Source organism: Ranitomeya variabilis, chromosome 1 (assembly GCF_051348905.1).
Source record: "Ranitomeya variabilis isolate aRanVar5 chromosome 1, aRanVar5.hap1, whole genome shotgun sequence".
Taxonomy (NCBI): domain Eukaryota; kingdom Metazoa; phylum Chordata; class Amphibia; order Anura; family Dendrobatidae; genus Ranitomeya; species Ranitomeya variabilis.
Window position 1 is genome coordinate 223073622 of NC_135232.1, and position 121915 is coordinate 223195536.

At 44.6% G+C, this 121915-nt stretch overlaps 1 protein-coding gene across 1 annotated transcript; it reads left to right on the forward strand.

Moving 5' to 3' along the window:
• The first annotated feature begins 65119 nt into the window (after positions 1-65119).
• On the forward strand, positions 65120-121567 carry SETD1B (SET domain containing 1B, histone lysine methyltransferase). The gene is made up of 18 exons (XM_077293116.1): positions 65120-65390; positions 65489-65643; positions 65760-65858; positions 66677-66947; positions 75868-75980; positions 79669-80817; positions 86955-87701; positions 88280-88453; positions 90707-90794; positions 98031-98239; positions 98876-98945; positions 100110-100577; positions 101386-102897; positions 117997-118163; positions 118359-118490; positions 119916-120035; positions 120128-120265; positions 121256-121567. The coding sequence occupies exons 1-18, from the start codon at positions 65318-65320 to the stop codon at positions 121427-121429; spliced, it is 5859 nt and encodes a 1952-aa protein (XP_077149231.1). The 5' UTR covers positions 65120-65317; the 3' UTR covers positions 121430-121567.
• The last annotated feature ends 348 nt before the right edge of the window (positions 121568-121915 follow it).

The window sequence follows — 121915 nt, forward strand, 5'->3', positions numbered from 1 at the left end:
ACAAAAATCTTTCCTTGGCTGATAGAGCCACAATATTTACATCCACCACATCTGTAGCATCCTTTAACCTTGGTATCCAGCCACGTGGGGTTAGTAGGGTTGGGAGGGACAAAATGGCTGTGGACTATCCTGTCTCTTAGAGATTTGCCTCTCCTGAACGTAATCTGAGGGGAGGGGGCGATTACATTCTTAAGGTTATCGTCCATCTGTAAGATGGACCAATGCCGTTGTATGATTTCTCTCAAATCCCTCGCTCCGTTGGAGTATCTAGTGATGAATCTGACCGATTCTCCATTCTCTTCTCTCCTTTGTGTTGATGGATTTAGTAATTCCCTCCTGTCTTTACTGTTTGCAGATTTATTGGCCTCCCTAAGGATCTTATCAGGATAGCCCCGGTCACTAAAGCATTCCCTCAGTTCTTTTGCTTGTTGTGTGAACTTGTCTTGATCTGAACAATTCCTCCGCACCCGTAGGTATTGACTTTTGGGGATGCCCTTCCTGAGTGGGGCTGGATGATTCGATTCCCATCTCAGGAGGGAGTTAGACACCGTTAAATGAACTTTTCTTCTTTCCTATAAGCCTAGGTTATGATAGGGACCTGCAGCAGGGATACCCGTCGACGAGTGGGGGCGCAGGTTTAGGGTGCCAACCTCCGTGGTAGGTAGGGTGCATATTGAGATGAGGGACATGTAGGTTGTCCAAGAGGTAGTGGCACTCTTTTCTGTCTTTCCCATACTATATCTATGAGAGGTCTGTTGTGTCCTAGATGTACATCTAATAATATGTTTTGTGGTACGCTCTCTTGCTCTGCTGTAGCTTCATATTTTTAAAGTGATTATTGCAATAGCCCGTTTTTACACTCAAGATGTATAACAAAATAAAAAGAAGGTGAAGTTAGGAATCAATAGAATACCTGTACATGTCCTTATATGGCCGGGGTGGAAAATAATCCACTTCTTATGTCCAAACTGTCTATGCTATAGACGCTATCTAAGTGTACCTGGTGGACATGAACTGAGAGCGCAGCATGGCCAGTCTGTGAGGAGCGCTCTCACTAAATACACAAAAGCATGCGGTCCACGATATAGTGATCATCCTTCGGATGATTCTGCCAAAAGGGCGCATGCGCATTGAATTGTTGAGCGGTGAGGCGCTCTGCTGCCGGAAGTGACGCGAGCGGTCCATACTGGATGGCTTGCGTTCCAGTATCCAGCGCTATGCAGCCAGAAGTGGCGCATGCGCTATGGAGCCCAGAAATGATGAATCTCGGCGTCCGGAAACACGGCGCGGCAGTGCATTTAAGACAGGTAACTAGAGGAGCGCGCCAGCTCTCCTCAATTTGAAAGGTCACTATCCCCTGATGAATCAGTGTGAGGAAACGCGTCGGGAGACATTATGGAAACATAAAGAAACCAAAGAAAAAAAGATATGCACACAATGGGATCAACCATGCACAATAAATTTTATTTAAACATATTGCTACAAACAGAGGCAATAAAAAGGACAAACGGTTAAAAACATTTAAAAACTAGACGGACCAACCCACATCCCCCAGGACACAATAATAGGGATCAATGTGATAATACATGCAATATGTGCAGATGATACAAAGGGCACCAGGTCCGACAGCAAATTTAAAGCAGTAACAATAGAAATACAAAATACCCCGTGCTGCCAGCTGAACAAGCCCCTAATGCCACAGATCCAAATATGCCCAGCAATCCATCACCATAAAGCAGACATGATTTTTGTTGGATACCATAAAAGGCTTTGCTGGTTTACTACCTTTATGATAGTGGTAAAATTTATTCGATTTGAATTGCGTTTATTTGTGAAAAAAATGAAAATTTGGCGAAAATTTTGAAAATTTTGCGATTTTTAAACTTTTAGTTTTTATGCCCTTAAATTATCAGAGTCATACCATGCAAAATAGTTAATAAATAACATTACACACATGTCTGCTTTACATTACCACAATTTTGGAAACATAATTTTTTTTTGTTAGGAAGTTATAAGGGTTAAAACTTGACCAGCTATTTCTCATTTTTACAACAAAATTTGCAAAACCATTTTTTTAGGGACCACCTCACACTTGAAGTGACTTTGAGGGGTCTATATGACAGAAAATGCCCAAAAGTGACACCATTCTAAAAACTGCACCCCTCAAGGTGCTCAAAACTACATTCAAGTTTATTAACCCTTCAGGTGCATCACAGGAATTTTTGGAATGTTTTAAAAAAATTGAACATTTACCTTTTTTTCACAAAATTTTTACTTCAGATCCAATTTGTTTTATTTTACCAAGGGTAACAGGAGAAATTGGACCACAAAACTCGTTGTACAATTTGTCCTGACTATGCCGATACCCCATATGTGGAGGTAAACCATTGTTTGGGCCATGGCAGAGCTCGGAAGGGAAGGAGTACCATTTGACTTTTCAATGCAAAATTTGCTGGAATTGAGATCGGACACCATGTCACGTTTGGAGAGCCCCTGATGTGCCTAAACAGTGGAAACCCCCCACAAGTGACATCATTTTGGAAAGTAGACCCCCTAAGGAACTAATCTAGATGTGTGGTGAGCACTTTGAACCTCCACGTGCTTCCCAGAAGTTTATATAAGTGTTCACTGAAGGGGTTAACTAGTGGGATAGTTTTATAAAGCGGGTCGTTACAGACGCGGAGATACCAAATATGTATACTTTTATTGTTTGGTTTTTTTTATTTACAGAAATAAATGGATTTATTGGGGAATTATTATTTTTTCTTTATTTGTGGATTTATTTATTTTTTATTTTTTGTACATTCTATTTTTTTTTTTTACTTTCTAACATTGTCCTAGGGTGGGACATCACTATATTAGATCAGATCGCTGATCTGACACTGTGCATAGCACTGTGTCAGATCAGCGATCTGACAGGCAGTGCAGGAGGCTTTCCGGTGCCCCGCGGCCATCTTGGATCAGGGTCTCCTTCCGGAACACCGGAACCACGTGATCGCATCATGTTGTTCCGGTGGGAGAGCGCAGGGAACCCCCGTCCCTGCGCAATGCCCCTCTATGTCTCTGTCACTACTGACAGTGGCATCAAAGGGGTTAAATGCCCACGATCGGTGCTAGCGCCGTTCGTGGGCATTGCTGTGGGGTGTCAGCTGTCATATACAGCTGACACCCGCACGCGATCGCCACGGCGCTCAGCGTGAGGCTGCGCGATCGTGCCGCCGCACTAATACTGCTTTTTGCGGGAACTCAGTTCCCGTAGAGCGGTACTAGTATGGCGCATGTCGGGAAGGGGTTAATGCTGTATATAGGGGGCAGGGGGACCTTCATACTATATATGGGGCAATGGGAACATTATATTTTCTATAGGTGTTCTGTAGCCATTTTACTGTATATAGGGAGCTCTGGCATCCTCAATGTATAATAAAGGGCTTTGGGGACCATCATATTGTGTTTTGGGGTCTTTAGGACCATCATTCTGTATATTCAGAGTTGTGTGGGTGCTCAGAGGACATTATTTGTTAGAAATGGGGACATTATTAGTTTTAATAGGGGCACTCAAGTTCCATTATTTTTTTCTTGGGGGGGCATTGTTATCTTTAAGTGGACACTCAAGGGTATTTGTTGCTAGAAGGGGGCATTTGGGATATTATATTCTTCAAAGGAACATCCAGGGCTTTTCTATGTAGCACAGTATGGGCATTAATACTTTCTATGGCACACTTTAATTTTTTGGGGGAGGGAGTAATCATAGTAATGACACAGTTTTTTACATATTGGGGTCACTGTTCCTCTCCTCAGGTGCACGCAGAGTGGGGAGTTTTTGTAGGTTGGTAATAGATGGAGACGTCGATAGAAATGAGAGAAGTCAGATGTGCTTTTGTTGTAATTTGTGCAGATGAGTGGTGGTTGGAGAAGTTGTCATGTCGGTCTGGGCCAGATGGAAAAGATGTGAAAAGTGAGCGACCCAAATCAGAAAGAACGTCAGCTGCAAGTTACTATATATAACTGTACTGTAATCATGTGTATGTTCTGCAGGACTGGTATCTACCAATATACGGTTCCTGTAAGGTGGGAATATTGCTCTTTTTAGTAGCTTTTTTTTAAATTTATTTAGTAACAGCTTAATGTGTTTTAGTCATTATGTAGTAGAAGGTGTATGGTGGTGTCATTGGTCTTTGTATAGAATGTTTTGTTATATAGAAGTAATGGTCATATTATATTATGTATTAGAGGTGTGATGGTGATGGTAGTGCGCATTGTGCAGCCGTAGTGTTTTGGCCTTTTATAGTAGTAATATTGATAATATTGGTCTTTGCATTGTGTGTTTTTGGTTAGCAACAGTGGTATACTGTAATTATATATACATGCTATTTTAAATGGCTATAGGGTGGTCGTATGGGGAGACATGCACTTTGGGGCTTGGACCCTTGATCTTTAAAAACCCTAACAATGCCCCTGCCATACTGTGAGTTTACATGTCCGTGTTTCTGGAGTATGCATGTTTGTAAGTAAGCTCAGTTATGGTCCCATATCTAAGCAGTAACCTTAGTTCTGGTACTGTATCAAGGTAGCAGTCTAAATTCTGGTATGATATGTATTGGTTCTGTTTCCATATCTTGTAGTAGACATAGTAAGCTCGGTTCTGCTCCCTAATCTCTGCAGTAAGCTAGGTTCTGTTCCCATATTTCTGTAGTAATCTCCGTTCTGCTCCCATATTTCTGTAGTAAGTTTGGTTCTGCTCCCATATCTCTGTAGTAAGCTCAGTTCTGCTCCCATATTTCTGTAGTAATCTCCGTTCTGCTCCCATATATCTGTTGTAAGCTCGGTTCTTCTCCCATATCTCTGTAGTAAGCTCTGTTCTGCTCCCATATTTCTGTAGTAAGCTTGGTTCTACTCCCATAGCTCTGTAGTAAGCTCCGTTCTCTACCTATATCTCTGTACTAAGCTCGGTTCTTCTCCCATAGCTCGATAGTAAGCTCCATTCTGCTCCCATATCTCTGTAGTAGGTTCAGTTCTGCTCCCATATCTCTGTAGTAAGCTCCAGTCATTTTCCTTGTCTACATATCAATCTTGGTTCTGGTTGTCAGGACTCTGAACATTTTTTATTTCTTTTTTGTGCATTACTGCCCTTTTCCAAGATGGCGTCTTTGGTCTCATGTGCACTGTATCTTCCTGCTATAAAACTTCACCCCAGCCTTCAGTCTGTGCTAGAGTATTCTGCCTTGCATCCAGCTCCTGACCTCTGGTGACTCCCTGGCTATATACCTGCTCCTGTGAACCTGTGGGGTTATCCTGCTACTCTGCTCTGAGTTCCTGCTGCATACACCAGTTCCAGTAATCCTCCTTCATCTGCTGCTCGTGTTTACTTCCATCTGCATTTGCTGGACATGTAAGCTGTTGCTGCTCTGCAAGAACCTGAGACTATTACCCAGACCTCCCTGGTTGAGCGAAGATATTATTTGAACTGCCTTATAGCATATCTATCTGTGTTTTGGACTAAGCAAGGACTTATTCGTGTCAAGTATCCTCAAGAATAATTGTGCTTCATAGACTTTCTGCGTGATTGCATTTTCCTCTGAAGTTTCCTATAGACTGCTGAGCTGCATTTGATATTTGCACCAAGTGTTGTGGACTTGAGTTTCTCTCTGCACCTGTTTGAATCACCGTGTGATAATATAGACTTTACCACTTATAAAACTGTGTCCTGTAGTTGTCTTGTTCCACGCAAAGAGTCTCCTGAGTTATCCCCTATAATTATTACAGGATACTCTAGCCTAAAAAAAAAGGAGACTGCTGGAACAATGACAGCAGAAAGCAGACTAGAGCAGGTGTTTTCCATAATTAGATCACTGCAGAAAGATGTGGAAGGTCTGCAAAAGAAGTTTGGAAGCTTTTAACACAATCAACAAGTGTTTGGACAGACTTTGCAGGACTTAAGCACCCGCATGGCAGCCCAGGAAAACAAACTTGCTGGCATAGAGTCCCAGTATGGATGGGCTTTTCAGGACATAAGCACGCAAATAGCTGCACAAGTGACTTTTCCCTCTGGGCATCCGCCACCAGCTAGCCCACCTAAGTTGCCCCCATTCAGATTTAATGGTGATCGCGACAAATTTCGTGGCTTTGTGAATCAATGTATGCTATATTTTGATGTGCATGCTGACCGTTTTCCTAATGATAGATCCAAGGTATTGTGTGTAATAATGCTGCTGACCGCACGAGCACTCGCCTGGGCGAATCCGATGATTGAGTCTCGTGACCCACGGTTAAATAACTTGGATGATTTCTTGGCCGCTATGGCATTAATGTTTGATGATCCTAATTGCCGTGTAACCGCTGAATCTGCTTTATTGTCTTTATGCCAGGCAAAACGTTCTGTTATTGAGTATGCTACTGAATTCAGGAGATTAGCGGTAGATACCAATTGGGACAGTTATGCACAATTGCCTATTTTTAAAAGGGGTCTGTCTAGTATTGTAAAAGATGAACTAGCTTGCTCTGAGTCACCAAAAGAGCTAGAGACATTTATACAGCATTGTGTGCGCATTGACATTCGCCTTACTGAGCGTAGGCAGGAGAGGTTTGCTGCATATAATCGTATTTCTAACTTTTCCCTTCCTTCCAAAGAGCCTGCAGGTAAAACATCTCGGGAGGTGGAGGAAGTGCCCATGCAAATTGATTCCGTTCAGAGGCGCGAGATCAATGAGCGCCGGGAGCATCGCCTTCGTGAAAGTCTATGTTTCTACTGCGGCCAGTCTGACCACTTCTTGATCAATTGTCCTAAGTGTCCTAGACGGCCTAACAAGGTGCTAGCAGCAGTAGGAGAGTATGACAACTGTGATGATGATTCTGACATCTCTGAATGTAGCCTGCCTTTAAACGCTGTATTCCATTCACTTTCTATGACTTCACCCCCCAAGGAGCTTAAGGAAAAGAACTCTCACTGTTCTCTCCCTATTAAGATCCTGTGTTCAGGACAGTGGATTTCCAGTGCAGCTATGATTGACTCTGGTGCAGGTGGCAATTTAATGGATATCGCATTTGCCAAGGAACATGGTATTGAAATTCAGCAAAGAGCCTCTCCAATTACCATAGAAACAGTGGATGGGTCACCTTTAATCTCTGGGCCTGTGGATCAGGAGACCGTACCCCTTGAAATTTTGTTGGGACCTAATCATCAGGAGCAACTTTCTTTCTTGCTAATTTCTTCTCCTCATTTCCCTGTGATTTTAGGAATTCCTTGGTTGCATTCTCAGAACCCAGTTATCAACTGGGAGACCAAGGAGATTATCTTTCCAACAAGGAGCAACTCAGCGTTAACAGAAGCTGTCCCTGAGTCCACGGCTACGGAACCACATGTACAGGTATTTTCTTTACCTCCAGCATATAAAGAGTTCTCTGACATCTGTGACAAGAAGAATGCAGATCAGCTTCCTCCACACAGGCATTATGACTGTCCCATTGAGTTGCTTCCTGGGGCAGCTATTCCTTTTGGTAACGTATACCCTTTGGCGGCAACTGAGCTTCAAGCTTTAAAGGAGTATATTGATGAAAATCTGGCCAAAGGCTTCATACGTCCTTCTTCCTCACCAGCAGGGGGACCTATCTTTTTTGTAAAGAAGAAGGATGGGACCCTGAGACCCTGTGTTGACTATCGGGAACTCAATAAGGTAACCGTATGAAACCGTTACCCTTTGCCTCTGATTCCCAAATTACTGGAAAGAGTCCGCCATGCTAAGGTGTTCTCTAAACTGGATCTTAGTGGGGCTTATAATTTGGTGCGTATTCGTCCAGGGGATGAGTGGAAGACAGCATTCAGATGCCGGTATGGACACTTTGAATCTCTTGTGATGCCCTTCGGTCTTTGTAATGCCCCTGCAACATTTCAACACCTTGCTAATGACATTTTCAGAGATTTGTTGGACCAGTTTGTAGTGATCTATTTGGACGATATACTAATCTTTTCTGACTCTCTACAGGAACATGAAGAACATGTCCAAACTGTTTTAAGACGTCTGAAAGAGAACCATCTGTATATTAAGCCAGAGAAATGTGAGTTCCATAATTCTGAGATACAGTTCTTAGGTTATATCATCTCTCCCCAGGGGCTGAACATGGAATCTGGTAAGATTCAGGCTATCCTTGACTGGCCGGTACCCAAGAACGTTAAGGAGGTCCAACGTTTTATTGGTTTTGCAAATTTCTACAGACGATTCATTCAAAATTTTTCTGATATTGTCCGTCCCATTACTTCCTTGACAAAGAAGGAAAAGCCCTTTAAGTGGTCATCACAGGCTCAAGAAGCTTTTGGTCGGCTTAAGATCTGTTTCACATCAGCACCGCTGTTGATACACCCAGATCCAACACTTCCTTTCATTGTGGAGGTGGATGCTTCTGATAATGCTTTGGGGGCTATTCTCTCCCAAAGAACTTGAGAGAAGGGTCTGCTACATCCTTGTGCTTTCTTTTCCCGTAGACTAACCTCAGCAGAGAAGAATTACGACGTGGGAGACAAGGAATTGCTGGCTATTGTTGCGGCTTTCAAAGAATGGAGGCATCATCTGCAAGGAGCTGCACAACAGATCATAGTGCTAACTGACCATCGCAATCTAGAGTTCCTTAGATTCGCTAGATGTCTTTCTCCTCGTCAGGCTCGTTGGAACTTATTTTTAAATCAATTTAACTTTGTTATCTCGTACCGTCCAGGTTCTCGTAATGGGAAGGCTGATGCTTTATCCCGAATCCATGCTGCGGATTCCGTACCTGGAGCCTCGTCCAAGACCATTCTATCTGATGCCAATTTCATCGGAGTTATCCACAATCAGGACTTGTGGAAGGAGTGCAGGGAGACCTATGAAGGTGATGTATTTCTGGCCAACCCACCTGTAGATATTAATCTTGTCTTTAAGGGTGGCATGTGGTTCAGAGATCTACGTCCCGGAGGTCATCCGTCTGCAGATCCTCAAGTTGGTACATGACTCCAAGTTGGCTGGTCACAGGGGGGTACAGAAGACACAAGAGTTCCTGAGCCGATTCTTCTGGTGGCCAACTTGCCTGAAGGATACCAAGGACTATGTTCTCTCTTGCGAGGTATGTGCCCGTTACAAGACTCCTCATGTGGCACCTACGGGTCTTCTACAACCATTACCTGTTCCGTCCCGCCCTTGGGGGTCTATATCAATGGACTTTATTGTGGAGCTGCCTACATCAGGGGGCATGAATACAATCATGGTAGTAGTTGATCCCCTGACTAAAGCTGCTCATTTTGTTCCGTGCACCGGCCCCCCCTCAGCTAAAGATACAGTGAACTTGGTTATACAGAATGTCTTTCGGTTGCACGAGGTTCCGGATGAGATCATCTCTTGACCGTGGAGTACAGTTCACTTCAAGATTCTGGAAGGGGTTTTGCTCTGCACTCAATATTAATGTCTGTCTCTCTTCTGCTTACCATCCCCAGACAAATGGTCAGACTGAGCCTACCAACCAGACGCTGGAACAATATCTAAGATGCTATGTCAGCCATCTCCAGGATGATTGGTTGGAGTTGTTGCCGTTAGCCGAATTTTCATATAATAATTCTCAGAGCGCCTCCACTAAATTTACACTTTTCTTTGCCAATCTGGATCATCATCCGTGTATTTTACCTAGGTCTCCAATTAATTCTCCGGTTCCAGCAGTGGAGGAAAGGCTGACTGCGATGAGACAAAATCTGGAGGTTCTGAAGGAATCCCTGACCACAGCTCAAGAACGTTATAAGAGATCGGCTGATAGATTCCGTAAACCTGCACCCATGTTCAAGGTAGGAGATTCCGTGTGGTTAGCAACTAAGAATCTGAAGTTAAACGTTCCTTCACAAAAACTTGGACAGAAATTCATTGGCCCTTTTAAGATCAACGGTATTGTGAGCTCTGTGGCCTGCCGGCTGAAGCTGCCTAGGACAATGAAGGTACACCCAGTTTTTCATGTATCTTTACTAAAGCCTGTATCTCCTAATACCTTCCAGGGACGTGTTGTGCCACCTCCACAGCCTGTGGTGATTGATGGGCAAGAACAATTTGTGGTGGAGGAAATTATTGATTCGAGGATTCGCAGGAATCGGCTCCAATATCTGATAAGATGGCAGGGATATCCCCCTGAGGAAGACTCTTGGGAACCTGTGGAAAACATTAATGCCCAACAGAAGATTTCTCGTTTTCATCAGAGATTCCCTGAGAAACCAGGTCCAGGATCGTCCTGAGGCCGCTTCAAAGGAGGGAGGGCATTAAGTGGGCATAGATTATTGTAACCCGGTTCCTATATTACAGAAAGGGGAATTTATTGCAGCCATATGTACTGATTTGGAGATGGAGGTTGTAGACGCTCAGGGGGACACCCCTGCTGCCTGTCCTTTAGATAAACTGTTTGTTCCTGTGATATCCGTCTTTAAGTTTTAAGCGAACATCACAAATCTATCTTGGCTTAGCATCTTGGTACTAAAGCCATGACAGATCTCCTTACTTAGCGTTTTTGGTGGTCTTGGGTGACCAGATGTTTGGGTGTATGTAGCTGCCTACAGTGTTTGTGCACATTCTAAGACTCCTCATACTTGTCCGTCTGAGGCTCTTCAACCATAAACGATTCCCAGTAGACTTTGGACTCATTTGTCAGTGGATTTCATCACGGATCTACCTGTATCTGCAGGTAATACAGTAATATTGGTGGTGGTGGACAGATTCAGCAAGATGTCTCATTTAATTGCACTAACTGCTTTACCTAACGATAAGACCTTGGCACAAATTGTTATAAAAGAAATAGTGAAGTTACTTGGGATTCCTACTGATGTTGTTTCTGACCGGTGGGTGCAATTTATTTCCAAATTTTGGAAAACATTTTGCTCTTGTTTGGGGATCCATCTTTCAGTTTCTTTAGCCTTTAATGCATAGCTTAATGGGCAAACTGAATGTGTAAACCAGAATCTTGAGACTTAAGGATTTCATCCTTAGTCCTCCTCTTTCAATAGGAATCCTTCATCAGGAATACCTCAAGGGGAACGGTTTTCGTCAACTATTACATCAGTGTGGCAAGGCATTCTTGATAATTTGAAGATGGAGTCCAAATATAAGAGAAATTGGGACCCAGTTTCATCAATCCCTATAAGATTTTGGCCTTCGTCAATCCAGTAGCATTCCGCCTTGCTTTGCCACTCACTTTTAGAACTCTTAATGTGTTTCACTGATCTCTACTCAAAAAATACATTGCGTCCTTTGAACCATCCCCACCACCACTTTCCCCGGTCATTGTTGATGGGAATTTGGAATTTCAGATAGCAAAGATTACACTGGTCAACAGCATTTTTGGTGCCAAAGATATTTCATCGAATTTAGGGTATTTTTGGGGTGCTGATTCTGAATATGTCATCAGTTTTGCCAGATTGGCTCAAGTTTTTGAGATTTTTGGTATCTTATTTATAGCACTTGTTGGTAAATGCGACGCATCATCTCATTAATTTCTTTGGATTAGTACTTGAACTGAGCAGTTCTCAATATAGTTTTGTGTTAATTAGTGTTCTAAAAGTTTGTTCATAGCTTGATTTTTGCACTAACTTTATGTTGTTGTCTGTTTTCCAGTGAAAAGCATGAACTCATCAAGAAGAAGTTGTCTTAACGATCCAGACTCATTCTGTTACATTTGTGGTGAATACACACTGCCAAAACATAGAAGAAACATAACAGACTTCGTAAAAAAAGTGTATTTTGCCTATTTTGGGGTTATGCTTGGGGACCAAGACAAGTTTTGGGCACCACACATAGTGTGCAAAGCATGTATCGAATTATTACGAAAATGGAGCAAAGGACAAAGAAAAAGCTTCAAATTTGGTGTTCCAATGGTGTGGAGAGAGCCAAAAAATCATCATGATGACTGTTATTTATGGTAAACACAGGTACAGGCACATCTTCACAATGAGGGACAGGCCTTCTTGCAGATTCCATGTTACTCCCATTTTCGTTTCTTATGCTTATTGAATCCTTGCACTTGCACTGCACAGAAATAACAGTCATCATGATGATTTTTTGGCTCTCTCCACACCATTGGAACACCAAATTTGAAGCTTTTTCTTTGTCCTTTGCTCCATTTTCGTAATAATTCGATACATGCTTTGCACACTATGTGTGGTGCCCAAAACTTGTCTTGGTCCCCAAGCATAACCCCAAAATAGGCAAAATACACTTTTTTTACGAAGTCTGTTATGTTTCTTCTATGTTTTGGCAGTGTGTATTCACCACAAATGTAACAGAATGAGTCTGGATCGTTAAGACAACTTCTTCTTGATGAGTTCATGCTTTTCACTGGAAAACAGACAACAACATAAAGTTAGTGCAAAAATCAAGCTATGAACAAACTTTTAGAACACTAATTAACACAAAACTATATTGAGAACTGCTCAGTTCAAGTACTAATTAAAAGAAATTAATGAGATGATGCGTCGCATTTACCAACAAGTGCTATAAATAAGATACCAAAAATCTCAAAAACTTGAGCCAATCTGGCAAAACTGATAGCATATTCAGAATCAGCACCCCAAAAATACCCCAAATTCATTAAAATATTTTGGACACCAGAAAAAAAAATTTTTTTTGTTGACCTGTGTTATCGATTCTTGCTTGGTTTGTCAATCACTTCAGTATCTGGTACACTGGGTTACAGCCCTGAAGAGAGAATGTTGGTACCTGCACCTGACATCCCTGCGGTCAGGTTGATCTGTTCTTTTTATGTGGTGCACCCTAATAAACCTGACCCTGAGGTTCCGTAGGTCCCTGTCACGGGTTTACCACGACAGAGAAGAGCCAGAAGACCGGAGCGTCTGACTTCTCCTACTCCTGCACTAATTGGAAGCACTTCACCTTCATATTAAACGGTGTAAATTTCTTTTAGCAGTGTTTAATCTGCTCAGTTGAGAGCTCCTGGAAGCTTTCCTTCATTAAGGCTCGCAGCTGTGCACTGTTAGCCACTCCCAACTCCTATATAAACTGGATCCTGGCTAGCACTCATTGTCAGAGAGATAGCTTATGCTGCATGGCTGGAGGTTGTTGTTGGCTATTATTGGAGGTGTTTGGTGGATTTATCTGTGACTGTTGCCAGGTTTTGTGTGTGATAGTTCTGTAAGAGTCATGTCGGTCTGGTAGTCGGGGGCAGGTATATCTCGCCAAGGTATTTGTCCTATGTGAATTAGGCCGCTCAGTATCTTCAGGATACCGAGGGGTTAATAAGTGCAGGAATAAAGGCTGACCAGCTGGAGGTTTCAGGTGTCAGCCTGGGGCACACAGAATGCCTGTCTGTGTGAGACAAACGTGAGTGAGAGCTGTGCTCGTGATCTGTGTAATGTTAGCTGGGAGGGAGAAGCCCCCCCAGTTGTTAGATAGCAACGTATTTGTTAAGTTAGCGCCGGACAGGCTAGGATTTATTTTTATGTTTTGTTTTCTGTATTTGCTTTCACTTTAATAAACCTGACCTGAGGTCAGTTAACTTGGAAACCTGCTGTCACCTCAGAGTTCAATGCACAAACCACGTGACCTTTGACCCCAGCAAAGGCGATCCCGGAGTGTTTTGTCACATTGTGGTGGAGAACGCGGGCAGCGCGTGGCACAGGCGACAGTATGGAAGACGTGGTGAAAGCCCTAGTACAGTCCACTGCCGTACAGCAGCAGGCCACTGCCGCACAGCATGAAGCTAATCGTTTGATGGCTGCACAGCTGAAGGAGTTAATGGACATGACGGTTGCAGACCGCCAGCTTCTCCAACAGGTGGCGCAGCGCCTGGTGAGCATGCCTGAGGTAGACCCTGAAGCAGAGTCCAGAAGGATCCATGTGAGTCGGTACTGGCAAAAGTTGACTGCAGAAGATGACGTCGAAGCATACCTGACAACGTTTGAGCGGACGGCGCTGAGGGAGAAGTGGCCGAAGGCACAATGGGCCGATTTGATTGCTCCGTTTCTCTCCGGCGAGGCCCAAAAAGCTTACCATGACTTGGACCCGGAAGTCGCTCAGGACTTTGAGAAGCTGAAAGTTGAGATCCTGGCCCGGCTAGGTGTGACGACGGCTGTCCGTGCGCAGAGGGTACACCAGTGGACATACCAGCCTGATAAACCGCCGCGGTCTCAGATGTTCGACCTGATCTACTTGACAAAGAAATGGCTGCAACCCGAGGTACTAACAACCCCAGAAATAATCCAGCGGGTTGTCCTGGACAAGTACCTGAGAGTGCTACCTCCAGCGCTGAAAAGGTGGGTAAGCCAAGGAAATCCCACGACAGCGGATCAACTTGTGGAGTTGGTCAAGCGTTGTTCCGTGGCAGAAGGCCTTCCCGACGAAACCGCTAGCACCCGGTCTGTGCCTTCTCCTCGTGGAACAGGTAAGACTGTTCCAGCGACTGCGGGTAAAGGAAAATCGCCAAAAACTGTGGGGGAGGAACCCGGGACTGCTCGCACTCCGAGACCGAGAGTATGGGACGGTGGTCTCAGTAGGGGGCCTGTTAGGTGTTTCCGTTGCCGTGAGAAGGGCCATGTTTCTGCGAACTGTCCTGTTACCACTGAACCCATGCAGTGCGATGTTATAGACTCTAAGAAACGCATGTCTTTGGTTACACGGCTGGTGAATGTGAATGCGGGCCAAAATGATATAGCAAAACACCTGTGTGAATTATCTGTTGATGGGAAAAGTGTTGTGGCGTTACTAGACTCTGGAAGTGTGGTGACTCTGGTGAATGCTAGTCTGGTGGCACTTCCGTCTGGTTCGACTGACAAATTCTCTGTAACGTGTGTGCATGGTGACACCTGCTCGTACCTAACAGCGGTCGTACCGATTTCCACTCCCTATGGGTCTGTGCAACACAAAGTGGGACTCGTTCCCGCATTGTTACATGATATAATCCTGGGTAGGGATTTTCCCCATTTCTGGCAGTTGTGGGAGAATCAGTTGCTCCTTCACCGTAGCTGTGAATCTGTTCCCATGCCATCTGGAGGTCCCGAACTCCTAGAGGAGGTCCTACAGGCAGACGTTACTGGGGAGGTTATTGAATCTAACCTTCAGTTCCCCTTCTCAGTTATGGTGGGGGAAACTGAGGAAATTCAGCGAGAGGCGGAGGCAGACAGCCATCCAGCACCCTGCCTACCAGATTTGGGAGTCCAGTTGGATGACTTCCACAGCGAGCAAATGAGAGATCCTACCCTGACCCCGGCTAGGAAAAATGTAAAAATGATAGATGGGGTACCCGTAGAACCTGACACTAGGCTAGCGTACCCGTACATGGTTCTTGAAAATGATTTACTCTACCAGGTAGAGAAAAAAGGGGAAGATATTGTGCAACAGTTAGTGGTACCCAAACCTTATCGGCGGAAGGTACTGGACCTGGCCCACGGACATATAATGGGGGGACATCTGGGGGTACAAAAAACCACAGAAAGGATATTGCATTGTTTTGTGTGGCCTGGAATACACAATGATGTGCGTAACTATTGTGAGTCCTGTCCAGAGTGCCAAATCTCGGCACCTAAACCTCGGTTCTGTAGCCCTTTGGTACCCCTCCCTATCATTGGAGTCCCTTTTGAGAGAATTGGGATGGATCTGGTTGGGCCCCTTCCCCGGTCCGCACGTGGGCACCAACATATCCTCATCATCATGGATTATGCCACTCGTTACCCAGAAGCCATCCCTTTGCGTAACACTGCTACCAAAACGATCGCCAAAGAGTTGGTACAAGTGTTTAGTCGGGTGGGAATTCCAAAACAGATACTCACCGACCAGGGGACTCCCTTTATGTCAAGGGTGATGAAGGAGCTCTGCAGACTCTTGCAAATAGACCAGTTGCGTACGTCTGTCTATCACCCTCAAACAGATAGCCTGGTTGAGCGGTTCAATAAAACCTTAAAACAGATGCTCCGGAAGGCGATAGACAAAGATGGGAAGAACTGGGATTACTTGTTACCCTATTTGCTGTTTGCCATTAGGGAAGTTCCCCAGTCTTCCACAGGATTCTCGCCTTTCGAGCTATTATACGACCGTCGTCCCCGTGGACTGTTGGACGTCGCAAAAGAAACCTGGGAAGGTCAAGTCACACCCTTTAAAACGGTGATAGACCATGTAACGCAAATGCAGGACCGTATTGCTGCTGTCATGCCCCTTGTTAGGGAACATATGTTACAGGCCCAGGGAGCCCAGAGGCAAAGTTATGATAGAGGCGCCAAGGTCCGTACATTTGCACCCGGGGATAGGGTGTTGATCCTAATTCCTACGGTGGATAGTAAATTTCTGGCGAAATGGCAGGGCCCCTTTGAGGTCGTGGAACGAGTTGGTGAAGTGAACTATAAAGTGCACCAGCCTCGTAAGAGAAAACCAGAACAGATTTATCATGTGAATCTGATAAAACCCTGGAAAGACCGCGCTGCCCTAACAGCGGATCTGCCCCGTCCGGTTTGCTCACCGACCGTACCGGAGGTGCAGATTGCCGAGACTCTCTCTGAACGACAAAAATCTGAGGTTAAGCAGTTTTTGTTACAGAACCAACAGTTTTTCTCGGAAAAACCTGGCCAGACTAGGCTAGTGAAACATGAGATTGTCACAGAGCCTGGTGTCACAGTTCATGTGAAGCCGTACCGGATTCCGGAAGCACGCCGTGAAGCCGTCTCCCGGGAGGTGAAGGCAATGTTGGACTTAGGAGTCATTGAAGAGTCGCACAGCGCCTGGTCCAGTCCAATCGTGTTGATACCTAAGCCGGATGGCTCTATACGGTTTTGCAATGACTTTAGGAAACTGAATGCGGTTTCTAAATTTGATGCCTACCCTATGCCCTGGGTCGATGAGTTGATCGATCGGCTGGGTAAAGCCCGATACATTAAGACCCTGGATCTAACAAAGGGGTACTGGCAGATCCCTCTGGCCGAGGCGGCCAGAGAGAAGACGGCATTTGCTACACCGGAAGGGCTGTTCCAGTATATCTACATGCCGTTTGGACTTCACGGAGCCCCAGCAACGTTCCAGAGATTGATGGATCGAGTCTTGAGGCCCCACAGGCAGTACCCCTCTGCCTACCTAGACGACATCATAATTTACAGCGTGGACTGGGAAGCTCACCTCCGGAAGGTACAGGCGGTGATTGATGACCTGAGAGACGCAGGCTTAACGGCGAACCCCAAGAAATGTCACATCGGCCTTGAAGAAGCCCGATACTTGGGCTACGTGATTGGCAGAGGAGTGGTTAAACCCCAGATCGACAAAATACAGGCAATTCAGGGCTGGCCGCAACCAGTGAACAAGAAACAAGTTCAAGCTTTCCTGGGCATTGCCGGCTATTATCGCCGGTTCATACCCAACTTTGCGGCCATGGCTACCCCCTTGACGGATCTTACCAAAGGGAGGGATTCCGTCATGGTAAAATGGTCCTCAGCGGCTGAAGAGGCCTTCCACAGTCTGAAACAGGCTTTGTGCTCTCAGCCCGTACTAGTGACTCCTGATATCAGCAGCGAGTTTGTGGTGCAAACTGATGCTTCTGATACTGGTGTCGGAGCTGTTCTTTCCCAGGTAAGGGACGGAGTCGAACACCCGGTCCTCTACCTCAGTCGGAAACTGAATGTACATGAGCAGAGGTATGCCGTGATTGAAAAAGAGTGCCTAGCCATCAAATGGGCTCTCGACTCCCTCAAATATTACCTGGCAGGTAGGAAGTTTAGGCTGGTCACGGACCATGCCCCTCTCAAGTGGATGCATCTCCACAAGGACCGTAATAGTCGGGTAACCCGATGGTTCCTTGCCCTGCAGGCTTACTCTTTCACGGTGGAGCACCACCCCGGGGTGCAGATGGGGAACGCTGATGCCCTGTCCCGAGTACACTGTTTTGAGAGTATTCTTGCTCGACCTGAGTGGTCTGAGCAGGGGGGGAGGATATGTAAGAGTCATGTCGGTCTGGTAGTCGGGGGCAGGTATATCTCGCCCAGGTATTTGTCCTATGTGAATTAGGCCGCTCAGTATCTTCAGGATACCGAGGGGTTAATAAGTGCAGGAATAAAGGCTGACCAGCTGGAGGTTTCAGGTGTCAGCCTGGGGCACACAGAATGCCTGTCTGTGTGAGACAAACGTGAGTGAGAGCTGTGCTCGTGATCTGTGTAATGTTGGCTGGGAGGGAGAAGCCCCCCCAGTTGTTAGATAGCAACGTATTTGTTAAGTTACCGCCGGACAGGCTAGGATTTATTTTTATGTTTTGTTTTCTGTATTTGCTTTAATAAACCTGACCTGAGGTCAGTTAACTTGGAAACCTGCTGTCACCTCAGAGTTCAATGCACAAACCACGTGACCTTTGACCCCAGCAAAGGCGATCCCGGAGTGTTTTGTCACAGTTCCCTTTCTTCTCCTACTTTGGTTTAACCCCATCCTCCACTCCCCAATGCATTCCTCTGTTATATGTGTGAATATATTTGAATGTTTGGTATTTTTCATTACCCCTGTACTTATTACCTTATTAATCTGGTTGGTGTACTGCGGTACACCACTACTCCACTCTTCCCTGGGTGGGTGAAAGATACCGACTGAGGGCGGATTCAGGAGCTAAGACAAGGTATGTGGCCCCGGGATCTTCACCATCAGACGTAATATGGGGAGCAGGGCAAGCTAGGGTGCCCCTAGGGTTAGGGACAGGGAAGGAGCCCCAGGTCCTGGGACACCTGACAACAGGGTCATGACATTAGCTCTGACCAAAACCGTTTTTTTTTTAAATCCATTATGGATCCTATCACTGCTTTGACAGGGCAACTGCAGCAGTTCAGCTTTTAGGTGGCAGATCTATGCACTGTCACTTTGTAGCACCCGAACACATCAGGTTTGGGGACCATGATCTCTGGCAACCCTTAGTGGAGCCCAAGATTGCTTTGCCTGACAGGTTCTCTGCGGAGCGTCACAAGTTTGTTTTCAGGGAGGCCTGTAAACTATACTTCAGGTTACGTTCTTGATCCTCAGGAACCGAGGACTCAGGAACTCCTTCAGGGTGACCCCCAAGCATGGGCATTCTCTCCCGTCTGACTCCCAGTCGCTCCAGACCGTGGAGGATTTTTTCTGACACTGGGTCATATATACGACGATTCTGACTGAGTCTATGCTACATCAACTTCAGCATGGAGACCAGCCGGTGGAGGAATATTGCTCCTAGTTTCAGAGGTGGTCCACTACGCGCTCCATAGCCAGTTCTGAGAAGGGCTATCAGTAAGCGTGAAGGTACCTTAGCCCTGTATGGGACTCCAGTTTCCCTTGAGGAGGCCATTTTTCTGGCTATTTGGGTGTATTGCCATCTTTGCCAGAGATATAAATAGACACCCCAAGTTTTTGGAAGTCCGGGGACAAGGGAAACCTGGTCTGAGTGATCTGAGGAACCCGTACAGTTGGGTGAGGCAACTCATTCTGGAATGCAGTCTGTTGGTCACAGCAAATGGGGAGTATGTTTTTACTGTGGTAGAAAAGGGCCATTTCGTGGGTACATGTCCTTCCCTATCTCGCTGTTAAAAGCTGCCGAAAAGCTAAGCAGCCCGGGTTGCGGGGAGGTTAGCAACCTAGGTATATATATCCTCCACGGGAAGGAAACAATTTTTTCTGCTCCTGAAATCCATCTGGGCAAAAATAAGGTGGTTATTTCTGCCTCTCTGGACAGTGGGGCAGAGTTTAACTTGATCGACACTAGGTTCATCCAGGTCCGGAGCATCAAACCACACACACACTGTCCAGACCTATACCCATAATCGCCCTTGACTCCGCACCCTTGAGACAGGGATATTTTACTCAAGCCGTCCGGGGGTTATATCTACAGATAGGAGCCATGCATTCAGAAGGAATTGACTGTTATATGCTAGAGGATCTACCCTCTCCTGTGGTTTTCGGACTTCCTTGGCTCACTTTGCACAATCCTGTGGTAGACTGGCAAACTTGGGAGGTGGTAAAGTGGAGTGAGTATTGTCAAGGACACTGCATAGGCACCCGGCTTGCAAGAGTGGATACTGTCACGCTGGGTGAAGGATAAGCAAGTGCACAACGGGAAGGGGGAGCCCAATCACTAGGGAAGAGGAGAGTGGAGACCCCTAGGCAGATCTAAAATCACCCTGTCTGCTCAAAACGTCCCTATATAGTTTCTGTACCTATCACAGAGCAGGAACCTAATCCCTGTCTGACCCTAGCGCTAGGCCCTACATAGGGAGGCTCCACTAAAACTAAAGACAGAGAGAGTAGATGGAAGGGGGGGAGAAACACAGCTTGAAAAGACAGCTGAGATATCACGCCAGCAATCCTCCAAGGGTCCTCAGGGAAGACACTAACCGACTGCTAGAACTTCCAACAAGACTGAGGTATGTATGAGCGAACACCTGCACCATGCTGCAGCAAATCAATGGATTTAAACCTTCAGCACAGGTGTGTGATTAGAAGCAGAAGGTGGATGTAACTATTGGGTCCCAGAGGGAGAAGGATATTGCTCCAAAACAGCAATGCAAAAATCAAGAAGGTGCTTGAGCTACAAAGACCTTCTGCGGCCGGATCCAGGATGACTGTATCACACCTGACACACCAGTGACAGATACCGAGTCTGTGCCTAAATACCTGTCTGACTTTGAGGATGTTTTCGGAGCAGGGGCGCCAAGAACTTCCTCCCCATCATCCTTATGACTGCGTCGTTAATCTTGTCTCTGGGGCCAAGCTGCCAAAACGCGGACTATGTAATATCTGTGTTCCAGAAAGGCAGGCCATGAAGGGCTATATTGCAGAAAGTTTGTACAAGGGTCATATCAGACCATCCTCATCCCCCATCACTGAAGGATTTTTCTTTGTAAAGAAGAAAGACGGGTGATTACTAGTGTTGAGCATTCCGATACCGCAAGTATCGGGTATCGGCCGATACTTGCGGGTATCGGAATTCCGATACCGAGATCCGATACTTTTGTGGTATCGGGTATCGGTATCAAAACAACATTAATGTGTAAAATTAAGAATTAAAATAAAAAATATTGCTATACTCACCTCTCCGACGCAGCCTGGACCTCACCGAGGGAACCGGCAGCGTTCTTTGCTTAAAATGCTCGCTTTTACTTCCTTCCGTGACGTCACGGCTTGTGATTGGTTGCGTGCCACCCATGTGGCCGCGACGCGACCAATCACAGCAAGCCGTGACGTAATTTTCAGGTCCTCAATGCCTAATTCTAGGCATTCAGGAATTTAAAATTACGTTCCGGCTTGTGATTGGTCGCGTCGCGGTCACATGGGCGACGCGACCAATCACAAGCCGTGACGTCACGGGAGGCAGGAGACGCGCGCATTTTTAAAATTACGTCACGGCTTGTGATTGGTTGCGTGCCGCCCATGTGACCGCGACGCAACCAATCACAGCAAGCCGTGACGTAATTTCAGGTCCTCAATGCAGAAATAGGCATCAGGACCTGAAATTATGTCACGGCTTGCTGTGATTGGTCGCGTCGCGGTCACATGGGCGGCACGCAACCAATCACAAGCCGTGACGTAATTTTAAAAATGCGCGCGTCTCCTGCCTCCCGTGACGTCACGGCTTGTGATTGGTCGCGTCGCCCATGTGACCGCGACGCGACCAATCACAAGCCGGAACATAATTTTAAATTCCTGAATGCCTAGAATTAGGCATTGAGGACCTGAAAATTACGTCACGGCTTGCTATGATTGGTCGCGTCGCGGCCACATGGGCGGCACGCGACCAATCACAAGCCGTGACGTCACGGAAGGAAGTAAAAGCGCGCATTTTAAGCAAAGAACGCTGCCGGTTCCCTCGGTGAGGTCCAGGCTGCGTCGGAGAGGTGAGTATAGCAATATTTTTTATTTTAATTCTTTATTTTACACATTAATATGGATCCCAGGGCCTGAAGGAGAGTTTCCTCTCCTTCAGACCCTGGGAACCATCAGGGATACCGTCCGATACTTGAGTCCCATTGACTTGTATTGGTATCGGGTATCGATATCGGATTAGATCCGATACTTTGCCGGTATCGGCCGATACTTTCCGATACCGATACTTTCAAGTATCGGACGGTATCGCTCAACACTAGTGATTACACTCCTGCCTAGAATTCTGCGAACTCAATCAGATCACGGTCCAGGATGCGTATCCGCTCCCTCTTATCCTGGACCGCTTTAATCATATTGTAGGAGCAAATTGGTTTTCTAAACTGGATCTCAGGGGGCGTATAATCTCATTCGTATTAAAGAGATGGGGATGAGTGGATAACAGCTTTTAATACGTCTGAGGGATACTATGAGAACCTTGTGATGTCATTTGGGTTGACTAATGTTCCTGACGTTTTTCAGCACTTTGTAAATTACATCAGTCACCTGGTAGGTAGGTTTGTTGTAATCTATCTTGATGACATATTAATTTATTCACTTGACCTTAAGTCACATCAGGTACATGTCGGGTCTTACAGATACTCAGAGACAATAAATTTGTCAAACCAGAGAAATGTATGTTTTCAGTTGAGGAGATCCCTTTTCTAGGATACGTGTTATTGTCCACTGGCTTTTGCATGGATCCGATGAAAGTCTATGTGTTACTGGATTGGGATCATCCTGAGCATTTGAAGGCGTTACAAAGGTTTTGAGGTTTCGCCAACTACTACACTAAGTTAATCAAAAACTTTTTGGTAGTGGCCAAAACTTTAACGGATATGACCAGGAAAGGGTCCAGTCTGGCCAGGGAGGCATTTGAAACCTTGAAGGAGTGTTTTCATCTGCACCGATTGTCATACAGCCTGATGTCACTCAGTCTTTTGTTGTAGGAGTTGACACGTCTGAAATGGGGGCAGTATTGTCACAGGGTGTGTCTCAGGGTAAATGGCGTCCATGTGCATATTTTTCTAAAAAAAAAAAATGTCATCTGTGGAGAAAAATGATGACATTGGTAACAGGGAACTCTTGGCAATCAAGTGGGCTTTTGAAGAGTGGCGTCATTTTATGGAAGGGGCAGTTAATTTGGTTATGGTAATCACGGATCACAAGAATCTTGTATATCTAGAGTCTGCAAAATGAATAAGCCTCGACAGGCAAGATGGGCATTGTTCACTAAGTTTAACCTTTTTGCTACATATAGGCCGGGGAACAAGAACATTAAGGCGGATACCTTATCTCGTTCTTTCCCTGGGGGTGGAGATAATTGTGAACTGGTTCCTAAACTACAAAAAAGGGTGGTTATTGCGTCTATATTCTCTGATCTTAAAAAAAGAGGTTGTTTATGCTCAGGGGGATGCCCCTGATGCCTGTTCATTAGTTAAACTGTTTGTGCCTGTGAATCTCCGAGAGTTCTTAGTGAACATCATGATTCGGTCTTGGCCAGAAATCCCAGTAATAAAGCCACCATAGATCTTCTTACTGTGCTTTTGGTGGTCACGGGTACATCAGGATGTCCGGGAGTATGTAGCTATTAGGATTCAGGAAGAACCCGAGAGTGGACCCTTGGGTCGTGGCTCTAGAGCCCCCGAGGGCGAGAGGACCAGATAGAACCACCCCCTATACAGGATGCGTTAGGGGCAGGCCCAAGGGGGATGGAGACACAACTGCTAGAGCCAAAGGGGCGACTACAAGGAGGAGAGGAAAAGAGACAGAGGACTGAAGGAAATGGATAGAAGCAGGGAAAACTGGGAGACAAGACTTGATGCCTGACTGGTACGCAGTGGCGTAACTACAAAGTTATGGGCCCCGGTGCGAACTTCCAAATGGGCCCCCCCGGGTCCCCCCGCCTCAACCCCCCCCACCCCCGCCCTCCCCCAACTTCCCCTAGATACGCCTTGGACTGTCGCAGGAATCTCCTGCACTGCAACATGGTGTTGGGTGCCAGCACAGCCCGCACAGTGGTATATACAGCACAGCCCGCACAGTGGTATATCCAGCACAGCCCGCACAGTGGTATATCCAGCACAGCCCGCACAGTGGTATATCCAGCACAGCCCGCACAGTGGTATATCAAGCACAGCGGTATATCCAGCACAGCCCGCAGTGGTAAATCCAGCACAGCCAGCACAGTGGTATATCCAGCACAGCCCGCACAGTGGTATATCCAGCACAGCCCGCACAGTGGTACATCCAGCACAGCCCGCACAGTGGTATATCCATAAACCAAGATTGATACACAATACACAGTATGTAAAAAGCAAAACACCTGTGCCTATATGGGAGATTACTACCAAAAAACAAATTTTTTTTTTTGTCCCATGCAATTAGAATAGATACACCCTATAAAGAGAAACTGCACCAAAGGGAACCATATCAAAAAAATACTTTATTGAAAAACATACAGATTAAAATATTGATAACAGTAATAATTGGGATACTCTGAACGGTGACAGCTACACCGCACCGCAGGCAAGAGGAACAAACCATGCTATATTACAAAGAATGGGGAAAAAGACCTCTCTGTATAAACTCTGTATAGTAGCACTAGTACTAGTGATCCGTTAGGTATAAAACACTAGGCTGGTAAGCAAAGTCCAGCGGGCCCATCTAAACAGAATCAGAACCATAATATAGATTATAAGAGCATGTTTACCTCCAAACCTGCGGCGCCACCCCTACGCGCGTTTCGGCTAGCGTGCCTTCTTCCGGGGGAGTGGCGTCGTCAGGTCAGAATGCAGATTATAAATACGGGCTGACCAATGGGGAGCAGATCCAGATTGAAACACAGTGGTATATCCAGCACAGCCCGCACAGTGGTATATCCAGCACAGCCCGCACAGTGGTATATCCAGCACAGCCCGCACAGTGGTATATCCAGCACAGCCCGCACAGTGGTAAATCCAGCACAGCCAGCACAGTGGTATATCCAGCACAGCCCGCACAGTGGTATATCCAGCACAGCCCGCACAGTGGTATATCCAGCACAGCCCGCACAGTGGTATATCCAGCAGAGCCCGCACAGTGGTATATCAAGCACAGCGGTATATCCAGCACAGCCCGCACAGTGGTATATCCAGCACAGCCAGCACAGTGGTATATCCAGCACAGCCCGCAGTGGTATATCCAGCACAGCCCGCACAGTGGTATATCCAGCACAGCCCGCACAGTGGTATATCCAGCACAGGGATATATACAGCAGAGCCTGCACAGGGATATATACAGCAGAGCCCGCACAGGGGTATATAGAACACAGCCCGCACAGGGGTATATAGAGCACAGCCCGCACAGAGATATATACAGCAGAGCCCGCACAGGGGTATATACAGCACAGCCCGCAAAGGGGTATATACAGCACAGCCCGCAAAGGGGTATATACAGCACAGCCCGCACAGGGATATATACAGCAGAGCCCGCACAGGGGTATATAGAGCACAGCCCGCACAGAGATATATACAGCACAGCCCGCACAGGGATATATACAGCAGAGCCCACACAGGGGTATATACAGCACAGCCCGCACAGGGATATATACAGCAGAGCCCGCACAGGGATATATAGAGCACAGCCCGCACAGGGGTATATAGAGCACAGCCCACACAGGGGTATATAGAGCACAGCCCACACAGGGATATATACAGCAGAGCCCGCACAGGGATATATACAGCACAGCCCGCACAGGGATATATACAGCACAGCCCGCACAGGGATATATACAGCACAGCCCGCACAGGGGTATATACAGCAGAGCCCGCACAGGGATATATACAGCAGAGCCCGCACATCTCATCCCCCCCCCGATAATGGCCCCACAGTCCAGTTAAAAAAAAAAAAAAAACTCCTCACCTTTCCTTTTGCCCGCGCTGCTCCCGGCGGCTGCAGTCTGCCCAGGACACTGCAGGTGTGCGATGATATGACGTCATCGCGCACCCGCAGTGTACTGTCAGAGGCAGAGCGGGGAATGATGGGAGAGGGGGCGTCAGGTGACGCTCTCTCCGACATCATTGCATTGAACTATACCGGTGTCATAGACGCCGGTATAGTTAAATGCGGCGGCGTCGGCGGCACTGGCGGGGGGAACAGTGCAGAGGCCCACTACTGGCACCGGCTCTTCTGGCATTTTCCAGAAGTGCCCGATGGCCAGTCCGGCCCTGCACTGACCTGCCAGTGCCAACCCGGGGCCCCTGACCTGCGGGGCCCGGTCGCAATGGCGACCGCGGTAGTTACGCCCCCTGCTGGTACGGTTGAGGCACAGGTGCGGCACAGCAGAGACACGGGACAGATATGGCGGAGACACAGGGCAAGTGTGGCTGTGGCACAATGCTGGCACAGTAGTGACACGAGGCAGGCACAGCAGAGACTCTGGGCAGGCATGGCAGAGACACAGGGCAGGAACGGCAGAGACACAAGGCAGGCATGGCAGAGACTCTGGGCTGGCACAGCAGAGACAAAAGGCAGGCATGGCAGAGACTCTGGGCTGGCACGGCAGAGACACACGACTAGAACGGCAGAGACACAAGACAGGCACGGGAGAGACAGGACTGGAATGGCAGGGAAACAAGGCAGGCACGGCAGACTCTGGGCAGGCACGGGAGAGACACAGGACTGGAACGGCAGGGTCACAGGGCTAGAATGGAAGAGACAAAGAGGCACCTGAGGATAAAGAGGACACTGTCAATAAATGCAAAGAAATACCCTAAGAAGCACAGGTGTCTTACCTGGGAAGACGCCGGGAAGAAATACCCGATTGGGGAGGAGCCACCAGGTAGCGACCTCCCAGGGAACCCAGCGGCGGCGGAGGAGGCGTGACTGCGCATGCGCGAGGATACGACGCGCCGAGACCTGGAGACGACAGAGGAGCAGCAAGGGACAGAGTCGGGAGCGCGCCGAGGGATGGGAGAAGGCAGGCAAGTATCCGAGGTTGTGACAGTAGCCACCTGTAGTGTATGTGCACATTCTAAAACCTCTCATACTCGTCTGTCTGGGTCGCTCCAACCATTAGCGATTCGCAGTAGACCTTGGACTCATTTATTGTTCATTTTATCACTGATTTACTTGTGTCAGCAGATAATACTGAAATTTTGGTGGTGGTGGACAGGTTCAGTAAAATATCACATTACATGGGATCCCTACCGCTATTGTGTCTGTCCATTGGGTGCAGATCACTTCCAAATTTTGGAGGGCGTTTTGCACTCATCTGATTTCTCCTACTTCTGCACTGATTAGAAGCACTTCACCTTCACATTATGAGGTGTACATTTCTTTTAGCAGTGCAATAATATATTCAGTGTGTGTGCGCAATGGACAAGTGTTAGCTTATGTGTTAGTGCACATGGTCTAATTTCCATGTAGACTCCAACTAATTCATATAAACAGCCAGTAGCGCCTCCATCCATCCTCTATGTGGATAAGCACACAGATTCGATATGACTGGTCCAAGAAATTTAACACCCATGTCAACTTACATCTTCTAGAAATCCTGCAGAAAACATAGGGGTAAGGCTAAGAGTACATAGCGTCTGAGCAAAATGCCAAACACAAAAACTGTGTGTACAATTATTAGGGAAGAGAATATTTTTACCATATCATCATTTGCTTGCAGATTTTCCAACTCTAAACTGTATATACATGAATGCTTATTGGATAAGGCATATCCACGTGATATGCATTTGTGTAATGAAACAGGGGGAGGTCTATGGATATCAACACCCTTTATAAAGGTGTGCAGAATTATAAGGCAGTTTGTTTCCCTCATGTAAATTGAGGCAAAAAAGATAAAAAAGATGTACATTAAGGGTATGTGCACACGTTGCGGATTTCTTGCAGAAAATTCCTGAAGAAAACCGGAAATTTTCTGCAAGAAATCCGCATTTTTTTTTTGCGTTTTTTTCGCGTTTTTTTAGCATTCTGCAAGCGTAATTAGCTTGCAGAATGCTAAAGTTTTCCCTGCGATCTGTAGCATCGCTTGGAAAACTGACTGACAGGTTGGTCACACTTGTCAAACATAGCGTTTGACAAGTGTGACCAACTTTTTACTATAGATGCTGCCTATGCAGCATCTATAGTAAAAGATAGAATGTTTAAAAATAATAAAAAAAATAAAAAAATGCTTATACTCACCCAGACATCTCACCGGCGTCCGTTCCGTATAGCTGGTCTGTGCGCACAGGACCTCCCGTGACGTCACGGTCACGTGAGCGGTCACATGACCGCTCACGACCAATCACAGGACAGTGACGTCATTCGGCGAGGTCCTTCAGCGCACACCAGGTACAGAAACCGAACGGCAGCGTGCGAGGAGGCGGCAAGACATCGAGGGTGAGTATAGGACTGTTTATTATTTTATTTCTTATTTTTTGACCACTTATATGGTGCCCAGTGCGTGGAGGAGAGTCTCCTCTCCTCCACCCTGGGTACCAACCGCATATAATCTGCTTACTTCCCGCATGGTGTGCACAGCCCCGTGCGGGAAGTAAGCAGATCAATGGACCCCTAGGTGTGCGGAATCCCTGCAATTCCGCATTTTTAATGAACATGTTGCTTTTTTTTCCGCTATGCGATTTTTTCGCGGAAAAAATCGCAACATTTGCACCAAAAATGCGGAATACCCTGTAAATAATAGGAGGCTTATGTAAGCGTTTTTTTTTCGCGTTTTTATCACGTTTTTATAGCGAAAAAACGCGAAAAAAACGCTAACAATCCTGAACGTGTGCACATGGCCTAACTGCTGAAGGTTTCAGAAGTATCGAAATGTGAAGTGACTAAGATTATCTTCCAGTGCTGTCACATTCCAAAATTGCAGCCTTTCTGGAGTACCTGGAAGTACAAGGTGTACAGTGCTCAGAGACATGGCTGAGGTAAGGAAGGCTGAAATCCGACCACCACTGAACAAGACACAAAAGTTGAAATGAGAAGACTGGGCTAAGAAATATCTGAAGACAGATTTTTCTAAAGTTTTATGGACTAATGAGATGAGAGTGACTCTTGACTAGCTGGATGAGCCTGTGGCTGGATCAGTAACTGACACGGACCTCAACTTTGACTCAGACACCAGCAAGGTTGAGGTGGGGTAATGCAATGGGCCGGTATTCTTAAAGATGAGCTAGTGGGACCTATTGAAGATGGACTGAAAAATCAACTCCCAAATCTAGTGCCAGTTTTAAGGAGATACTTCCTTCCAGCAAACGAACAGGAAAAAGTCGTCAGCTTTCAAGAAAAATACTATTTTTATGTTGAACAATGCTCCAAAGTCCTCCATTGCTTGGCGAGGCAGTAAAGGCCTTAAAAATCTACTATATAATTGTCTAAGGGTCACGTCCGTCTGTCTGTCCCGGAAATCCCGCATCGCTGATTGGTCGCGGCTGTGCAATATACTACGTTGGCTGTGCAATATACTACGTTGGCTGGGCAATATACTACGTTGACTGTGCAATACACTACGTGGCTGTGCTATATACTACGTGACTGGCTGCCAACAATCAGCGACAGGCGCAGTCCGGCTGCGAATTGGCGCGGGATTTGAACCACGCTTCGCTAATTGGTCTCGCCCGGCCGAATCCTGTGTATTCAATGTATTATTCTAAAATCTTCATAAATAAACTACATACATATTCTAGAATACCCGATGCGTTAGAATCGGGCTACCATCTAGTAGAATATAATACAGCACAGCCCCCATAGAATGTAATGCAGTCAACCCCCATAGAATGTAATGCAGCACAGCCCCCATAGAATGTAATGCAGCCAGCCCCCCCATTAGCCCCACAATCCAGTTATCACTCATTGATATATATATATATATATATATATATATATATATATATATAATTAAAAAAAAAAAAAACACTCTACTTTCCTTTCCTCGTGCAGCTCCCAGCTCCGGTCTCAGCAGCTGCAGTCTGCCCGCCCGATAGAGCGGGTGCGCGATGATATGACATCATCGCGCACCAGCAGTGTTAGAGACAGAGCAGGGAATGATGGGAGAGGGAGCGTCAGCGGACATTCTCTCCTCCATCATTGCATTCAACTGTACCGGCGTCTGACACCGGTATAGTTGAATGCAGGGCTGGAGTGTGCCGACAGTGGCACACTCAAGTGGCCCACTACTGCCACCGGCCCTTCTGGCATTTGCCAGAACTGCCCGATGGCCAGTCCGGCCCTGGGTGACCCCAACACAGTGGGATGCTTTAACTATGACACCAGTTCAGTCTTCCATGCAATATGATGTCCACCACACAGCCCTCCATACAGTATTATGGCCCCTACACAGTATAATGGACTCCACACTGTACAGTGGTCCCAACATAGCATTCCATTTAATATAATGGTCCCCACTTAGCCCTCCATAGAATATAATGGGTCCCACATAGTCATCAATACAAAAATAACTAAAAAAAAAGTCTAGATCAGGTTTATCTTTAAAAGGAAAAATGAGGTTGTGTGTTTCGTCTGCAGTCGTTGTTGCTAAAAGGAGAACTGAAAATTGCTTTTCATTTTACCCTAGAGCTGATTTTTAGATTTTCTGTTAGATTTGGGAATGGGGATATTATATTGACAGGCAAAGTGTGTAGTATGATGAATTGACTAAGAAAAGAAAACCTGAAAATCTGTATTCCTGCTGGATTCAATGCAGTATTATTTTTGCTTTGTTTTATACCAATGGCTACATAATGTGTATAAGTAGGAATAACTTGTATCACTATCCATTAGTAATGTATTTAGAATGTGTCATATGCATCATCAGGGTTTTATTTTTGTGTTTACCTTATAATAAAAAAAAACAGGCATGTCCTTACTTAAAACTGATTAAAATACTTAATGGAAAATTGCAACACTTTTAATACATATTTTTGTGAAAAGTAAGGACACCCCAAAAGAAGTGTATTTTATTGTACATGTACACATTATTTCATAGTTATTTAAACAATATATAAAAATCAACAAACCAGCTTAAAAAAATGAACTAATAGAAAAAGTCATTTTTGCCTGGTCTTTTAATGGTGATGTGCCATGTCACATGCCTCTTGTCCTTTCTTCTATTAGAGCTCATGTGAATGACCGGATTTTATGTCCAAGTAAGATCCAACAAAACATAACATCACACTCGGACCAATGTTATTCTATGGGGCCGTGCTCATGTCCAATTTTTTCCTTGGATATAGTCTGTGCAAGGGAAAAATTGCAGTATGCATGATTTGCATCCGATATTCGGATCACAGACCATGCAAGTCAAAGAGTCCGTGGACAAAAAAAAATAAAAAAATCAGACCCCCCCTCTGATAACATTGAGTGCGGTCCGATTTTCAGACTGACAGAATGGAGGAACTTTTTTCCCCCGAATCTTCTCTTCATCTGAGAAAATCAGATCACACTAATCATGCTCTGATTAGAGTGATTAAATAAATTGTCTCTCCTCCAAGAAAATCGGTCCAATTTAGCCTTATACTTACCATGCCAACCACTAGAAAAGGTAATAATTATATACAGAAAAAGAGACGGACAAAAAAAAAAAAAAGTCAAATATTGTTTATTAACATAAAAAATGCGTCAAATTGCCAATTGTTGTTTAAACAAGTCACATTTGTACGTTAAAATCTAAAAAAAAAAAAATTTGCTGTAGTTTAGATTAGAGTGATCATCATACTGTGAAGAGATTTGTGACTGAAACAGCACAGAGTTCATGCAGATAAAGGCATAATGAGGAAGGTTTCTGTCAGACAAATTCACTGGATTAAGGGTATGTGTCCACGTCCAGGATTGCATCAGGATTTGGTCAGGATTTTACCTCAGTATTTGTAAGCCAAAACCAGGAGTGGGTGATAAATGCAGAAGTGGTGCATATGTTTCTATTATACTTTTCCTCTATTTGTTCCACTCCTGGTTTTGGCTTACAAATACTGATGTAAAATCCTGACCAAATCCTGATGCAATCCTGAACGTGGACACATACCCTAAGAGAGCAGCTGCCAAAATACCATTACAAAGCAGCAAACAGTTATTTGAAGCTGCTGGTGCCTCTGGAGTCCCTCGAACTTCAAGGTGTAGGATCCTTCAAAGGCTTGCTGTGGTGCATAAACCTACTATTCGGCCACCCCCTAAACAGTGTTCACAAGCAGAAACGGTTGCAGTCGGCCCAGACATACATGAAGACTAATTTTCAAACAGTCTTGTTTACTGATGAGTGTCGAGCAACCCTGGATGGTCCAGATGGATGGAGTAGTGGATGGTTGGTGGATGGCCACCATGTCCCAACAAGGCTGTGACGCCAGCAAAGACGGAGTCATGTTTTGGGCCAGAATCATGGGGAAACAGCAGGTAGGGCCCTTTAAGGTTCCTGAATGTGAAAATGACCTCTGCAAAGTATATAGAGTTTCTGACTGACAACTTTCTTCCATCGTATAAAAAGCAGAAACGTGCCTTCAGGAGCAAAATCATCTTCATGCATGACAATGCACCATCTTATAGTGCAAAGAATACCTCTGAGTCATTGGCTGCTATGGGCATAAAAGAAGATAAACTCATGGTGTCCACCATCTTCCCCTGACCTCCACCCTATAGAGAACCTCTGGAGCATCATCAAGCAAAAGATCTATTAGGGTGGGAGGCAGTTCACATCAAAACAGCAGCTCTGGGAGGCTATTCTGACTTCATGCAAAGAAATACAAGCAGAAACTCTCCAAAAACTCACAAGTTCAAGGGATACAAGAATTGTGAAGCTGATATAAAAGAAGGGGTCCTATGTTAACATGTAACTTGGCCTATTAGGATGTTTTGGAGTTAGGCTAGTTTCACACTAGTGTTTATCCGGGCTGCGGACTTCCTCCGTGAAGCCCCACCCACTGCTGCGCCTCTTCGTTCAGCTCCACCTACAGCTGTATGCGGCGTTCGTACCCCATCTTTAACATAGGATACGCAGGCCATGCCGCTGTAGGCGGATGCCGCTGTATGCGGATGCCGCCGCATGCGTCGTTTTGATGGTGTGGCATCTGCACGAAAATGCAACATGTTGAACGAAGAGGCGCAGCAGTGGGCGGGGCTTCACGGAGGAAGTCCGCATCCCTCCGCAGCCCAGATAAATGCTAGTGTGAAACTAGCCTTAAATAGCTTTTTTGTTCAGTGAATGTGACCTCCTAATGCTGCAAATTCCACAAATGAGCATTTTCAGTTCTTTAAAACATATCAAATGTTTATAAATTCTACTGTGCCTAATAATGTGGAACAGTGCATTTTGAGTTTTTATTCATTTTGGAGATTACACTGTTATCATTGGGAGGTTTCTTCAATAAAATTCAATGTATACTCCAACGGGTGATGACTTTTATTAGACTGACTGTCATTTGCACCGACCATTTAGGAAAATCAGAGAAAAATGTAATTTGCATAATAATTTGGAACATGTTGTATGTGCAGTCACAGCAGTCAAGGTAGCTGCTGTATGTGTAGTGGGTAGTGGTGTTGAAAATATTTTCCTGGTGATAACTTACCTAGTATCAAATAGCACAACTCGTATCTGCATATTGTGGCCATTATTCCAAACCAGTTATTTTTTTAATACATAGCTAATTATTTTAACCTTCATTTCACTGCAGGCATTCTGTGCTCTATGTTACAAGGATCTAGTACTAGATTAGTTGCAGAGGTTAGATTATTAACCTAGTTGGCAGTAGCCTACAAAGTCCACAGATCATAAATGTATTGCTCTAGATATACTACAGATATCACAATGATTGCCAGATGTAAGAAGCACACCACTGCCACCTTGTTACACCATCTGTTATAATGCAAATCTGTTGAGAAATCCAGCTTTATTTATGCCTAATGTAATTTAGTTACAATTTTACAAGGTACCGTATTTGTGGAAAGAAATCTCTCTTGCTATAAACAAACTACATAGGCCAGTCTCACACGTCCAGATAATTCCGGTACTGGAGTTATCCGTGTCCGTGTGCTCAAGTAGGCCATCCGTGTGGGATCCATGTGATGTCCGTAACTTTTTAAGGTCCGTGTGCTGTCCGTGTATTGCAACAATTTTTACAATTTTAACCCTATGACAGGAAAAACACACACGGACAGCACACAGACAGCATCCGTGTGCAGTACGTGTTTACACGGACCCATTGACTTTAATGGGTCCGTGTGATCCGTGCGTTCCCACGAACACTGACATGTCTCCGTGTTTTGCAAACGGACACATGGTCCACGAAAAATCACTGATATCTGCAGAGACACATTGATTTTAATGTGTCTACGTGTGTCAGTGTGTACGTGAGGAAACTGTCACCACACATACCGGAGCCACTGACGTGTGAAACAGGCCTTAATAAAACACTCAATTACTCCTCAGATGGCCCTTCTGTCGATTGGATTGGAAGACATTGCTCCAGTGGTTAGAAATATTATTTTAATCCATATTTTTCTCGTAGTGAAAACTCAATAGCCTTTTATTGGAAAATACCTAAGTTACCCAAACTTTTATATTTTGGAGAAAACAAAGAAACAAAAAAAAAAATTACCCATCACAAATCACTTGAATACAGATTTGCCATAAACAATAACAGCTTTAAAAAATATACAAAAAAATGGGAACATTGGGCTTCTATTTTTCCATAGATTTCTGTGAAACTTCATTTCTGTGAAATTTATTGTTATTTATACTGCTAATGTAACTGTTTTCATGCTTGTTAATGTTGACCACAATGTATTAGATTGTTCTAATGTTTAACATTGCAATACATTTGAGTTCTCTCTTGTTGTCTTTCCCTTATTCCCGTCACCATCTCTCCCCTCAATCTTTCATTCCCAATCGAAACCCTTAACAATCCTTAATCGTTACTTTCCCATATTTATCTTAAAAAGTTTAATAAAAGTTATTGAAAGACAATTTTACAAGGCATGTGAACAAGATTTTATCTAATGTAACTGATACATTACAAACCCACATGCTACTACTTCTTTTTGAACTGTTTTTAAATGATTACCGGTACTTTAAAGTTGTAAGTCAATTTTGAACACCAAAAAAACAGATACAACAGCATAAAAGGCCCTTTAACATGGGCCGACAGAATACTCATTCACAGGCAGCGATCAGTGAACAAACTGTCAATCATTGGTTGACTGAACTAATAAAAATAATCGTTGGTCGCCATACAATTTTCATAAATCCACATGTTGGGGCCTTTAAAAGCTCTCACTCATTATGTTCAGATATTCACTTACATAAATCAGCTTTAGGACATGCAGCCCCCTCAGAAATTCTTAAAACAGTACATCTATGGAGTAACGATTTCTACTGGAGAGTGACATACCTAGCCCAGAATGCCAGTATGAGGAGGCTTATAAGTCATGCAATGCTCCTCTGGGAAATTAAATCTGCAAACTGCCTCTTCAGAGATGGAGGGCTTGAACTCTAGCACCACCTATTGGAAGTAGCAATCCTAAAAGTCAATATCGACCCTTTAACGAGCCGTGCCATATGACTTAAGGTACCGTTACACTAAGCGACGCTCCAGCGATATAGACAACGATCCGACCTAAACTAGATCGCTGGAGCGTCGCTGTTAGGTCGCTGTAGAGACGTCAAACACAGCAGCTCCAGAACGATGCAGGAGCGATCCAGTGACGTAACGGCGACTCACTTATCGTTCACGCTCCATGTAAAAACATTGCTGACATCGTTGCTTTTGCTGTCAAACATGACGATACACGCCGATCTAGCGACCAAATAAAGTTCCAGACTTCTAGCTCCGACCAGCGATATAACAGCGGGATCCAGATCGCTGCTGCGTGTCAAACTCAACGAGATCGCTATCCAGGACGCTGCAACTTCACAGATCGTTGTCGTTCTCATTGGAAAGTTGTTTAGTGTGAAGGTACCTTTAGGATAAAAGCCAAACCAGATTGAGATCTGATCCCCTCTGCTCGGAAGAGGGTGTGTGTGTGTGTGTGTGTGTGTGTGTGTGTGTGTGTGTGTGTGTGTGTGTGTGTGTGTGTGTGTGTGTGTGTGTGTGTATATCCAATATTACCACAATTGTCGTGCAGCGCTTTCCAAACCAATGATCCAATGGCTTCCAATAATAAGAATAAAAAAGGAAAACAGCACAAAAAAAATGAAAAAAGTGGGCTTTAATGCCTGAACGGCGTGGCAACGTTTCGGATATGGTATCCTTTTTCAAGCCGTATCCTTTTTCAAGCCATATCCGAAACGTTGCCACGCCGTTCAGGCATTAAAGCCCACCTTTTTCATTTTTGTGTGCGGTTTTCTAGAAAAAAAAATAAAAAAAAAAAAAAATATATATATATATATATATATATATATACACACACACACACAACACTAATCTGTATAGTATTTAGACTAGATCCTATCTTCAAAAAAAATCCCTGAAAAACAACAATAAGGCAGAAAATTGGGTTTTACAGTTTAGTTCAAGACTAAAAAAAAAAAAAAAGGAAACCCGTGCAATAGGAGGTGGCATTCCATTACACTATGCATGGCGGAATAGGGAGACTGGAACAAAAGAACTCAGTGTGTGTACAGGCCATATAGGTTCTCTCACACCAATGTTTCTCGAGACATTTATTCTAGGGCTAGGCTGTAAGCTTGAGGCCATGCGCACACGCTGCGGATTCCATTGCGGAATATTCCGCAGCGGTTTTGATAAATCCGCAGTGCAAAACCGCTGCGGTTTTTATTGCGGTTTCTGCTGCGGTTTTTCACCTGCAGTTTCCTATTGGAGCAGGTGAAAAAACGCTGCGGATTCCGCACAAAGAATTGACATGCTGCGGAAAATAAACCGCAGCGTTTCCGCACGTTTTTTTCCGCAGCATGTGCACTGCGGATTTCATTTCCCATAACATTACATGGTACTGTAAATGCATGGGAAACCACCGCGGATCCGCAGCAAAGTCCGCAGCGTGTGCACATACCCTTACCGATGTCCACAGACCTTTGTAACTAGAAATATCCAGGTACAGCACTACCAGGAGCTTCCTCCTAACCCCTTAATTAACTGCGCTGTGGAAAAAGTGAATAGCGCTCCCCAGAGTCGGATTTTCTCTGGAGTCTCGGTTACCGGGGGTAGCCGAGACACCAGAGAACATGATTCGGGGGTTTTTTACCAACCCCCGGGTTGCGATCGCCGTTAATTAACAGTTTGTGGTCGCAAAAAAAAACAAACGCGATTTCCCATTTAATTTCTCTGTCCTCCGATGTGATCGCACATCAGAGGACAGAGAAATGGGGTCCCCGATCGCCCCCCAATACTCACCTGTCTCCCCCGCTGCACCTCGTGGCACCTGATGGGCGCCGCCATCTTGTTCCAGCCAAAAAATGGCGGGCGCATGCGCAGTGCGCCGGCCGGCCGGCACCAGGAAGATCTTTGGGGTCTCGGCTGCTGGGGGTAGCCGAGACCCCAAAGAACATGATCGGGGTCGGTTTTTACCGACCCCTGTTTTGCGATCGCCGGTAATTAACTGTGTACCGGCGACCGAATTTATTTATTTTTTTAAAAAAGCGATGTGTAATTCTCTGTCCTCTGATGTGATCGCACATCAGAGGACAGAGAAATAGGGGGATTCGGGGACCCTGTTATACTTACCGGTGTCCCTGGGTCCTCCTGTGTCACCTCCTGGCCGCCGGCTTCTTCCTTCGGTAAGAAAATGGCGGGCACATGCGCAGTGCACCCGCCATGATCTGCCAGCCGGCAGCTAGAGGAGTTGGGGCTAAAATTAGGGTTAGGGTTTGGCTAAAGTTAGGGTTAAGGTTGGGGCTAAAGTTAGGACTAGGGTTGCGGCTAAAACTAGGGTTAGAGTTCGGATTAGGGTAAGGGTTTGCATTAGGGTTACGTTTAGGATTAGGGTTAGGTTTGGGATTAGGGTTAAGGTTAGGGTTGGGATTAGGGGTGTATTGGGATTAGGGTTAGGTTTGAGGTTAGGGTCGAGATTAGGGGTGTGTTGGATTTAGGGTTCTGATTAGGGTTATGGTTGTTTTGGGGTTAGGGTTGTGATTAGGATTATGGATCGGGTTGGGATAAGGCGTGTGTTGGGGTTAGGGTTGGAGTTAGAATTGGGGGGTTTCCACTGTTTAGGTACATCAGGGGGTCTCTAAACGCCACAGCCAATTTTGCGCTCAAAAAGTCAAATGGTGCTCCCTCCCTTCTGAGCTCTGCCGTGCGCCCAAACAGTGGTTTACCCCCACATATGGGGCATCAGCGTACTCGGGATAAATTGGACAACAACTTTTGGGGTCCAATTTCTCCTGTTACCCTTGTGAAAATAAAAACTTGGGGGCTAAAAAATATTTTTTGTGGAAAAAAAAATTATTTATTTTCACGACTCTGCATTATAAACTTCTGTGGAGCACTTGGGCATTCAAAGTTCTCACCACACATCTAGATAAGTTCCTTGGGGGGGGGGGTATAGTTTCCAAAATGAGGTCACTTGTGGGGGGTTCCTACTGTGTAGGTACATCAGGGGCTCTGCAAACGCAACATAACGACCGCAGACCATTCTATCAAAGTCTGCATTCCAAAATGGCGCTCCTTCCCTTCCGAGCTCTGCCATGCGCCCAAACAGTGGTTTACCCCCACATATGGGGTATCAGCCTACTCAGCATAAATTGCACAATAAATTTGGGGTCCAATTTCTCCTGTTACCCTTGTGAAAGTAAAAATTTTGGGGTGAAAACATCATTTTTGTGGAAAAAATATGTTTTTTTTTTATTTTCATGGCTCTACATTATAAACTTCTGTGAAGCAGTTGGGGGTTCATAGTGCTCACCACACATCTAGATAAGCTCTTTGGGGGGGTCGTTTCCAAAATGGGGTCATTTGTGGGGGGTTTCTACTGTTTAGGTACATCAGGAGCTCTGCAAATGCAACACGACGCCCGCAGACCACCCATCAAAGTCTGCATTCCAAGCGGCTCTCCTTCCCTTCCGAGCCCCGATGGGTGCCCAAACAGTGCCCCCCACATATGGGGTATCAGCGTACTCAGGACAAACTGGCCAACAGATTTTGTGTCCAATGTCTCCTGTTACCCTTGAGAAAATAAAATAATCGCAGGCTAAAAAATCATTTGTGCGGAAAAAAAGGATTTTTTATTTTCACAGCTCTACGTTATAAATTTCTGTGAAGCACTTGGGGGGTTTAAAGTGCTCACCACACATCTAGATAAGTTCCTTAAGGGGTCTAGTTTCCAAAATGGGGTCACTTGTGGGGAGTTTCTACTGTTTAGGCACATCAGGGGCTCTCCAAACGCGACATGTTGTCCGATCTCAATTCCAGCCAATTCTACATTGAAAAAGTAAAATGGCACTCCTTCTCTTCCAAGCTCTGTGGTGCACCCAAACAGTGGTTTACCCCCACATATGGGGTATCAACATACTCAGGAGAAATTGTACAACAACTTTTGTGGTCTAATTTCTCCTGTTACCCTTGTGAAAATAAAAATTTGGGGGCAAAAAGATCATTTTTGTTGAAAAAATGCGATTTTTATATTTTCACGGCTCTACGTTATAAACTTCTGTGAAGCACCTGGGGGTTTAAAGTGCTCACCACATATCTAGTTAAGTTCCTTAAAGGGTCTAGTTTCCAAAATGGTGTCACTTGTGGAGAGTTTCCACTGTTTAGGCACATCAGGGGCTCTCCAAACGTGAAATGGCATCCGATCTCAATTCCAGCCACTTTTGCATTGAAAAAGTCAAACGGCGCTCCTTCTCTTCCCAGCTCTGCGGTGCGCCCAAACAGTGGTTTACCCCCACATATGACATATGGGGTATCGGCGTATTCAGGAGAAATTGCACAACAAAGTTTATGGTTACATTTCTGTTTTTACACTTGTGAAAATTAAAAAAAAAAAAAAATGGTTCTGAAGTAAAATGTTTGCAAAAAAAAAGTTAAATGCTCATTTTTTCCTTCCACATTGTTTCAGTTCCTGTGAAGCACGTAAAGGGTTAATAAACTTCTTGAATGTGGTTTTGAGCACCTTGAGGGGTGCAGTTTTTAGAATGGTGTCACACTTGGTTATTTTCAATCGTATAGACCCCTCAAAATGACTTCAAATGTGATGTGGTCCCTAGAAAAAAAATGGTGTTGTAAAAATGAGAAATTGCTGGTTAACTTTTAACCCTTATAACTCCCTAACAAAAAAAAAATGTGTTTCCAAAATTGTGCTGATGTAAAGTAGACATGTGGGAAATGTTATTTATTAACTATTTTTTGTGACATATCTCTCTGATTTAAGGGAATAAAAATACAAAGTTTGAAAATTGCAAAATTTTAAAAATTTGCGCCATATGTCCGTTTTTTTTAAATAAATAATCGCAAGTAATACCGAAGAAATGTTACCACTAACATGAAGTACAATATGTCACGAAAAAACAACCTCAGAATCAGCGGGATCCGTTGAAGCGTTCCAGAGTTATAGCCTCAAAGTGACACTGGTCAGAATTGTAAAAATTGGCTCGGTCATTAAAGGGAACCTGTCACCTGAATTTGGCGGGACCAGTTTTGGGTCATATGGGCGGGGTTTTCGGGTGTTTGATTCACCCTTTCCTTAGGCTACTTTCACACTAGCGTTAACTGCAATACGTCGCAAATGCGTCGTTTTGCCGAAAATACGCATCCAGCAAAAGTTCTTGCTGGATACGTTTTTTCGTCATAGACTAACATTAGCGACGCATTTGCGACGCATTGCCAAACGTCGCGTCCGTTTTGCGACGCTTGGGCGTGTGGTAGCGGACCGTTGGGAGAAAAAAACGTTACATGTAACGTTTTTTGCTCCCGACGGTCCGCTTTTTCCGACCACGCATGCGCGGCCGGAACTCCGCCCCCACCTCCCCGCACTTCACAATGGGGCAGCGGATGCGTGGGAAAAATGCATCCGCTGCCCCCGTTGTGCGGCGGAGACCACGCTAGCGTCGGGAACCTCGGCCCGACGCACAGCGACGGGTTGTTCCCGACGCTAGTGTGAAAGTAGCCTTACCCGCTGGCTGCATGCTTGCCGCAATATTGGATTGAAGTTCATTCTCTGTCCTCTATAGTACACGCCTGCGCAAGGCAATATTGCTTTGCGCTGGGGTGTACTCCGGAGGACAGAGAATGAACTTCAATCCAATATTGCGGCCAGCATGCAGCCAGCGGGTAAGGAAAGGGTGAATCAAACACCCGAAAACCCCGCCCATATGACCCAAAACTGGTCCCGCCAAATTCAGGTGACAGGTTCTCTTTAAGTACCAAATTGGCTCTGTCACTAAGGGGCTAAACTGCATCACCACGCTTTCTGTGTGGCTCTGCTGTTGGTATCTTCCTGTTCACGTGGAACCACTAGATTCAACAAGAAAAGGTCAGAGAAAACATGGGTCAATACTATTACCTATAAGATATTAAAAATAAGCGTGGGATTTTTCAAAGCCGATTTGAGCGACATTGGCGCAACCCCAGGAACATCATTCAAATTGCGCGGGTGATGACAACCTTGACACAACCCAATGAAGCACACCCTATGACTAAATGAGCAGGTACGATCTAACTATATTAGACCGCCATTTATAATTAAAAACAAGGATTAATACCACCATTCATTAGGTGAGTAACCCAAGTAAATTAACAGTAGCTATTCACATCCCAATCACTTCTAAATAAATTGGAGGCTGGAACATCCTGTAGCCAAATTACTGAAAGTCCATTAAAATCTAGCTCGTCTGCATACTCTGTGTATTTCTTAAAAGTAATGTGGTGGCTAATAGCACTGATGCCTCAGGCCAGGATCAGACAGACAGTTTTTTTTGGTCAGTGTGATTAAGGCTTCTTTCACACTAGCGTCGGACTCGGTCCGTCGCAGTGCGTCGGGCCGAGGTCCCCGACGCTAGCGTTGTCTCCGCCGCACAACGGGGGCAGCGGATGCATTTTTCCAGCGCATCCGCTGCCCCATTGTGAGGTGCGGGGAAGTGCGTGGAGGTGGGGGCGGAGTTCCGGCCGCGCATGCGCGGTCGGAAAAAGCGGACTGTCGTGAGCAAAAAAGTTACATGTAGCGTTTTTTGCTTCCGACGGTCCGCCACTGCACGACGCATCCGTCGCACGACGGGTGCGACGTGTGGCAATCCGTCACAATGCGTCGCTTCATGTTAATCAATGGTGAAAAAACGCATCCTGCAAACACTTTTGCAGGATGCGTTTTTTCGGCAAAACGACGCATTGTGACGGAATGCAGTTAACGCTAGTGTGAAAGTAGCCTAACAGACAGCACAGTGATCAAGTAAAAGAAACTGTACATATCAGTGATTTTTCACATGGACCGATGTTTTAGTGAAAAATATGACAAAACTTATGGGTGTCTAGGCCCTGAAACCCCCCACTAATTGCTCAGAAAAACCCTGAGACATGTGCAGCTCAGTAGACAAGAGTGCATAGCTCCTGCCTGACCATTCACACCGAGTACAGATTCAATTGTAAGTCTAGCCTATCTGCAAATAAAGCGATACACAAATGTAAAATTTTGCCCCAAATGTCCTAGTTGCCCATCAATCCTTGTGTCACACATACAACAAAAGATCAAGTGACTACAAACTTGCACACTTTATAAAGTAAATGTAAGCCCCAGTAAGGAAAGCACCAGATGCATAATACAGTGACGAAAAATATGATATAATAATTAAAGTGGTATTCTCAAGTATGAAATTGATCCCATATCCATTGGAAAGGGGATTACTTCATGATCACAGGATGTCTGATGGCTGGAACCCCAAGCTACTTTCACACTAGCGTCGTTCAACGCAAGTCGCAATGTGTCGTTATGTAGAAAAAAGGATGCGTTTTTTCTCCATAGACTTATACATAGCGACGCATTGCGACGGAGTTCCACACGTTGCAACCGTCGTGCAACGGTTGCGTCGTGTTTTGGTGGACCGTCGGCACAAAAAAAAAGTTACATGTAACGTTTTTGTGCGTCGTGTCCGCCATTTCCGACCGCGCATGCGCAGCTGGAACTCCGCCCCCTCCTCCCCGGACATTACAATGGGGTAGCGGATGCGTTGAAAACTGCATCCGCTGCCCCCGTTGTGCTAATTAACACACTGTCCGTCGGGCCGACTGCTTGCGACGGCCCGTACCGACGGACTAGTGTGAAAGTAGCCTTAAGAACCAGAGCTCTGAAGAGCCCTGTGCAAATGGAGTGGTGGATGATTATGCACACTGCTGCTCCATTCAGTCTCACATATCCAGATAATTCCGGTACCGGAATTATCCCATAGGGGTGGAACCGCATATTTATCACTGTAATGAGCGGTACCACATGACCGCTCACACCAGGACAGGCTGCCGGTGCTGAGAGGAGGCATCGCAGGAGCTGGGTGAGTGTTTCAATGCAAGCGGGCGGGGGGTGGGAGGTGACCCCGAACTTTATTTTAAACAAAAAAGAAAAAAAAAAAAGAAATAAAAAAAAAAAACCTTGATTTTTCATTCCTTCTCTCCAGCGAATACTGCTGGGGAGAAGGAATGAATGCCGGCTTCAGCACCAAAAGCAGGGGACAGCGCTTAACTGTAGCGCTGTTTCTCCTGCGGCGGTACGTGCACACGGAGAGTGCACACTGTTCTCCGTGTGCACATGTGCGGGACACTTTGCGGACCGTGCTGCTGGAGAAAAGTGGGCACGTCTCCGTGTTTTGCACACGGACACACAGTCCGCGAAAAATCACTGACATCTGCAGGGACACATTGATTTTAATGTGTCTACGTGTGTCAGTGTCTCCGGTACATGAGGAAATTGTCACCACACGTACCGGAGCCACTGACGTGTGAAACAGGCCTTAAGGGGACTCTTGTCAGCACAGAGTGACTGTTCAAACTAAGTACCTCTACTCAATCATTTAAAAAAAAAAAACACCTTCCCATCTATCTCCACACCCCTCTTTAATTGACAGCTCTGGCTCCAGAGGGCTAGAGAAGGGTGGAAAGAGATGGAAACCAAGCACTGGGTAAGGTGTATTTACCGTATTTTTCAGACTATAAGACGCACCAAACCATAAGACACACCCCAAATTTTCAGAAGGAAAATAGGGACAAAAATTAATGCGTCAAATGGGGGTCAGTCTTAACAGTCCGAATTCAGCTTACTGGTGGGAGGAAAATTGGCAGCGCTAGCGGAGTGTGGTCACAGGGGGAGTTCAGTGATATGACTCCCATCCCAGACTGGTGCGACAGTGCTCTGTGGTAAGGGGGCTGCTCCGGAATTTTGTGAAAGCCCGGAGGCCCCCGCACATCCATTGCTGCGATGTGGTGGCCTCTGGGAAAATGGCCACCGGGGGCAGCGCATGCTCAGATTGAGATCTCGGGAACAAGATCTCGTTTCCCAATATCTCAATCTGAGCATGCGCCGCCCTGCGGCCATTTTCAGAGAGGCCACCGCATCACGGCAGATTCAGATATCAGAAGAAGAAATCTCGATCTGGGCATGCACCGCCCCTGGCAGCCATTTTCCTGGAGGCCACCACATTGCAGCAATGGATGTGCAGGGGCCTCCGGGCTTTCACAAAATGCCGGCGGGGCCCCCCTGCACCACAGAGCACCGCCGAACCTGCCTGGAAAGGGAGTGTGATCATCGCCCTGCAGCGTCTGACCAGGACTGCTGCAGAATTGCCCGACTCCAACTGCCACCACCCTACTTGTAAGTATATTCCGACTGAAAGATGCACTCCCATTTTCCCTAAAAATTTTGGGAAAAAAAAAGTGCGTCTTATAGTCTGAAAAATACAGTATATGATTGTCCCCACCGTGAAGCAACAAGCACTTATATTTCGTTTAAACAGTCATTCTGTGCCGACAGAGTCCTTTTAAGAATGAATGAAGTGGTAGTGCACAAGATCAACCACCGCTCTATTCACTCAGAGCTCTTCAAAGTGCTGGTTAATAGGATCAGAGGGGTCCAGCTGTCAGGAAGTTTACTGGATAGGGGATATCACTGAAAATACTTTTACTGTATAAAAAGGGATACAGATACAATTCTGTGCTACGTGAACCAAAGAATCAGTTGAGCAAAACAAATGACTGATGAATTCCTGTTCTTGACTGCAAGTGTAATCCAACCTGCTGCATATAGTCAATAGATGTATGCATGTAGTCGGCCTCCAGTTCAGTTTGTTGCACATTGAGGTTGTACATTCTCACTTGATCTAGAAACTGCAGTACTTGGCTTGTTTACAGTCTGACAGGTGACAATGTTTTTTTGTCAGCTGCTTGAGTGAACATGAGACTTGAAGCACCTGCTGTGGACTTCTATACAAAAAAGGACTTGGCTTTGCATCCCCCTCCCAGCGCCTCTGTTACCAGCCACAGATACCAGAGCTGGATTTGCATTTAAAAGAGCCATGCGGAACACTTACAGTAAAGCAGCTGGCTGGAGCACTACAATAGGATTGCATTCAATACCTTCTGCACAGTCTGGACAATAATGCATCTTCCTTTGTATATATACCAGAAAAGCCAAATTTTGTCATGTTAAAAAAAGAATAACCATACCATGAAGAATAATTTCAGACCGTTTTCCACCTTAAATGTTACCTATAATCTGTGTAGTTCAACTGAAAAATAAACTGAAATCTCTTGGAGCAGAAAAATATTTATATATATATATATATATATATATAGTAAGATTGTACTTACTTGCGGGTTGGGGAATACTCGCTTGGCAGCGATAAAACACTCAGCAATAGGTTTTCTTCTAAAGAGTCAACTGGGTTTATTACTCCATAAACCTCAGGGGCAGAAAACACAACACAACAATCTTCATATCAGACAAAACAAAGTAACAATGTTCACTGTCCTGATGGAACAGAATCACACTGTGACCATACGCTCTTGGTTGAGTCCAATATCCAGGCTCGCTCTGGAGCCAAACACACAGTCTGGTATTACCTGCTTATCAGTGCTGCAGGCTTTCCAATGCAGTTCCACACGGGACCTGTTTCTGGCTCTGCGGATCCCTGTCCTCACCTCGTGCTGTTCAGGGATCCAGTCCTACTCCCAGGACCTCACAACACCCAGGTTACTCGGGATCACACAGATGGCCTGTCCGGGTACTATTCAGGACGTCCATCCCCGGCTGGGACCGTCCAATACCCAGGCCAACAGTAGCAAAGTCCCACCACGTGCTCTTCAGGGCTAGCACGCCCAACACCGAGGTTTCTTTCAGGACCTTGCACCTGTACCATTCAGGTCTACAAACTCAGACCTACAGGAACCAAACACTCTCACAGCCATGTGCCAAACACACCTCCATTATGTAGGTGTAGCCACACCCAGGTACCTGTCACATGGCTAGTCAGGTGAGTGTGACATCACCACAGGGCCTTCAAGATAAAACCATCTTAGGTGTTGAAACACGCCTCTTTGGGTGGGTTTGTAGGTGACTGAACCCACCCATCTCTCCAGTCACCTGGAAGCCTTCCCAATGTAAACAAAGGCCTCGGCAGTACATCTGCTTGAGCAAAACATACCCAGGCTTCCATCACAGGGCCACCCACCTCTGCGATACATACCATCCATCAATCACATGACCAGTTGCTGTTTCAACACAATTAGGTCTCCAAGTGCATCTTGAAGTGCACATACAGCGCCCCCTGGCTGTAACATTGGTCACTGCACCACTAATAAATAAATAAAAAAAAAATATATATATATATATATATATATATATATATATATATATATATATATATATATATATATATATATATATATATGTATATATATGTATATATGTATATATATATATTTATATATTTTTTTTTTTTGAATAAGGCCTCTTTCACACTTGCGTCGGTATGGGTCCGTCGCTAAGCGTCGGCGCGCCGTACCGACGCACGTTGTGAAAATTTGGCACAACGTGGGCAGCGGATGCAGTTTTTCAACGCATCCGCTGCCCATTGTAAAGTCCCGGGGAGGAGGGGGAGGAGTTCCGGCCACACATGCGCGGTAGGAAATGGCGGACCCAACGTACGAAAAAAACGTTCCCTTGAACGTTTTTTCGTGCCGACGGTCCGCCAGAACACGACGCATCCAGTGCACGACGGACGCAACGTATGGCCATACGTCGCAATCTGTCAGCAATACAAGTCTATGGGCAAAAAACGCATCCTGCGGGCACATTTGCAGGATCCGGTTTTTACCCAAAACAACGCATTGCGACGGACGTCACACAACTCAAGTGTGAAAGAGGCCTTAGGCCATTTTCACATTAGCGTCGTGCACTGCACGTCGCAATGCGACGTTGCGGCGCACCGACGCATACTGTGGAAGCGCCGCACAACGGGGGCAGCGGATGCTGTTTTTCAACGCATCCGCTGCCCCATTGTGAGGTGCGGGGAGGCGGGGGCGGAGTTCCGGCCAAGCATGCGCGGTCGGAAAAGACGGTCTCGACGCACCAAAAAACATTACATGCAACGTTTTTTGGTGGCGACGGACCGACGCACGACGGTTGTGACGTGTGGCAATGCGTTGCACTCCATCGCTAATGCAAGTCTATGGAAAAAAAAACGCACCCTGCAAGCACTTTTGCAGGATGCGTTTTTTTTCTACAAAACGACGCATAGCGACGTGCAGTGCACGACGCTAGTGTGAAAGTAGCCTTAATGTGCACACAGTTAAACTAACTTTGCTAAAGTACCATTTGAATTTATGGCAGCATTCAGTACTTTTTGCATAGAAGTCTATCAGCATAGCCCACCTAGAATTGGCACTTTGCACACTCTTCCTTGCAGTAGCGCAGCAAATGTGTCAGATTGTAAGGGCACCTCCTGTGCACTGCGCCCTCTTCAGGTCACCCACAGATTTTGAATTGGGTTCAAGTGTGAGCTCTAGCTGTGTCATTCAAAAACTGATTTTGTTCTTCTTTTGGCAAAGGCATTCTTTTGATGATTTGGAAGTATGCTTAGGGTCGTCAACGTGCTTGCTGAAAGGTAAACTTCCTCTTCAGCTTTTTAGCAGAGGTCTGAAGGTTTTGATGCAAAATTGACTATTTGGAACAGTTAATAATTCCCTCTACCTTGGCTAAAGCCCTATTTCCAGCAGCCAAAAAACAGTCCCAAAGCATAATACTGCCTCCATCATACTTCATTGTGGGTATGATGTTCTTTTGACGATGTGCAGTGTTGGCTTTGTGCTAAACATGTCTTTTGCAATTATGACCAAAAAGTACAACCTTGGTCTCATCAGACCTGAACAAGTTTGGGGACAAGATTTTGGCAAACTTCATGTAGGTTTTGGCAAAATACAGCTGGGCTTGGATGTTTTTTGAAAAAAAAGTTCAGTCTTGCCAACCTGCCCAATAGAACAGAAATATGAAGAATACGGGAGATTGTCACAAGCAGTACTCAACCTGTACATGCCTAAAATTCCTGCAGCTCCTTTAATGTTGCTATAAGGCTGGGTTCACATTGCGTCAATGGCAATGCGCTGACGGCATCCGTTACATAGCGGCACTAACGCTATGTAACAGATGCTTCAGCACACCCATTGACTGCCATTATGTTGCGCATCGCTAACGCATGTCATAATCGGCATGCATTAGCGATGTGCCGTCATTCTGTGACGGACCCTGGGACGCGGTCTGCAGCCTTTCCGGGTCCGTCACGATAGTGTAGGTGGATCATCTGAGCTACTGCGATCGCATAACGCGATCTTTATAGGGCACTAGTGTTGGTGCAGTCCATTTAACGCATGCGTTGAACGGACTTCACCAACGCCATGTGAACCCAGCCTTAGCCACCTAGCAGCCTACTGGATCAATTTTCTTCTTGCGTTTTCATCAATTTTTGAGAGGGACCTCCAGTTTTAGTTAATGTCACTGTTGTGCAAAATTTTATCCATTTCTTGATGACCAGCTTCACAAAATTCCATGGTATATCTAAGGTCTTGGAATTTTTCTGCACCCTTCTCCAGACAACAATTTACTGTTGTAAGCTGTTTATGTACCATGGCTTTTGCTGTAAAGATCATACTAGAACAGGTCAACTTTACATGGTGTTAATCAGAATCAGTGTAAATGATGGCAGCTATGTGCTGACTGCAATACAACAAGATTTTACGTGCAACTGGCTTATACTGAACACACCACATCCCCAATTATAAGCTGTTGTTCACAATCATGCAGCCACATTATTTTAGTTTTGTGGTTTTCATTCCCCCCCTTAAAACGATTTGTTTCTCAATGGATTTGTACAGATTATAGGTGACATTAAAGTGGAAAAAGTTCTGAAATTATTCTGGTTATTTCTTTATATGACAAACTTGCCATTTTAACAGGGGTGTGTAAACTATTTATATCCTCTGGTAGTAAGGGATTCAGCATGTGAGTATATAAAAATACGCCATAAAAATTTTAGGAAAAAAGGTCTAATACATGGGAGTTATTACGCATTTTTATCTCCCTTGTTCTTAGTCATAACTAGGTAGTTTCCTGTGATTGCTGGCCGCTATAAGGGTATGGCTCCACGGTCCGGAGGGGCGGCGGTATCGCCGCTCGGCGCTAAGCCCCGCCCCCTTTCTGGGACGCGATGATGCCGGATGTGTACAGTACACATCCGGGATCATCGCACCCCTCGCAATAGGGCCCTGTGATATGCCTTGCGGGGACGCTGCGTCCCCGCAAGGTGTACGGACATGCTGCGATCTGAAAAGACGCGCAGCATGTCCGGAGTCGCAGGGCCGCCGCGTGCGGGTTTCCACGCATAGTGGAGACGGGATTTCATAAAATCCCCTCCACTATGCTGGAACATCTGGACGCTGCTTGTTTGACGCTGCAGCGTCAAACAAGCAGCGTTTACTTACCGTGGAAACATACCCTAAGGGTGAGCCGAGTACGTTTTCTCTTTCTTTTTATATCCACTGTACAAAAGGTATAAAGATGCATTCACCCATAGGATGTAGAAGCCACCACATATACTAACCCCTGTACCCATAAATAGTATTAGATGATATAATACGGTCAAGGACAAAATCATTATATGCAGAAGGACAAAGTTTGTGAATATATATATATATTTTAGATAATTTATTAATAGCTGTGGCAAAAGTTAGGAGACCACTGCACAATTTTATAAAAATCAGCTTCCCTACTTGTCCGACAGTCAATCCATTGCAATGTCAGTTGAATTCCAACCGGAGGACACCTCATTCTACTTAAAGGGACACTGTCACCTGAATTTGGAGGGAACAATCTTTAGCCATAGGGGCGGGGTTTTCGGGTGTTTGATTCACCCTTTCCTTACCCACTGGCTGCAATATGGGATTGAAGTTCATTCTCTGTCCTCCGTGGTACATGCCTGCACTAGGCAATCTTGCCTTGCGCAGGCGTGTACTATGGAGGACAGACAATGAACTTCAATCCCATATTGCAGCCAGCGGGTAAGGAAAGGGTGAATCAAACACCCGAAAACCCCGCCCCTATGGCTAAAGATTGTTCCCTCCAAATTCAGGTGACAGTGTCCCTTTAATGTGCTTCTGATCAGGTGATCACCAGAACCAAATCTTATTTAAATGAAGGAAAGTATAAAAAACACTGCTGTGGTGTTCACAGTCCTCTTGCAATAGGACAAGCTGGTTGGCAAAACAAGGGCTAGTAATATCCCCAAAATTAATAGGAATAAAAAAAAATAACTTTTAGCCATGCCAAAGGAGTTAAAAATAGAATTATTCTTACCGTTAATTCGGTTTCTAGGAACCTTCCACGACGGCATATGGAGGTTGTCTCTTTGCCCTAATGGGGAACAGGAAACACAGAGGTTAAAAGGACCTCCCACCTCCCACTTGCCAGTGACTTACAACTGAGACCATTGCACTGGTTTACCTTTAAAATCCCAGAACTAATCCAGGAATATATATCGGGTGGGAAATTAGTGCCGTCGTGGAAGGTTCCTAGAAACCGAATTAACGGTAAGAATAATTCTATTTTCTCTAGTCACCTTCCACGACGGCATATGGAGGAATACCAACTAATTTTGGCACTAGGGAGGGACAACGGCCTGGAGTACTTTGCGGCCGAAGGCTAAGTCCTTGTTGGACAATACATCTAGTCTGTAATGTTTAGAGAAAGTATGGAGTGAAGACCACGTTGCTGCCCTGCAAATCTGCTCCGGAGATGCGCCTGCTCTTTCTGCCCAGGAAACCGATGTGGATCTTGTTGAATGGGCTTTGATACCTACTGGAGGTAACTTGTTTTGAGCGAGATAGGCTTCCGTAATAGCCTTCTTGATCCATGTAGCGATGGTACTTTTGGCTACCTTTTTCCCCTTGTTTTGTCCTGAGAGATGGATAAACAGGTTATGATCAATTCGGAATGTACTGGTGTGATCCAAGTATTGTAAAAGAATACGTCGAACATCCAGGGTGTTGAATCTTCTTTCTTCCGAGTTTGCTGGATTGTGGCAAAAGGTTGGTAGAAAAATCTCTTGAGAACGGTGGAAGTCAGAGATAACCTTCGGAAGAAAGGACGGATCAAGACGAAGCACAATTGAATCATCTCTTACCAGGAGATAAGGTTCTCGTGTAGACAAGGCCTGTAATTCACCAATTCTTCTGGCTGAAGTAATGGCAACCAAGAACACGGCTTTATAGGCTAGGTTTTGTGGAGAACAAGATGATAGTGGTTCAAAGGGTGGGCCTGTCAGACCCTGGAGAACTATATTGAGATCCCATGGGGGAACTATGACCTGTTTTCTAGGATTCATTCTAGTAGCCGATGTCATGAACCTTTTAATCCAGCGATGACTCGCTAAATCTTGATCAAAGACCGCGCTAAGTGCAGAGACCTGGACCTTGAGGGTACTAGGCCTGAGACCTATTTCCAAGCCTTTTTGCAAAAAGTCCAATATAACGGGTATATTAGGCTTGAGGGGGTCTGGAAGGTTAGGCAGACAGAATGAAGAAAACTTTTTCCAGATCTTGTTGTAGATGGCGTTGGTCACCGGTTTTCTCGATTTTTGTAGGGTAGCTATGACAGGAATTGATAGTCCTTTAGCTCTTAAAACCTGGGTTTCAGCAACCACGCCGCCAAGCTCCACTTCTGAGGGTCTGGGTGGAGAATGGGACCCTGAGAAAGAAGATCGTGTTTTATCGGCAACATTACTGGTCCATCCACTTGTAGTTGGGTAATTAGGTTGAACCAACTCCTTTTGGGCCACAATGGAGCTATCAGGATAGTTGGAGTCCTTTCTAGGCGTATCTTCCGTAGAACCCTGGCAAGGATGGGGATTGGCGGAAAAGCATAAGCTAGATGAAACGGCCAATCTTGGGTTAAAGCATCCAACCCCCTGGGATTGCCTCTCGGGTTCAGGGAAAAAAAGGTTTCGACCTTTGCGTTCTGGTGAGAGGCAAAGAGGTCGACGTCTGGATGACCCCATCTGTGAACCAGCATGCTGAATATTTGAGGATCCAGGCTCCACTCGCCAGGATGGATTTCCTGGCGGCTTAGGTAGTCTGCCTGAATATTTGTAGTTCCCTTGAGGTGGATTGCCGTCAGGGATAATAAGTGCTTTTCGGCCCAAGAAAAGATTCGAGCGGAGATTTTTATTAGACTGAGGGTTCTTGTACTGCCCTGGTGCCTGATATGGGCCACCGTGGTCATGTTGTCCGAGTATATCTGTACATGTTGACCCGAAATCTGATGACTTGCCGCTAGTAGAGTCTCTTCCACAGCCTTGAGCTCCCTGAAATTTGATGATTTCTCGGAAATCGATTGGCTCCACTGGCCCTGATAGGGGACATGGTTCACTATGGCTCCCCAGCCTCTCTTGCTGGCATCTGTTTTGATGGTGGTTAGAGGAGACTGAATCCAGCATACCCCTTTCAGAAGGTTCCTGGGCTTCATCCACCATGTTAAAGAAGCTTTCACTCTGCCCGGAGTGTGGATCCTCTTGGCAAGAGTGCCAGGTTGACCATCCCAATTGTGAAGAATGTGGGCTTGTAGAGTCCTTGAGTGAGCTTGAGCCCAAGCCACCGACTGTATGCAGGCTGTCATGGAACCCAACAGCGACATTCCCTCTCGCAGAGTAGGAGATCTCGTTTCTTTGAACTTCCTGACTTTTGTTAGTAGGGGAAGTCTGTGATCGTCTGGGAGGAAGGACATTTGTTTTGCTGAGTCCAGCATTACTCCCAGAAATCTCCTGGTTTTTGCAGGTTGAAGATGAGATTTTCGTAGGTTCGGAATCCAACCTAGAGATCTCAGAATGTCTAGAGTGGTAGAGACATGTGCTATCAGGGTTATCTCGGTGGAAGCTACTATCAGAAGATCGTCCAGATAGGGCACTATACAGACACCTTGCTTTCGGATAAATGACACTACTTCGGCCATCACCTTGGAGAACACCCTCGGTGCTGATGAAATGCCGAAGGGAAGGACTCCAAACTGATAGTGCTCCACCCGATGATTCCCCTGTATCGCAAACCTGAGATATTTTCTGTGTCTCGGGTGAATAGGGATGTGGAAATACGCATCCTTGAGATCGATGGTAGCCATAAAAGAGTGATGTTCTATCAGAGGAATCGCAGATCTTACGGACTCCATCTTGAACTTGCGATATTTCACGTGCTGGTTCAGACCCTTTAAGTTTATAATAATCCGGACGTCTCCTGAAGGTTTGGGAACCAGGAAGAGTCGGGAGTAGTGTCCTTTCCCCCACTCTGATTGTGGGACTGGGGAAATTACATTTGATCTGATAAGGTCTTTGAGACCTAAGGACAATAGACTGCGATCCCTTGATGATGGAAGGGAAGTGACTTTTAGACCCTGAGGTGGGGGAGAAATTAACTCTATTAACAGGCCGTCTCTGATGACATTGAGAACCCAGTGGGAGCTGGTAATATCCTCCCACTGAACCACATATTTCGAGAGTCTTCCCCCCACCGGGTCGGAGTCATTGTTTGTCCTGCTGGGATTGTTGCTGCTGCTGCTGTTGCGGGACAAAGATATTCTTTCCCCTGCCCTTTGCGTAGCTCCACCTGCCGGTTTTTCCTTTGCCTCTTGCTTGAGAGGGCTGAGGTTGTGGGCCACGAAAAAAACGTTTCCTAGGCTGTTTTTGCTCAGGGAGCGCCTTCTTTTTGTCGGTGGCTTTATCGAGAATATCGTCTAGGGCAGGACCAAAGACGTAGTCTCCTTTGAAAGGTATGGTGCAGAGCTTAGACTTAGAGGTGATATCCCCACTCCAGAGCTTAAGCCAGAGGGCTCTTCTGGCAGAGTTGGAAAGTACGAGGGATCTGGCGGCGACTCTTACAGACTCCAGAGAAGCGTCCGCCAAATACCCTGTAGCTTTATGCAGAATGGGTAGGGAATCCAATATCTCGCCTCTTGAGGTACCTTGAGATATGTGATTCTCTAATTTCTCAAGCCAGCAGGAGAGGGCTCTTGCCACACAGGTGGAGGCGACGTTAGCCTTAAGGACAGCTGCAGAAGTTTCCCATGATTTTCTGAGGAGACTTTCGATCTTTCTATCCATGGGATCCTTCAATTGAGAAGAATCCTCAAAGGGGAGTGCGGTTCTCTTGGCGACTCTAGCCACTTGCACATCGACCTTGGGAATATCTAATTTAAGGTCATCCTCAAGCAGAAATCTGTGCTTCATTTCTGAAGGGGTACTAAGACGCCTCTCAGGTAGTTCCCATTCCTGATTAATCATATTAGTGATATTGGCATGAACTGGGAAGCCCACTCTCTTCTCCGATGAAAGACCACCGAACATCTGATCCTGTATGGACTGCGGTACAGGTTCCTCTTCTAGTCCCATGGTATTACGGACAGCAGAGACTAGATCCTCAATATAGTCTGAGGAGAAAAGGTACTTCCTGACCTCAGCTTTAGGGGATACTGGATCCTCCCAGCCAACAGATGAGGCATGAGAGAGGTCCGAATCAGAGTCGGATTCCACAACCTGAATTTTCCTCTTCTTAGCCGGGGAATGAGGTTGTGGCTGCGGAGATGGAGGTGGGGGTGGAGGTGTAAAGGCTGCCAGAGAAGATTGTACCTCCTGTTTTACTAATGAGCGAATCTCATCCAATAGTGATGGCTGCTCAGCTCTTATTATCTTGTCCGTACATGACTGACAGTTTCTTGTCCCAGTTAGGAGGACATTTAGTGGAACAGATAGGGCACTTCTTTCTATAGGCACCTTTAGGGGCAGGTTTTTCTCCCTGAAATATATAAAGGGAGAGAGGGGTGAGGACTTCTAACCCCTGCTACACTCCTCCCGGATCCCATCCCTGCGAACACTTACAGAGGCAGGGGTGGCGCTGGGCTCCGCAGATACGGGGCATGAAGAACCTTCCATACTGAAGGAGATAGCCTTACCTCAGTGGTGGTTCAGCAGGCTTTTATGGACGCCGTCCAAGCAGCTGCTCCAGCGATTAATCCCCCTCCCCCTCCAGAATCCAGGTGAGGGAGCTGTGCGGTCCGACACGCCGGCCGGCGAAACCCGGAAGTACCGGCTTCTGGATGCATGAAGAAACCGGAAGTGACGCGCGAGAGCCGCTGACGTCACTTCTGGAACGCCGAGCCGACAACATGGAGGAGGAGGACGCCGGGCAGCTCCAGGAGGAGCCCGGTTAGGGAACCCCGGCCTGCTTTGCCCTCGTGGGGGCGCGGGAAGGCCGGGCGGGGGTCCCGAGGCCCTGCAAGCAGGAACGACGGGAGCAGCATGAGAAGGAGGCCAGAGGCGACCATCTGCTGCCCGGCTAAACAGGCAGCGCCTGCAAGGTACCGTAGCCACCGGCCACTACAGCACATGAGGAAACCTCTACCTGTCCCATGGGGAACAGGAAAGACACTGGCAAGTGGGAGGTGGGAGGTCCTTTTAACCTCTGTGTTTCCTGTTCCCCATTAGGGCAAAGAGACAACCTCCATATGCCGTCGTGGAAGGTGACTAGAGAAAAGAAAAGTCTTGAGTGAGTAAAAGAAGGGCTCAATTCTGGCTTTTCTAGCAGAGGGACACAGTGAGCATCATATTGCCTTAAACCTTAAAATTTCTAAGACGGCAGTCCATTACAACAAGGTCAAGCAGCAGACTTTGGGGACAACAAAGCTACAGACCGGCAGAGGGCGAGAACGACTCTCGACTGACCGCCCTCTTATTCGAATGTCACTCAGCAACCACAGGATGACTGTTATGACCCCAATGGCGAGGGTCTCAGAGGAATGTGGAAGTCTGCAGAATACAAAAATCCAGCTCATAGGGCAGTGGTAACTGGGTTGACCATATATCTACTCCTAACGCCAACACTAGAAGTAGCCGGGGATCATTCCTACGTTGATTCTAGATGACACGCGCCAGCCGGAGAATCTAGCTACCCCTAGTAGAGGAAAACAAAGACCTTTCTTGCCTCCAGAGAAGGGGACCCCAAAGCTGGATAGAAGCCCCCCACAAATAATGACGGTGAGGTAAGAGGAAATGACAAACACAGAAATGAACCAGGTTTAGCACAGAGAGGCCCGCTTACTGATAGCAGAATAAAGAAAGGTAACTTATATGGTCAACAAAAACCCTATCAAAATCCACACTGGAAATTCAAGAACCCCCGAACCGTCTAACGGTCCGGGGGGAGAACACCAGCCCCCTAGAGCTTCCAGCAAAGGTCAGGATATAGATTTGGAACAAGCTGGACAAAAATACAAAACCAAAACAAATAGCAAAAAGCAAAAGGCAGACTTAGCTGATATAACTGGAACCAGGATCAGTAGACAAGAGCACAGCAGACTAGCTCTGATAACTACGTTGCCAGGCATTGAACTGAAGGTCCAGGGAGCTTATATAGCAAAACCCCTAACTAACGACCCAGGTGCGGATAAAAGGAATGACAGAAAAACCAGAGTCAAAAAACTAGTAACCACTAGAGGGAGCAAAAAGCAAATTCACAACAGATGACATCAAGTGACCTACAAAAGGAATGGCAAATGGCAGCTGAGGTAAAGTGCATGGCAAGAACAGTTCTTAACAGGCTCCAAGAGGCAGGGCTCAAGTCATGTAAAGCTAGAAAAAAAGCCTTTCATCAATGAGAAAGGAGAGCTAGGCTGAAGTTTGCCAAAGACCATAAGAATTGGACCATAGTGGACTGGAGTAAGGTAATTTTCTCTGATGAGTAATTTTCAGCTTTGCCCAACACCTAGTCGTCTAATGGTTAGACAGAGACCTGGAGAGGCGTACAAGCTAGTGTATTGCACCCACTGTGAAATTTGGTGGAGGATCGGACATGATCTGGGGATGCTTAAGCAAGGCTGGAATTGGGCAGGTTAATCTTTGCGAAGGACGTATGAATCAGGCCGCATACAAGGATATCCTGGAAAAAGTTGATTCCTTCTGCTCAGGCAATGTTCCCCAACTCTGAGGGCTGTTTTTTCCAGCAAGACAATGCGCCATGCCACACAGCTAGGTCAATCAAGGTGTGGATGATGGACCACCACATCAAATTCCTGTTATGGCCAGCCCAATCTCTAGTTCTGAACCCCATTGAAAACTTCTGGAATGTAATCAAGAGCAAGATGGATAGTCACAAGACATCAAACAAAGAACTGCTTAAATTTTGTACCAGGAGTGGCATAAGGTCACCCAAAAGCAGCGTGAAAGACTGGTAGAAAGCATGCCAAGACGCATGAAAGCTGTGATTAAAAATCATGGTTATTCCACAAAATATTGATTTCCGAACTCTTCCCGAATTAAAACATTAGCATTGGTGTTTCTAAATGATTCTGAACTGATTTTTTTTTTGTATTTGAGGTCTGCAAACTATGCATTTTTTTGTTCTTTTGACCATTTCTCATTTTCAGAAAATAAATACAAAATTTATTGCTTGGAATTGTGGAGACATGTCAGTAGTTTATAGAATAAAAGAACAATTTACATTTTACTTAAAAATATACCTACTGTATAAAAGAGAAAAAAATCAGACAAACTGAAAATTTTGCAGTGGTCTCAATTTTTGCCAGAGCTGTATATATATACATACATACATACATACATACATGTCTCACATTTCTTCACAAGTAAAAAAACCTTTTCTACTCCTGAAGTAGGGCATGTAAATCTGAATGAAATGAATTGAGTGGAAACAGTGTTTATTATGTTCATTGTTTTTCGTATTAAATCCCTGAATGACTTCATCCTAGACTGGATTATATCACTTGACAGACTTCACCGGATACAAGGGATAATAGGGATGGTGGTAACTGTGCCTACATACCTTATATTATTGTTTCATAAACATCAGTTGGACTATCAGGAAGCCCTTTTGGTAGCCTATTTGGAGTGGCAGCTGAAGTGGGGTGACTCTTACTATTGAAGCCACCATGAATTGGGGAGTGTAAGGCTTAAGGTTCAATTGTATGATTGGGTCCTATTCTTTCCTTCCCCCGACTCGATACAAGTGATAACATTCTAGGGTATTGGGCTCTCTTGCAGACCCTTCTCTTTCCTGGTTATGACTTAATAGTTCAGTGGTATAGATATCAACCACAAACTTATTACCAAGGGCGCTCTCACCTCCCCCCTTTATTGCATAGTGTTGAATTAAAGAGGCTGTCTGGTACCCTGAACCAGTTATTGGTTTTGCCATAAATGCTTAAGGATAATGCACCTAAAGATTTCCATCTACATTTTTCTGTCAAGTTTCATGTTTTATGCCTCGTTTCCTGAGTCCTGGCACCAGCTCTGTTGTCACAGCATCACTTCCTCTTCATATTCCTCCGTTACCCTCTTGCTACATTTCCCATCATTCCTTGTGCTGGGCTGCTAGCCAAGCAGTGAGTACGGACCTGCGACTCTACCTAAACCCCCTGTCACTCAGGCCCAGCCCAATCTCCTGTACAGGACACTGCAGGGACTATAAGTCATGCACAAAGCACCATCACACCAGCCCAGACTAAAGATTATCCTCTACTCCCACTCACTGACATGCATGATAGGATGGATCAATGGAGACATCTGAATGTGGAGAATCGCTGCATTATAACTACAAAAGGGAATGCCATAAACCAAAGCAAACTGCTTAAAAGCAGCAAACTGATCACATTGCTACCAATAATTAGATATGTACAAAAAAAAAAAAAAAGTTGGAGTAAAAGTTGGTATGCATGCAACATATAAGAGCATATTCACACTGGCCATTAACCAGACTAAACTTAAGAGAAACAAAATGAGCCAAACTGCCAAATTAAGATTTTCAATTATTGGCAGCAATTTAATCAGAATGCTGTGTTTAAGCCATTTTCTTTGGTGTATGGCAGGGGAGGGGAACCTTATTTCTGCCAGGAGCCATTGGATATTTATACCATCCTTTGGGGGCTGCACAACCTAATTCCGCCCTCAATGTAAGCCCTGATGCTGGCACAGGTGTTAGGATAGTCTTTCATTGCAAGCACATCAGCGTTCAGTAGTGAATACTGCATGCATGTTCTCAGAGCAAGAAATTAATGGGCCGATGGCCAGCAAAATACACTGCGGTCCCTGGGAATCTGCCCGGGGGCCTGATCAAAGGTCATTGAGGGTCTTATAAAACGGGCTGATGTCTGAGGTATCCTACCCCTACTATATTGCATTGCCTTCATTACACTAAAAGAACAGAGATTTTTGCGTGCGTTATACTGGTCATTGTTAAACTACTACGGTGTGCATAGAAACATAATTTATCTCCAGCAGCAGTGTCAACATTGCATTTTGGAGTTCTGTAATTGGGGCGCTGGTGTGTTCAAAATATATATTAGCAAGATCTAAACATATTCACATTATAGAACAGAATAGAGCAGGGATATAATTTACAGCAGTGTGTGTACATGGATATAAACCCTGCTGTACAGTATACATACAGATAGGAGGGAGAGAGGGAGAGCTGGCAGAATTCACAGAAACAATGTGAGCTTGCCCAAATGCAGCTGGCCCACCCATCAGTTTCCAGAGTTGGGAAGTGAGGGGGAATCTGATGTGACATCACAAGAAGCAGGAAATTCAGCTCAGGTTACAGCAGGATCTGACAAAGGTATTTAGTGAAAGGCTTATCCCTGAGAGCTAGTTCACAAGGACATCTAGGCGGTTTCCAGCGATCACAATTTTTGTTACAACATCTACTAAAACCACAATTTTTTTTTTTTTATCTCCTCATCCTGCAATTATTATTATACATTTTTATAGCACCATTTATTCCATTGCGCTTTACATGTGAAAAGGGGGCAAATATAGACAAATACAATTAAACATGAGCAAAAAACAAGGCACACAGGTTTAGTTTTAGATTCTGTTCCCAGCAACATTCGGCTCCCTATTGTGAGAAAGTAAAACAGAGGACGAACGATCATTTTACTTCTAACTAAGCGGTAAAAAGAAATAACAGCCATATGTTTTACTACATCTTTCTATAAAATCCAGGAAAATGTTTAAAGAAATACTAGTGTTCACGGAGGCCGATGATGAATAGTGAAGTATTTAGTCACCAGAGTTGTTTGTGTATACTGGATGCTTCACAATGATAAAACCAAGAACACACAGAGAAGGATTATGCAAGAAGGAAGGCGTCAGCACAGACTGGTAATTCAAGCTTCAAGCAGACATTCGTGCCAGCGCTGAGCTTATCTGGAAGGCTCAAATACGTAGGACAGGGAAGACAGTCATATGTCAAACATGCCACCAGTTTGAAAAACATCTTATAAGTGATAAGTGTGATTCCCTCTCACATACATATCTTCTACAAGTATTCGAGAACTATGATACATGAATCCCTCACTTTGTGCATCAGTGAAAATGAATGTCACCTATGAATCTCAATTTTCAGAGTCAGGACTCATTCAGGGGGCTGTAAAGCAGCAAAATGTCCTAATGGTGTTGATCTAATGACTGTCATGCTGATGCTGGCAGCTCAGGTCACTAGATCTACTGCAGGGCATTGCAGTTACGACATGTGTGCTAAAATGGAAGATTACAGCCATCTCTATGAGGCCTAATAGTTATCTGTCAAATATGTTTTGAACTCACACGGATCTGCAAATCAATAACATTCACAAATTAATAAAAGGTGGAAGTCCTCTTTAACATACTGTGTATATTATTATCTATCGAAGAATGGAAACAATCTTCTTCACATGCAAAGTCACAGTCAAAAAGAGCAGAAAGTAAAGTTTAGTATTCCTAAAGTGAATATAGTCTTTGTAATCAACTATTAGCTTTTCCTAATAACTGTGCTGATCCTTTCCAGGCCCCTAGAACTGCAAGGTCCTCAGAGAGCCAGATATTAGTGACCAAACCTACGCATACTACTTTGGCGTCATTTAATAAAAAGCCAATAATAAACTAAATTTAATATTTTTTTTTATTAAAAAAAAAGCCATAGCACAACAAGGTCTAAATATTTCAGGTATCAGCGCACAAGAATGTTTCCAGGAGCCTTATCATTATTAAAGAATTGAAACAGAAAGCAGGTTTCTTTGTTTTTTAAATTCAGACATCTCCAATAGTGGGGGACAAAAATAAAGCACCCAGAGGACGCCTGAGAATGAGACGGGTGGGGGAAGAGACTCCAACCATTTCTCACAACAATGTGTGAACGTAGCCCAAGAATAAGAAAAATGAATGCATAAAGCCTTAGTCGCTCCAAAAATTCTTAACTTGCAATATAGAACATTAGTTGCCATATCGACAGTATGACAGAACATGGTCTGCCCATTAATAATAATATTCTCCAATTAATAATAACACCCCAGCTATGCAAGAAGAATACGGATGTAGAAAACGCTTTCCGGATCGACCGGTCTGTAGCTTTCATCATGAGCAGTACAATTTGACATGTCACCTGCAGTGACCCCTGATCCTCCATGTCCTCCTCTTCCTACCACAGCTATGCTCTGCATATACACACACAGCAGGCTACAAAATGACTCATAACATCTTGTACTCACCAATCCTGAGCAAGTTAAAACTCCCCACAACAGACGCCCTCTTAAAAGGAAACTGAAAATGGTCTGAGCTTCGGCTGACACAGATACATTTAGCCAAATTTTAAGAACTCCTTGACAGAACAAAGGTAGTACTCTCCTGTATACTCATAGGTTGCCGATTGATTTTTAATCTTTCTCAACAATATTCAATGTCAAGGAATATTCCAGATGATGCCTTAAGAAACCTTGGCGATATCCGTACCAGGGTTCTAGTAAATGGAGCTCCTGGTGATAAGAAAGCACAAATGGCCTCTCACCTAGTGACAACTGCAATAATATCAACATGGCAAACACATAGAACCAATGCCACTAAAAAGGCAACATCAAATTATGTCCCTTAGGATGGCAGGTACCACGTTTTCTAAAACCCCGGAGAAAAAAAAACAACAAAAAAAACAAAGTAAACCCCACTTCTACATCTCATTATGCTACAAAAACTAAAGCATTTCTTGGACTAAAGAGAATGACAATCCTCAAAAAAAAAAAAAAAAAAAAAAAAGGAAAAGTGACTTTACTGGAACATATACAGGCAGAGCTCTGTAAGGGTTAACATCCACAACAGTAAAGTCCACTGACTGATGACTACCAGCAGAGATAACCTTTGTTTTGGTCTATCTCCCTGATACAACTAGTTATGAAATTTAGGTAATGTGTGGCTGGAGCAGTGTCCTGTCACATTGATCCCTATGACGGCCTCGGTGATCCATTTTTAGCACAATTTAACTGAAGTGAACTTAAAAGGGGTTTCCCAGAATTGGTTAGAGAATGGAGCAGTCATTGACTAATCTGGATTTAAGCTCTGCTATACATCAGTGACCACTACAGATACATATCTTCCCATACATGGTGACTGGTTGACGGATCCAGCGTGTACACAAGCAATGGTTCCCTGCTTCTGGGCCAAGGTTTCCTAGTGACATCTGTAGATTACAGCTTCATCTTGAAGGATCCTTTACAAACTAAAAATGACCATTTTAATGGTATAATATTTCTAGTAAATTGTTGTGCTTTGTTAGACTATGACACCACCTATGTGATAGGCACAACAGTGCTGTACAGCCTTTCGGAGCAGTAAGCAGCTTAATATGGGCACCGCAGTTACCGCTAATCTTCCAGTGCCTCCTACACCCTGGTATAAGGTGCTGGTCATGCAGCATTTTGGACCTCAAGATAGGAATAACGCAGAAAACTGAAGATGGATTGTCTCACTCCTATAATGTAGAGAAGAACCAGAGGGGTTAATGAGCCGCCTGCAGCCATTTAGCATATGATCTTTCCAGCAAGCACAATGCCCGCTTCCCATTGTGAGCAGAGAGGCCTAGGTCTGACTCAGCATTCACATTACATCCACCACGAGCTCGCTGCGTCAATAACCCAGCACAGAATCTAATCCTGGCCATAGACCTGAGACATTTATCTGCAGATCATCCGATTTCAGACGCATCTGGAGTTAATTTTAGGTTTATGGCCACGAAGACATCAGATTCCAAGCAGATCTCACCAATGGCCTGCAGATAAATAGCTCAGATTAATCACAATGCTGCTCAGAACATGGATTGCTACATTGTAACACTGCAAATGGATCATCTGGTAACCAAGTAGCTGCTGCCAGAGAAGGGGGTTGGAATCATAGTCCAGAAGTTATGGATGAGACTGAATCTATAGGTAAAGCATCCATTACTAATGAATTGTGTACAGTCAGATCCATCCCAATATGCACCACTGATAAACAGCTATACAGGGCTCAATTCTTCAGCCTATGTGACTACTTCAGGGGCCAATTCCTTCTTTCCTACTGAAGGACAAAAGCTTGTACTTACCTGAAAAAGCAAGGAAATTGTCCTTATGTATTACACCGGCTGTATCTGTCCTGTTTTACAAGATTTCCACTTGCCAAAAAAGGAAAAATAAAACAAGAAAAGTTGAAAACTGTAAAGAATTTCATCCTAAAAGTTATATTCAGGCTCTACATGTCACTGATACACTAGATGGAATGGTTAGATAAGAAAAGTCACATGTAATCCTGGATTTTATTGTTAGCCATGTAGAACCATACAGCAGCTATGGAAATAGATGTAAATATAGCACAAAAAGACTATAAATATTTACTCAAAATGCTTTTTACACTGCCAAAAACAAGTATGACCTTACCAGGAAGAGGAATATAAAGCCTAATGTTCACAAATGAGCTAAAAATGAGGAAAAAAAATACAAATTGCTAATTTATTGTTCATCAGCAATCAGCAGAGACAGCTGGCAGTGCAGGTGTCCCATGTAAAAAGCAGGAAGGCAATGCTTTACTCTGCTCAGACCTAGGGTGTGCCATGACCTAGATGGGACCAAGATGGATTCCATGTCACAGGGAGATAATCCAGACCTGCTGGGATATTTATACATTTAGTCTTCCTTCTTCACACAGAGTCCTGAGACACAGAGAACACACACAGAACAGTCCTAAGAGGCGCTGCAGGGACCCCCAGAGTGTGCGCGCACAGAGCCGCCATGTCACTCCCTGCCAGCATAATGGCCGCCGCTCTGCTGGCCTCTCCTCGCTTGTCTGGCGGAGGACGGAGCGCGGGGCGCTGTAATCACTCACAGGCGGCACGGAGCAGCGCGCTGATTGGCTGCGGCCTCGGGAGAGCCAGCCCATGACGTCATCGTGGCGGGGGACACCCTGCCCTCCCCCCTCCTCCTCGAGCAGTGCGCTGGCCCGCCTCGATATGTGACAGGACGGAGCGGGAGACGCGGCGTTGTTGTTATACAGGAGCTCACACACAAAATGGAAGCCGCTCAGCGCACTCTCTGTGTGACTAAAACATGGAGTACCATCATTACCCTACATCTCCGCCACCAGTGACACAAACACCGGTGTCCCCATAGCGCCCTCCCCCTGAGAGGAGACATAATCCCGACCAGGTCCATCTTGTCTGGCGACTGTTTGGATTTGGAAGCGCCATGTAAATATGTCGCGCAGATTCCACGCGCGGTTCTCCCTGATGCACACTAGTAATTCTACCTCATAATGTGCAATAAATAGGAAAAATGTCTCTGTACATATAATACATGGAAAATACGTGAGGGTCCTACTACTACCCGATATAATGTCGCACTCAGGTGGGTAATATTACACTCGGTCCTGGGCATGACTGGAGTATACGGGGGAATGTGACGAAAGTGCGGGCGGGAAGAGCAGGCTGCTCCAGCGCTACAGGCCGGGCACAGAGAAGGGAGGCGGAGGCTAGGGAGGCCGCGGTGCATTGTGGGCTGCCCCAGAGCGAGCTGAAGCTGCTCACACACACAATATGTGTTGGCTCGCCAAAAAGGAGCAGGCAGGGTGCCCTCCACAGCATGTCATGTAACCGGGGAAGGGGCCTGTGAAGCGGCTTGGCCTTTCCTGCGGGGCAAGGAGACGACCCAGTGCGCAGGGGAGCAGGGCTTCGGGGCTGTGGGAAAGGCGGGCAGGCATGTCTTTCAAGGAGGCCAAGCCTGGGGAGAGAAGCAGGAATCCCGAAGACCATGGCAGAAAGCAGAGCACAAGTGAGAATGGAGCCTTGTTTTCTGTGCAGCCCGGGTATGGCGGGCCGTGCAGTGTCCGCCGGAGCCTCCGCTCACGTCTTCTTGTTTCTGGCTTGCAGGCTGGATGAACGGCATGGAGGCGGGCAACCAAGCCGGCAGCTCTGGCGAGAAGAAGAGCCACCACTGGAAGAGTTACAAGCTGATCATTGACCCTGCCCTGAGGAAGGGGCAGCACAAACTCTACCGCTACGATGGACTGTGCTTCAGCATGCCTGTACGTGGTGCCAGCCCGTGCCCATCTGTCAGAGCCCGGGGTGTCCGCCGGTGCATGTGATGGAGGCGGCCTCTGGCTGCACAGCTTCATAAACTTCTTGGCTTTTGTGTTTGCAGAATCCTGGGGTTCCCCCAGTGGATTGTGTGAGAGATCCCCGGATCGGAAGAATCTGGACCAAAAATAAGGAGGTCGATTTACCTGTGCCCAAGCTGAAGGTATTTACTAAGCAGGTTGTTGGCATTGTGGTGACTGATCCTGCAATCCACACAGGTGGTAAGTGATCACAGGCATGTACTGGTCTGCAGATGTCACACAGGAGACCCCCACCTGCAGGGCACACCATGCCATATATTGTGTATACCCAGGCTGCAGGGCACACCATGCCATATATTGTGTATACCCAGGCTGCAGGGCACACCATGCCATATATTGTGTATACCCAGGCTGCAGGGCACACCATGCCATATATTGTGTATACCCAGGCTGCAGGGCACACCATGCCATATATTGTGTATACCCAGGCTGCAGGGCACACCATGCCATATGTGTATACCCAGGCTGCAGGGCACACCATGCCATATATTGTGTATACCCAGCCTGCAGGGCACCCCATGCTATATATTGTGTATACCCAGCCTGCAGGGCACACCATGCCATATATTGTGTATACCCAGCCTGCAGGGCACACCATGCCATATATTGTGTATACCCAGCCTGCAGGGCACCCCATGCTATATATTGTGTATACCCAGGCTGCAGGGCACACAGTGCCATATGTTGTGTATACCCAGCCTTTTGGGCACCCCATGCCCTATAGTGTAGGTGCCCAGCCTGCAGGGCACAGCATACTGTGTGTGTCCCATAGTGTATGTATCCAGGATGCCGGCGCTGGTGCACATGGCTCCATGTGTTACATTGTATATATTGTCGGGGGAGTTGCTGATTGCTCTGGCGGGTCCCCTGCGATCATCCATTCACCACCCGGACCCCGTGCAGCGATGGTCTTCGCTGATCTGTCGTTTCTTCCCTTCAGATCGACGAGTTTTATGTCGGCCCCGTGCCCCCTAAACAAGTGACTTTTGCAAAGCTGAATGACAATATACGGGAGAACTTTCTCGGCGACATGTGCAAGAAGTACGGAGAGGTGGAGGAGGTGGAGATCTTGTACAACCCCAAGAACAAGAAGCACCTGGGCATTGCCAAAGTCATATTTGCCACCGTGAAAGGCGCTCGGGATGCGGTGAAGCATCTGCACAATACCACCGTGATGGGCAACGTCATCCACGTGGAGCTGGACACGAAAGGTGAGCGATTCCCGGCAGGAGGACGCCGCTCTAACCCGCTGACAGTTGTGTCCCGGCGCGTCACGTGTGCCAGTGTTGTCAGTTGCTAGGAGATGCGGGGCCGGCTGTCAGCGCTACTTGGACAAGTTTTACTTCATCGCGGTGCACGTCTCCAGATCTCACTGCTCGGGGACGGTGTGTGCGTGCAGGAGGGGGACGATGTGCGCGTGCAGGAGGGGGACGGTGTGCGCGTGCAGGAGGGGGACGGTGTGCGCGTGCAGGAGGGGGACGGTGTGCGCGTGCAGGAGGGGGACGGTGTCTGCGTGCAGGAGGGGGACGGTGTGTGCGTGCAGGAGGGGGACGGTGTGCGCGTGCAGGAGGGGGACGGTGTGCGCGTGCAGGAGGGGGACGGTGTGCGCGTGCAGGAGGGGGACGGTGTGCGCGTGCAGGAGGGGGACGGTGTGCGCGTGCAGGAGGGGGACGGTGTGCGCGTGCAGGAGGGGGACGGTGTGCGCGTGCAGGAGGGGGACGGTGTGCGCGTGCAGGAGGGGGACGGTGTGCGCGTGCAGGAGGGGGACGGTGTGCGCGTGCAGGAGGGGGACGGTGTGCGCGTGCAGGAGGGGGACGGTGTGCGCGTGCAGGAGGGGGACGGTGTGCGCGTGCAGGAGGGGGACGGTGTGCGCGTGCAGGAGGGGGACGGTGTGCGCGTGCAGGCGGGGGACGGTGTGCGCGTGCAGGCGGGGGACGGTGTGCGCGTGCAGGCGGGTGTGCGCGTGCAGGCGGGGGACGGTGTGCGCGTGCAGGAGGGGGACGGTGTGCGCGTGCAGGCGGGGGACGGTGTGCGCGTGCATGCAGGAGGGGGACGGTGTGCGCGTGCATGCAAGCGGGGGACGGTGTGCGCGTGCATGCAAGCAAGCGGGGGACGGTGTGTGCATGCAGGCAGGCGGGGGACGGTGTGTGCATGCAGGCAGGCGGGGGACGGTGTGTGCATGCAGGCAGGCGGGGGACGGTGTGTGCATGCAGGCAGGCGGGGGACGGTGTGTGCATGCAGGCAGGCGGGGGACGGTGTGTGCATGCAGGCAGGCGGGGGACGGTGTGTGCATGCAGGCAGGCGGGGACGGTGTGTGCATGCAGGCAGGCGGGGACGGTGTGTGCATGCAGGCAGGGGACAGTGCTGGGAGCCTGTGCTCTTCTAACTGGAGAGGGATTATAAGACTAGGCATAGTAATAACTGCTGGCATGTACTGTAGTGCACTCACCACAGTGTCCTCCCCTGACGGCTCATATACTGTTATGTATAGTATGGCCATAGTGTCCTCCCCTGACCGCTCATATACTGTTATGTATAGTATGGCCATAGTGTCCTCCCCTGACGGCTCATATACTGTTATGTATAGTATGGCCATAGTGTCCTCCCCTGATAGCTCATATACTGTTATGTATAGTATGGCCATAGTGTCCTCCCCTGATAGCTCATATACTGTTATGTATAGTATGGCCATAGTGTCCTCCCCTGATAGCTCATATACGGTTATGTATAGTATGGCCATAGTGTCCTCCCCTGACGGCTCATATACTGTTATGTATAGTATGGCCATAGTGTCCTCCCCTGACCGCTCATATACTGTTATGTATAGTATGGCCATAGTGTCCTCCCCTGATAGCTCATATACTGTTATGTATAGTATGGCCATAGTGTCCTCCCCTGATAGCTCATATACTGTTATGTATAGTATGGCCATAGTGTCCTCCCCTGACGGCTCATATACTGGTATGTATAGTATAGCCATAGTGTCCTCCCCTGATAGCTCATATACTGTCTTGTACAACACTCCGCATGCTATGGCTATAATAAGGACAGCAGACATCTGTTGCTCAGGGATCAGCTTATTAAGGCTGTAGTAGTTACAGTTCACAGCTTTTAGACTGTGTTGTACAGAAACTGGCATAGTATGACTGCAATAATTACACCCTGGCATCTGTTGCTCAGGGATCAGCTTATTAAGGCTATAGTAGTATTATTTGACATATACTATGCATGCTATGTGATAATGAGCATAATATGGCTATAGTAATAACACCTGACCCTAGTATACTGTGCTAAAGGAGAATGATAAAGTGGTCCTCTACTGTTACACCTCAGTTTTATGGTAGCACGTTAATATTTGATTCATTGTTATGCATTTCTGCTTTAAGTGAATGGGAAATGTTTGTTCATTCATAACAGCCCATCTTCTGTACATAGAGATCAAATCTGGAAGACCCACTTTCACTTTCATTGTCTAGTGTATTGTTGGTTAATGTTTTCCATGGCTTAGTTACTTTTAAGTGTTTTTATGTATCTGATGTTATTTACACTGAAAAGACATAGTTGTATCATAGGCTACTGCTAGTGGCTACTTGTGTTCTGCACCAGTTGTTTGTCTTCATGTATTGTTTTTTGTGATTGTCATGCAGAATATGTTGTCAGAGGTGATATATGGTCTGTGTTATACTACCTTTTATTATTCATATGCTTCTACAAGTCTGTGGATCCATATTATATCCACATTGCAGACACTTAGACAAGGGATCAAATCTCCTGTTTGTATGAGGTCTAGTTATGTAAGAAAATATCATAGGGACAGATGTTAGTGTGCATAGAGCACAATGCTACAGTTTTAGACTTTTTCTAAGCATACATTGTATAATCAAGTTTATTCTGCTCAGGAACCACAAAAATAAGAAGTCTAATTATGGTGACTAAATTGCTTTGTCATTAAACCCTTGTCATCCCTGTAGTCTACATTTATTGTAATTAGTGATCACTTGTATCATAACATGATTATGTTTCACATAACTAGGTTATAAATTTGTCCCAGGGTCCAGTCTTTCAAAACGTAATGTGTACGTATTTTGGTTTTAGATGTTTTGCTATATCACTTCTGTACGTAATATGCAGTATTGTGGTAGTGTATAATGATTACTAGATATGATTACATCCATACACTTTCAATGATGACTTATTAAAAGTTTATTTTTTTGTGTTCATTGTGACAGATAGTTATGAATGGTTTTTGTTTGTACTCATGTCTGCTGATTGAAAGACATTAGTAGATGAGTGCAGAGTGTAGCTGTCATTTACTTCTATATGTGCTGGGACCTACTGCGCTCTGTCGGGGGGTAGCACAGGCCTGTTATATTAGGCGGCTTACAAACAGAACATGTTTTTAACAAGTGTTTGAAATAAGAAAATATATTTTAGTTTCTTGTCCAAATAAAGTAATTTTAGCCAATAGAAAGTCGTTTAGTGATTGATGTCGTAGCGAGTAAGGATCCAACTCGAAGTGCCTTGTACTAGAACTTAGTATAATCTACTCCAAGTGCATAATAAGCTGTGAATGTGCTGTCATATATTTATACGTACTTTATCATTTATTTAGTGCCTCAGTATTTTTTGGGGAACTTAAAGGGAACCTATCTTGAAAATACAGTCCCATTTGTAGGTATCATGTTATAGAGCAGAAGGAGCTAAGTACATTGCTGTAAAGTTTTGTGATTTGTGAAAAAAGATTCAGTACAATTTGTGTTTTAATCACTTAATCCTCTGCTGTTTCTGGGATTTTTGGAGAGATAGTTGTCATTGACTGATAGGACCACAAATCCCCTTCCCCACTCTATAATATGGTACCTGCGGCTAAGAATGCATTTTCATGCTGACAGGTTCCCTTTAAACATGTGCATATTAACAGAAAATTATGCCAAATATTTTGTTCTTCATTCTGATTTGTCAACAGATTGCCTCATCATCTCCTATTCGGCTTGCAGGCAATATACAAAACTTTTTTAGACAATCTGGTACTTCATGTATTAGGTAGTATGTTTAGCTTATCTAGATCCCAGTAGTCATTTAATACATAACTGCAGATTTTTTTTTCCAGCTAACGGCAGTCGGTCTGTTTGTTTGAGTTGGAGCTATTTGCACACTTTTGCACAAGTTATTTGGCACGACGATATGAAGAACAATTAGCTGGCTTTAATGTTTTGTGCACGCAGACATCATTGCTGATTTTACAATTTCTCTGTTTTCTGTAAATTGATAGCATTTGGCTGCCATTTATGGTAAAGTTGGCCATAAACATGAAATATTTGTCAGCAGATTTCATTTATTTTTAAGTTTCCCATATTCTTTAGATAAGTTGGCTGAACTTGCCTACTACAGTGAGATTGGCCAACATTCTAATGTGTATGGGGTCTTCACTACAAGTCTTCACCAATGGGTCCGGGGAGAGAAGGATCCACTAAATTTGTGTCCTTTTTTTCGACACCAAGATAAGCCGCGCCAGAGGATTCTGGTAGCAGCTCTCTCATAGAGAACCCAGGAACACAATACCAAGTGCTCGTGTGTATGGGGGAATCGGGAGAGAGAGCTGTCGGCTAAAGAGCTTATTTCTCTATCGCCTCTCATTGGGGGACACAGGAACCATGGGTGTATGCTGCTGACACTATGCACAAAAAAAGTTAGCTCCTCCTCTGCAGTGTATACCCCACCGACTGGCATTATGCACTTCAGTTTAGCTTAGTGTCAGTAGGAGGTGGACACAGGTCTTTCATTAGACCCTTATCTCCCTCAATGTTTGTCGTTTTCTTTCAGGTTTTCCGGAGGGATACAGCGTGAACAGTCACACCTGTAATCCCACAATACAGACTATGAGTACGGCGTGTACTGCCACCCCGTATCCTCATAGATCCCACAGCAGGACCAAGTACCTAGCACACAAGCGTGCTCAGAGGACTGGTCCTAGCAGTTACCAGTCTACCTTGACCTGTTTATTCGGCGGGTCCCACGGGGCAGGGATCGTCGCTGCACTGCAGCGGCCTTGCTGGCAGCCTCACTTTCCCTCCTTGTTCCGGGGGGCTGCTCTGTCTTTCTGGTCCGGCGCGGCGACTTTTTCAGCCGCGCTGCCTTTTATTCCAGCGGCTGGCGGCCGCTCTGTCTCCTGCTCCGACACGGCGGCATCTACAGGCAGCCCCGCTGCCTCCTTCCTCTGGCGGGCACGTTCCTCTGTTTTCTGGCGCGGCGGCCTTGGCAGGCAGCATGCTGTTTGCCTTCCCGCCAGCCGCACCTCTCATTATTCAGCGCAGAGGCCCTCTCTGACGGTCGCCGGCCTCTAATTTAGGCCCCGGCCTACTTCCTGCGCCGCGACTCCGCCCACTTCTGGTTATTACCGGCGGGCTTTTCTCTCGCCCGTCAATCTCTCTCCCTGCACTCTCTGCCCACAGGCGCCATCTTAGTGTCCCTGTTCGCACGACCAACTCCACCCTCTCCAACATTGGAAGCGATTTCCTTCACACAATTTCACTCACGACCTCTTCAGCAGGCCATCCTGTCACAGTGGGACAGGTCTGTCTTCTCCCTGGATCGTCCGATCCGACTCTCTCCCCGGGTCAAACGGTCACTCAACTGGTAGCTGACGAAACCTCTCATCTCCCAGGGCAGGTCCTTCCTTCCAGTTAACTCGCAGGTGGTGACGACGGACGCCAGCCTACTCGGCTGGGGTGCGTTGTTTCGCCACCTGACTGTTAAGGGTCGTTGGTCGCTGCAGGAGTCAGCTCTGCCGATCAATGTCCTCGAGATTCGGGCCATCCTTCTCTCCCTTCGTCACTGGGAAAGGATTCTCAGGGGTCTACCTATCCGAATCCAGATGGACAATGCCTTATGGCATATGTCAACCATCAGGGGGGGACTCGGAGCTCCTTGTCCGAGGTATCCAAGATCCTCCTCTGGGCAGAGGCAACGGTTCTGGTGATATCCGTGGTGCATATCCCCGGCGTGGACAATTGGGCCGCCGACTTTCTCAGCAGCGAGAGTCTCGCGGCAGGGGAATGGTCCTTGCATCAGGAGGTCTTCCATCAGATTTGTCTTCGATGGGGGACTCCGGACGTGCACCTCACGGCGTCCCGAATTAACAGGAAGGTTCCTCGGTTCGTCTCCAGGTCTCGCAACCCTCTTGCAGTGGGCGTCGACGCTCTGGCCATTCCTTGCTCGCAGTTCGTGCTCCCCTATCTGTTTCCACCCCTTCCCTTGCTTCCCAGGCTGTTGAAAAAGATCAAGGTGGAAGTGGTGCCAGTCATCCTGATCGCCCTGGATTGGCCCAGGAGATCTTGGTTTGCGGAGATCGTCAATCTTCTCGCGGAAGCCCCCTGGCGCCTTCCAGACAGACCCGATCTGCTGTCTCAGGGTCCGATCTGCCATCCGAATTCTTGGTCGCTCAGTTTAATGGCGTGGCTGTTGAGACCGCAGTTCTACGAGCATCCGGCCTTTCAGACCGGGTGATTCACACTATGATCCAGGCTAGGAAGCCTTCGTCTTCCAGGATCTACTATCGTACCTGGAAGGCTTACTTCCGTTGGTACGAGTCCAACCGCGTTTCACCTATGTCCTTTTCCCTGACTTCCATTTTGGCCTTCCTTCAGGCAGGACTGGATTCGGGCCTTGCTCTTAGTTCCCTAAAGGGCCAGGTTTCTGCGCTCTCTATCCTTTTTCAGAAGACGTTATCTTCACGGCCACAGAGTAAGACCTTTCTTCAAGGAGTAGCCCACGCTGTCCCTCCGTACAGGGCCCCTGTGGATTCATGGGATTTAAATCTTGTACTGGACGTTCTAAGGGTTTCCCCCTTTGAGCCTCTCAGGGAGGTTTCCCTGTCGGTTCTATCTTGGAAGGTGGCCTTTCTTGTGGCCATCACTTCGATCTGCCGCGTTTCTGAGTTGGCGGCCCTTTCTTGCCGACCTTTGTTCTTGGTTATCCACCAGGACATGGTGGTCCTCAGGCCTCCGCCTTCCTTTCTTCCTAAGGTGTTTCCACCTTCCACTTCAACGAGGACATTGTTTTACCTTCCTTTTGTCCATCTCCGATTCATCTTCTGGAGCGATCGTTAAACAAGCTGGACTTCGTCAGGGCAGTGACGATCTACCTGGCTAGAACGGCCGCTTTCCGGAAGACTGATTCTCTTTTCGTCGTTCCTGATGGCACGCATAGAGGCCTGCCGGCTTCCAAGGCGACTATTGCTCGTTGGATCAGATCGGCAATTTTGGAGGCTTACCGGGTCAAGAACAGAGTGCCCCCTCCTGGGATAAAGGCTCACTCTACCCGGGCAGTCGGCGCTTCCTGGGCGGTTCACCATAGGGCTTCCGCCCTACAGCTTTGCAAAGCGGCAACCTGGTCTTCCATCCACACGTTCGCCAAATTTTACAAGGTCTATACCTACGCTTCGGCGGACGCCAGCCTAGGAAGAAGGATCTTGCAGGCGGCAGTGGTGAGTCCTCTGACCTGATGGAAGTCTGTTTTTCCCACCACAGGGACTGCTTTGGGACGTCCCATGGTTCCTGTGTCCCCCAATGAGAGGCGATAGAGAAAACTGGATTTTTGGTTGCTTACCGTAAAATCTGTTTCTCGGAGCCTTCATTGGGGGGGTCACAGCACCATCCCATATTATTCACTTTCTGTTGTTCTGTGTTCTATGACTGTGCTCATGTTTACAGTTCTCATGTTTGTGGTTATGTTTCAACCTTATTATTTTTCTCCTACTGCTTTCTCACTAACTGAAGTGCATAATGCCAGTCGGTGGGGTGTACACTGCAGAGGAGGAGCTAACTTTTTTTGTGCATAGTGTCAGCCTCCTAGTGGCAGCAGCATACACCCATGGTTCGTGTGTCCCCCAATGAAGGCTCTGAGAAACAGATTTTACGGTAAGCAACCAAAAATCCTGTTTTTTGGTGGGTATAGAGTTGCAGAAATAGAAAATGACACATCCATAGTTGCCTTCAAGAGGTCCTGTGCTGCCACTGATGTTACTTTGACCGTGATGGTTGTAACTGCAGCAGCCAATAACCAGATCTAAGCAGTGAGCTGCAGTGTCATTTCAACTAGTATTGCAGATCTAAAACCAACAGTATGTCCATTTATGCTGTGGATATTGGCTCCCAGATTTTTATAGAAAACAAAGTAAATGAAATGCATGCAGCTTGGTTGTGGGAATCTGGCTTAAAACAATTCAGTTAGGCTTTTAGTCAAGTATTTATTTCAGATTTCACAAAACCTGACTTAAAGCCATGTGAGGCATCTGATCTTGGACCTTTTCATGTTTGAAATGTCCCATGTTGCCTCTCTTGTGCTTGAATACCGTTATTGCAATATACAGAACCTAAAAACATTAGATGCTGTCATGCTGTAATGATAAAGGGATATGCCTTTTATGTCATTGCCTGTCCTCCAGTAATCTGTAGGGAATCCTGGGAGCAAGTGTTCAGTGTCCATGCAGTGTCACCTCTGGTAAAATGAAGCAATATACTGTTCTACTACACATAATATACTAGAACGCTGTCCATGATACAGCTCAGGTGCTGGGTCCTCCAGAGCGAGAAATCCTCTGTGTCCTTCCCCTTCCCTGGTTAATGGATGAGGGTCCTGATTAGAGACTGAAATAACTTCCTCCCCCCCTTTTCTCTTTTATTGCCATATTGAGCTATTTGCCTAGTAAACTATGTAAACAATGGAACAGTATATTCTTAGTTCATACTCTCGTTTTATGTAATATGTCTGCATCCAGACAACAAATGCAAGCAGTACACATTCCTGATTTGTGGATTTGGTCAATCTAAAAAAAAAAAAATAAATTGTGGTTCCTGGGATATTCTCAAAGGGATGCATCCCAGGTTGTCTATACATGCTGAACTCTTTGTAATGTTATAGCAGATGATGTTGTACACTTTGTAATGAGTGGACATTACAAGCTTTATGCTAAACAGTCCATTTGATGTTTTCAGATTTCAGTATCGCAGTGATAACTCTGTTCCTCTCAATTTCATTAAAAGACCATCAGTAGAAAGCCGGTGTGACATCTGGAGTTATGTACGGGGTTCTGTGCTTGTACTGTCAGTAATATATTTTACCTTTCTGCAGGAGAGACCCGTATGCGGTTCTATGAACTGTTAGTAAATGGTCTCTACACACCTCAGACTCTTCCAGTCGGATCTGACTTGGATGCTTCACCAAACGTGAATGAAACGCCACAGGTGAGCAGTTTATTAAGAGCTCATAATTTATTGTGCCGTCTAGCTCATGCAGCACTGTGACATCAGTATTTTCCTCCGTTCCATATGTTCACTACATTATGTTTCTGTCCTTCAATGTTTCTGACCTTTAGGCTATGTGCACATGTTCAGGAATTCTTGCCGAAAATTCCTGGAGAAAAACCTGAAATTTTCTGCAAGAAATCTGCATGCCTTTTTTTGCCGCGTTTTTGGTGCGTTTTTTTCCCGGACATTTCCCAATGCATTTTATACTGGGAAATCCGCAAAAAAACCCGCAAAATTAATGAACATGCTGCGTTTTTTACCGCGATGCGTTTTTTTTAGCGGAAAACGCATCATGTGCACAAAACATGCGGAATTCATTCTAAATGATGGGATGCATATTGTATGCTGTTTTTTTGCGGTTTTATAGCATTTTTATCGGGAAAAAACGCGAAAAAACCGCAACGTGTGCACACAGCCTTAAAACAAAATGTAATCTTGGACAGTAGGGACCAAATTTTAGGTTTAGAATAATTTACATCAAAGCAGATGTCCACTGCAGGTCCATCTTTAACGAGGTCTGCAGGAGACCCTGGCAGGGAAATGTTTTAATTACATACCTGCCATTTGGATGAATGGCCAACTATGTAACGCATTATACACTGCTCAAAAATTACGGGAACACTTAAACAGCACAAAGTAACTCCAAGTCAACCACACTTCTGTGAATTCAACCTGTCCAGTTATGAAGCAACACAGATGGTGATTCAGTTTCTCCTGCTGTTGTGAAATGGAACAGACAGCAGGTTAAAATTATAGGCAATTAGCAAGACCACCCCTATAAAGGAGCGGTTCTGCAGGGGGTGACCACAGACCACTTCTCTGTTCTCATCCTTTTTGGCTCTTGTTTGGTCACTTTTGCATTTTGTAATTGCTGTCACCCCTAGAGGTAATGTACAGTAGCATGAGGCTGTCTCTATAACCTACAAAAGTTGCTCAGATAGTGCAGCTAATCCAGGATGGCACATCAATGCAAGCTATGGCAAGAAGAATAGCTGTGTTTGTCAGCACAGTGTCCAGAGCATGCAGCAGATACCAGGAGACAGGCCAGTACACCAGGAGGCGTGGAGGGGGCTGTAGGAGGGCAACAACCCAGCAGCAAGACCGCTACCTTCTCATTTGTGCAAGGAAGAGCAGTGTCAGAGCCCTGCAAAATTACCTCCAGATGGCCACTAACATCCATGAGTCTGCTCAAACAGTCAGAAACAGACTCCATGAGGGTGATATGTGGGCCCGACATCCACAAGTGGATGTTGTGCCTACAGCCCAACACTGTGCAGGGCAATTGGCATTTGCCAGAGAACACCCAAGATTGGCAGATTTGATATTGGCGCCCTGCGCTCTTCACGGATTAAAGCAGGTTCACACTGAGCACATGTGACAGTCATGACAGAGTCTGGAGACTCCGTGAAGAACGTTCTGCTGCCTGCAACATCCTCCAGCATGACTGGTTTGGCAGTGTGTCAGTAATGGTGTGGAGAGGCATAGGTACTGCCGCACAGCCCTCCGTGTGCTAACCAGGGGTACCCTGACTGCCATTGGATACCAGGATGAGATCCTCAGACCCATTGTGAGACCATATGCAGGTGCACTGTGCTATCTGGGTTCCTTCTGATGCATAACAATGCCAGACCTCATGTGGCTGGAGTGTGTCAGCAGTTCCTGCATGATGAAGGCATTGAAGCTATGGACTGGCCCGCCCGTTTCCCAGGCCTGAATGCAGTCGAGCACATCTGGGACATCATGTCTCGTTCCATGAACCAACGCTATGTTGCACCACAGGCTGACCACGAGTTGACTGATGCTTTAAACCAGGTCTGGGAGGAGATCCCTCAGGAGAACATCCTCTGCCTCATCTGGACCATGCCCAGGCATTGTAGGGAGATCATACAGGTAACCGAAGGTGTCACACACTTCTGAGCATCATTTCCTTGTCTTGAGGCATTTCCACTGAAGTTGGATCAGACTGTAATTTGATTTTCCACTATGATTTTGAGTGTCATTCAAAATCCAGACCTCCATGTGATATTAATTTTGATTTACATTGATCATTCTTATGTTTTATTGTTCTCAATGCATTCCACTACGTAATGAATAAAGATTTGCAACTGGAATATTTCATTCAGTGATATCTAGGATGTGGGATTTTAGTGTTCCCTTTATTTTTTTGGAGCACTGTATATCACTGTATATTATGATTTCCATTTGCCTTACTTATAACCATGTGGAGTATACTTAACTCCCATCTGATGGTTTATTTCCAACATTGCAAGTTATCACCCATCCATTGGATAGGTTATCACTTTCTGATCTGTGGAGGTCTAAATTTTGTTTCTAAAAGGCCCCATCGGAAGAGAGCGATGTCCATACACTGCTCCATTCATTCTCTAAGAGACTGCTGGAGATAACAGAGTACAGCTATCGCAGTGGCCTACATAATGTTGCATGCTTTGAATATGTAATTTGCTAATTGTTTTCGGCACAATGCAGTATACCATTTTAACCGTATAATGATAAGTAATCACCAGATTCCTAGTTGTGTATTTTGTTGCATTTCTGACCCCTGTTTTGAGGAACTGTTGGGGTCTCAATGGTCAGACCCCACCAATCAAAAAGCCATCACCTATTCTATGGATAGCTGATAATTTTTATGTATTACAGAGACCATGACATTGATTTTTCTTTGGTACAATGTAGAATTCATGCTCATCCAGGTTCTGGGATAGCAAAGTATTACAGTTTTCTCTTACTGACTGCCAGTATTGACTGTTGATACAACAGCAAGCGCTGTAGACATATAATGTTCAGACATATAAATTAATGTCTTCTCTTTTTCTCAGAAAGATATCCTAAATGTGAGTGGGGAGGGGGGTCTTCAAGCCTTTTTCCTTTTCTATTTCCTTTCATATGTGGTTTAAGCATGGGTACTACTTTCAGATTTTTTTTTTTTTTTTTTTTGTCTGTTTTTCTTTTTTTCGGATGGATCGTTCTCCCAGAAATCCATTTTGCCCAGCGTTCTTCTTAAATGGCCATGGCTGTGACTCTACAATCATTTTTCGCTGCACTATTTTGATATTCCAGCTTTTAATGATCTTTCACAGATTGTAAGACAAGACGTAGTTTACACCAGACTTGCCCAATATTACATTTTGTGTGAAAGTCTGACACTGTAGGGTGTCAAGTATTTAGATGTTTACATTTGACCTGCTGCTAAAAACGGAAACTTTCAAGGGACGCATTACAAGTGCAACAGAGTCCAAGGCCCCACCAGTATGATCCTTTGCTGCTTTTTTGTGAAGACCTCAATGATTCGGCGGAGAGGCATTTCTTATACAGCTCGAGGAATGCTTGGATGATGAAATAACACTCCTTTTGCTTACATGGCTGTTTTTGCTTATGTGCTTCCTATGAAGGCGACAATTGATCTTACTAGTAGAGCCTTGGACTCTTTTCGATTTCTGTAACTCTTTTAACGTTTGTGATCTTTTTATCAGGCAACATTTAGCTTTATTTATCCAAAATAAGGCCTATTTGGGAAAACGTACTTGCCTTTTGTCTGTAAATACATGATGATAATTTAATTTGGTTTATATATTAATGCTTTTGGATTTTCTTTCACTTTTCTCAGGTTAATGAAACCATAAAACGCACAAAAGAAGCTAGTGTTAGTGCATCAGTTACCCCAAACAGCAGCACCCCATTTTCCCAGGACACAGCCTATTCAAGTTGTCGACAAGATACGCCGAACTCTTACAGCCAGTATACCCCTCAATCGCAAGGAACCCCTCACACCCCTCGTCTAGGAACCCCCTATTCCCAGGACTCTAACTACTCAAGTCGACAGACAACACCAGCATTTCACTATGGGCAGGACTACAAACCAAGAAGGCATGAATCCAAGTTTACGGACGCTTATAACCGGAGGCCTGGCCACCACTATGTTCACAGTTCTCGTAGTTACTCTAGCTCTGATCACAGCTTTAATGCAACACGTTCTCAGCCAGAGACTTCACAGTTTTCCCACACACCGCCCCTGAGCCACTCTGGTTTGTCATCAGCTTTTACTCCTTACCAATCATCTTCAGTTTACTCAGCACCTGATGAAAATCCATTCCCACAGACATCGAGAGAATTAGATTTTCGGAGAACAGCAGCCGCACCGCCGCCACCACCACCACCATCAGAGCCGTTCTCTGATGGTGTATGTAGTTCTGTAAATATTGACTTTATACCAGTTAAAGAGAAACCAGAGGAACCCCCTCCTCCTGAGCCCGAATGTGCCATCGAGCAGAAGTCTGCCTCAGGTGCTCGAACCCCAGATGGAGGGGATACTCCTGGGACACCCACTTTGGAGGACGAAATGCAGCACGATAGTTTGGACTCAAGAATTGAAATGCTTCTAAAAGAGCAAAGAACCAAATTACCGTTCCTAAATGAGCCCAGCTCGGACAATGAGCTGAGGATGGAAGGAAGCCCTATATCATCCTCTTCATCCCAGCTTTCCCCAATCCCCCCTTACAGCTCAAACTCCCAGTATCAGGATGTTACCCCTTCCTCGCGACCGTCTAGCACTGGGTTAGAGGATATCAGCCCTACTCCTTTGCCCGACTCTGACGATGATGATGAGCCAATTCTCGGCACGGCATCTCTCTGCCAGAACTCGAGGTCAGGAACCCCCATTGACCAGATGAGTCAGCCATGCAGGAAAGTAGAAAGCTCAGATGTGAAGGAACAGGTGGCTGGTGATGAAACGCCAGTATCTGAGAAAATGGAGGAGGTAAGTCTTTTTAAGATTAGAACTGTGATGTTCCAAAAAAAAATCACCTCTGCTTTTATAGAGGTTCTGTTTGTTTGTTTGTTTGTTTGTTTGTTTTCTGTAGTGAAATCTAACATGCTTTAAACATGCAGTATTTTTTAGTTGTTTTTAAAATAAATCTCCAGCAATTTATTGTTGCACCCATAATAACCAGCCTTCAAAACTTTAGCTACGTATATTGTTTAAACCGAGTTCAGTCACATCATACACTTTTCCTCCTTCATTATGGGTGTCGGTGCCATGTCATCTTCAGTCTGACTACCAGTCCAATACGTGCCCTCCTGTGCAGATAGCAGGTCAGGCTCTGACTTTCAATTCTTATGGAAGTAAAACTGATAGGTGATTGTTTTATATCTGCGACCACTGTCAGTGGGGAAAAAAATAATGGGCCTCAGTTGCCTGATTCTCTTTGGACTGTTGGCAGGCATGGAACCCTTTATGGACCGCTGAATAGGGGTACCAGAACCTCGCTTCTACAGTATAGCCTGATGGGTCATTAAAGAGAAAGTGGTTGTCGTGATATAACCTTTTATAATCCCCAAATCTCCCAAAATTAATAAAGCGGAAGGTATCACAGGTGTATTGTGCCCTCTGTGAGAGTGACAGGTGCACATGTAGTATATGATTCTTTTACATCCAGGTATATGAAAGTTTGTTTTTAAAATCCTTTCTCATGCAGTTTGTGGTAGCTAATCCAGCTTCCTCTGCCATCAGCTTCTTCTGTACGAGGCTTCTCTGCCATTAGCTTCTTCTGTACATCTGTTCTTCAGTATGAGTCTTAAGTTCCCCAACCCTTCCACACTACAAGGGCCGCTCCTTGTTCTCTACAAGAGTGTATAGATTTGACCGTGTTGCTAGCCAGCCCCCTGAACTTGCTTTTGCTCTGCCAAGCAGCACTACCGCTAGCAAAAACTGGTTTCTTCTGTCTCTTTCAAATTCAAATAGTGTGTAAAGAATGTGATATCGGAGCGCTGAGCACAGAACACGCCACCTAGTGGAAATACAGTGCAATTGTACGAAAAACATTTTCAGCCCGCCTAAATAAAAATGATCACATGATGACTCATACACACAGTGATGTAAATAGATTTGTAACTCGGGCTTTGGACCAGACTCATGCTCCACTGTATTAACGCTTTGAATGGCCCTGCGTTTAATAAAACTAGTAAAATAAACCTTTGAAACTAGCCAGTGACCATGTACAGCATATACTACTGTACCCAATTTATTATATATTTTAGGAGTCTGTCCATTTTGTACCGACTCCACCAAAATGGACACCGACTCCACCAAAATGGACACCAACTCCACGACTCCCACTCCACAGCCCTGCTTTAAATGCAGTATCTTAAGTGTTTCACCCTTAAGGACCAGGCTATTTTGGCCCATTTAAAGCGGCTCTGTAGGATTTCACATTCTTATACCTGATGAGGTTGGTGTTCTTACTTTAAAAAAAGAATGATACAACCATTCTCACTTGGATTTTCAAAGTATTCCCTCCTAATTTTACGATGAACATTTTCTGAAGCCAGCTCTAACAAAGGCTGTACAATAACAGGTCAAGAGTAAGTTAATCTTAAAAGGGGGTCCACTATTAGACAACCCTGCTTCTTACTAGCTCCAGTGTATAGCCTAAAATAAACTCTATACTTGGCTCTCGGACAAGTGACGTTCCTCCTTTCTCAGTTCTGTGCCTTCTGCCCATATCCTGACATAGGTCTTGTGGCTGATGATCGGCTGCAGCCTTCACTATTCCATCAGAGCGGAACCAGTTTTGATTAAGTCAACATTGATTGATTATGTCCGAATACTCTTGGGAGACACAGTTCTGATATTGGAGTAACGGTTCCCACCTAGGAGCTAAGTATACAATTTATTTTATGCTGCACACTGGGGCTTTTCGAAGAGCTTGTTACCTCTTTTAAAGGGGTACTCTGGTGCCACTCACTTCCACATTTGAGATGAGTGGTGCCAATAAAGTGACGACCCCTATTTACATATACGATACCTGCTGACCTTACATACATCTCAGCAGGTATGTGGATTTGTATTGTCCCCGGCACCACTTGATATAAAAACTAGCAGAATGCCTCTTTAAAATAATAATTTAAAAATCATGTTACTTGGCCGGAGAGATTTCAGAGAAGCTGCACAAATATTATTTACACCTATAGCCACATGAAGACGGCGCTGACCCTTGCACTGCTGACAGACGGCAGCACACAGGAGATCTTCAGAAGATGTTCCTGGTTGATTAGGAACATCTTTAAGTTTTCATAACCTTCAGTTACCTGATAAATTCTCTGTCATTCTGGTGATTGATTGATGCCCTTTCATGAACAATGGGTCTTGTGAAAAGAGAATAATTTCCACAATGGCAAATTCTGAGTTAACTTATAAAGAAACAAGTAATGGCACATAAATGACAAATGAGCGTTCAAAGGAATGCTTGTTTCTGATTATTTATATAAAAAGAACCCGGCACTCAACTTTAGGTGGATCTCTTTTGATTTTATTAACAAAAGAGAAGCTAAACGTTTCGGCCTGGCTTGGTCTTCTTCAGTAACGTGCTGCCTGTTGTAGCAGTGATAGGTGGTGCAGTAATGATCTGCCAGTGCTTATGATCAGTAGGAAGATATTTCCTGGCTCACAGGATCCGTTTGTGGCTGGGTCAGAAAGACCGTGCGCTGCCTGTGGAGAGCCGTGGAGTAAGTATGTCCTGGCGACGCGGTGTCCACCGCTTGTCTCTGTGGACACCGCGTCGCCAGGACATACTTACTCCACGGCTCTCCACAGGCAGCGCACGGTCTTTCTGACCCAGCCACAAACGGATCCTGTGAGCCAGGAAATATCTTCCTACTGATCATAAGCACTGGCAGATCATTACTGCACCACCTATCACTGCTACAACAGGCAGCACGTTACTGAAGAAGGCCAAGCCAGGCCGAAACGTTTAGCTTCTCTTTTGTTAATAAAATCAAAAGAGATCCACCTAAAGTTGAGTGCCGGGTTCTTTTTATATTTACGTCAGGTGTGGGATCCTACCCGGGCACCCTCACAGGGTAGTGCATACGGTTCTTCCTCTATACATGTTTCTGATTATTGTCCCATGTGAACGTGCAAGTGGTTATGTGACTAATGAGCAAAATGATTGTTTGGCGAGTGAATAGATCGTTTATATCTGCATAAAAAAATCATTATCAGTAGTACTTTTCCCGTTGTAAACTGAGGATGTGCTACTGATGATGCTGCTTACCGGGCAGAAGGAGGGTTCTCCAGTCTGAAATGAAGTCCCTTTGTGACTGCAGACTGCCGAATTGTGATGGTGTGCAATGCGCACTCTCACGACTCCCCTGAATTCTCCGGGCAAGTGGGCAATCACATAGCCACATGTATGCAATTTTCATACTTGTGGTCACGTACCAACTTGTCTCGTCCAATTTCTTAAATTCGCTTCTATTGAGAGAAGCAAATGACAGTCTAGTCAGCAGTGATGGCTCCTATGCAAATCGCATATGTCGGGTCACGATTCTGCAGTCAAACAGAGTGACTGCAGACTTCTCATTTCAGTCTGGAAAACCTCTATCTAACCTACAATCGTTCCATGATATATCTCTATATTCTGTAATTTCTGGATGGCCTGTCTAGGCTGCCCAGTAAAGGAGCACCGATCAACTTGTAACTAGGCCAAAATCAGCACATCTAAATTACCAATAGATATATGAAAAAGCAGCAGAGAGTGAAGCAACACAGTGAGAATGGATAACAGAACTGAGACGGTGTTTCTTCACAGGTAATCATAAAAACACCAAACAACATAAAGTTGCACAGTAGTGTTGCTCATGATGAATCTGTCATTGTATAGCAGATCTTGTTCTTGCCCTGTGTGCTGCTCCCTTGGTATGTGCACCCGCTCCCTCACCCATCACCCCCTTCACTGTACACGGTGTCCCAATTAGATGTATTGGCAGCCATACTACTGTCACCGCCCAGCACTTCCTACACGGATCACCAGCTCTCTGTACTCCTGATGCTAATAACTCCCAGGAATCGTGCCATTAAGGGCGTTAGACCTGCTAACAGTGCCGTGTGTCTGCTGTCTGTAAACCTGTTACTGTCTCCTGGCCAGTGGCAGTGTGGGGCATTTCTTGTACGGCTCTGTGGCTCCACTCTCATCTTCTGCTCAGTGTTCAGTCTCATGTGTACATATACATACGAGGCTGATTTTAAAGAGGGAAAATGCACATTCGGGCATCGATGATGCTTATGGAGGTGTTACTGCAACCTCTGCCTATAACCATTTTATTTTTTCATTACTTTAGCAGTGTTAGAGCTTATACTTTGAGGGATGAGATGTAACAATTTAGGGAAACCTATAGTTTAGTTACGTTATATTCATATTTTGGGACAAATAGGGGTGTAGTAACTTTCCATGGGTTAGTAGAAATATGGTGAGGCAAAATATAATTTGTTTTTGTACATTTTTTTTTTTATTGAAAAATGTGTATAGACCTTTTTTTTTCCCCTGCATTTTCTACACCTTACTGGAGTACAATAGCAGTCAGTAAATTCCTGTCCCCGTTATTATATGGATGATTCTGCTTAACTGGAGTATCCACACTGTTATATACTTACCATAGATCATTAAAATAAGATTAGGGGGGGGCAAACAACCAGTCCCCCTCACGATCAGCTGTTATCACCTCTGGCAGCCCAGATGTCACCAGTATATGGCGCAGAACACAGCTCTGTACACTGTGTAGTAGCTGCTGCTGTGGATTGCAGGTCAACCACTCTTCTCTTCAGATGCAGCTCATCTGCATTACCTAACAGCAGCCACTACAGGCTGTACTGAGCTGCGGTATTCTGCTCAATATGCTGTTTACATCTGGCCACCACCAGAAGTAATACCAGATGAGTGGCCAGTTATGGTGGCTTGATGGATGAATGATCTGTAGGAAGGTCAATCTTGTGCAAGCCTAGATAGGTTCATGAGGGTCTTCACCGCCGTTATCTTGATAGTATCAAGTCATCGGGTTGCTGATTTTCCTCATTGCCTTGTTCCTTTTATTGTTCCAACCATGATGTCCTACTCCAGTGATTGCTATCTTCGTATGATGTGTACAAAGTAGGCAAGTCGTAGCTTGGTGATCCTTCGAGGGAAATATTTGGCTCGATTCGTAACGAAATAGTGGGCAACCCTTTTTTTCCTGTCCCAATCTATACAGGAAAGCTATGTTACAAAGAAACAGAATCCCTCTACAAGGGTTGAATATTGCATGATTTGGTCAGTAAAACTCTAGCTTTTTTTTTTTTTTTTTTTTGTACAATGGATATTTTTACTGCAGACTTTTCCTCTTTTGCTACTTTTGGGGTTCATGGGCTGGAACCTGACACCATGGGCACTGTTGGAGCATGAATATCAAGAATTTTTTAGTTTTGTCGTTCTTGTACTGATGATCCATTAATGGAACGTGTCCACATGTCTGTTAAACGCCAACTGTGTTTGAGAGTGAAATAATTTTCAAAGATTTGGATCTTCACTTGGTGTATATTGCCCTTACTTTTGATAGTAAACGCTATTGTACGCAAGCAATTTGTCAGCAAGTCAATGACGCAGACTTCTACATACTTTAACCTTACTGCTATGAGACCTGCTACATGCTCCAGGGTCGGCATATTTTCCTGCATATATACTGCTCTGAGACCTGCTACAGTGTTCCAGCTTTAAAGTGACGCTTTGCTGACCTGTAAGGCACTTGATCTATGTATACTGTATTGTAGCATCACATGGAGAAGTTGGTGCAGTTTGTAGTCAGATTGTAGGGCGGCCTCTGTGCTTTGTGCAGATACAACAAAAGGGACCAGCTGCTCTCTGCTCTCACAAAGTGAAACGTTAGATGTGTGACCATGAATAAGAGGTGATGTCATTAATTGCTGTTTTTCAGTTTTTGCTTTACAGTTGCTGGGAAATTGCAGGTGTACAGTCACTTGACTGCTAGTTATGTATGGGTTTTTTTTTTTTAGTAATTCTGCAATCCTCATTGTATACCACAGTAATATGTGGTTTACTAACTGATGCCTATCTGGTTACACAGGATCATCCTTCTTCTGGAGAGGACATGGAGATTTCAGATGATGAAATGAACACTTCACCCATCACTAGTGGAGAATGTGCCAAATCTATTGTCATAAATTCAGCAGTAACTCCCGTCATGCCTATTATGCCACCCGGATTTCCCCCTCTACCACCACCTCCCCCACCACCACAGCCTGGGTTTCCCATGCCACCTCCTCTACCTCCGCCTCCTCCACCAACCCACCCCTCAGTCACCGTACCCCCTCCTCCATTACCTGCACCTCCAGGGGTACCTCCACCACATATTTTGCCTCCCCCACCATTCCATCAAGGTATGTTCCCCATGGTTCAAGGCGACATGATGAGTGCTCTTGGGACCCAGTGGAGTGGAATGCCAATGTCCTTTCAGATGCAGACTCAAATGCTCAGCCGCATGATGCAGGGACAAAACTCATATCCTTACCATCATTTCTTGGGGAATTCCATGCAGTTTGGCCAGCATCCTTACCGTCCATTCACCATGTCTGCACATCTCACACGAGGGCAGCCTTGGCCTCCTTATCCAAAGTTTGACCCATCTGTGCCACCTCCAGGCTATGAGCCCAAGAAGGAGGATCCACATAAGGCGACAGTGGATGGCGTGCTGTTGGTCATTGTAAAGGAACTTAAAGCCATAATGAAAAGAGATCTTAACCGTAAAATGGTCGAGGTTGTGGCATTCAGGGCATTCGATGAGTGGTGGGATAAAAAAGAGCGTTTAGCGAAGGTAAGTACAGTAGATTTTCCAGCATGCACTAATATAAACAAATTAGGACATTGTATGTGTATCTTTCTAACATTAGCTGAAAAAAAAAATCTTATTTATTTTCACTTTCATTTCTGCTACAGAATCTAATACAACATTTTCTGCTGTACTATTCTTTCTATTTAAATACTAATCTATGCTCAAAAGGAATTTTTCTATAATATTTTCATTGTTGGAATGGTTGGAGCATCCAAATGAAAAAGGATATATGGTATCTAAATATCCAGATATGTCAAATCCAGCAGCAGACTGTTGTCATAGCCTGTAATTTACAGACTGGGGGCTGTTTTTGGAGGACACTGGCTGATAGATTTGCAGCCATGTGTATACTGTGCTCTCTGTACTAATGGGAATAATTCTATTTATGTAAACCTACATTTAATTGTTGTATCCATTATGACTGCATTAGGTGTGATCATTTACCTAAAATAAGTAGCTGCCATATCTCTTTAGTAGCACTTACCAACAAAGTATCAGGCATGTCAAAATTCATAGGTGACTCATTCCAGTTTCTACAATTGCCTCTTCTTTTATAACAGCAATCTCTGACACCAGTAAAATCCGGGGATGGCAAAGATGAAGAGAAACCAAAGCCAAGGGACCAAATAACATCAAGCCTGCTAGAGAGCTGGAACAAGGGAGAGGGGCTGGGCTTTGAAGGCATAGGATTAGGCATTGGTTTGCGTGGTGCAATTCGTCTTCCCTCGTTCAAGGTAACTGAATATTGTAATGTAATGTTTCTGGGCGTTTGTAAAAGCTCGAGAATCAAACTACACATGCTGTGTTTTCAGTTTCTATCCATAGCGATACATAGTTGTTCATGGTACCTGTAGACAAAAAAAATCAAAACATATTTTTAAATAGACTATTTGGAAAGTTACTGTATTTTTCGGACTATAAGACACACCTATATTTTAGAGTAGGAAATTAGGAAAAAAATTTGAGGCAAAAAATGGTCAATTCTGTGCCGTAATATCCCCTATCCTGGCATATATGGTCCCCTCATCCCCATTCTGATACACATGGCTCCCTCATCCCTATCCTGGTATGCATGGCCCCCTCCATCCCTATCCTGGTATGATTGGCACCATCCCGGTCTTGGAATAATTATTCCTAGGTATTTAAAATTAGACACGATCGGTAGTGGGGATAACGTTTCAAGGTGATCTGTTGAAACATGGGAGAGAGGCATTAAGGCGGACTTATCCCAATTGATGTATAGTCCCGAGTGCTTACTAAATCCCTCTATAATGGTGATCACATGTGGTAGGGTCTCCTCTACTTCATCCATAAATATTACCATGTCATCCGCGTATAAACCAATAATATCCGTGCGGTCTGCTATTCTAATACCTCTAATAGCTGGAGTGGATCTCATACGTATTGCTAGTGCTTCAATCGCAAGAGCAAAGAGGGCCGGAGAGGGAGGGCATCCTTGGCGAGTTCCCCTTTTCAAGGAGAATGTTTCAGATATAGAGTTATTAATAATTATCCGGGCTTTTGGTTTCATATATAATGCGCCAATCCATTTTTGAAATTTAGGACCAAATCGGTATCTCTGTAAACATGTAGATAGGAAAGGCCATTCAAGAGAATCAAATGCCTTGGCCGCGTCCAGCGAGGCCATGGCCCACCTATTCTCCAATACCAATGTACTATATTGAGCTATTGACTGAACTCTCCTGATATTAATAGACGTACTTTTACCCGGCATAAATCCAGTCTGGTCTGGGTGTATTATTTCCAATATTACTGTATTTAAAGGGAACCTGTCACCCCCAAAATCGAAGGTGAGCTAAGCCCACCGGCATCAGGGGCTTATCTACAGCATTCTGGAATGCTGTCGATAAGCCCCCGATGTATCCTGAAAGATGAGAAAAAGCCAGAGTGAGTATAATCTAACCTCTTTTTCTCATCTTTCAGGATACATCGGGGGCTTATCTACAGCATTCTAGAATGCTGTAGATAAGCCCCTGATGCTGGTGGGCTTAGCTCACCTTCGATTTTGGGGGTGACAGGTTCCCTTTAACCTAGTGGCCAAAATTTTAGTAAAATTTTTATAATCTACTTTTAATAATGAAATGGGACGATAAGATCCACATTCTAAGGGGTCCTCCCGGTCCTGGTATGATTGGTCCCATCCTTTTTCTTTTATAATTGGCCCCATCATGAAAGATAAAAAAAACATTACACTCACCTACACCGCGGTCCTTTGCAGTGTCCTGCTCCGGTGCCAGCAGCTACTAGCTACTTAATGCTTGTAAGCAGCACATGGCAGGGACTTCATGCGCTGCTCACAAGCAGAGCACAGCTGCCAGAATACTCGCTGAGAGCGGTGAGTATCCATTCCTCTTCAGTAGCGCGCAGTGTCAGCCACCAGCTTCCTGCTGTGGCCAACGGTCACGTGTGCCGATACTTAAGAAAAATGAATATAGTCATTTCTCTTAAGTATCGGCACATGTGACCACTGGCAGAACGTAGTCCTTCATTGCATGCACCCCAGCATTCAGTAGTGAATTGCTGTGTGTGTGCGTGCACAAAGTCTAAGGAGGAATTAAAGGGCTGCCGGTGGCAAAACATGGCCAGTGACCCAAGCACTGCAGTCGCTGGGATTTTGCTCGGATACAACCCTGCTGTAAACAATGATATTGAGTCATAGTACTTGACTAAAAACACTCGTGGTTTACTGAAGATTGCAGCAGTTTTATTCCAAGTGCGGGTGAAGAAGATGTGCAGTAAAACTGCTTTGATTCTCAGTAAATTGCTAGCCTTCCCAGATCTGCTACTAGATGGTTAATCCATGTGCCTTTCTATTAAGGTCAATATGTAGTCTTCACTTGAGCCTCATTTATGTGTATAGATATAATTCCTGGATAATTGGTTTGGACAGTAATTGGGGATGCTTCTACAATTGACTATAATTCTGTAATTTATATTAATTATTACATTATAAATGTAACTTAAAGGTGAAGCGGAAGGAACCTCCAGAATCCGGACTAGAAGGAGAACAGAAAAGGATCCGTGTGACAAAACCAATTGATGAGGAGGATGAAGGTTCGTAATCCCAATTTTATAAGTGTTCTATATTTTTCTTTTTATGGAGCTTGTTGTATTAGCTATATACTTGCCTTTACATTAGTGGTGTAGTGAGCGGCTAATATTAGTTACTATTAAGAAAATTGCTAGCTTGTATCTTTTTCTCCTCTGTTTATCTCTGTAAACTATGAAAGGTTAGCAGTGCTCCTGGTAGATGCACAAAGCATCATAGTCCTTCTAAAATAATCTCCAAAAATGTAATTGTTACACATACCCTGTAATACACAATGCATGGTGTCTGAAGCAATGTAATCAGACTTCTCCCATAGACATCTGCTTCACCCAGACCAGATTACATGTAACAGATTTTCTAACATATATTATGCATAATTTTTTTAATAAGACCACTTTTCTGGTTTCGCTGTATTTATGTCCACTGTATGGGCGAAAGTGTTGGGACACCTACACCTCATACCTGCAAATGCTTTTCTGACACCTTATTGTGAATTCATGGCGATAATATGGAGTTGGTCCCTAGAATATCTTCCACCTTTCTGGGAAGGGTTTCTACCCAATCATTCCTTTATGAACCTGGCTTTGTGCACTGGGGCTCAGTCATGTTGGAAAACATAAGGGCCTTCCCCAAAATGTTCCCATAAAATGTGAAACCTATAATTGTCCAAAAGCTCTTCGTATATTTAAGCGTTGAGATTTCCCTTAACTGAATCTAATAATGGACCTAATCCGACTCCTGAACATCAACCCTATAGCATTATCCCTCATCCACCAAAGTTTACAGTTGGCACAATGCAGTCAGGCAGGTAATGTTCTCCTGACATTCACCAAACCTGAATTCATCCATCAGTTTGCCAGATAAAGTGATAATGTGATTGATTACTCCACCGAACATGTTTCCATTGCTCCAAAGTCCAGTGGCAATGTGACTTGCACCATTCCATTTGACTCTTGGTATTATATTTGGTGATGTAAGGCTTGCATGCTGCTGCTCAGCCATGGAGTGTGGGTGACTTTCTTCTATGCACTATGTTCCGTAACTTTGTCACGGAGTTGCTGTGGTCCCTAAATTCTTCCACCTTTTTATACCGTTTGTTACAGCTGATTCTGTAATATTTTCCGTATATACTCAAGTATAAGCCGAGATTTTCAGCCCAAATTTTTGGGCTGAAAGTGCCCCTCTCGGCTTATACTCGAGTCACGGTCGGCGGGTGAGGGGGAGAGAGCGTGTTGCATACTCACCTAGTCCCGGCGCTCCTGGCGCTCCCCCTGCCCGTCCCACGGTCTTCGGTGCCGCAGCTCGTCCCCTGTTCAGCGGTCACATGGTACCGCTCATTAGAGAAATGAATATGGACTCCACTCCCATAGGGGTGTAGCCGCAAATTCATTCCTCTAATCAGCGGTAACGGTGACCGCTGACAGAGGAAGAGGCTGCGGCACCCGGAGACCAGCTGTCCGGGAGAAGGAGCCAGGGACGCCGGGAGCAGGTAAGTATGTCATATTTACCTGTCCACGTTCCACACGCCGAGCGCCGCTCTGTCTTCGCGTCCTCTTGTTCTGACTGTTCAGGTCAGAGGGCGCGATGACGTACTAGTGTGCGCTCCCCCCTCTGCCTGAACAGTCAGTGCAGAGAGACGCCGGGACGGGACGCTGAGGAACTGCAAGCAAGAGAGGTGAGTATGTGTTTTTTTTTATTGCAGCAGCAGCAGCATTGTATATTGCACAGATTTATGTGGAGCATCTATGGGGCAACTGTGCAGAGCATTATATATATGGCACAGCTTTATGTTGGGCATCTATGGGGCCATAATCAAAGATGCAGAGCATTATATATGGCACAGCTATCTATGGGGCCATAATCAAAGGTGCAGGGCATTATATATGGCACAGCTATCTATGGGGCCATAATCAAAGGTGCAGAGCATTGTATATGGCACAGCTATCTATGGGGCAACTGTGCAGAGCATTATATATATGGCACAGCTTTATGTTGGGCATCTATGGGGCCATAATCAAAGATGCAGAGCATTATATATGGCACAGCTATCTATGGGGCCATAATCAAAGGTGCAGGGCATTATATATGGCACAGCTATCTATGGGGCCATAATCAAAGGTGCAGAGCATTGTATATGGCACAGCTATCTATGGGGCAACTGTGCAGAGCATTATATATATGGCACAGCTTTATGTTGGGCATCTATGGGGCCATAATCAAAGATGCAGAGCATTATATATGGCACAGCTATCTATGGGGCCATAATCAAAGGTGCAGGGCATTATATATGGCACAGCTTTCTATGGGGCCATAATCAAAGGTGCAGAGCATTTTATATGGCACAGCTTTCTATGGAGCATCTATGGGGCCATAATCAAAGGTGCAGAGCATTGTATATGGCACAGCTTTCTATGGAGCATCTATGGGGCCATAATGAACTGTGCAGAGCATTATATATGGGGCAGCTTTATGTGGAGCGTCTATGGGGCCATAATGAACAGTGCAGAGCATTATATGTGACACAGATTTATGTGGAGCATCTATGGGGCCATAATGAACAGTATGGAGCATCTATTTTTAATTTTGAAATTCACCGGTAGCTGCTGCATTTTCCACCCTAGGCTTATACTCGAGTCAATAAGTTTTCCCAGTTTTTTGTGGCAAAATTAGGGGGGTCGGCTTATACTTGAGTATATACGGTATTATGGAAGAAACTTCATGAACTGTTACATCTGTGTCGTCCTCTTACAAGACCTCACTGGTATCGGTGAGCTCTCTAGAAGGAGCCTTCCTTTCATAAATGTTAGTAACAGCAGACTGCATGGTGAGGGGCTGGATTTTCTAAACCAGTGGCAATGACTGACTGATAAACCTGAATTCAGAGATTAACCCCTTCCCGACCTTTGACGCAGCGTATGCATCATGAAAACCTGTGCCAATCCGACCTGTGACGCAGCATATGCGTCATGGTCGGATCGCGCTCCTGCAGGCCGGGTGAAAGGGTTAACTGTAATTTCACCCGACCTGCAGGGACAGGGGGAGTGGTACTTGAGCCCAGGGGGGGTGGCTTCGCCCCCCCGTGGCTGCGATCGCTCTGATTGGCCGTTGAAAGTGACGTTTCACTTTCACTTTCAATCAGAGCGATAGTAATATTTCACCAATGAAAATTGGTGAAATATTACAATCCAGCCATGGCTGATGCTGCAATAGCATCAGCCATGGCTGGAGATCGCGATCTGCCCCCCTCCACCGCCACCGATCTTGTCCCCACGGTCCTCCGTCCTGTAATTGCTGTCCTCCGCTCCCCTCCGTCCTCCTGTCCGCTCCCCCCCGCAGTCCGATCCCTCCCCCGCTGTCCAATCCCCCCCCCCCCCCTCACACTTACCGACCTCCGGTGTCCCTCCCGGTGTCCGTCCGTGTGCTCCATGGGTGCCGCCATCTTCCAAAATGGCGGGCGCATGCGCAGTGCGCCCGCCGAATCTGCCGGCCGGCAGATTCGTTACAGGTACATTTTGATCGCTGTGATAGGTTCTATCACAGCGATCAAAATAAAAAAATAATAAATAAACACACCCCCCCCCCCTTTTTATCACCCCCATAGGTAGGGACAATAATAAAATAAAGAAAATATATTTTTTTTTTTTTTTTTTTTTTACACTAGGGCTAGGGTTAGGGCTAGAACTAGGGTTAGGGTTAGAATTAGGCTATGTGCACACGGTGCGGATTTGGCTGCGGATTGGCTGCTGCAGATTCGTAGCAGTTTCCCATCAGGTTTACAGTACCATGTAAACCTATGGCAAACCAAATCTGCTGTGCCCATGGTGCGAAAAATACCGCGCAGAAACGTTGTGCTGTATTTTCCGCAGCATGTCAATTCTATGTGCGGATTCCGCAGCGTTTTACACCTGTTCCTCAATAGGAATCCGCATGTGAAATCCGCACAAAAAACACTGGAAATCCGCGGTAAATCCGCAGGTAAAACGTAGTGCCTTTTTCCTGCGGATTTTTCAAAAATGGTGGGGAAAAATCTCACACGAATCCGCAACGTGGGCACATAGCCTTAGGGTTAGGGTTGGAATTAGAGTTAGGGTTGGAATTAGGGCTAGGGTTGGAAATAGGGTTAAGATTAGGCTGTGGTTAGGGTTATGGTTAGGGTCAGGGGTGTGTTGGGGATAGGGTTGGGTTAGGGTTGGGATTAGGGTTAGGGGTGTGTTGGGGTTAGGGTTGTGATTAGGGTTATGGCTAGAGTTGGGGTTAGGTGTGTGTATGGGTTAGTGTTGGCGTTAGAATTGAGGGGTTTCCACTGTTTAGGCACATCAGGGGTCTCCAAACGCACCATGGCGCCACCATTGATTCCAGTCAATCTTGTATTCAAAAAGTCAAATGGTGCTCCCTCCCTTCCGAGCACCGACGTGCGCCCAAAATAGTGGTTTACCCCCACATATGGGGTAACAGCATGCTCAGGACAAACTGGGCAACAATTATTGGGGTCCAATTTCTCCTGCTACCCTTGTGAAAATAAAAAATTGCTTGCTAAAACATAATTTTTGAGGAAAGAAAAATTATTTTTTGTTTTCACGGCTCTGCGTTGTAAACTTCTGTGAAGCACTTGGGGGTTCAAAGTGCTCACCACATATCTAGATTAGTTCCTTGGGGGGTCTAGTTTCCACAATGGGGTCACTTGTGGGGGGTTTCTACTGTTTAGGCACATCAGGGGCTCTGCAAACGCAACGTGACGCCTGCAGACCATTCCATCAAGTCTGCATTTCAAAAATCACTACTTCCCTTCCGAGCCCCGTCGTGTGCCAAAACAAAGGTTTACCCCCACATATGGGGTATCAGTGTACTCAAGACAAACTGGGCAACAACGATTGGGGTCCAATTTCTCCTGTTACCCTTGTGAAAATAAAAAATTGCTTGCTAAAACATCATTTTTGAGGAAAGAATAATGATTTTTTATTTTCACAGCTTTGCGTTGTAAACTTCTATGAAACACTTGGGAGTTCAAAGTGCTCACCACATATCTAGATAAGTTCCTTGGGGGGGTCTAGTTTCCAAAATGGGGTCACGTGTGGGGGGTTTCTACTGTTTAGGCACATCAGGGGCTCTGCAAACGCAACATGATGCCCCCAGACCATTCCATCAAAGTCTGCATTTGCAAAAGTCACTACTTCCCTTCCGAGCCCTGACGTGTGCCCAAACAGTGGTTTACCCCCACATATGGGGTATCAGTGTACTCAGGACAAACTGCGCAACAACTTTTGGGGTCCAATTTCTACTGTTACTTTTGTGAAGAAAAAAATTGCGGGCTAAAAAATAATTTTTGAGGAAATAAAAATTATTTTTTATTTTCACGGCTCTGCGTTATAAACTTCTGTGAAGCACTTGGGGGTTTAAAGTGGTCACCGCACATCTATATTAGTTCCTTGGGAGGTCTAGTTTCCAAAATGGGGTCACAAGTGGGGAAGCTCCAATGTTTAGGCACACGGGCTCTCCAAACGCGACATGGTGTCCGCTAACGATTGGAGCTAATTTTTCATTCAAAAAGTCAAATGGCGCTCCTTCCCTTCCGAGCCCTGCCGTGTGCCCAAACAGTGGTTTACCCCCACATGTGAGCTATCAGTGTACTCAGGAGAAATTGCCCAATAAATTTTAGGATCCATTTTATCCTGTTGCCCATGTGAAAATGAACAAATTGAGGCTAAAAGAAATTTTTTGTGAAAAAAAAAAAAAAAGTACTTTTTCATTTTTACGGATCAATTTGTGAAGCACCTTGGGGTTCAAAGTGCTCACTATGCATCTAGATAAGTTCCTTGTGGGGTCTAGTTTCCAAAATGGGGTCACTTGTGGGGGAGCTCCAATGCTTAGGCACACAGGGGCTCTCCAAACGCGACATGGTGTCCGCTAACGATTGGAGCTAATTTTTCATTCAAAAGTCAAATGGTGCTCCTTCCTTTCCGAGCCTTGCCGTGTGCACAAACAGTGGTTTGTGACCACATATGAGGCATCGGTGTACTCAGGAGAAATTGCCCAACAAATTTTAGGATCCATTTTATCCTGTTACGCATGTAAAAATGAAAAAATTGAGGCTAAAAGAAATTTTTTGTGAAAAAAAAAAAAAAAAGAAAAAAAAAAAGACTTTTTCTTTTTAAGGATCAATTTGTGAAGCACCTGGGGGTTCAAAGTGCTCACTATGCATCTAGGTAAGCTCCTTGGGGGGTCTAGTTTCCAAAATGGGGTCACTTGTGGGGGAGCTCCAAAGTTTAGGTACACAGGGGCTCTCCAAACGCGACATGGTGTCCGCTAAAGATTGGAGCCAATTTTTCATTGAAAAAGTCAAATGGCGCTCCTTCCCTTCCGAGCCCTGGTCGTGCGCCCAAACAGTGGTTCCCCCCCACATATGGGGTATCAGTGTACTCAGGACAAATTGTACAATAACTTTTGGGGTCCAGTTTCTCTTTTTACCCTTGGGAAAATAAAAAAATTGTTGCTAAAACATCATTTTTGTGACTAAAAAGTTTAATGTTCATTTTTTCCTTCCATGTTGCTTCTGCTGCTGTGAAGCACATGAAGGGTTAATAAACTTCTTGAATGTGGTTTTGAACTCCTTGATGGGTGCAGTTTTTAGAATGGTGTCACTTTTGGGTATTTTCAGCCATATAGACCCCTCAAACTGACTTCAAATGTGAGGTGGTCCCTAAAAAAAAATGGTTTTGTAAATTTCGTTGTAAAAATGAGAAATCGCTGGTCAAATTTTAACCCTTATAACTTCCAAGCAAAAAAAAAATTTTGTTTCCAAAATTGTGCTGATGTAAAGTAGACATGTGGGAAATGTTATTTATTAATTATTTTGTGTCACATAACTCTCTCATTTAACAGAATAAAAATTCAAAATTGGAAATTTGGCTAAAACGTTGAAAATTTCGCAATTTTCAATTTTTTTTTCACAAATAAACGCAAAAATTATCGACCTAAATTTACCACTAACGTGAAGCCCAATATGTCACGAAAAAACAGTCTCAGAGTCGCTAGGATCCGTTGAAGCGTTCCTGAGTTATTACCTGATAAAGGGACACTGGTCAGAATTTCAAAAAACGGCCAGGTCATTAAGGTCAAAATAGGCTGGGTCATGAAGGGGTTAAGATGTGTGCCCCAACACTTTTGTTAATATAATGCTTGTAGATACATGAATGTTAACAGAAAAATAAATTGAGAATATTATGCTGCTTTCCTCATTGCAGAGTGTGAACGAGAGAAAGATGTTAATTTGGATCCAACAAACAATGACACAGATTCTGTTACTGCTCGGAAAAGGCCAGCCATACCCCTAGACAGTGAGGGGGAAGATGAGGTGGAAAGTGAAGCAGAAGAGCCCTCCGATAAGGAGGACACATCGTCTGAGAAGGATGAGGAACGGGATGATGAATCAGTTAGTGCCCTCTCTAGTAAGGTATGTATTGTCTTCGTACACACTTCTTGATAAATAACTTGAGGGGGTCTTGTGGACATTTGCTGTATTAATCTGTAATTTAGGCTACATTTGCGCTTGGTGTTCTTTCACTCCTGAACCCTGTGGTATTTCCAAGGCTAAAGGTGCAAAGGTTGTTTCTAAAGTCAAGGAATATGGACATAATTCATATTAATCTGAATTCAACATACCAGGCACTAAAATGAAGCAACTGTGGAAACATGCTATTTTTTTTTTTACTTTGCTCCATCCATTGTACATTTATTTCTAAAAAATCTTAACAATAAGACAACCCAACAGAGCAAAGAAGGAGATAATGTTAATGTACAAAGCTGATTGAGACTTGAGTTCTAATATCTGCTATAATGCCTTTCTGAAATACTGACAGGAGCGCCACGATTTAGTATTGTATAGTTGTGATGATTGTCATTTTTCTAGAGTGTTTTTTTTTTTTTTTTTTTAAATGATAAAAAATAACAATTATAGTTTGATTTTAAAGGTCTATGTTGGAAAAACACTTTTATATAATCAAAAGTTATGGGTATAGATCAAGATTTTTAGGTATTCGTAAATTGAATATTTGACTTGTACATCCTTACATTCCTGTCTGTTTTTTAGCATTATGTTGAAGGTGAGGAGGACGATGATGTAGAAACAAGTGAGAAGGAAGAACAAGACTCAGATGAAGGTAATACATTGTAATTGTGTCTTGTTTAATACCAATACGTTTTTTGTCCTTTTATTGCCCATATTTTGCATTATAATCAAACTTTGATGTGTCTAGAGTCAAGAATCCGGATTCTTTGTGATTGTGATGACTACATTTGGTTTTGCTGTTTAAGAGGGTGATGGAGGGGAAGCAGAGAAGGCATAATCTGTGTCTTTTCTGCGTGTTTTTGTGTTCAAGTATAGATCTGTATAATAACTGTGATCTTGTAGGTTGAATAGGGCTTTTTATATGCAGATGTGCAGGGAACACAGAGCCCCTGTTATTTATACGTGACTACATTTATATAGATGTATTATATAAGACCCCATAATTGAGTAGCAGGGGGTTCATAAACCTACAAGTATCAGGATTCGACTTCCTGCATGACAAAAGCATGCCTTGTCTTGCATTTAATACATTTTAGTTTATGCCAAAGGCATGCTTACCCAGAAGTATCCCTGACTGGATGATTGTTCCTTATATCTGGTTGCATAGTTAGTACAGTTGAGAAAGACACATGTCCATAAAGTTCAGCTGAGGGATGGGAAAGGGTAATGGGCAGGGGTATACATCCATAATGCTTGGGACAGTAAAAAAATAAAAAGTCTTTTTAAAACCATTGATGGTTCCTTTTGTGACCAAGAAACTTTGTTTTTGCTTTTTTACTTTCTCCAGATGAAGGGGGTTATCCTTGTGTCTTTTTAGGGGGGTTTACCTGAAACTGCTTTTGACCATATTTTTTGTATGGCCCACGTATGCACTTGTAAAAGTGATCATGTTCTCCTTAGTTGTCTTTTCTCAAGACTAAATAATCTTTCCTTTATAACGAAGATGTTCCATGGCTCTAATCAGTTTTGTGGCTCTTCTCTGTACTTTTTCTTACTCAATGGCTTCCATTCTGTAAACCCATGCCCAGACCAGAAAGTTAAATTAAAAAAAAAATTAGAAAAAAAGGAAAATACATTCAAAACTAGAAATATGGTTGCATGTCAAAAACGAAGCATAACTTTGTGAGCTTTTATTAAAGAGCTCTGAAATAAATCTAAAAATGGATTATCTGTATGCAAGATTTAATATATATCATAGATTTCTAAGGTCATGTTTAAAGCTTTCCAACCAAATTGACTTTTCTGTCTTATATAGATGATGTATCCAGTGTGGCCTCCTCTAAAGCTGAAGTGGATTCCTCTGATGAAAGTGAAGAGTCTTCAGAGTATGAGTCTAGTTCTGAGTCTGATGATGATGATGATGATGAGGAGGAGGACGAAGATGATGAGTCAGATTTTGAGGAAGAGGATATCGATATAGAACTAGATGATGATATGGATGGTGAAGATGATGTTTTCAAAGGTTTTTCTGGGCAGAGTACTCCAACCAAAACGTCTGTGGTAGAAGAGCTAATGGATGATGGTGATGGTGACGCTGTGGAATATCCTGCAGTTTCAGCTTTGGAGGAAACTACAACTATGAATACCAGTGGTTTGGATATCACACTAGTTTATTCCAAAGATATGTTAGAACCAGACACCCCCAGCACAGAACTGCCTGACAGGACAATAGAAGTGGATGAAGGCAAGGATATGGAAAATGCTCCTTCACCATCTAATCAAGGTAACACACGAGACCTTAATATTTAATTTAAGTAAGGTTCATACGGCTGTATTTTACAGTCTGTTTAATAGAGACCTGAACTTGCAACCTCTTAAATGCATATGAGCAGGTAAGTTTGGATCAGGAGACTGGGCATTGCTATCTGTATAAAAAGTACCATCTTTAGTGTCTGGCAGGCTCAGAAAAATACTGACAATCTCTACTATTGTCTTTAAGACAATAGCAAATATTACTTTACAGAAATGTAAATTGAAGTGAGGAAAAGCTATTTGCTAATTTATCAGTCATATTCATGTAACCTTCTCAAATGATTCAACTAAATGATGCTGTTAATTGATAATTTTCTATAAATTATATATTTTTTACACTTCAAAATTGATGACCTATCCGAAGGGTTCAGCTCCTCGCTCCACATGAGTCGGCTGGTTAAACGGGGTGTGGTGCACCAGAAGTGGCACATCTCTGTACACTGCATACTGGCCCTGAATGTTACTGCAAGTGCTCACATTCTCTTGTATGGGACACAGCTTGCAGAACCTAGTAGTTAGGTTATTGATATTAAAATCTCCTGGTTATTTGGAGTAACCAAGCCACAATCTAAGTCTTCACATTAAATACATAAATGTGGAAAAAGCAAATATTTTCCACTTCTTAGACCTCTGGCATATAATTATCACTTGTGCAACTAGTTTTTTGCAGTTCATTATTGTTTTACTTCCCTGTAAAATCAATTATAATGCTATTACACAATATTGTGATAAATTGCCGATAACGATATTCTCATGACAAATTATTCTTTTCAATGCAGAAGACCCATCTGAAGTGTACGTGGAGCTGCACTTGGAGCCTGTTTTGGAGAGCCCAATTATAGAGGCCCAGGAGAATGTAATACGACCTCTAACACCTACTGGAGCTTTTGGAGAAGCAAGCATCCTTCTAAAGCCAGAAGAAATTTCTTCTGATACTCCACAACTGCATGCAAAATTGGCCCCTTTTATTGCAGAGGATGATGTACTCTGCCCTCGGACGCCTGGGCAAGATGCAGCTTCTCATTCTGATTCAGAGGTTCCTCCTCCACGTGTCCCAAAAGTAGCTCTAAGTGCCCTTCCTTTGACTCACACTCACAATAAAGAAGAGGACCTACCAGTACATCATGAGAAGAACCTTTGCCACTTGGCAGTCACAAAATTGCTATCTGAGGAAGAACTTCCAAGGACGCCGGGCAGAGAATTCTCTGCCAAATCATCTCCTCTTGAGAAGTCCCAGAGTACCGATACTGTCCCAGCCACACCTGGCAGTGATGCTCCACTCACTGGCAGTAATTTAATTCTCGCTTCTCCTCACATTCCTGGAAGCCCATTCTCCTACCTTTCCCAGTCACCTGGTATAATAAACAGTGGAATTCCAAGGACTCCAGGAAGAGACTTTAATTTCACTCCAACCTTCCCTGAATCTAATGCTACCTTCCCATGTCATCCATCAAGTAAGAAACCTTCAGTTGATGAACCAGATGAAAAATCATTTAAAGAACCAGCCAGTGCTTCCTTAATCGTGAATAATGTTCCTTCTCCCATCCCATTTGTGAGCTCTCCAAGAGGGGATCACCAAAAAGACATCAGGTTAACGGGTGATGATCTGGAACCATCTGAAATTCCTGCCTATTTTACTGATAAGTTAAGTGAAGAGCGCGAGCCAGAACTTGAAAAAGGGCCGCTGCCTACCATGGAAGAATCTGCACCTTCACCTACTCTTCCTCCTACTAGCAGGAGGAAACCTGGACGGCCCAAAAGAATCCCTCCTTCCACCTTACTTACAGACGATAACACTGAGAAGATTTCAGAAGCTCTCCCTATGGGTGGATTGGTAGATGTTTCTATGGAGACATCTGTAATCATTGATCAAACTAGTGACGTCTGTGGCATTAAAGATCCCGCAGCACTTCCCTTAGACTTCCGGAATGAGGAGAAATGTCATATCCCCAACTATGAAGCCATAAACCAGAAAGTCCCCTTGAAAGAGTTAGAGAACCAGTGGAGAAAGGACATAAAAGAGGAGGATGATATTACTAAACTCAAAAAACCACGAAATTGGAGGTCCAAAAAGAAATATGAGGAAATTTCGGTTTCACCTGAATTTTCTCCTCATCGGTCTCTCTTCAAGCCCCGTACAGAGTTTGAGGAGATGAGCATCTTGTATGATATATGGAATAGGGGGATTGATGAAGAAGATGTCAAGTACATGTGTGTTACTTATGATCGGCTTCTACAGCAAGATAATGGCATGGATTGGCTCAATGACACCCTATGGGTCTATCATCCTCATATCCTTTTTAGAAATGTGCGTCCTATTGCTTTTGTTTTTCTTTCTATTTTAACTATACTCACTTGCAAGATATATTCTCAAGAAAGAGCTTGTTGGCTGTAATGTCCTCCAAAATAAACTCCGGTTGTTTGAGGTGCCCTGGTTTGGGGGATAAAACAGTCAGGCACCCCTTGTTGTTGGTGAGACACAGCTAGAGAGGTTTTTTTCTTAAAGTACTGACTTCGAGCTGCAGAACTTTTTATCAGGCTGCCTTAATCCTTGGTTAGGGTAGCAACATTAACTCCTTTTCTACTAATTGTTACATTTTACACAGTGTAGAAGTCAAAAGCCCAATTTAGAAAGGTTTTACATTTTGGTACAGACTTCCACTATATATAGTGAGGCCGAGATGCCCCCCCTTATCTGTCAGGTGAGGCATCATTAGGACAATTTGACAAAAAGCAGATTTATTATTGTGATTGCAACCTCTAATTTTCAACTAATTTATTATGTCTTTAAAACAATGTTTGCATCTCACTTGAAGATGAAAGATGGGATGAAACGTGTGTAGGATGTGGCTTAGCTGAAGAGGGGTGTTGCTTAAATGTGACACTGAAATTTAGGAATATGATGAGTGGTGTGAGTAAATCAAACAAGATAGGGTATTAGATGAGTGTTTAACCCCTTACTGACATCGGACATATTAGTACACCGATGTCAGAATCCCCCGATTTGATGTGGGCTCCGGCAGTAAGCCCACATCTTTCCAGCGACATGTCAGCTGTTTTGAACAGCTAACATGTTCCCGCAATAGCCGCGGGTGGAATCGCGATCCACCCGCAGCTATTAACTAGTTAAATGCTGCTGTCAAAGTCCGACACCAGCATTTAAACCACGCTTCCGGCCTTCGGGCTAGAAGTACAGACACCGGTGACCCCCGTCACATGATCAGGGGTCATCGGTTCGTCGACATGACAACCAGAGGTCTCCTTGAGACCTGATATTTTCAGATCACAGCAGAGCTTAGCTGTGTCAAATTATGAACCATTAAATCAGCTTTCCTTTTATGGCACTGTCAGCTCTGCTGAACTGCCCCCCCACCCCACCATCTGGAGGCTCAATTTCATTATTTATTTATTGTCTCTTGTGCTCTGTTAGGGTATGTGCACACGCTGCGGTTTTTGCTGCGGATCCGCAGCGGATTTGACGCTGCGGATCCGCAGCAGTTTTCCATGCGGTGTACAGTACCATGTTACCGTATGGAAAACCAAAACCGCAGTGCACACGATGCAGAAAAAGCCGCGCAGAATTGCTGCGGAAAAAAAGAAGGACCATGTCACTTCTTTCTGCGGATTCCGCAGCAGTTTTCAACATGCACCAATAGGAAAGTGCTGTTGAAAACCCGCAGAGGAATCCGCAGAAGAAACCGCAGGAAAATCCGCAGTGAAAACCGCAATGGTTTTGCACTGCGGATTTTCCAATTCCGCAGCGGAAAAATCCGCAGCAAATTCCGCAGCGTGTGCACGGGGCCTTAGGGTATGTGCACACGCTGCGGTTTTTGCTACCATGTTACTGTATGGAAAACCAAAACCGCAGTGCCCACGATGCAGAAAAAGCCGCGCGGAATTGCTGCGGAAAAAAAGAAGGACCATGTCACTTCCGCAGCGGTTTTCAACTTGCACCAATAGGAAAGTGCTATTGAAAACCCGCAGAGGAATCCGCAGAAGAAACCACAGGAAAATCCGCAGTGAAAACCGCAGTGGTTTTGCACTGCGGATTTTCCAATTCTGCAGCGGAAAAATCCAAAGCAAATTCCGCAGCGTGTGCACGGGGCCTTAGTTCTCGCACTGCAGTGAGATCAGCACAGGGTCTCATTATATCTCACGCAGAAGTAGTGCAGGACAGGCTGCTCCTGGGTGAGATGTAATGTCAGCCTTGATCTCACTGATGAGCGAGTACAAGTTGACTGAGTACAGCAATTGTAAGTGTGATACTAACACACTCAATAATCCTGAGAGCTAATAGAAGGGTTTGTAATATGACACAGAAACTCAACTGTACTAATCACCCCACCCCACACACTGACTCATGCAGGAAGGAGTTGAGAGCTATATCATTGCATCTCACACACTGAGAAACATGCTCTAAGGCCAGGTTCACATTAGCATTTCTGTGTGCAGCGTATCATCTGCATTCTTACGCCTCCGCATCATCTTACGCATGACGCAAAAAAAACAACTATTTGTGTGCATGCGTTTAAATGCATTTTGGCATGCGTTTGCATTGTTTATACGCATGGTGGAGTTGGTGACATTATTTCCTGGACATGCGCAGTCTAAAGTACACATGTGTATCGAACGCATGTGTACCTATGTGTTCCCATAGACAGTAATGCATTTTTATGACGCAATCATCCGCATGCGCATGATTGTGCAATATTTGACGCCTCAAAAAATGCAGCATGTTGCATTCTCCGGACACCACTGCACACCACGAAACGACGCATGCGTACGCGAACACATGTCCCTGCGTACATCTTATTAAAGATATGGACGCATGCGGATCATGCACTGTGCACAGAAACGCTAATGTGAACCCGGCCTAAGGCAGTGTTTCCCAAACTCCAGTCTTCACAACCCCCAAAACATCGTGTTTTCAGTATTTTCTTAGTATTGCACAAGTGAGAGAACCTGTGGTCATTTCTGATACATTGATAGTAATTTCAGCACCTGCGCAATACCAAGGAAATCCTGAAAACCTGATCTGTTGAGGGCCATGAGGTCTGAAGTTTGGGTGGGAAATACTACTGTAAGCTAGGGTGCTGGCATATTCCTCTTTCCTTTGAGTGTTGTCACCTGTTTGTGAGTGGTCAGTATCCTACAGAGAGAATAAGTGCACGCTCCCAGTGAGCCCCCAGTGTGTGTGTGTATGTGTGTGTGTATATATATATATATATATATATATATATATATATATATGTGTATATATATATATATATATATATATATATATATATATATATATATATATATATATATATATATATATATATATATAATATATATACACATATATACATATATATATACACATATATATATATATATATATATATATACACACTGTACATACTAGCTGATGAGGCCGGCGTTGCCTGGGCATAGTAAATGTCTGTGGTTGGTTATAGCACCTAACTTCTCTTATTTTCCCATCACATCTTTCATTTTCTCCCTCACACCTCTCATATTCCCCCTCACTCCTCTCATTCCCCCTCACTCCTCTCATTCCCCCTCACTCCTCTCATTCCCCCTCACTCCTCTCATTCCCCCTCACTCCTCTCATTCCCCCTCACTCCTCTCATTCCCCCTCACTCCTCTCATTCCCCCTCACTCCTCTCATTCCCCCTCACTCCTCTCATTCCCCCTCACTCCTCTCATTCCCCCTCACTCCTCTCATTCCCCCTCACTCCTCTCATTCCCCCTAACACTTGTCATTTCGACCTCAGATCTGTCGTTTTCCGATCACTCCACTATTTTCCCTCACTCCTCTCATTTTGCACTCACTCCTTTTCATTTTCACCTCACACCTCTCATTTTCCCCTCAGTATATACATGTTTGTCATCTCCCTTATATATAGTATACACCTGTATGTCATCTCCTGTATATAGTATATACCTGTATGTCATCTCCCCTGTATATAGTATATACCTGTATGTCATCTCCCCTGTATATAGTATATACCTGTATGTCATCTCCCCTGTATATAATATATACCTGTATCTCATCTCCCCTGTAAATAGTATATACCTGCTGTATGTCATCTCTTCTGTATATAGTATATACCTGTATGTCATCTCCTCCTGTATATAGTATATACGTGTGTCATCTCCTCCTGTATATAGTATATACCTGTCATCTCCTCCTGTATATAGTATGTGTGTGTCATCTCCTCCTGTATATAGTATATACCTGTATCTCATCTCCTGTATATAGTATATACCTGTCATCTGCTCCTGTATATAGTATATACCTGTGTCATCTCCCCTGTATATAGTATGTACCTGTATGTCATCTCCTCCTGTATTAGACCTCGTTCACACGTTATTTGCTCAGTATTTTTACCTCAGTATTTGTAAGCTTAATTGGCAGCCTGATAAATCCACAGCCAACAGGAAGCCCTCCCCCCTGGCAGTATATATTAGCTCACACATACACATAATAGACAGGTCATGTGACTGACAGCTGCCGTATTTCCTATATGGTACATTTGTTGCTCTTGTAGTTTGTCTGCTTATTAAATCAGATTTTTATTTTTGAAGGATAATACCAGACTTGTGTGTGTTTTAGGGCGAGTTTCATGTGTCACGTTGTGTGTGTTGAGTTGTGTGTGGCGACATGCGTGTAGCAACTTTTTGTGTGTCGAGTTGCATGTGACAGGTTAGTGTAGCAAGTTGTGTGCAGCAAGTTTTGCGCATGGCGAGTTTTATGTGTTGTGCGTTTTGAGTATGTGCAAGTTTTGTGTGAGACAACTTTTGCATGTGTTGCAACTTTTGTGCATGTGGCAATTTTTCCACATGTGCAAGTTTTGCGTGTGGCGAGTTTTGAGTGGCGACTTTTGTGTTTCGAATTTTATGTGGCGAGGTTGGTGTATGTGTGGTGAAATGTGTGCTGAGGGTGGTATATGTGTTCAAGCACGTGGTAGTGTGTGTGTTCATATCCCCGTGTGTGGTGAGTATCCCATGTCCGGGCCCCACCTTAGCAACTGTACGGTACATACTCTTTGGCGCCATCGCTCTCATTCTTTAAGTCCCCCTTGTTCACATCTGGCAGCTGTCAATTTGCCTCCAACACTTTTCCTTTAACTTTTTCCCCATTATGTAGATGGGGGCAAAATTGTTCGGTGGAAAGCGCGGGGTTAATTTCGCCTCACAACATAGCCTATGATGCTCTCGGGGTCCAGACGTGTGACCGTGCAAAATTTTGTGGCTGTAGCTGCGACGATGCAGATGCCAATCCCGGACATACATACATACATACATACATACATACATACATACATACATACATACATACATACATACATACATACATACATACATACATACATACATACACACATACACACACACACACACACACACACACACACACACACACACACACACACACACACATTCAGCTTTATATATATATATATATATCTCATATGTAAAAACATTTGGTTGGTAATATTTCTGCAACACAGGAACAAAATTACAAAAAAATAAATAAATGGTGCATTGTCCTGCCGGGAAAACCAGTCCTCAGAGTTGGGGAACATTGCCTGAGCAGAAAGAATCAACAGTTTTTCCAGGATAACCCTGTACGCGGCTTGATACCTCTCCAGGTCTCCATCTAACCATTAGACGACCAGGTGTTGATCTGGGGATGCTTCAGCAAAGCTGGAATTGGGCAGGTTAACCTTTGCGAAGGATGTATGAATCAAGCCGCATACAAGGTTATCCTGGAAAAAGTTGATTCCTTCTGCTCAGGCAATGTTCCCCAACTCTGAGGACTGGTTTTGCCAGCACACAATGCGCCATTCCACACATCTAGGTCAATCAATGTGTGGATGAAGGACCACCACATCAAATCCCTGTCATGGGCAGCCCAATCTCCAGACCTGAACCCAATTGAAAACCTCTGGAATGTAATCAAGAGGAAGATGGATAGTCACAAGCCATCAAACAATGAAGACCTGCTTACATTTTCGTACCAGGAGTGGCATAATGTCACCCAAAAGCAGTGTCAAAGACTGGTGGAAAGCATGGCAAGACGCATGAAAGCTGTGATTAAAAATCATAGTTATTCCACAAAATATTCATTTCTGAACTCTTCCTGAGTTAAAACATTAGGATTGTTGTTTCTAAATGATTATGATTCTGAACTTTTTTTTTTTGCATTACTTGAGGTCTTCAAGCAATGCATTTTTTTTGTTATTTTGACCATTTCTCATTTTCAGAAAATAAATACAAAATTTATTGCTTGAAACTTCGGAGACATGTCAGTAGTTTATAGAATAAAAGAACAATTTACATTTTACTTAAAAATATACCTATAGAGAGAAAAATCAGACAAACTGAAAATTTTGCAGTGGTCTCTTAATTTTTACAAGAGCTGTATATTCTGCTCTGCTGCTCTAATGCTCTGCCTTAGTCCATTCTGGGGCATGGTTTCATCCGCTGCTCATTTTGCACTGAACACTGACTGAAGCCTACTGGCCCACCCCTGACTGAAAGCCTGCTGCCGGGAGGAATAAAGTTAATTTCCTCCTAGCAGCAGGGCTTTCCGTACTTGCGCCGAGCATCTCCAAAATGCTACTAACCTGCAGATCAATAGCATTTTTTACTTGAAAGATTATTTTTAATGCCAACATGCGAAAATCCAGACAAGTCATGACTGCTGTCAGTCATTCCCACAACAGCGTGATTGACATTCCAACCTGCGCAGATACCAGTGCACTTTTAGAATGAGTGACCGCATGCTGGTATTAAATAAGTAGTCCCATCTCCAAAAATCTATCCCAATATGTAGTAGGTGTAATAATAATAATATTAGCAAATACCTCTAATTAGAAATGTAGTATAGATTTTTTTTTATTTGCTATGTCTCTTTCCTCATGTGCAGGCATTGCAGGACCTTAGGTGTCCATGGTTACGACCACTAGCAGCTAGCTGTCACTTTATCAGTGGATGGATCCGTGGATACCTAAGGTCCTGCAATGACTGTTCATGAGGAAAGAGACAGCAAATTAAGAAAAACTACTACATTTCTAATTGTAGGTATTTGCGAATATTATTATTACACCTACTATATATTGGGATAGATTCGGGAATACCCCTTTAAACTTAGTTTTAAGCCCACTACAGCAGCAATTAGCAATCATACATGGATCATTTAAAATGGTATTAGAAATATAATTAAAAAAATAGTACTAATAACTTTTAGGGGTAAATCCTGCTGTCTGTTTCCTTTCAAGGACAGGTTAACCCCTTTCTGACATTGGACGTACTATCCCGTCGAGGTGGGGTGGGCCCGTATGACCACGGACGGGATAGTACGTCCAGTGCCATCGGCGGCGCTCACGGGGGAGCGCGGCCGGGTGTCAGCTGACTATCGCAGCTGACATCCGGCACTATGTGCCAGGAGCGGTCACGGACCGCCCCCGGCACATTAACCCCCGGCACACCGCGATCAAACATGATCGCGGTGTGCCGGCGGTACAGGGAAGCATCGCGCAGGGAGGGGGCTCCCTGCGGGCTTCCCTGAGACCCCCGGAGCAACGCGATGTGATCGCGTTGCTCCGAGGGTCTCCTACCTCCTTTCTCGCTGCAGGTCCCGGATCCAAGATGGCCGCGGCATCCGGGTCCTGCAGGGAGGGAGGTGGCTTACCGAGTGCCTGCTCAGTGCAGGCGCTGGTAAGCCTGCAGTGCTCTAAGTCAGATCGGTGATCTGACAGAGTGCTATGCAAACTGTAAGATCACCGATCTGTGATGTCCCCCCCGGGACAAAGTAAAAAAGTTAAAAAAAAAAATGTCCACATGTGTAAAAAAAAAATAAAATAAAAAAAAAATTTCCTAAATAAAGAAAAAAAATAATATTATTCCCATAAATACATTTCTTTATCTAAATAAAAAAATAAAACAATAAAAGTACACATATTTAGTATCGCCGCATCCGTAACGACCCCACCTATAAAACTATATCACTAGTTAACCCCTTCAGTGAACACCGTAGGGGAAAAAAAAAGAGGCAAAAAACAACGCTTTATTATCATACCGCCGAACAAAAAGTGGAATAACACGCGATCAAAAAGACGGATATAAATAACCACCAGGTTCCGCTGAAAACGTCATCGTATCCCGCAAAAAAGGAGCCGCCATACAGCGTCATCAAAGAAAAAATAAAGTTATAGTCCTCAGAATAAAGGGATGCCAAAATAATTATTTATTCTATAAAATAGTTTTTATCGTATAAAAGCGCCAAAACATAAAAAAAGATATAAATGAGGTATCGCTGTAATCGTACTGACCCGAAGAATAAAACTGCTTTATCAATTTTGCCAAACGTGGAACGGTATAAACGCCTTCATGAATAGCTGTTTTTTTGTCATTCTGCCTCACAAAAATCAGAATAAAAAGCAATCAAAAACTGTCACGTATCCGAAAATGTTACCAATAAAAACGTCAACTCGTCCTGCAAAAAACAAGACCTCACATGACTCTGTGAACCAAAATATGGAAAAATTATAGGTCTCAAAATGTGGAGACGCAAAAACTTTTTTGCTATAAAAAGCGTCTTTTAGTATGTGACGGCTGCCAATCATAAAAATCTGCTATAAAAAATGCTATAAAAGTAAATCAAACCCCCCTTCATCACCCCCTTAGTTAGGGAAAAATAATAAAATTAAAAAAATGTATTTATTTCCATTTTCCCGTTAGGGTTAGGTCTAGGGTTAGGGTTGGGGTTAGGGTTGGAGCTAAAGTTAGGGTTAGAGTTGGAGCTAAAGTTAGGGTTGGGGCTAAAGTTAGGGTTAGGGTTGGGCTAAAGTTAGGGTTAGGATTACATTTACAGTTGGGATTAGAGTTAGGGGTGTGTCAGGGTTAGGGGTGTGGTTAGGGTTACCGTTGGGATTAGGGCTAGGGGTGTGTTTGGATTAGGGTTTCAGTTAGAATTGGGGAGTTTCCACTGTTTAGGCACATCTGGGGCGCTCCAAACGCGACATGGCGTCCGATCTCAATTCCAGCCAATTCTGCATTGAAAAAGTAAAACGGTGCTCCTTCCCTTCCGAGCTTTCCTGTGCGCCCAAACAGCGGTTTACCCCAACATATGGGGCATCAGCGTACTCGGGACAAATTGACAACAACTTTTGGGGTCCAAGTTCTCTTGTTACCCTTGGGAAAATATAAATTTGGGGGGCTAAAAATCATTTTTGTGGGAAAAAAAAGGATTTTTTATTTTCACGGCTCTGCGTTGTAAACTAGTGAAACACTTGGGGGTTCAAAGTTCTCACAACACATCTAGATAAGTTCCTTGGGAGGTCTAGTTTCCAATATGGGGTCACTTTTGGGGGTTTCTACTGTTTGGGTACATCAGGGGCTCTGCAAATGCAACGTGATGCATGCAGACCAATCCATCTAAGTCTGCATTCCAAATGGCGCTCCTTCCCTTCTGAGCTCTGCCATGCGCCCAAACGGTGGTTTCCCCCCACATATGGGGTATCAGCATACTCAGGACAAATTGGACAACAACTTTTGGGGTCCAATTTATCCTGTTACACTTGGGAAAATACAAAACTGGGGGCTAAAAAAATCATTTTTGTGGAAAAAATGTTTATTTTCACGGCTCTGCGTTATAAACTGTAGTGAAACACTTGGGGGTTCAAAGTTCTCACAACACATCTACACTCACCGGCCACTTTATTAGGTACACCATGCTAGTAACGGGTTGGACCCCCTTTTGCCTTCAGAACTGCCTCAATTCTTCGTGGCATAGATTCAACAAGGTGCTGGAAGCATTCCTCAGAGATTTTGGTCCATATTGACATGATGGCATCACACAGTTGCCGCAGATTTGTCGGCTGCACATCCCAAAGATGCTCCATACAAGGCAGGATGGATCCATGCTTTCATGTTGTTTACGCCAAATTCTGACCCTACCATCCGAATGTCGCAGCAGAAATCGAGACTCATCAGACCAAGCAACGTTTTTCCAATCTTCTACTGTCCAATTTCGATGAGCTTGTACAAATTGTAGCCTCAGTTTCCTGTTCTTAGCTGAAAGGAGTGGTACCCGGTGTGGTCTTCTGCTGCTGTAGCCCATCTGCCTCAAAGTTCGACGCACTGTGCGTTCAGAGATGCTCTTAGGCCTACCTTGGTTGTAACGGGTGGCGATTTGAGTCACTGTTGCCTTTCTATCAGCTCGAACCAGTCTGCCCATTCTCCTCTGACCTCTGGCATCAACAAGGCATTTCCGCCCACAGAACTGCCGCTCACTGGATTTTTTTTCTTTTTCGGACCATTCTCTGTAAACCCTAGAGATGGTTGTGCGTGAAAATCCCAGTAGATCAGCAGTTTCTGAAATACTCAGACCAGCCCTTCTGGCACCAACAACCATGCCACATTCAGAGGCACTCAAATCACCTTTCTTCCCCATACTGATGCTCGGTTTGAACTGCAGGAGATTGTCTTGACCATGTCTACATGCCTAAATGCACTGAGTTGCCGCCATGTGATTGGCTGATTAGAAATTAAGTGTTAACAAGAAGTTGGACAGGTGTACCTAATAAAGTGGCCGGTGAGTGTAGATAAGTTCCTTGGGAGGTCTAGTTTCCAATATGGGGTCACTTGTGGGGGGGTTTAATGTTTAGGCACATCAGGGGCTCTCCAAACGCGACATGGCGTCCCATCTTAATTCCAGTCAATTTTGCATTGAAAAGTCAAATGGCGCTCCTTCCCTTCCGAGCTCTGCCATGCGCCCAAACAGTTGTTTACCCCCACATATGGGGTATCGGCGTACTCGGGACAAATTGCACAACAACTTTTGTGGTCTAATTTCTTCTCTTACCCTTGGGAAAAGAAAAAATTGGGGGCAAAAAGATAATTTTTGTGAAAAAATATGATTTTTTATTTTTACGGCTCTGCATTATAAACTTCTGTGAAGCACTTGTTGGGTCAAAGTGCTCACCACACATCTAGATAAGTTCCTTAAGGGATCTACTTTCCAAAATGGTGTCACTTGTGGGGGGTTTGAATGTTTAGGCACATCAGGGGCTCTCCAAACGCAACATGGCATTGCATCTCAATTCCAGTCAATTTTGCATTGAAAAGTCAAATGGCGCTCCTTCCCTTCCGAGCTCTGCGGTGCGCCCAAACAGTGGTTTACCCCCACATATGGGGTATCGGCGTACTCAGGACAAATTGCACAACAACTTTTGGAGTCCAATTTCTTCTCTTACCCTTGGGAAAATAAAAAATTAGGGGCGAAAAGATAATTTTTGTGAAAAAATATGATTTTTTATTTTTACGGCTCTGCATTATAAACTTCTGTGAAGCACTTGGTGGGTCAAAGTGCTCACCACACATCTAGATGAGTTCCTTAGGGGGTCTACTTAACAAAGTGATGTCACTTGTGGGGGGTTTCAATGTTTAGGCACATCAGGGGCTCTCCAAACGCAACATGGCGTTCCATCTCAATTCCAGTCAATTTTGCATTGAAAAGTCAAATGGCGCTCCTTCCCTTCCGTGCTCTGCGGTGCGCCCAAACAGTGGTTTACCCCCACATATGGGGTATCAGCGTACTCCGCACAAATTGTACAACAACTTTTAGGGTCCATTTTCTCCTTTTACCCTTGGTAAAATAAAACAAATTGGAGCTGAAATAAATTTTTTTTTTTTTTTTTTTACACAAAAAAGTTAAATGTTCATTTTTATTTAAACATTCCAAAAATTCCTGTGAAACACCTGAAGGGTTAATAAACTTCTTGAATGTGGTTTTGAGCACATTGAGGGGTGCAGCTTTTAGAATGGTGTCACACTTGGGTATTTTCTGTCATATAGACCCCTCAAAATGACTTCAAATGAGATGTGGTCCCTTAAAAAAAAATGGTGTTGTAAAAATGAGAAATTGCTGGTCAACTTTTAACCCTTATAACTCTCTAACGAAAAAAAATTTTGGTTCCTAAATTGTGCTGATGTAAAGTAGACATGTGGGAAATGTTACCTATTAAGTATTTTGTGTGACATATCTCTATGATTTAGGGGCATAAAAATTCAAAGTTGGAAAATTGCGAAATTTTTCAAAATTTTCGCCAAATTTCCATTTTTTTTCACAAATAAATGCAAGTTATATCGAATAAATTTTACCACTATCATGAAGTACAATATGTCACGAGAAAACAGTGTCAGAATCACCAGGATCCGTTGAAGCGTTCCAGAGTTATAACCTCATAAAGGGACAGTGGTCAGAATTGTAAAAATTGGCCCGGTCATTAATGTGCAAACCACCCTTGGGGGTGAAGGGGTTAAAGAAAGGTAGTTTTTTTTTTTTTGTGGGGCTTACGCCATTTTTAGTAGCAGAATCAGTTCTTTTCTCAGGCTGCATTTTTCCACTATATCATATATTGTAGATAATATGATCGATTCCATGTGTGGAAATGGTACTGGGAAATAGTACTGTTATGTATTTTCATCAAATGTTCAGTACCTGTCAAAAGTTTGAATACACCTGTTCATGCAATGCTTTTCCTTGTCCTTATTGGATTGTGCACACTGTGGATTCAGACTGAAGGTAGAAAAAACAAAGAATACATTTGGACAAAAAGAAGTTCAGAAATGTAAGAAAGAAATCAGAATATCATAAACACGAAACTTAGATTCTTGAAAGTAACTCTGATGACCGCATTACACACTCTTGGCATTTTTCAATCAACTTCATTAAGGTAGTTTCCTGGAATGACATTCCAGTATGAAAAAGTTCCCAGCATTGCTGAGCACTGTTGGTTGCTTTGCATTCATTCTGTGTTAAACTCATCCAGAGCCACCTCAATTGGGTAAAGTTGGGTGGTTGTGCAGGCAGTGTCATTTGACGCAACACTACTTCACTCTCTTTTTAGGTCACACAGCCTGGAAAGCTATTTCAGGTCATTGTCCTGTTGCAATACATGAGTGCAGAATCCTGTGGTTAGCCTTGCTGGATAAGTGTGCCTTGAATTTGGAATAAATTAGCAACTGTGTCACCAGCAAAACACTCCCACACCATCACACCTCCTCTATGCCTCACACTGGACACCACACATGTAAAAATCTGCTCACCTATTCTATGTCTCACAGTGGCATGGTGGTTGTTAGCAAAAATCTCCAAATTCTAATTTTTCAGATCACAGAGACTTCCACTGATCTATTGTCCAGTTCTTGTGTTGCTTGGCCAAAATAAGTATATTCTTGTTTATGATCTTCAGTAGCTTATTTGTGGCATTTCGACCATAAAGGCCGCCTACTCAGTCTACTCTGGACAGTTCCTGTTGAGATGTGTCTGCTACATGATTTCTGTGCAACATTTTTGAGGGCTGTTCTCTGAGGTGTTGTCAATTTTCAGTTTCTGAGTCTGGTAACTCTGATGAACTTGTCCTCTACAGAAGAGGTAATTCTTGGTCTTCCATTCCAGGGGCATTACTCATGAGTCAGTTTCTTCATGTCGACTATTGGTTTTCATAACTTCACTTGAGGATACTTTTTTAAGGTTCTAGAAATATTCCACATTGAGTGGTTTTCATATCCTAAAATAATGATAGACGGTCATCTCTCTTAACTTAGTTGAGTGGTTCTTGCCATATTCTATCTTAGATCAGTTGTGAAATAGGGCTCTGCATTGTATGGAACTGTGTACCAACACTGCCTCACAAACACTTTCTGTAGGTCGATGATTCCACAAATGATCTCTTTCTGAGACCTACCAGTTCATAGGAAGTCATTCCAGGTGACTCATGATGAAGCTGCCTGAAGAAATGTCAAGGGTGTATGAAGCTATCGGAGTTAGAGTGGCTGTTTTTCATCCAGACCTTTTTTTTTTTTCTAATTTTTATCATCGTGTCATCTGTATATCCGTTTTTGACGTCCTTCATACAACTACAAAAAAAAATGCACATAATCAAATACAGTTTCCTAGCTTTATAATAGAAATGTAACCATAAAAATTGCCATTCGGGTTTCTGTGAGAGCGTTTGTTTTGTTTGCTTGTTTGTTTGTTTGTTTGTTTTATACCACCTATAGACTTGAATGGATGAGTCTACAATTTTTTTTTCTCACCATCAAAAACGTTTGTTTGAACAGACCTATTTAATAACATGGGTCGGTGTGCTAGCAGATCAAAGATTGGACAGGACACATCCGATTTATAGGCTCATTTGCATGAGCCCTAATAGTGGAAGGCTTTGAGAAATCGGTTTGCCACATACTCTGGTTTGTTTCACAGGTGTTTTACCCCTTGTATCCATATGTGTCTTTGTGGTTTTGCTGCCCTCAGTCTAAGACCTCATTCGCACTTGCGTATAAACTCTGCGAGTGCAATGAGAGAAAAAAATCGCATTGCTCTCTCACCAATGTTATTCAATGACAGTGCTAATCTGCAATTTTTTTTAATTAACTTTTTTTTTTCCTCAGCTGAAAACGGACTGAGGAAAAAAATCACAGCATGTTGCGATTGCGTATATCGGATGAGACTTGCCAATGCAAGTCAATGGGTGTGAGAGACAAAAAGGACAGCACACGTATGCCATCCTATTTTTACGACTACATTACCATTCTGTAGCATAGAACACTGTAACAGGTCCTGTAAATGATTGCAGAATAATAGTTGCAGAGAAAAAAAACACATTTTCTATGGATGCTATGTGAGAAAAATAGCATTGTACCCCCATGGGCACGCGTTCTACTTTTCTGGATCAATATCGAAGCGATCATTTTTTAACTCTAGTGGGAGCGAGGCCTAAATCTACAATGTGCACATTCCAATAAGAACAAGAGAAATCTTTTTATGAACAGTTGTCTCTAAACTTTCAACCGCTATTGTAAATACATGGAAGGTGGCAAAACTCAATATTTCCGGCAATAGGAATTATTCTATGTGGGGAAAGTCTTTCCTATTGTGGGAGACATTTCTGACTATGGCCTTTGGACTGTGTCCCATTTTAGTTTGCATACCAGCACTTCATCAGATCACATTTACATGTGGCCACTAGATTATAGTGTAATACAGGTAAATTTGCAGAAAACATCTGACCCTGAGAGCATGTAAAGCCTCTCCGTGCGGTGTCCCAGATTTTTCAGAACATGTGCGACCTCTGAGAAATGTTTAGAAGCTGTGATTTCCTTCAAAATAGCGTCCGGTATTGGCTTGACAGAAAGCTCCATCATTCACGTGTCAAATTTTGACTTGTGGTAGTTTCAGTAAATAAAGTTATAACAATCTGCATGTTCTTGCTGGATTTATAGTGCATCAGCAGCATATATTTCATAGTATTATACCTCTAATTCACAAGAACGCATTTGTGTATATTTTCCTTGACTCTTTTTTTCCCCACCAACCAGTGTTTCTTCCCCCAAGAAAAAGAAACGCGATGATGGGTTACGTGATCATCTTACTGGCTGCGCCCGTAGTGAGGGATACTATAAAATTGATCATAAGGACAAAGCAAAATACCTCATTAACAATCGCTCTATGACTGAGGAACCTTTAAATGATACCCAGGTAGGAAATTGCTGCAGCTTAGGTGCTGAAAGCACAGAACACACAATACATCCTTGTTCTGCACCCTGCTAGTATGGGCAGTAAGGGCACATGCAATTATTATAGTGCGCATGCACTCTTTTGGTCTTCCGCTATCACAGTGTAATGTACTTATACTGTTTTATCTTCTAAATGCCTTTCTGTCCCTCTGTCCAGGGGAAGAGCATCCCAGCTCAGCCTCACACCTCCACCCGAGCAGGTTCAGAGAGAAGATCAGAACAGCGTCGGCTGCTCTCCTCCTTCACTGGAAGCTGCGACAGCGATCTGCTGAAATTTAATCAACTCAAGGTAAGGAAGTGGGTTTTATTTTTAAAAGGGGGATATGAATTTGTCATTTTGTCACTTGTTTTGTCAACAGATATGCCCCAAGTAGTTTTAATGTGGAGGTTGCTAGGTATTGTCTTTCAACACTGCAAGATCATTGTGAACCAGTGTTGTTAAAGGGAACCTATCACCCCGTTTTTTTCGGTATGAGATAAAAATACTGTTAAATAGGGCCTGAGCTGTGCATTACAATAGTGTAGTTTGTGGACCCCGATTCCCCACCTATGCTGCCGAAATACGTTACCAAAGTAGTCATTTTCGCCTGTCAATCAGGCTGGTCAGGTCGGATGGGCGTGGCTTCTTCCCCCAGATATTGCGTAGTTTTCCGTTGGTGGCGTAGTGGTGTGCGCATGTCCAACGTCCCCAATCCTGCACGGGGGGGTGAAAATAGCAGCGATGTCCGTTATTCCATTGGTGGTCGGTGGGCGCGGCCATCTTGCTTTGGCCGCGCGTGCGCAGAAGCGGCGCTCTGCTGGCCGCGGCTTCAGGAAAATGGCCGCCGCGATCTCCATCTGCGCACGCGCGGCATCCCGCGGCCATTTTCCTGAAGCCGCGGCCAGCAGAGCGCCGCTTCTGCGCACGCGCGGCCAAAGGAAGATGGCCGCGCCCACCGACCACCAATGGAATAACGGACATCGCTGCTATTTTCACCCCCCCGTGCAGGATTGGGGACCTTGGACATGCGCACACCACTACGCCACCAACGGAAAACTACGCAATATCTGGGGGAAGAAGCCACGCCCATCCGACCTGACCAGCCTGATTGACAGGCGAAAATGACTACTTTGGTAACGTATTTCGGCAGCATAGGTGGGGAATCGGGGTCCACAAACTACACTATTGTAATGCACAGCTCAGGCCATATTTAACAGTATTTTTATCTCATACCGAAAAAAACGGGGTGATAGGTTCCCTTTAAAAATGCTCATTTCACGATTATCTTGTCGTGTAAATAGGCTGCCAACCTCCCAACGAACGAGCATCTTGTTTATCGTGTGAAATATGTTTTATGCAGCATAAAAGATCATCATTCTTGGTGGTGCATCGTCCTGTGTAAACGGCGCTTGCACTACCGAGGACAATGGCAGCCTACGTGCACTGAGCAATCTTGTATCGATCACTCAGCCCATCAATTGCTGTGGTCAGCCTGCATAACCAGACAGTCGACCAGTGATCGGTCTGTGTAAATTGACCCTTAAATTGCAGTCCATTTGGATCCTCGGAGGCGCTGTAGTCTCTTTTTAGAGCCAATACTTTATTGGGACAATAGCCGTTTTGCAGCATGTGGTGAAGAATCCTATTGTTCAGCTTTTCGTATATAATTTACACGATGTTGTAAACAGAGCGTACATGTATAGACGTTTTATGAATGTGTTTTGCTGATTTCAGTTTCGCAAGAAGAAAATACGTTTCTGTAAGAGCCATATTCACGACTGGGGCCTTTTTGCCATGGAGCCAATTGCTGCGGATGAGATGGTCATTGAATATGTGGGACAGAATATTCGCCAGGTAAGATGGTTACCAACAGGATATCTTTTCTAAGCGGAGACTGTGATTTTGATTTCAGTAAAAAAAATAACCATTTTCTTTTTTACTGTCAGGTCATTGCTGATATGCGGGAAAAGCGATACGAGGATGAAGGGATCGGGAGCAGCTACATGTTTAGGGTGGATCATGACACCATCATTGATGCCACTAAATGTGGGAATTTCGCTCGGTTTATTAACCATAGTTGTAATGTAAGTTGCATCTTTTTGTCAACTTTTTTATTTTAGATGTTTGTTGGAATAGTTCATGGCGAGTCTAAGAAACATTTTACTTCTAGACCTTATTGATTCTGTCAGCAGAGTGAGAGGACATCATACTATGTACATCCTTGCACTTGTTATTTAATTTGTTATTCCTTTGCATTTGAAATGCAAAAAGTAAATTGTCTTAATTGAAAATGTTCTACCATTTTGCTACTGCAGAATGTCTGCAAGTCTTTTATGCAGCCTGTCATCGGCAAGAAAAAGTTACAAACCTGTCCTCTCTTACTGTTAAATATAGGAGTGGAGAGAGGGATGTACATGATTCTCCGCAGCGAGCATGGAGTGAGGAAGGGGTGGGTTTTGGTGGGGGAGTATCCACAGTCTCAGGAAGGGCAGGGTGCACAGGCTATAGAAAAGGAGGAAAGCACATGAAGTGGAAAGAAGTGCGGGATAGAAGCTAAGCTGTTCTGATATATGAACACCTCAGCACCCAGGATACAGTTCGACATCTCACAACCTATATTACTGTGAGAGACACTCCCACAAGAGTGCAATGCAGGAACACGGTCTGATCACACCACAGCTCCTGGCTAAGAGAGGAAACAAAAGAGTATACAGACAGGGCAGCATGGGATCACAGCTGATTCTTTTTGTGAGTAAAATATTTCGCTGCCTGTTTTTAAGCTATGTATGACCTCAAAGAAAGAATATGTTGCAATCTCGTGTACTGTCTGTATACTCTTTTGCTTTCCCCCCTGCCCAGGAGCTGTGGTATGACCAGACCATGTTCCTGCACGGTCAGACACAGACATTACACAGGAACTTTTTTTTTTTTTTAAACACCTCCAATTGTGGAAGTTATTATTATTCCAAGATCTATTGATTAAAATTAGCTTTGTTCGTGGGAAAACCCCTTGACGTGTTGAAAATACTCCATATAGTGCCTATGTTTATTGGTCACTTTTTATTGTTTTTCAGCCTAATTGCTACGCAAAGGTCATCACTGTGGAGTCTCAAAAGAAGATTGTCATCTACTCCAAACAATATATTAATGTGAATGAAGAGATCACATACGATTACAAGTTCCCTATAGAGGACGTTAAGATCCCTTGTCTTTGCGGAGCAGAGAATTGCAGAGGGACATTGAATTAAATTGTCTCTGATCTGTCAATGCACCTTTCAGCCATAGCGGACTGCAAGTAAGAGGTGCAAGTTGCACTTTTGCCAAAAAAAAAAAAACTACAAAAAAACAAAAACGGTTTCGCACTTCTCTTGGGCTCCTGAACAAGAAGGGCACATGTACATCACGACATTGCTTCTGATTGTAAAGACCCTGGTGCTCTTTATTTTTATTTTCTTTGACTTTTCATCTTTAACATTGAAAAGGTGATACCACTTAGTGGCACAGAAAACATGTATGGAAAACCGAGAAACCGCTCTCAACAATTTTCTCCTGACTAATATTAATCTAGTGGAGGTCATAATTCGGTACCTTCTTTTTTTTTATGCCATAATGCTGCTAGTTTCCTCATCAGATACGCACCATAAATATGAAGAGGTAATACTGTAATGGTATCCATTGGAAATAGATGTTACCCTTTAACTTTTCAGAAAGGGATTCCCTTTTTATACATTATT

Excerpts from the sequence above, each read along its gene's own strand:
- SETD1B (XM_077293116.1), top strand. The coding sequence starts at position 65,318 with ATGTCTTTCAAGGAGGCCAAGCCTGGGGAGAGAAGCAGGAATCCCGAA. Across the intron at positions 80,818-86,954 it reads TATCTGAGAAAATGGAGGAG|GATCATCCTTCTTCTGGAGA; the intron begins GTAAGTCTTTTT and ends CTGGTTACACAG. Across the intron at positions 120,036-120,127 it reads TGGGACAGAATATTCGCCAG|GTCATTGCTGATATGCGGGA; the intron begins GTAAGATGGTTA and ends TTTTACTGTCAG.